This window comes from Oncorhynchus mykiss, chromosome 4 (genome assembly GCF_013265735.2).
Source record: "Oncorhynchus mykiss isolate Arlee chromosome 4, USDA_OmykA_1.1, whole genome shotgun sequence".
Classification (NCBI taxonomy): Eukaryota; Metazoa; Chordata; class Actinopteri; order Salmoniformes; family Salmonidae; genus Oncorhynchus; species Oncorhynchus mykiss.
This window is the reverse complement of record NC_048568.1, coordinates 7,933,058-8,067,635: the sequence shown is the minus strand read 5'-3', so window position 1 is coordinate 8,067,635 and position 134,578 is coordinate 7,933,058. Positions and strand designations below refer to the sequence as shown.

At 42.9% G+C, this 134,578-nt stretch overlaps 3 protein-coding genes and 1 long non-coding RNA gene across 8 annotated transcripts; 2 read left to right on the top strand and 2 right to left on the bottom strand.

The window, feature by feature from the left end:
* Positions 1 to 10,636: 10,636 nt before the first annotated feature.
* On the bottom strand, positions 10,637 to 11,657 carry LOC110520965. The gene is made up of 2 exons (XR_002473066.2): positions 11,012 to 11,657; positions 10,637 to 10,924 (listed from the first exon to the last, which is right to left on the bottom strand). It is a non-coding gene; the product is annotated as an uncharacterized LOC110520965 (long non-coding RNA).
* A 28,935-nt stretch (positions 11,658 to 40,592) lies between these two features.
* On the bottom strand, positions 40,593 to 60,292 carry LOC110522019 (tau-tubulin kinase 2). Of its 3 annotated transcripts, none has more exons than XM_036975549.1 (15): positions 60,197 to 60,292; positions 58,459 to 58,596; positions 58,006 to 58,153; positions 57,692 to 57,765; positions 57,417 to 57,557; positions 56,819 to 56,923; positions 56,432 to 56,497; positions 56,252 to 56,344; positions 56,049 to 56,174; positions 52,766 to 52,923; positions 47,581 to 47,797; positions 45,964 to 46,163; positions 44,933 to 45,353; positions 43,650 to 44,365; positions 40,593 to 43,269 (listed from the first exon to the last, which is right to left on the bottom strand). In XM_036975549.1, exons 2-15 carry the CDS (start codon positions 58,528 to 58,530, stop codon positions 42,903 to 42,905), a joined length of 2,904 nt encoding a protein of 967 aa, XP_036831444.1. In that variant the 5' UTR covers positions 58,531 to 58,596; positions 60,197 to 60,292; the 3' UTR covers positions 40,593 to 42,902. The 3 variants fall into 3 exon arrangements, with proteins under 3 accessions (XP_036831444.1, XP_021455752.1, XP_021455754.1); XM_021600077.2 differs by lacking the exon at positions 60,197 to 60,292 and adding an exon at positions 59,563 to 60,105; XM_021600079.2 differs by lacking the exon at positions 60,197 to 60,292 and adding an exon at positions 59,563 to 60,105 and having other exon boundaries at positions 40,593 to 43,266.
* An 89-nt stretch (positions 60,293 to 60,381) lies between these two features.
* Positions 60,382 to 85,858, top strand: LOC110522018 (mitotic deacetylase-associated SANT domain protein). 2 transcript variants are annotated; one of them, XM_021600076.2, is made up of 13 exons: positions 60,382 to 60,853; positions 61,555 to 63,366; positions 72,405 to 72,626; positions 72,929 to 73,277; positions 74,320 to 74,389; positions 74,782 to 74,927; positions 77,422 to 77,525; positions 77,751 to 77,826; positions 78,006 to 78,094; positions 78,326 to 78,469; positions 78,584 to 78,676; positions 78,886 to 79,064; positions 83,581 to 85,858. In XM_021600076.2, the coding sequence occupies exons 2-13, from the start codon at positions 61,855 to 61,857 to the stop codon at positions 83,840 to 83,842; spliced, it is 3,246 nt and encodes a 1,081-aa protein (XP_021455751.2). In that variant the 5' UTR covers positions 60,382 to 60,853; positions 61,555 to 61,854; the 3' UTR covers positions 83,843 to 85,858. The 2 variants fall into 2 exon arrangements, with proteins under 2 accessions (XP_021455751.2, XP_021455750.2); XM_021600075.2 differs by having other exon boundaries at positions 72,402 to 72,626.
* A 30,430-nt stretch (positions 85,859 to 116,288) lies between these two features.
* LOC110521038 lies at positions 116,289 to 128,508 on the top strand. 2 transcript variants are annotated; one of them, XM_036975543.1, is made up of 21 exons: positions 116,289 to 116,404; positions 116,488 to 116,564; positions 120,508 to 120,603; positions 120,679 to 120,803; positions 121,023 to 121,166; positions 121,315 to 121,401; positions 121,484 to 121,645; positions 121,766 to 121,862; positions 122,085 to 122,302; positions 122,465 to 122,621; positions 122,870 to 123,078; positions 123,966 to 124,083; positions 124,218 to 124,420; positions 124,733 to 124,847; positions 125,008 to 125,177; positions 125,382 to 125,479; positions 125,556 to 125,686; positions 126,162 to 126,351; positions 127,913 to 128,051; positions 128,180 to 128,275; positions 128,355 to 128,508. In XM_036975543.1, exons 1-21 carry the CDS (start codon positions 116,382 to 116,384, stop codon positions 128,439 to 128,441), a joined length of 2,742 nt encoding a protein of 913 aa, XP_036831438.1. In that variant the 5' UTR covers positions 116,289 to 116,381; the 3' UTR covers positions 128,442 to 128,508. The 2 variants fall into 2 exon arrangements, with proteins under 2 accessions (XP_036831438.1, XP_036831437.1); XM_036975542.1 differs by having other exon boundaries at positions 128,158 to 128,275.
* The last annotated feature ends 6,070 nt before the right edge of the window (positions 128,509 to 134,578 follow it).

Sequence of the window (134,578 nt, the reverse complement as noted above, 5' to 3'; positions counted from 1 at the left end):
GATGTAATGTCCTTAAAATAAGTCAAAATGAGGCTCAGTAGTGTGTGGCCTCCACGTGCCTGTATGACCCCCCTACAATGCCTGGGCATGCTCCTGATGAGGTGGCGGATGGTCTCCTGAGAGATCTCCTCCCAGACCTGGACTAAAGCATCCGCCAACTCCTCGACAGTCTGTGGTGCAACGTGGCGTTGGTGGATGGAGCGAGACATAATGTCCCAGATGTGCTCAATTGGATTCAGGTCTGGGGAACGGGCGGGCCAGTCCATAGCATCAATGCCTTCCTCTTGCAGGAACTGCTGACACACTCCAGCCACATGAGGTCTAGCATTGTCTTGCATTAGGAGGAACCCAGGGCCAACCGCACCAGCATATGGTCTCACAAGGGGTCTGAGGATCTCATCTCGGTACCTAATGGCAGTCAGGCTACCTCTGGAGAGCACATGGAGGCCCCCCAAAGAAATGCCACCCCACCCCACACCATGACTGACCCACCGCCAAACTGGTCATGCTGGAGGATGTTGCAGTGACTCTGTCACGTCTGTCACATGTGCTCAGTGTGAACTTGCTTTCATCTGTGAAGAACACAGGGTGCCAGTGGCGAATTTGCCAATCTTGGTGTTCTCTTGAAAATGCCAAACGTCCTGCAAGGTGTTGGGCTGTAAGCATTTTGCAGGGCTCTGGCAGTGCTCCTCCTGCTCCTGCTTGCACAAAGGCAGAGGTAGCGGTCCTGCTGCTGGGTTGTTGCCTTCTTACGGCCTCCTCCACGTCTCCTGATGTACTGGCCTGTCTCCTGGTAGCGCCTCCATGCTCTGGACACTACGCTGTCAGACACAGCAAACCTTCTTGCCACAGCTCGCATTGATGTCCCATCCTGGATGAGCTTCACTACCTGAGCCACTTGTGTGGGTTGTAGACTCCGTCTCATGCTACCACTAGAGTGAAAGCACCGCCAGCATTCAAAAGTGATCAAAACATCAGCCAGGAAGCATAGGAACTGAGAAGTGGTCTGTGGTCACCACCTGCAGAACCACTCCTTTATTGGGGGTGTCTTGTTAATTGCCTATAATTTCCACCTGTTGTCTATTCCATTTGCACAACAGCATGTGAAATTCATTGTCAATCAGTGTTGCTTCCTAAGTGGACAGTTTGATTTCACAGAAGTGTGATTGACTTGGAGTTACATTGTGTTGTTTAAGTGTTCCCTTTATTTTTTTGAGCAGTGTATATTGTCATAATGCAAATTTCACCAACAAACCAATGATTGACAAGGAAAGACGTAAGAAACAAACCCTGACACGTGCCCAGAAACCTGCTCCTTTTACTCTCTGTTCCGAACGCACTAGACGACCAGTTCTTATAGCCTTTTGCCGTACCCTTATCCTACTCCTCCTCTGTTCCTCTGGTGATGTAGAGATTAATCCAGGCCCTGCAGTGCCTAGCTCCACTCCCATTCCCCAGGCGCTCTCATTTGTTGACTTCTGTAACCGTAAAAGCCTTGGTTTCATTATGTTAACATTAGAAGCCTCCTCCCTAAGTTTCTTTTATTCACTGCTTTAGCACACTCTGCCAGCCCAAATGTCCTAGCCGTGTCTGAATCCTGGCTTAGGAAGGCCACACAAAACCCTGAAATGTCCATCCCTAGCTAACATTTTCCAACAAGATAGAACTGCCAAAGGGGGCGGAGTTAACCTGCAGAGTTCGGTCATACTATCCAGGTCTGTGCCCAAACAATTTGAGTGTCTATTTTTAAAAATCTTTCCAGAAACAAGTCTCTCACTGTTGCCCCTTGTTATAGACCACTGTTGTGACGTATTAGTTAATGTGACTACGGCTGCTCATCGAATGATTAAAGGTTTATAATTGCATGATTAAATCAATCATTATTAACTCATTAACCTGGGGCACCATGAGAAAATTAGTTTTACTGAGTTACTATTTCACCAATTTAACTCAAAGAATATCAGAATATCGATTTTACAACAGTCGCTAGTTAATGAATTTCCTCTACAGTCTCATTCTGAACGTCGCATAATTCGGGAATCTGCACAAACCCGAGTCCCACCAATGAGTTCGTACCGCACCAATTTTAGTTGATTATTTATTTACTAGAAATGTAAAATGATAATAAAAGATACACATACACAAAAACAGTCTAGGCTATTGATTAGAACGTAGTATAACCGGCCAACACACTATGACACGTGTTACCCAAAATGGGGATTTAAAAGCGAGAGAAAAAGAGAAAGTACACGAGAGAAATATACATTTGGGTGCATTTATCAGCTATGCTTATTTTAACCCTAGCCTTGCCCCGAACTGCCGCTCTTATGGGTCAGAATATAATTATGTAATTACGTGTTGAAGGTATCCGCTGTGGGTCTCTGCGTGGACCGTTTCGTCTTCTCGGATGGCGCACTTCTCTGGTGCAACTCTCTGGTTGTCCTCACAATGTCTGTGTCCTTGGCTTAATAGTCTGATTTCTCACTCTCGTTCTGAAAGGGGTCTTCTGAGGACAGCCAGCATAGGGATGAAACAGTGTAGATGCGATTCGATGGGGAGCGGAGGCCGGGTGGCCCGGCTTGAATTCACCCGCTTAGACGCAGCTACTCCTCCGTAGCATGGATAGAATAAGGTTTGTTTGTCTTCAACCTCGTGTTGTGTCTTGGGTTCGTTGACTACTCAGACCTTTGCTGCAGCTCGGGTCACTTAGTCTGATATGTTAATTCTTAACTCACATGTCTTACACCCTCGGGTCAGAAGTGGGCGTGACCGCCTTTAGGGCAATTCTCTGGGTGTACCAAGTAAAGAAGCAAGGTCTAGATTTTACTCAAATCCAATTTTAGACAAATAATTTCATCTTTACCAAAACATTCTCTTTGATTTGGACATTTTCCAGACAACTTACAATGTATAAACATCAAGCATATACTAGGAAAACTCTTAAAGTTACAATGTTTTCATAATAAAGTATTTTATTTATTTATACTTTTAATAACAAAACAAAAATTACATACATTTTCATATTCCATCTATCATCATTACCACCATTGTGGTTGACGGAAACCATTGTTCCAAAGTCCATTTATTGCATGTATAATGATCTGAGGCCGGTTCTCCATAGTGAGAGGACAAAGAAATTTTGTCTGTTGCCTAAGATAAGGTGAAATAAAAAATAAATAAGATTTACAATGGGTGTGAGGGGTCAAAAAACCCTCACATCTTCATACCCCTAGATCTCTCCTCTGTTGGGGGTGAGAGATAATCTGTAGGGTTGGGGTCTCCTGACCTGATCAGGACAGTCATGACACCAACTTCTGCCCCCAGCTGTGCCCTGGACACCATATGTGAATTTATTGCCCGCCATCTATCGTCAGAGCTCGTACTGTTAGTGACCTAAACTGGGACATGCTTAACACTCCGGCTATCCTACAATCTAAGCTAGATGCCCTCAATATCACACAAATGAACCTATCAGGGGCAACCCCAAATCCGTTAACACGGGCACCCTCATATCATCCTAACAAACCTGCCCTCCTACTACACCTCTGCTGTCTTCAACCAGGATCTCAGCGATCACTGCTTCATTGCCTGCGTCCGCAATGGTTCTGCGGTCAAACAAACCCCCCCCCCCCCCCCCATCACTGTCAAACGCTCCCTAAAACACTTCAGCAAGCAGGCCTTTCTAATCGACCTGGCCCGGGTATCCTGGAAGGATATTGACCTCATTCCGTCAGTAGAGGATGCCTGGTTATTCTTTAAAAGTGCTTTCCTCACCATCTTAAATAGGCATGCCCCATTCAAAAAAAAATAAAACCAGGAACTGATATAGCCCTTGTTCACTCCAGACCTGACTGCCCTTGACCAGCACAAAAACATCCTGTGGCGTACTGCATTAGCAGACTTTTCAGGAAAGTTAGGATCCAATATACACAGGCAGTTAGGAAAGCAAAGGCTAGCTTTTTCAAACAAAAATTTGCATCCTGTAGCACAAACTCCCAAAAGCTCTGGGACACTGTAAAGTCCATGGAGAATAAGTGTACCCCCTCCCAGTTTCCCACTGCACTGAGGCTAGGAAACACTGTCACCACCGATAAATCCACGGTAATTGAGAATTTCAACAAGCATTTTTCTACGGCTGGCCATGCTTTCCACCTGGCTACCCCTACCCCGTTCAACAGCCCTGCAACCCCCACAGCAACTCGCCCAAGCCTCCCCATTTCTCCTTCACCCAAATCCAGATAGCCGATGTTCTGAAACAGCTGCAAAATCTGGACCCCTACAAATCAGCCGGGCTAGACAATCTGGACCCTCTCTTTCTAAAATTATCCACTACGATTGTTGCAACCCCTATTACTAGCCTGTTCAACCTCTCTTTCGTGTCGTCTGAGATCCCCAAAGATGGGAAAGCTGCCGCGGTCATCCCCATATTCAAAGGGGAAGACACCCTAGAACCAAACTGTTACAGATCTATATCTATCCTACCCTGCCTTTCTAAGCTCTTCGAAAGCTAATTTAACAAACAGATCACCGAGCATTTCGAATCCCACTGTACCTTCTCCGCTATGAAATCTGGTTTTCGAGCTGGTCATGGGTGCACTTCAGCCATGCTCAAGATTCTAAACGATATCATAACCGCCATCGATAAGAGACAATAATACTGTGCAACTGTATTCATCGACCTGGCCAAGGCTTTCGACTCTGTCAATCACCACATTCTTATTGGCGGACTTAACAACCTTGCTTTCTCAAATGACTGCCTCGCCTGGTTCACCAACTACTTCTCAGACAGAGTTCAGTGTGTCAGATCGGAGGGCCTGTTGTCCGGACCTCTGGCAGTCTATGGGGGTGCCACGGGGTTCAATTCTCGGGCTGACTCTCTTCTCTGTATACATCAATTATGTCGCTCTTGCTGCTGGTGAATCTCTGATCAACCTCTACACAGACGACACCATTCTGTATACTTCTGGCCCTTCTTTGGACACTGTGTTAACTAACCTCCAGACGAGCTTCAATTCTATACAACTCTCATTCCGTGGCCTCCAACTGCTCTTAAATGCAAGTAAAAATAAATGCATGCTCTTCAACAGATCGCTGCCCACCTGTCCAGCATCACTACTCTGGACGGTTCTGACTTAGAATATGTCGACAACTACAAATACCTAGGTGTCTGGTTAGATTGTAAACTGCCCTTCCAGACTCATATTAAGCATCTCCAATCCAAAATTAAATCTAGATTCGGCTTTCTATTTCACAACAAAGCATCCTTCACTCATGCTGCCAAACATACCCTCGTAAAACTGACTATCCTACCGATCCTTGACTTCGGCGATGTCATTTACAAAATAGCCTCCAACATTCTACTCAACAAAGCAGTCTATCACAGTGCCATCCGTTTTGTCCCCAAAGCCCCATATACTACCCACCACTGCGACCTGTATGCTCTTGTTGGCTGGCCCTTTCAAGCATGGTAGTGGCTGCATCATGGTATGGGTATGCTTGACATCGGCAAAGTTTTTCAGGATAAAAAGAAACGGGATGGTGTTAAGCACAAGCAAAATCCTAGAGGAAAACCTTCTTCAGTCTGCTTTACACCAGACATTTGGGAGAGTAATTCACCTTTCAGCAGGACAATAACTTTAAGACCACTCTCAACCATGGGGCAGAAGTCTGTGTTGTGATTCTGGATGGCCAGATAGCTAGCAACAATGTCATGAAGATGCCATGAGGGGAATCGTAGGTGGCTCATTTCAGCTCATTTTATCTGATTCTTGATACCATGTCTTGTTTTGACTGATGTCTAAAAAATTGCTAGCTAGCTAACCAACAAGTGTAATTATATATTTGAGACACAAGTGCTCATTGTGAAAATGTATTTATGTATTTAGCCTTCTCACAGTGCATCATTAACATACAAAAGACACCTGTATTTAGATGTATTTACTTTTAAGTAAAGTATCCTACGCCTGTGAATGAGCCTGTGTTTAGTTTCTGTGCTCAGGTTGTGTGGTACAGGTCCAACCAGATCAGCTGTGCCGTTGCACACTGCCTTAACTCCAACTACAAGTACTTCTACGTCTGTCACAACTGTTCTCCTTAAGTCCTTCTCTACAGGATCATACAGAATAAGATGTTAATGATCCACCGAATCACGTCAAGTCTTCCTCAGTCTCTAGTTACCTATCCCTACTATGCTGTGGAATGTTATGGCTCAGATAATGTGTTAACTGTTTAATGTATTATGCTCTGACCTATTACAGTGGAAACTATAGCTACACCTATGCAACTATGCAATGAAGAAATTGAATGAAACGGATGTGCTTTAAGGCACAACACTCACTCTCTCCCTTTCAGGCCTTTGGCTGCTTCTCTCCCAGTCTTTTCCAAACTGTTTTCAGGTCAGGTAGGGTAAAGAGCCCATAGTAAATTCCCCTCTGGCACGCAATGATCTTGGCAGAACAGTACCCAAAGGGACAACATGTACCTGATGACTACATCTGAGGTGTTAGGTCAGGGTGGAGGGAGGAACCAACTGATATATGTCTGGTTTTGGCAGGGTCCAAGATGGAAAAGTAAGCATCTGCAGACAATGGACTCCCCCCCCCCCCCCCCCCCCCCCCCAAATGGCAGGACCGAGCACCATCCGGTGGTCACTGCCAGGCAGGTCCACATCTGTCCCTTAGAGTGGAGGACAACCTCCTCTGGCACTGCAACACAGCCTTATCTCAGAAATGATGATCGCTCACCATCCACACCCTTTGGCGCATCTCATCAGTCGGTGCTCAACACAGCATGATTGGAAGCAGCTGCTTGGCTTGGGCACTTTGCATTCACTAAATAAAACAAATAAGTCTGTGCTGCGCTCAGCAGGACACGATGTTGTGGATCATTCAGATATAAATATATTATGTAGAACAAACATGTACTGTATATCTGCTACACACAATAATTGCCTACTGAACTTGGCCCTGGCTCAGAGTCAGATGAGATCTAACAAAGTGTTTGTTTTTTATTTATTTTTATTTAACCTTTAACTAGGCAAATCAGTTAAAGAACAAATTCTTATTTACAATGACGGCCTACATCAGCCAAACTCGGACGACGCTGGGCCAATTGTGCGCCGCCTTATGGGACTCCCAATCACAGCCAGTTGTGATAGAGTCTGGATTCGAACCAGGTTGTCTGTAGTGACGCCTCTAGCACTGAGATGCAGTGTCTTAGATCACTGTTAACATTTCTGCAAAGTAGGTATAAATGTGTCACTGGCACTTTTAATCGTCGACATCATCAGGTTTTGAATGTTTACTTTTTACACACCTTTTTAAACTTCAACACCTTCTTAGTGAAAACAAGGCAAAGCAGACTAAGTGACAGTAACTGAGAGAGAAGTGCCTCAGTAACAAAGGAAGCTGGGGAGAGGACGCCCTGTCCGCTGGCATTTAGCGTGATCAATATTATCATTCCGCTATGTGTATTTCTTACTTTTGTTTTTCTTTTGAGTGGCAGCCCACGGGTACAACAGGATATATACTGAATGTACAAAACATTAGGAACAGTTGCTCTTTCCATGACATACAGTAGACTTATCAGGTGAATCCAGGTGAAAGCTATAATCCCTTATTGAGGTCACTTGTTAATTCTACTTCAATCAGTGTAAATGAAGGAAGCCTTTATACAATTGAGACATGTGAGACGTGAGCCATTCAGAGAGTGAACAGGACAAGACAAAATATTTAAGAAAAACAACTTTAGATTTTTGGTGAATGGACAAGACAAGAGATTTAAGTGCCTTTGAACGGGGTATGTTAGTAGATGAGTGTGTCAAGGACTGCAACGCTGCAGGGTTTTTCACGCTCAATAGTTTCCTGTCTGTATCAAGAATGGTCCACCACCCAAAGGACACCCAGCAAGCTTGACACAACTGTGGGAAGCATTGGAGTCAACATGGGCCAGTATCCCTGTGGAACTCCTTCAACACCTTGTAGTCCATGCCCCAATGAATTGAGGCTGTTCTAAGGGCCAAAGGGGGGCTTGCAACAAAATTAGGATGGTGTTTGATACGTTTTGTACACTCAGTGTACGTATATTCACCTACTCAAAAAGAGCCAAAGGTTAGTTGAATGTTCAATGTGTTATCATTATGCTTTCAACCATCTAAAAGTACAAACAAACAACCAAGATTTTTGGTTTAGTTGTCACCCAAATGTCTATCACTGCGCTTTCAACCGTTTAAGCACAGCTAAGTTAATTTATTACAACAGATTAATGTGTTATCACTGTGCTTCAACTAATAGCAGAATCAAATGACCTGGATTGGAGTTGAGATTACATTAAAAGTACATGGTGCAAGTGATCAATGCCGTTCGAGATTCTTCACAGATTTTAACAGCAATTGTGAAGATCTCCACAGACCTGCAACGACCTATGCATGCTATCTTTATATGATTACATGAGAAGACATTCATAGTTACAGAAACCTCAAAATGTGGCCATGGATGTGTTACTCATTTTAAGGTTGAATTAGTTTGCAAGATAGCCTTAACTTTAGGCTATTTGGTTGACAAGGAAACCAAATATCAACATTTAAAGGAGATGTGTCTACTGCTTGGATAGCTCCATCCGAGTCACTGGCCTAAATTTTGATTTTGGGTTGAGTTGGGGAGGTGAAACCAACAAATAATTTAACTTGTCGACAAGTTAATAGGCAATTTATTGTATTTATCTTCTGCTTCCATCTGTGCCACTGACTTACGTGCTGTCTCGCTCTGGGCACGCGTATGTTGATTTTGTCCAGCCACACCAGATGTGATCAGGACACGCAATTTTGAAGTATCAAAACAAACTCCAAACCAACTATATTAATTTGGGGACAGGTCGAAACATCCATGAACATTCAGCTTGCTAGCTTTCTGTTGCTAGCTAATTAGTCCTGGGATATAAACATTGGGTTGTTATTTTACCTGAAATGCACAAGGTCCTTTTTTTCTGGATCTTTGTAATATTTTGACACATTTTGAGTCACATAAACTTGTGTGTTCTCTACTCCAACAATGAATCAACAGATAAAATGGGAAACCTAGTTCATTTCTAATCTCTCCTCCTTTAGTCTTCTACTGTGGACTTTATATGGCGTTTGACAACCAACTTTACCTGGAATGTGAACCTCAGTTCATCTTTCAATCACCCCCATGGGTATATGCTCCTAAAAACCAATGAGGAGATGGGAGAGGTGGTGCTTGCAGTACGTCAAGCGTCAAAAATAGAACCAAGTGCTATTTAAGCACCTGGCTACGCAGATGCTCGTTGACACGTGCGTATGTATACATTTATTTTGCAGTGCTCACACACTCGGGCGGTGTGGTCAGCATGTTAGTCTGACTTTAATTCCACTTTGTTTACAAATGTAAGTAAATAAATTATTGATATGTTGGATTCACATCTCCATCTCATCCAGAAATCTAAGTTAAAGATTAGACAAAATCAAATCAAATGCACTTTAAATAAAGTTTGTTTTGATTTAGTCCTATTCTTTGACTTACTGTACATTTTTGGTTGAGATGGAGATGTGAATCCAACGTATCAATTATTAAGTCAGTGGCGCAGATGGAACTATCCAAGCAGAAGATACATCTCCTTCAAATGTTGATATTTGGTTGAATTGACAACAAAACCCAATTACATTTTTTTAAATCAACCAGAGCTTGAAACCCGAGGCTAATTGTATTGTCTATTTTTAGTTGATTTCTGGATTGAATTGAAACAATAGCTGATGACTTTGTAAATGCTATATAGTCCGCAATGGCATTGATGACATAAGTGATAAAGTATGGTCACATTTCCTTTTCTCTGTTAAACCTACCCCATGGAATGACTTCGATAGCAACAGTGAATCAATATCGTTTTTAAGTGAGATCTCAATCACTCTCACGAAAGCACATTTGTAAGTCAGAGAAAAATATCATAGCTAAGAAGAACTAGGCTTGATGAAAACCCTGTATGGGAGACCAAAGGGTAGCTGTAGAGAGAAATTATCCAGTAGGAAGTGCTGCCGAGCCTGTAGTTTTTTTTCTGATAGTAGATATAAAGTTGAAGATCTGACATTGTTTTAAAGGTTCAAATTCAACATATATTACCCAAGGTTTGCTTGTTGACAATCTTGTGGTTGAAATTTAACACTCAAAACAAGTTTACATTGATTACATTTTACAAATCTAATGTATTTTCTACATAGATTCCACATTAAAATACATTGACAAATTACATTGAAACAATGTTGATTTAATCAGTTTGTGCCCAGTGGGTAGTGTCCAGGTTCAAAATCAGGCTTTGTTTGAGTAAGGCCCATTTAAAACCATGTTAGAAAGATACAGCTGGCTCTATGGTTTTGCTTGATTTGTGTTTGTCTAGTCTGGATCCGTTTTTATTAATGTTTTCTTTTACAGAGCTCACTAGTATTCTGTTTGCACCCTCTTAGAAGTGTTTTCATTAAGTTCCATACTTCATTTGCCCAGTTGTCATACTAATTCAAAGTGGGAATGGACCTGAAGTAAGCTATCTGGCTCCTCTGTCATTATCTTCATCATTTATACATGGTGTGCATGTGTCAAAAGCAGAAATCCAACTGCAAACAACCACAAACAATCAAAGGTTTTTTATTATAAATTCAGTTTTGACAATACACTATCACTACGGCCCTATTGGAAAAATAAAAGGGCTAGGATTTAGGCTAAAGGCTAACTATGAGCACCGGGGCAAACTAACACAGCAGTTGATTCACTCATGGAGGTGGCTTTTTCCTTTGGCTCTACCCGAGCAGGGTTCAGCTGTCGATGGCTGCTTGCTGGGCTGTCTCTCGCGCTATGCCGGGCCTGCTGGGTTGTAGCATTAGGTGTAGCATCATGCAGCTGCGTCGGCGTGTCCACCGTGTCTGTAGTCGCGGGGATTACAAAACAAACAATTGTATGTTTTGGCCAACAATTGGAGTCATACTCACACACTGGAAATAAGCAATTACCTTTAGCAATTCTGTTGATAGCGTTGTGATTTGTGTCTTTTTCCCACAGTAGGTGAACAGCGGAGAGGAGCAGCAGCAACAAGGTGGATGTCCTTTGGTCGAGAGGTCCCCTGTCCGAAGGCCGTGCTAAGGACAACTTCCAGTTCCTTCTAACTCTAGTTCTGGGGCGAGTTTAGCAATTAATTTGGGGAGGGAAGAGGTGATAGGGAATTGGCAACAGCTGTTTCAATGTCACTTTAGTCCATGCAAATCTGTGGGGGAAAAGCACATCATACGGGCAAGCAAAATGGTCCTTGCGATTCAATTCGATTTCACGCGTGAGAATGTAAGGAACTAAGTGAAAAGCAATCGTTGTAAACAACACACAGCACACATGATTAAATAATAAGTCATGCTGATGTGTAATAGAAAGACATTTGGCTGACTATGCTGACTGAAACTAATCATAAATAAACCAAAATCAGCTGAATTTTCTAAACAAATGTTAACACATGAACAAACTGAAACTTTTTGGGACTCTCTCAATCAAATTGTTTCCCAGAACACCTGAGATGGGCCAGACAGTGTTTTCAGAACCCTTTTCCCATGAAGTAAAATAAGGAGACTGAGAAGGAGAGAAATGGAGCCCATCTGAATCTTCTGAGCAGGGGAGCTACAGAGAGGGCAATAGTCAAGTGTTATTTCTTCAGCTGGGGGAAGATAAGGGGGATGAGTCTTTCCTGTGCCAGTGGGCCCAGCGATAGGAGAAGGGGAACCGGGCTTGGCCACACATGATAAGCCCAGCCATGCCATTCTGTGGGCCTTATCATGCATACCAGCATGCCTCGATAGTTAGTCCTATGCCAAAGGAGTTTTTAATATGACATCAGCGTCAGCATGTCTGCCTGCATTTTAAACTGTGTTGGTGTGTGTCAATTACGGGGGATATGTATTTAAAACATTCTATTAATTTGCTTGAATTCCAGAAGACCCCTTAATGTCAACTAAACCTAGTTGATTTGAGGTAATAATTTGAACACCATTTGGTCATGTGTTCTGAGGGGTAAGTGTGGCTGCAATAGTATAGGAACAGCAACATAGTGTGCATTGAACTCACATGGGCTTCCCTGGCACTGACATGGAATCTGGGATGAGGAAAGTGGACAACCTGATGGGATCTGCTTTCCTAGTTTCTAGGGGTTTCTCTTAAGATTCTCGGCAAGCGGGTAGAGTGGGCAAGATGAGGATATGCAGAGATGATGCCTCTCCCTTGAGCTTGCTTGTTAGACATTTTTAGAAGGAGAGAGAGAGAGAGAGAAAGGAGGGGCATGTGATGTGTGTGAGATATACAGTTGAAGTCGGAAGATTACATACACTTAGGTTGGAGTCATTAAAACTCATTTTTCAAAAACTCCACAAATTTCATGTTAACAAACTATTGTTTTGGCATGTCGGTTAGGACATCTACTTTGCATAACACAAGTAATTTTTCTAATAAATGTTTACAGACAGATTGTTTAATTTATAATTCAGTGTATCACAATTCCAGTGGGTCAGAACTTTACATACACTAAGTTGACTGTGCCTTTAAAACCTTTGGAAAATTCCAGAAAATTCTGTCATGGCTTGAGAAGCTTCTGATATGCTAATTGACATAATTTGAGTCAATTGGAGGTGTACCTGTGGATGTATTTCAAGGCCTACCTTCAAACTCAGTGCCTCTTTGCATGACGTCATTGGAAAATCAAAAGAAATCTGGTTCTGGTTCATCCTCAGGAGCAATTTTCAAATGCCTGAAGGTACCACGTTCATCTGTACAAACAATAGTACGCAAGTTTAAACACCATGGGACCACGCAGCCATCGTACTGCTCAGGAAGGAGACGCGTTCTGTCTCCTAGAGATACACGTACTTTGGTGCGAAAAATGCAAATCAATTCCAGAACAACAGCAAAGGACCTTGTGAAGATGCTGGATGAAGCAGGTACAAAAGTATCTATATCCAATCTTATATTGACATAACCTAAAAGGCCGCTCAGCAAGGAAGAAGCCACTGCTCCAAAACCGCCATAAAAAAAGCCAGACTACGGTTTGCAACTGCACATGGGGACAAAGATCGTACTTTTTGGAGAAAAGTCCTCTGGTCTGATGAAACAAAAATAGAACTGCACGGGGCTAGCAGCATCATGTTGTGGGGGTGCTTTGCTGCAGGAGGGACAGGTGCACTTCAGAAAATAGATGGCATCATGAGGAAAGAAAAGTATGTGGATATATTGAAGCAACATCTCAAGACATCAGTCAGGAAGTTAAAGCTTGATTGCAAATGGGTCTTCCAAATGGACAATGACCCCAAGCATACTTCCAAAGTTGTGGCAAAATGGCTTAAGGACAACAAAGTCAAGGTATTGGAGTGGCCATCACAAAGCCCTGACCTCAATCCTATAGGAAATTTGTGGGCAGAACTGAAAAAGCATGTGCGAGCAAGAAGGCCTACAAACCTGACTCAGTTACACCAGCTCTGCCAGGAGGAATGGGCCAAAATTCACCCAACTTATTGTGGGAAGGTTGTGGAAGGCTACCCGAAACATTTGACCGTAGTTAAACAATTGAAAGGCAATGCTTCCAAATACTAATTGAGTGTATGTAAACTTCTGACCCACTGCGAATGTGATGAAAGAAGTAAAAGCTGAAATAAATCATTCGCTCTACTATTATTCTGACATTTCACATTCTTAAAATAAAGTGGTGATCCTAACTGACCTAAAACAGGGAATTTTTACTAGGATTAAATGTCAGGAATTGTGAAAAACTGAGTTTAAAAGTGTTTGGCTAAGGTGTATGTAAACTTCCAACTTCAACTGTAGATACATCTTAGACAGTGGTGGGAAATATCTGACTATCTGTCTGACCAGACTGTGGACAGGCCTTTCATTTAGTCTACGTTGTTATCACAACACATCATAGTCTTACTACGACAGCAAGACAGGAAGCTAAACTAAACACAGGAGACTGTAGGGGGAAAAAGACTGTCGGCATAATCTGTTTGAAACTGTATTTCGTGTATTTTTGTGTGAAAATTGGACTAATCCGCTGGCACTAAAGTTTGAAATGTGTCACAAATCATGAAAATGTTCTCAGTAAGATTGATTAGGTTGCTCAGATTTGCTCAGGTCATTCAGGTTCATGTCACATCTGACTCATTAGTGGTGGTCACATAACAGGAAGATCCTAGAAAACAGTTAGCATGCAGGATGCCAAAGGCGGGTTTGACTTTGATCCAATTGATCGGGCCTAACTTCAAATAAAGTGCAAAAATAAAGTTATAATTCGGTAGTTGTTTACTCTTGCACTTGATCCAAATCACAATCAGAGTAGATCCCTTTACAAACACTCATTCCATAGGTTTTCATTCCATAATGGAGCCCCAGTCAGTTTGCAACAGAAGCATAAAGTGGGGCCAGTGCCGCTTGCTTCCTTTCATTCATTGGTCTGAGATAGCATAACAAAAACTGCTAACAGATACCCTTTCTGGGCTCTCAAGCTCTCATCGCACGTCGAGGTATCCATCAGGCCTCACGCAAACTAGGCCCCTCAAATAACAGTCACTTGCCAATGTCCTACACCTTATGGCAGGGAGTGGTATATCACTCTGAACGATAGAGGAAGGAGAGGTGGAAACACAGGGAACACTTTCTCCAATCTGGAGGGGGGGGGGGGGGGGGGGGGGTCACAGACAGTGGTGTCCTATGTCACCACTACGTTTCCCTGCATTGTCATGTCTGGGGTACCTTAAACCCTTTGGCCTGTACAGTATATCTGGGCCCCCTGTTTCGTTGTGTTTGACCTGCGCTTGCCAAGAGTGGAAGTGGGAGCCATTCTTTGGCCATTGTTCTCTGAGAGAGATTGATGGATATGAGCTCAACCTTCAGCCCCAAGATGGAAGAAAGAGGAGGAGGAGGAATGTTCAGCAACGAGAGTTCTGGATTTCACCTACGATTTCAGTTAGTATTGAAGTTAAAAGGGTCTAAAAGTCACCAGGGGCTCACGTAAAAACAATGTTTCCATTTCCCTACGAGAGAGACCTTTTAAAAAGACTGCCCATACCCAATCATGCCCCTTGACAATGTGCACATTAGACAAACACACATTTGGATAGTGTTCCAAATCCTACAGCAGAGGAAATTGTATAAGAGGGAGTGAATCTAAACATGATGCTTTGCCAGGTGTTCCCCCCTTTCCCTGAGTGTAATCAAGCAAAGCAACAATTAGCATCTCTCGCAGAGTGAACAATCTTGGCTTCACCAGGATTTCAAGAATGCATTGGCAGTGTTGGGACGAGACAACCTGTTTAAAATGTTAACTGGTATGTATGTATGTCACTCTGATGAACAAGTCACGTGTCAACACATTGTCAAGTTCTTTATCTTTATGATCAGAATCATTTCATTGGCTTCATTACTCAACCATACATTAAAAGCCTAGACCTTCTCGTGTTGTTGTCGGAGACCTGTTTCTCTACTTACATGTGAGGAATAGGCCTATTGATGGCTCAAGTGTAAAGGCACATTTCTCGACAACATTAGTTTCTCATGCAAACACAGCATTCAGATTCTGCGAGTGAGTGCAAATTGTTATGTCCACAAAAACATCTGGAAAGTGCATGAAGGGGTAAATTCGCAAACATGTCAGGCCCGATATGTGGACATATGAGAGATGCCTAATGTCATTCCAGATATCGCATGAGAGCATGTAATTTTCTCTCGCTGCAGCGCTATGACCCCCCCCCCCTCCCCCCGCAATAATGAATAATCCCCACTGAGTCTTTACATCGTCTTATCTGAGGCTCTCTGGGTAATCTGACACAGTCGCTCACCAGGCCTGACAGTCATATGGAAAGAATTAGGGGGGGGGGGGGGGGGGGGGGGGGGGGGGGGGGGGCAGCATTCCTTTTTTCATACCTATAAATCTGTTTGCCATTACACTGTTTCTTTCTGGCCCAGGAACTAAATCCATACACTTCACTCAGGAATGGCTTGGTCAAGCACAGGTCAATCACTCATGCTGTCGTATCTCGGTGGCATGGCAAGCATTGCATTCTGGGAACCGTGGTCTTTGATGTGGGAGAGCGTATGCAGGGTGGGCCCCTCTATGGAAGAGCATACAATCAGCTCAAGGATTATCACACTCTGGACATTAGAGCAGAAATTGATAGCATGGTCCCAGATATGGTTGTGCTGTCTTGCCAAGTCCTGACAATGACCATTGGAGTTGGCAAGACAACACAGACAGATCTCTATAAATTGATTCACACTGTGGTAGACAATAAACATGTATTTAAACGTTTACTCTATCATTTCCAGAATAGATTTGAAACTACATAACCTTTGAGTTTTGCATTGTGGGAAAATGATTCCACTCCTCCCTGCATCATAGTCTACTAAACTTTGTAAACATGTTTTTTTGGAGGGGATAACATTACATTGTCATAATTGATGGTTCTGTCACCAGATATACATTATGGTATGTGGAAGGTCTTCCCATTGTTTTTCACTAAAGCTACCTGACATTTTTTCATAGCAAACCTAGGCTAACTTCCATTTAATTTTCATAGCAACCTTCGCATGCAGTAAGAATAACCACTTAATTTACTGAAATATTTTGTCTGAATTTGAGGTTTGTATTGAATGGCAACAGTAATGTATTACCCCTGACTCCTCCTTGTCCTCCAGACAGTTTTTAACAAATCCTATTCAACTGCTGATGAAAACCAATACAATGCATACAAAATACAATATTCATATAATTTCTACTGTAATTACGTTTCATTAGATGAGGGTATATGTGTTGGTATAATAATGAGACAACAACACTTCCCAACTTTCTCTTGACTTTGAGTTGGAAATTTCCATTAATTTCCATTGTTCAGACTGATGCAAAGATTTTTCTCAGCAGCTTAGTATGCAAGGCTAGAGACATTTTGACAGTCGTGAGATTTCGGTGAGAAGATTTGAAGCAAAGCAGAGAGCATTATGGGCCTCCATCCTTATCCAGGAGATCACAGAGGGCCCATATGTATACTGTACATCCGAGTGCTGCCTCATTTAGCAATTAGCATACCGCCTAATCACTTACATGTGGAAAAACATTTAAACAAATGATTTATGTCTGACAATCTATAGAAAATTGTATGTTTTCCGCAATTTCTGCATTCAGCAGGGAATTAACCTACTTTATTCACAGGCCCAACCCAAACTCCAAAGTGTAAGACAACATTGTTGTACTGTACATACTTTCGGTGGAGGTTTAACACGGCCCATTAATTATGACATTGACACAAACATTTTCTCCCTTAAATATGGTGATTACCATACTGCTCCACTACCGACATGCTACTCTAACAAATCTCTCTACATCCTGTGCATTAAAAGCCCACTCCCCATGTCGTTCAAGTCAGGATGTTTTTTTCCCTTGTTGTTTTTTTCTCTCCCTGGCTTTCCGATTTATATGGGAATTCCTGGGTTGCGGCCCAATCGTTTATAGTTTTTATTAAGATGTGCCGATAAGGCAGCAAGGCCACAGATTGATTGCTGCATGGAGCCGCATGAGGAAAGGGTGGAGTGAAGAACCCTCAATTAGGCCTCATTTAAAGAAGCCTGCATTAGTTAAAGCAACTAGAACATCGCTGCAGGGAGGCTTCTGTTTAAGAGGCGTCTCGGCATCAGGATCCACAACAGAGGAAGCTGTTGTGAAAGCCACTATGGTCTTTGATCCAAGAATAATTTCCCACTGGGCACAGAAGTTAATTCAACGTCTATTCCACATTGGTTCAACGTCATTTCAACAACTTTGATTCAACCAGTGTGTGCCCAGTGGGATTACATTTGTTTCTGTTTGATGGAGTGAATGTTGTATCTCACAGTCAAGTATTAGAATGAAGAGCAAGCAACGTTTAACGAGGTGGATGTATAAGAGATCATTCTTAGCTGAAATAAAAAGTGATAAAGCAAGGATGAACATCAACTCAAACACACACTACCCACTGGGCACACACACTGGTTGAATCGACATTGTTTCCAAGTCATTTCAACCAAGTAAAGTATATGTGATGACATTAAATCAAGGTGGAAAACTGATTTGGATTTGTAAAAAGTCATCAACATAGGGGAATTTAGTCTTTTTTTCTCACCCAACTTTTAACCTAAATCCAATGACATGGTAACACGAACATGGTCATCTTGGATTTCAAATTGGATTTACGTTAGTTGACACCTCAGCCAAATGTAAATCAAAACTATACGTTAAACTGACGTCTGTGCCGGGCAGGTAGTCTTAGAATGTGCTACGCAAAGAGCTGAAAACAAACACTGTAGTTTACTACTGTTCAAGTGCACACTTCAAAGTAACAAGAAGAATGGGAGCCTATCGCTCACATGTCATTTCCGCAACAGACTAAGATTTAGATTGTGCTTTTGTTATCTTTGTAATTGAGGAAACTAGAAAGTAAGGCAAAAGATGCTTTAATCTCACAGTGTGGGAAAATAAAAGAGATCCCTCAACGCTACGTAGTATATCTGAACTAAATCCCCTCCTCCACCTCAGGGAGAGAGACTGGCATCCATTGCTAGTGTACCCATTAGTTTAACAGTCAAATTGCAAGGCTGCAAAACTCTTCTATCGATCATATGTCTATAGCCACATCGCAACAAGCTGTAGCCTATATTTGACACGCATGCTCCCCAAACCACAGCCTTCCCAACTGTAGGCATACTGGTAACTACCAAAATAAAGGAAACACTTGAGTTAACAAGGAATACAAATTGTATTATGGTGTGGGGTGCATTTTCCTACCATGGTTTAGGTCCACTTGTAGAATCTATGCCAGGCCAACTATAATGTATGGTGGAGGGAGCATCATGGTTTGGGGTTGCTTTGTTGCCTCAGGGCCTTGACAGATTGTTTTCATCGCCGGAAAATGATTTCCCAAGTTTATGAAGACATTTTGCAGGAGAATGTAAGGCCATCTGTCCGCCAATTGAAGCTCAATAGAAGTTAGGTGATGCAACAGGGAAGCAACCCAAAAGACAGAAGTAAATCAACAACAGAATGGCTTGAACAGAAGAAAATACGCCTTCTGGAGTGGCCCAGTCAGTCCTGACCTCATCCCGGTTTGAGATGATGTGGCATGACTTCAAGAGAGCGGTTCACACCAGACATCCCAAGAATATTGCTTAACTGAAACAGTAGTTTAAGAGGAATGGTTCAAAATTCCTCCTGACCGTTGTGCAGGTCTGATCCGCAACTACAGAAAACATTTGTTTGAGGTTATTGCTGCCAAAGGAGGGTCATCCTGTTATTAAATCCAAGGGTTCACATACTTTTTCCAGCCTGCACTTTGAATGTTTACACAGTGTGTTCAATAAAGACATGAAAAATTATAATTGTTTGTGTGTTATTAATTTAAGCAGACTGTGTTTGTCTATAGTTGTTATCAAGATAAAGATCAGATAAAATGTTTATGACCAATTTATGCAGAAATCCAGGTAATTCTAAAGGGTTCACACACTATTTATTCCCACTGTGTATATATAGATCTAGACTACATGTATAATATATACAGTATATATTTCCTTAATAATTATATTTGTATTTTTTACTGCCTCTTGGTCCCACCATGTGCCTGGGCCCAGGGGCTTCAGTTCTGGTAAGCCCCTGCATTCATCTGGCCCTGGATATACTGGTACTGTATTACCATGTAAGAACTGCCATTGCTGGAATATTGTCTTGGGATAATGGTTTAATATTGTACGTGACTTGGTTCAGATGTGCTCGTATTCCCTCCAGCTGCCTGGGGTATTCTTGCCCACGAAGTGCTGTGGAGTCACATTCTATTGTGCACTATAGGATGTTATATAGTAGCAAATTGCATGTATACCTCACTTAAATAGCGTGTATGTCCGCTGCTATATAAACAAGATGCTGGCTTTCGATTGTTCTTCATTACCAACATCAAACATGTTGATTGCCCCTTCTGCATAGGCCTTCCTCCTAGACCCTTATCAGGTTCTCTACTGCTCCGCTCAAGCCTGGGCCACAGGAAACTAGGGCTGGGGTCACCTTTAACAGGGGTGGGGTCTTGTGTGTGCGTGGACAGTGAGTGGACGGCATGGGGAATCTTTACGCTCCGAGGCACGCCAGTATGTCCTCCGCATCACTTCCGCAGTGCACGCCACTCTCTTGTTCCATCACAGGCATTCTGAGGAAAGCGTGCTGGGTCCGGGCTATTACTATCCTCCATAGGTTATGCGGGACTCCTTGTAGTCTTTCTAGGAAAAAACATGGTCCCTCAAACAATGCAAGGGATTTTCTGGGGTTTAGGTGTTCACTGAAGAGACCAGATGATCATGTTCAAATGATATAACCTATTTTCCCCTCAAAATACCACACATTTATACCTGTATGCTTTACAATCACTCTTTTGAACAAAATGTACGTACTCCAGGCGTCTGGAGTACAGCCTTCACCACTATCAAACTATGGACAGCATCCCAAAATCATACATTATACAGCACGTCATTGCAAAGTGGTCTAATTTCTACAGAAGGAAACCAAGTGAAACAGAAAGGCATCGACATACCTTCAAGCCCACATATAAGCCTACCATACGCGTTCATTTTCGGGCGTAGTCGTATAGTTGTAGTCCTTGGTCATATCTCAGCTGAAAGGGTTTAGCACTGGGCCTGTTGATGGTAAGGCAACTCTGTGAAGCATCAGCATGCTGAGCGTGCAAGAGAAGGCCTGGTTTGTGATGGATAGACTTGGGGTTGCTCTCAGGGACTGGGTCGAAGCCGTTCCCCTTATAGACCTGCTTCAGATACAGTGCAGAGCAGAGCTCAAAGTGATATATTTGTCATATGCCGAGGAGATGTCATATGCCTATGGCCTCTCAATAGACTCACACTGCATAAATGTATGTATGGCCATAAGAGACATTGCAAGAGGTAACTGGTAGCAAAATAATCTTGAACCTACATGTCTCTCTCCCTCCGTCTCTAATAGGTACAAAGGGATAAGGGTGAAAAATTAACCCAGGTCATTGCAAATGTTAACTTAACATGGTTAAGTACATCGTTGATAATGTGGAACGTCAAGCATATATTCCGTTTTAAATGTCCATCCTCTGAAGTTTCTAAATCATAAAACCCTTTCTATCTGTCCATTGTCTTCTCAGCCCTATGGCAGCAGCAATGGGCCATCTTCATGACATGCTCCTTCTTCTTTCACACTTCTTTCACACTGGCAGCCCCAGCCACTAGGCCTTAACTCCAACATGAAGCTACATAAGACTATTATTTAAAAATGTGCAGTATGCTTGTTAAGGGGGCTGCACAGTTCTCCACTCCACTCTTCAGTCAAATGCTAATAACAGTTATATCCACAGTATGGTACATGTATATAGTGGTAATAGTATTGGGAGTAATTGTAAGAGTCTTTAGGTCATGTAGTAATTCTATGGTGGTAGAATCAACAATTATATGAGAAGCAGCAGAAGTAGTAGACATGTTCTTAATTCAACGACAAGATAAAAGTAGCACCAGTAATATTTCGTAATATTTTGCTGATGCACAACATAGACCCCTGCAGCTCCACTCCAATGCTAATCTAGATTAGCCTTTTTTGCAATTTCTCTACAGGACTCCAGACTAACGTTTTCCCCTGGTGGCATGGTGCCACTAACTTTTTCAGTTGGTGGTACCAGCCCATGATTTGGTGGCACCCAAAAATGTTATATGTGCAGCACCACACAATATAATACAGTTGAGTCATCATCTTATGAAGACATTATAAAGTAATTCACAATGCTTTCTTACGAAGTGTATTATAATACTGAGGTGGTATTCAATACATATGTTGTTACAGCTAACATGTCTAAGCAGGAATGCATGATTCAACATATTTTTATATGCAAGCTAATCCAGTGATTGTCATGATTTTGGGTTGACAATGAGGCTATTTTTGAATTTTACTGTCAAAATAGGGCTCCAGATGTGTTTTTTTATACACATTAATTTGCTTTCATCTTTAATTGCAGTAATATTATATACAGTGTACAGTGCCTTGCGAAAGTATTTATCCCCTTCGGCGTTTTTCCTATTTTGTTGCATTACAACCTGTAATTTAAATAGATTTTTATTTGGACATACACAAAATAGTCCAAATTGGTGAAGTGAAATGAAAAAAAAATAAAATAAATCTAAAACATACAAAACGGAAAAGTGGTGTGTATTCACCCCCTTTGCTATGAAGCCCCTAAATAAGATCTGGTGCAACCAATTACCCTCAGAAGTCTTTTCTTTGTTTGTTTCACAATAAATATTTTGCATCTTCAAAGTGGTAAGCATGTTGTGCAAATCAAATGATACAAACCCCCCCAAAAACCCCCCCAAAAACTATTTTAATTCCAGGTTGTAAGGCAACAAAATAGGAAAAATGCCAAGGGGGGTGAATACTTTCGCAAGCCACTGTATGCCTAGTTCAATTGGTGCTAATTCATCACCTGAGGAAGTGGAAACTCAAAACACATTAGCTAGATTGCTAACTCTAAATATAACACTTACTGCTAGTAGCCATGTATTAATCTAATGGCAAATGTAATGTCCTAAAAAAACGTTGGTCCCGCCCTGTTCGCGTCCCTCGCCAATGCTTACATCACCCAATGGTCCCCTGCCCACTTTGCTCATCTTCCATTTGAATGGCTTTCCATAGTTTTATCGCCCATCTTCAGTTAAGATGCACTCTGAGAGGCTAGCTCATTACAGAAGTCGGCCCCAGCAAAACAGGCAGGCACAGTGGCAGGGCAGACACTTTTATTACAGGAATCATGAGGATAATGCACTTTACTGTTGAACAAATTCACGGTTTTATCGGCCCAACAAATAGGACGTTTTGTTTGAGGTGACCAGGTATAATTGTGCAGCTTGCACCAGTGCGACCAATTAAATGTTTAACTCGCTGTCTGGAGCCCTGCCTTATGTCATTAGTCTCCCAACACACCACTAGAGTCTATAGAATCTCCACTAGCTAAATCACAATGCTCTGCGGAGTAGGGTGGGATGTGCAACTTGTGAATCACTCCTCCTGTCCATTCTCACTCCACCAAACATGGGGTTCATGAATCACACAGGATTACTCAAAAACAGACATAGGGGTTATGCTCTCCGGGGGGAGCTAAGAGAAACAATGTCAGGCAGAGGTTTCTGTGGGAAGGAGTGTGGAATGTAGACTGTTATAGGCAAGAGCGCCATAACCTCCCGCCCTCCTAAAGAAGGCATCGGTGGGATGCGTCACACTGTCTTGAGTAAAGAGGGGCAAGATGGCCTGGTCTTTTTCCATCACTGCAACGGGATCTCTTGTTTGTACTAAGGGCCTCAGGCACCACCACACAACGCTCAGCACACGAATCCCCCAGAAAACAAACACATGGACTCACTTTGTGTGCAATAATTGTGTTTTATGTTCGCCAGTTTCTGTGTTGTAGTTGGTATAATTGAGCAGCTGATTGGTCGACTCCACGATTAATTGGAGAGCTGACCCCGCCCCCTCGTCAGGACGCAGCTGTCTCCAATTTCCAATGTCTTCTGAAGCTATAAAAGCCAATGTTCTGTTGATCAGGGGAGAGATTGATTGTGATATAGATCATTGCTGAGAGAGGAGGTTGATGGCTGAGGGGTATAGCATGTTAGTTGTTGTTGGTAGCAGCTTTGGTATGTTGTGTTTGTTGCTCTGTCAGAGCTTCTTTAATGGCCTGAGTTAGTTTTTTCTCCGTTTTTTTTGTGAAGTGGATTGTTTCATATTCTGTTTAATTTGTTCCCAGGGGGGAAGGGGAAGGCACCTAGGGAGTGCTTAGGCAAGAGGCCCGCAGGCATACATATACCCGTAGTATATTCACTTTCTAGGCACACTAGGGAAGACCTGGGTGAACCACCCCCTGTATTTTGGTTAGTGCACCAGGTGGTGCTAAATTAGGTAAGTAGTGGTTAGGCAGGTAAAATAGGAGAGGGGGCTTTGGTTCCGACCAGCCCCTTTTCCCCATATTATCGTGTGAAGGAATAAATTCCTAGTAAGCGGTGAATCTCAGCCTTTTGTCATCCTTACTCACACCTAAGGTCCATACCTCTTTCAGTTCACGTTGAGTTGTAGCAGGGTGTTGCGTTCCCTCTTCATAGAGGTGTGTTTAACATGATTTTTTTGCATGACTACATCTCTGTACCCCACACATACCTGTAATGTCCCTCAGTCTGCAATGCTAACCTAAATGACAGGGTGAAAAGGAAGCCTGTACAGAATAAAATGGTCAATAACGTAAAACACTAAAGTAAAACTGCTAAAAAAATACAGCCAAAAAATGTACCATATGTTCTGAATACAAAGCCATATGGAGCAATTCCAACACATCGCTATGTACCACTCTTCATATTTTTAAGCATTGTGGTGGCTGCATCATGTTATGGGTATGTTTGTCATTGGCAAGGACTAGGGATTTTTCTTTTAGGATAAAAATAAATGGAATAAAGCTACGCACTGGTAAAATACTAGAGGAAAACCTGGTTCAGTCTGCTTTCCAACAGACACTGGGAGACGAATTCACCTTTCAGCAGGACAATTACCGAAAACACATGGCCAAATATACATTGGAGTTGCTTCCAGTTAATGTACCTGACTGGCCTAGTTCTCTTAAATCAGTGGCAAGACTTAAATGGCTGTCTAGCAATAATTAACAACCAACTTGACAGAGTTTGAAGAATTTGTGCAAATGTTGTCAAATCCAGGTGTGCGAAGCCCTTAGACTTACCCAGAAAGACTCAGCTGTAATCACTGCCAAAGGTGAGTCTAACATGTTGACTCAGGGGTGTGAATACTTATGTAAATTAGATATTTCAGAATGTTTTCCATGCATTTGCAAAAATGTCTAAAAATATGTTTTCACTTTGTCATTATACGGTATTGTGTGTAGATGGGTGAGAAAATAAATACATTTCATCAATTCTTGAATTCAGGCTGTAACCTAACAAAATATGGAATAAGTCAAGGGGTATAAATACTTTCTGAAGGCACTGTAGGTAAGGTGGTAGTAAATAGTTGGTAGTAAACAAACACATTGAAATCTGTAGATTTCTGTTTAAAGCCATAGATTTTGGAACTGTAAAACTTACAAAGATCCCAGGTTAACCTCTTTCACTGAAAGCCCATCACAGCTGTAAAGGTATGTCTGTCATGACCCTGAAGACGATAGTCCATTAGGCTAATCCTCCATCATCCTCCCTCCTTTCTTTGATCAATTCGCCCGATCATCTCCCCTCAAACCACTTCACATTTTCACTTTCACTCTCCTAGGCCAAGCGATCTCTCCTAGAGAGATATACCGTACTGAGTAAACTAGGTATATCAACTAAACGTCAGGCTTCAATGTGAAAATCGCCTGTGCATTGTAACTTGCGTAATGTCACGGCATGTGGGGCTCTAATGAAGCGCCTTTCGGGCTAATGACTTGTTTATTTTCCACACATCTGCGTTTTTATGGTGGCTTGTCAGTGAAGACATAAATGACTTAATGGCTTTCCTGGAATGTGTTCATAGAGTTCACAGAGAGGCTAGATTCAGATAAAAATGTTTGCTTGTTTTTTGTGGCTTTTTTCTTCCAACCAAAGCAATAGACATCGGCTAAGCTATTTCCATAATAGATAGTACATACTACAGAGGTTTTAAAAAACTACTCTTATAGAAATTAAATATTGCATCATACAAAAACATACACATTTACATTGATACATTAGATGTTTACAATACTACATTAGATTCTAAAAATGAGTGTGGTTTTACTGTCCTTCTGGGATCCTCAAGGATAGTAAAACAAGGCACATTTGAACAAGTGGGGACATTTCACAAGGAAAAAGGCTATTTTAGGCTTAGGGGTTAAGTTTAGGGTTATGTTTAGAATAAGGGTTAGGTTTAGGGAAAATAGGATTTTGAATGGGAATCAATTGTTTGGTCGCCACAAGGATAGTAGAACATGCGTGTGTGTTTTTGTGCTCGTCTCTTCACAGTCCGCGTTGTGCCGCGAGGGGTTGTTTCAATCAGATTTTATTGCTAGCTTGATTGTTATCTGAGGTGGGGGAGAGTTCCATGTAGTCATGGCTCTATACAGTACTGTTAGTTTCTTAGCCTCTGATCTGGACTTGGGGACTGTGAAGAGACCCCTGGTAGCATGTCTTGTGGGGTATGTGTAACACCTGACGACTAGGGTTACCTAAAATTGCTCAACTACCAGACTACCCCAGTTCCTGTTACATGAGGGGGGATCTCTCAATAAGACACACGGGTTTGTGACAGGCCACCTTTGAGTTGGGTCATGAGCAATACAAATGGACCAGACAACACTTTATCAAAAAAACAAACAAAAAAATGATTACAAAGATATTTTCCAGTTAGAGGTTAAAACCAACTGGCAATCTTCTTTCTTCAAGCCAGTATCACGCTACTCAGAAAAATAATTACCTAGGGCAGTGATGGGCAACTCCAGACTCCGGGGACCTGATTGGTAACACACTTTTCCCCTGGCCGCAGCTAACACAGGGCGAACTATGTCAAGGACAGATGCCACTACGAGCTAGCTCCAACCAGAGCTCCACAGCTCAGACCTTTGTAGTTTGGACCGACAACTTGCATCTTGTACACCAGCGCCAAGGACGTGCTCCTCGCATTGCCCTAACAGAGGTGCTCGATCCTGAACACAGGTGCACCACAGGTTATAAGGTAGGCAGAGGGCACAAACTGCAATGAGAGAGAGAGTAGTTCAGGGGATGCTCCAATAACAGAGTAGGGTGGTTAAAAAGTTCAGACAATTAAGAATGATGGAGGCCACTGTGTTCTTTGGGACCTTCAATGCTGCAGAAATGTTTTAGTACCATTTCCAAGATTTGTGCCTCGACACAATCCTGTCTGAGCTCTATGAACAATTGCCTTCGACCTCATGGCTTGGTCTTTGCTCTGACATGCACTGTCAACTGTGGGACCTCATATATAGACTGGTGTGTTCGCCTTTCCAAATCATGTCAAATCAATTGAATTTACAACAGGTAGACTCCAATCAATTTGTAGAAACATCAAGGATGATCAATGGAAACCGGATGCACCTGAGCTCAATTTCAAGTGTCATAGCCAAGGGTCTGAATACTAAGTATAAAGTGGTGGGTGGGTGAAGTATCTAAAAACCATTTTCGCTTTGTCATTATGGGGTATTGTGTGTAGATTGATCATTTTTTTATGTTTTTAAAATAAGGCTGTAACGTAACAAAATCTGTAAAAAGGGAAGGGCTCGGAATACTTTCCCGAAAGCACTGTAATACAATGTCTGATTTGTTATTGTTACCCATCTACCAATCACTGGTCTTCTTTATTAGGCTTTTGGAATTCTCCCATGTCTTTGTGGTTGAATCTGTTCTTGAAATCTAACACTAGACTGAGGGACCACACTGTACAGATGAGGAAGGGGTATTATTTCCCCCAGAGTGAATCCATGTAAATGATGTGGTTTGTTAAGCCAAATTGACATTGAGTATTTTGTGTATTTTGTGTATACCAATGACAAAAAACACTATTCAATCTATTTAATTTCTATTTCAAATTAATTTAAAAAATCAAAGGGGGGTGAACACATGATAACTGTAGACCTACACTCACTATCTGTCAGGCACAGTGTATGGTCAGAAAGAAGGAACTAAATTATTTAGGCTATAATTTCAAATATTTCAAGGCTATACCCTACAAAGAAATGCATTGTGTGAGCCCAACACACTATCAATCAAATGTATTTATAAAGCTCTTCTTACATCAGCTGATGTCACAAAGTGCTGTACAGAAACCCAGCCTAAAACCCCAAACAGCAAGCAATGCAGGTGTAGAAGTATTGTGGCTAGGAAAAACTCCCTAGAAAGGCCAGAACCTAGGAAGAAACCTAGCGAGGAACCAGGCTATGAGTGGTGGCCAGTCCTCTTCTGGCTGTGCCGGGTGGAGATTATAACAGAACATGGCCAAGATGTTCAAATATTCATAGATGACCAGCAGGGTCAAATAATAATAATCACAGTGGTTGTCGAGGGTGCAACAGGTCAGCACCTCAGGAGTAAATGTCAGTTGGCTTCAGAGTATCTCTACCGCTCCTGCTGTCTCTAGAGGGTTGAGAACAGCAAGTCTGGGACAGGTAACACGTCTAGTGAACAGGTCAGGGTTCCATAGCCGCAGCAGAACAGTTGAAACTGGAGCAGCAGCACGGCCAGTTGGACTGGGAACAGCAAGGAGTCATCTGGCCAGGTAGTCCAAGAACAATGAATTGAACTTAAGAGAACAGATTGTTTATAAATACTTTGATACAATGACACACTTACTGTAGCTAGCTACCCACCTCCTTCCTTTCTGTTAGCATGTGCACATAGTAGACGTCATGCTTTCAGGATACATGTCTTTTCAGATTCCACAATGATTATTTGTGGACACTACATCACCACACTCCCTCTCTTGCGCTAGGTCCACCTCATTTTGTAAGGTGTCTTGATTTTTCACCTGAGTGTTTTATCAGTTTCTTTATGAAAATATTTTGCGAACGCCATGACAGTAGATACAACAAGGGGCTATAGCAGCACACAAGTAGCCTTCAAATGCATGCTGGGCCGGGCATGCCCTGAGCTCCTGAAGTGAAGTGAGGCTACTGGAACAAAATTGAAGCAGGCGAGAAGGCCTATGCTCCAGCCTTTGAGAAACTCGCTCCATACTCCAGTCAAATTGGGCACGCTCCGCTCCTCACTCCACTCCAGCTCTGCTCACATACTCTGGTCGAGATAGACAAGAGAGAATGTCAATACATTTCAAACAAAAATCTGTAATAGACCTGGGTGTACAAAACATTAGGAAGACCTTCCTAATATTGAGCTGCATCCCCTTATGCCCTTAGAACAGCCTCAATTTGTTCGGGCATAGATTCTACAAGGTGTCGAAAGTGTTCCACAGGGATGCTGGTCTATGTTGACTCCCACAGTTGTGCTAAATTGGCTGGATGTCCTTTGGGTGGTGGACCATTCTCCAAACATGGAAACTGTTGAGTGGGAAAAAGCCAGCAGCCTTGACACACTCAAACCAGTGCGCCTGGCACCTACTAATATGCCCCGTTCAAAAGCACTTAAAGCTGCAATATGCAGAAATCGCTCTGCCATTTCCTGGTTTCTAAAATGTTAATCCTTCACCTAATTTCAGTTTATGGGACAAAACAAACATGTATAGTGTACCATCTAAACTGCTGTGAAATATATTTTCCATAATCACAAATGGCATTTTCAGCAGTTTGAAGCTGGTGTACAAAACGGAAAGTAAAAGATCCAAAAACTAAAACTTAAGAACGGGAGCATAGAAAAAAATGCCCATAGAACAGGTCTTGTTTCTTAAACTTGCTTTCAATGAGAATGACAGATCTATAACTCACATTATGTGAATTTGGTTGGTTGTCCAAAAAGTGACATATTGCAGCTATACATATTTTGTCTGAACCCATACACAATCCATGTCCCAAGGCAAAAAAATAAAATAATAATACTTCCTTAACCGGTCTCCTCCCCTTCATCTACACACTGACTGAACTAAATAACAGATGTCATAGGTTTCAGCTGGTCAGTCTGTCATGGAAAGAGCAGGTGTTCCTAATGTTTTATACAACGGGTGGGTCTAATCCTGAATGCTGATTGGTTAAAACCACATTCCAGCTGGGGTCTATTTAAGCAATATAGCCAGAGGGGGTGTGGTATATAGCCAATATATCACTGCTAAGGGCTGCTTTTAGGTACAACGCCTTTCACACAGACTAAGAATCACTGGCCACTTTAATAATGCAACCCTGGTCACTTTAAGAATGTTGACATATTTTGCATTACTCATCTCACATGTACAGTGGGGCAAAAAAGTATTAGTATTTAGTCAGCCACCAATTGTGGAAGTTCTCCCACTTAAAAAGATGAGAGAGGCCTGTAATTTTCATCATAGGTACACTTCAACTATGACAGGCAAAATTAGAAAAAAAATCCAGAAAATCACATTGTGGGATTTTTTATGAATTTATTTGCAAATTATGGTGGAAAATAAGTATTGGAATGGAACTGAAGTTTTTATGCACTTCTCTCTATTCTGACCTTGAACTGAATGGCACGCAATTCACCCGCTATTCTTTTGGGGTGGATATCTAATAAATGAAGGTGTGTCTACAGATATGCCATATACTCCTTAATTCCCCCATCTTTACTTGCGAAGAAACCATGAATAAGGTCTAGCGACCCTATGGTTCCAAGTGGAAAAAGCATGTACTTTATTTTTTCCCGATAGAAATGACACCATACTCCATGCACTGTAATTTACAACTTGATAAGAGCTAGGTAAAGGAGTAATCCGTGTGGATAAGGGAATTGTAAATATAAATCAGACTTTTAGATCTGTTTTACCTTATAAATCGCTGGAGATGAACGTGAAACCAGTCATATGGCAGCAAACTGAAGCATATCCACATTCCCCACGGTAGAGTTTATGAAATGCTGCGCTATTATGCAGAATTTATCTTGTATGTCTTAATTATAGGTAACCCTGGATTTCTGTCTCCTACTTTGTTAAATATTAGCCACTATCAGTATCGACTGTCAGAAAGCCTAATAACCACAGATATTCAACTGACAATGTAATATTAGTTCCCTTCAGTTGGTATAGGCTACATTATCATTCCATGTAATCCCATTGTTTTGTATACCTTCATTTGCTTCTTCTGTAGATGCCATCACAGATGTGTGGTTGTTGCTGAGGATCATTAGTAACGATTGATAATATAGAAAGACTCATTTTCACAATGCATCAAACCACCATTTTTCCTTTCGTGCGCAAAGTCTCTTCCAAACCTGTTTATGATTCAAAAATACTTTCCTAAACCAAAATAAATCTGCAAGATCAGACCAATTGGTGCTGAAACAGCAACAAATATGCATATATTTAGATAGGGATCAATGAAAGAAAGCTACTATTCTGAACCCATTTTCCTCAATATATTCTAGTCTGTAGACAAAAATTCAAACAAAAAAGTACACCGTATTTAATTAAAGGGATGGATTAAGATACATGTACTGAAAACCCTATTGAATGAAAACTACGCAAGAAAATCTGTTGGCCAGCAAATTGGAGGGTTTTCAGCGGTGAATAAAATGTATTCAGAGCGACCAAGGTAGCTACACCTACAGAGCACGTTATGTGATAATAAGGTAAGCCTGAATACCAAATACTGAGAAGTGCATAGGAAAGGTGCGTAGGAAAGCAATACATTCCTAAGTAGGATATGGCCCCCAAGATAATCACTCAACCAAGTCACCCAACAGCTATACTTTAAGCTTATGTTCATACCATCTATGCCATTTATGAGCATAGTGATTGGCTGACAATACTAAATGTACAATGTATAGAGGAAGAACCACACCATTTCAAACACATTAATGACTCGATTTGGTTTTCCTTGAATTCATTGAAACTTCTTAAAAATAATTCAAACAAGTTCACCTTGTACAATATTGACCTCTCTGGGCCAAGGAACAACATTGCACCTCTGTGCCTTTTTAACATAATCTGGGATATTTACTGCTGTCCAACGGTATTTTCAATGAATACCTATGTTTTCTTTGAGTACGTAACTTTTAAAATGTGTCCTGAACTTAGTGTCACATCATACCCCAAAGGTTGTATCATGATATCATTTGAGTCTTGGTAAACAAACATTGTACTGCCTCCAAATATGTTAAAATATCAGGTTGATCTTATGGACTGTCAGTTGCGAAGGGTTACATTCCTCCATCCCCCTCTCCCTCAGCTTTATACCAAAGCAAGTCGTTTTATCATAGCTGTGTCCTTGTAAAGTGGCTGCATGTGGCGTTGCATAATCTTGCAAACTAATAATGCCCTTGATACATGTTTTTTCCTTCTCATGAATGAAGCTGTAAAAAAAAAAAAGTGTACTTTTAGTTTGACATGTATGTATTTGCCAAGTCAGTTTATGCACAGTACTGTTCACCAAGATAATCCCTCAAACCAATCACACAAGAATCAAACTAAAATGTTTCTAGTCTAATTTGAGAACAGAACATGATGTTTGCTTATGGTAAGTGTTATGTAGAGAGGATAAACAAGGCTTGTATACAGCCTTGCTTACAGCTAATTTTTTTTTACATTTTTAAATTTCACCTTTATTTAACCAGGTGAGCTAGTTGAGAAAAAGTTCTCATTTGCAACTGCGACCAGGCCAAGATCAAGCATAGCAGTTCGACACACACAACAACAGAGTTACATATGGAATGAACAAAACATACAGTCAATAATACAGTAGAAAAACAAGAAAACAAAGTCTATATACAGTGAGTGCAAATTAGGTCAAATAAGGGAGTTAAGGCAATAAATAGGCCATGGTGGCGAAGTAATTACACTATGACAATTAAACACTGGAATGGTAGATGTGCAAAAGATGGATGTGCAAGTAGAGATACTGTAGTACAAAAGGAACAAAATAAATAAATACAGTATGGGGATGAGGTAGATAGATGGGCTGTATACAGATGGGCTATGAACAGGTGCAATGATCTGTGAGCTGTTCTGACAGCTGGTTCTTACAGCTAGTGAGGAAGATGGGAATCTCCAGCTTCAGTGATTTTTGCAGTTCGTTCCAGTCAGTGGCAGCAGAGAACTGGAAGGAAAGGCAACCAAAGGAGGAATTGGCTTTGGGCGTGACCAGTGAGATATACTTGCTGGAGCGTGTGCTACGAGTGTGTGCTATGGTGACCAGCGAGCTGAGATAGGGCCGGGCTTTACCTTGCAGAGACTTGTAGATAACCTGTAGCCAGTGGGTTTGGCGACGAGTATGAAGCGAGGGCCAGCCAACAAGAGCGTACAGGTCGCAGTGGTGGTTGTATATGGGGCTTTGGTGACAAAACGGATGGCTACATCCAGTTTGCTGAGTAGAGTGTTGGAGGCTATTTTATAGATGACATCGCCAAAGTCAAGGATCGGTAGGATGGTCAGTTTTACGAGGGTATGTTTAGCAGCATGAGTGAAGGAAGCTTTGTTGTGAAATAGGAAGCCGATTCTAGATTTAATTTTTGAATGGAGATGCTTAATGTGAGTCTGGAAGGAGAGTTTACAGTCTAGCCAGACCCCCAGGTATTTGTAGTTATCCACGTATTCTAAGTCAGAGCCGTCCAGAGTAGTGATGCTGGATGGGCGGGCAGGTGCTGGCAATGATCGGCTGAATAGCATGCATTTAGTTTTATTTGCGTTTAAGAGCAGTTGGAGGCCACGGAAGGAGAGTTGTATGGCATTGAAGCTCGTCTGGAGGTTAGTTAACACAGTGTCCAAAGAAGGGCCAGAAGTATACAGAATGGTGTCGTCTGCGTAGAGGTGAATCAGAGACTCACCAGCAGCAAGAGCGACATCATTGATGTATACAGAGAAGAGAGTCAGCCCGGGAATTTAACTCTGTGGCACCCCCATAGAGACTGCCAGAGGTCCGGACAACAGGCCCTCCGATTTGACACACTGAGCTCTATCAGAGAAGTAGTAGGTGAACCATGCGAGGCAATCATTTGAGAAAACGTTTGACCTCTGTCATTGCTAACAAAGGGTATATAACAAAGTATTGAGATAAACTTTTGTTATTGACCAAATATTTATTTTCCACCATAATTTGCAAATAAATTCATAAAAAATCCTACAATGTGATTTTCTGCAATTTTTTTCCCCTCATTTTGTCTGTCATAGTTGAAGTGTACCTATGATGAAAATTACAGGTCTCTCATCTTTTTAAATGGGAGAACTTGCACAATTGGTGGCTGACTAAATACTTTTTTGCCCCACTGTATGTCCGTTACAGATATGGGGGGTAAATTAAGGAACACGTCCTCTTCTGCAAACCACTGGAAACCAGGACAACAGGACAGCTTTGTGACATCAAATGGACTTTGGTGATCAAGATATTTTGGTATCTGTACTGATGGCGCAAAAGCCATGACAGGGAGACATAGTGGAATGGTAATGAGTGTGCAAGCAGTTGCTCCCGACGCCACTTGGGTACACTGCAGCATCCACTGTGGGATTCTGTGTTTTACATTATAGCCATTACCATATATATGATTACATATTATCTGATGTTGGCTGTGTGAGGTATCTGCATTTGTGCACTTGAGCATCATGAGATTAAACAACTGCTTGCTACATCTACTTGCCTGTTTGTGTGTGTGACAAGAACTGAGTAACATGGTGTGACCTGCATGTTGCAAAACTGTAGATAACAGCCCAGCAGATGCTTTGTCCTTGTGTTTGTATGTGACAATATTGAACACATGGTGTGACTTGCTGTATCTTACAAAGTTGTGGTTAATCAGGTATAGGGAGAGGTGGTCATCACGAGGTTTAACTGAGATGGAAAAATACTGAACAACACAATAGCAGGAACTGAGCAACTGTTATAACTAGGGGGTGATACCAGAACAGTAAGAATCTATACATCGACAGAGGGTGGACTCCAAGAAGCGCCAAGAGGCGGGGACCAGCCTGAGCGCCTGCGATAGGCTGAGCAAGTCTAAGCCACGCTCAGCCTCTACTGTGATAGACATAGTTCCAACCCGTCTGTTAGCCTATGACAGTATATGAACAGCTGTTTTCTTAGATCCTGTCACTTCCCTGCGTGGTATTACAGTGAGCACGTATATACGAAAGTTGCATTTGCTATTTATTGCTTAGCTAATAAAAGTACAGAGAGTACAATCAGTGACTCAGTGTTATAACTTATTCTGATACCAGAATCGAATTGACGCAAACCTAACAATTGGTGACCCCCGGCGTGATCTGGTAGAAGGTCTTGAAGGTCAAATGAACATGGCCCTGAAAAAGGTGTGTCTGTGCTGGTGTCCATTTTTCATCTTACTAATGGTCTTTCTTTACTACCTAGAAGATGTGTGTAAAAACCGTGACCATGTCATTGCCAGGCATGAGTATACCTTCTCTGTGGTGGACAATTATAAGGTGAAGACCTTGTCTTTTGTTGGTAAATCCTCACTAGATAACAGTACAATAATATCCTCTTTACACCACTGAGCAAAGCTGAGCCAAGCCAAGCTGAGCTGTAGATCTACTGCGCTGACCTGGTTACTCACCCACCATAGTTGCTAGTACTAACGGTGCTGGAAAGAACAGTGTAAGAATAGAGAACATATCCTTGCCAGCACAGTAAGGTTCGGGTCGGGACAATGGTGTGAAAAGTGTATAAGACTTCCATACCATTCGTTCCACAATATTTGAACTAGAAATTGTGCACCAATATTGAATTTTAAAAGCCTGTTATATATTAAATGAAGTACCCTTTTATATAGACCACATGGAGAATTCAATAAATCTGATTTTTAATATGAATAAAGGCTTGCTAAAGTGCCAACATTCAGCATTTTGACATGTCCTTCCCTGACACTTCCCTGACACTTCTAGGATTTTAGCCCACTTAATCCAAACATTTCTCCAAGTTTCACCATCATTGTAAAGCCCTCGTTATTTTGTTACTTTGGCAGAGTCATTGCTGAAGATGATTTTTTATTTAATGTGATTAGAGATTAATTCACTTGTGTCCCTCATTTTAAGGTCAACCCTGTTGTGTGAACTGAACTCTTGTAATATGGTGAAACTATTTATTTTTGTATAAAAATAAATAATAAAAAAAGCCAAAGAAACATTGAACATGGTGTAAAAGCAGGTGAGCTGGTTCTACTCTTTTCGGGACATTTTCTGTTGTTTTGTGGTGGAAAACAGAGCAGGTTGAGCGTTCAACATCAACCCTCTTACCCATAGAACACCCTCTGTGGGGGTCAGCAATGGAAAGAGAGCCTGTGACGCAACTCCCGCTTTTGGACTTTAACAAGGCGACACTCCATCTTAACTCCTCCTCCACATTTACTGGATTGGTTCAACAGTGCAGAAGAGAACCCAAAAGTAAAAATGTTCTCGCCAGGACCGGAAAGAAACACCGCTCAGGCTTTTCTTTTATGCCTGCTAAGTTAGGTTACCGATAGGCAGGCTAGAAATGTTTTTTTTTTTTTTTTTTTTGTGAATCTTGTATTCAATTGCCACTCCAAGGTTGAACAAAACAAGCTTCCATTCCCCCTGTCACGAGGGGATTTATGGTTGATTTAAAACTAAATCGTCAACCCTGTTACGATCAAACCTGTTACTTCTACTTTATTTGGCACTCAGGGGAATATAGGGTAAATCCATGTGAATTCTATCACTTTTTGACAGCATCCCTTTTGATTTAAACAACACTTTCCATACATGTTTTCACATGGAAAAGGTGGTCAGAAAATTATGATTTGTACCTGTATGCCAAAACATTCAGGAAATAAAGCTGCTCAGAGGTGATCCATTTTGCAAACCCCACCATACCATGAGACATCCATGCCTTTATCACCGGAAAGGATCAGCTGTTGAGTTCGATATCATTTAAAAAGCTTACAAAACAGGGTTGTCAAACTATGATATCATTTCTTGAAAAAAATGATTTAATACAATTGACAAACGCTTAGACCTTACTTTACATCATCTGAGGTTTTTGTGTTGTGCCTACCATTCGTTTGAGTCACAACATGCTCTTGAATGCAGAAATATCTCATTTATACAATGGCCCTATCCCTTCAGACCACTTCAATTTATCCGATACACCATTGACATTTTTACTTCTAGTTACTACTGTAAAAATGTCTGCTGTCAAATGTCAACTTAAATGTCTATCTATTCTATTATGTTTATTTATATGATTTCAATAGGTTTCCTATGGAGGATTGACAGTATAATTTAAAACAGATATTCACATTCAAAACATTTTCTGATGTGTAGACCATGGAGATAGAGGACTCATCTTTGTATCTGTGCCATCATAGGATCTGTGACCACATTGGCAGCGCCATCGCCATTTAAGTAGTACATTTTCTTCTTCATGTTTGGCTGAGCCCTCCTGATGACCTGGTTGGACATGACTCCAACAGTGTCACCAGGAGGGATCAGCCAATGAAGTTGTAAATCCCACCCAGTTGACTACATTAAAATGGTAGTAGCCCTCTATGGAGCTGTCCATGCTAATACAGCCTTTTGGCCACTAGAGGCCTTTGTCATTCTATATGGCGTGGACCTCCAACAGTCTTTGCAGTAACATTTAAAAGTTGACATTTCTATTTTATTTGAATTTGACTACATCTTTCAGCCAAAACATGACACCCACTCTGTATTCAAGAGCATGTTGTGTCTCAACTGATGGCAGGCACAACACAAAACCTCAGATGACGTAAAATAGGGTCTAAGCTACAACATATGCAAATATGAAAAAATGTTTTTAGAATGATGTTTAAGGTTAAAAAAAAAAAAGAAAGAAGAAAGTCAATTTAATTAAAAATCAAAAAAATCTGGTGGGATATGCAAAACGGGTCAACTTGAATGTGTTGGAGATCAGGTCCAAAAAGCCACTTTCTGAGCACTTCTACAAAGGGCAAATATGTATCGAAGGTTTAGTTCAAATGAAAAGGAGTGCTTTCAAAAAGTGATTGAATTCAAGTGGAAGTAAGTTTTGTAGTAAGTTTTTAAAATATAACATCGAGATGGGAAAACGTGTTTTTTATGCAATTGAACATGTGGTTCTTTATGAAAGAATGTTAAAATGAAGTGAATGTCCCTTTTTTTTGTTAACCAAGTTAAACTTCTCAAAGGCACCAAATTGGTGGAATGACCCAACTATAAATAATGACATTGGTGGGGGTTACTATGGTAAATACCTCATAGCTGCATTGGCTATTCCCTGTGACTTCTCTCCTGAAGGTAACGTCATGGTCCTCTGTCCACTCCAGGAGTACACGATGGCTGTGTGGGAAGGCGGAGGACTCCATCAGTGTGCTGCCAGGTGATCCCAGGAAAACGGCCCCTCTTCTAGAACTCAGACGACAATGATAGACAGACGACCAGGCGTAAACAATCAAGAACTGCGCGCTCAACTTGAACCATAAGTCCCATGGCAGAGAGATGCACTATTATTTTAGAACACACACTGTATCAAACCCAAAACCAAGCATTGCTATTTATTGACTCTGCCCAGACGTAACATTTCACTTATAGAGCACAGAGCTCATTCTTTACCATAGACTTATCATCAGCAGTATGTGTAAGCAAAGTCTACATAACATAGAACATGTTACTCCTTATTGACCACAGACATAATAGTCTACTAGAATTGGACTGTACAGCTCAGTTCACTTTGTAACAACCCCAAGCCCCTATCCCCCATAAGAGATTCATCTAGGCCAATCAGAAGGCAAGGAGGAGCTTCTACCATATTGCATTTACCTACGGATAAACATCAACTTTGAGGTTTTGGGGGCTAGGGGTTGTTTGGGGACAGGGCCTAGGTTTCCAGACAAATACACGTTTTAGGGCTTAGAACCCTTATTGGTTCAGAACAGACTGCTGCTCAGGAGAAACAACTGTTACAGATCACATTTGTTTAATTAAATAGCTTTGACAGCATAGTTTTTATATGAATATTAATAAAGACAAAAGGGTAGGTAGCCTACTACATTGAACATTCATTTCATATAGTTCACTAGTTCACCAAATGTATACTTTATTTGATTTTCTGCAATCATTATATCAGTTTTTCAGGAGGGCAGATACAAATAGACTCCAATTTTGCTGGTCTGCATGATAAATGTATTTAAAATCGGGACCCGTTTATTAAAAAAATACAGATTTGTTTTAGCGGACCCTACAGATGTTATATATATATTTTTTAAACACACATATATTTGCAATGATATCCATGCACTTGTTACATTAATTCAGTATGAGTGCTTTTTTTAATTACATTTTTTTACATTCCAACATGGTGACACCTCCACATCACCTAAAATAAGAGATTTTCTCACAATAAAATCACAGAATTACATTGTGAATACGCCAGAGTGAGTGAGATCTTTTAAATAGCTTGAAATAAATACATGTTTCATCTAGTAGTTTTAGGGAAAGGAGAAATGGAGTTTAGATGGGACTACATGCACTGGTTATAACAAATGAATGCTGATAAGTTGGTGCAATAAGATTAACATTTAGTTTGAATGAACAGCACTGAAGTGCTCTATACAATTCTTATATTTTTTAAACGGTACATACAGTTGAAGTCGGAAGTTTACATACACCTTAGCCAAACACATTTAAACAGTTTTTCACAATGACTGACATTTAATCCTAGTAAAAAATCCCTGTCTTAGGTCAGTTAGGATCACCACTTTATTTTAAGAATGTGAAATGTCAGAATAATAGTAGAGAGAATGATTTAGTTCAGCTTTTATTTCTTTCATCACATTCCCAGTGGGTCAGAAGTTTACATACACTCAATTAGTATCTGGTAGCATTGCCATTAAATTGTTTTAACTTGAGTCAAACATTTCGGGTAGCCTTCCACAAGCTTCCCACAATAAGTTGGGTGAATTTTGGCCCATTCCTCCTGACAGAGCTGGTGTAACTGAGTCAGGTTTGTAGGCCTCCTTGCTCGCACACGGTTTTTCAGCTCTGCCCACAAATGTTCTATAGGAGTGAGATCAGAGCTTTGTGATGGCCACTCCAATACCTTGACTTTGTTGTCCTTAAGCCATTTTGCCACAACTTTGGAAGTATGCTTGGGGTCATTGTCCATTTGAAAGACCCAGGTCAGGAAAGTATGATCTTTGTCCCCATGTGCAGTTGCAAACCATAGTCTGGCTATTATGGCGGTTTTGGAGCAGTGGCTTCTTATTTGCTGAGCGGCCTTTCAGGTTATGTTATAGGACTCGTTTTACTGTGGAGATAGATACTTTTGGACCTGTTTCCTCCAGCATCTTCACAAGGTCCTTTGCTGTTGTTCTGGGATTGATTTGCACTTTTCACACAAAAGTATGTTCATCTCTAGGAGACACAACGATTCTACATCCTGAGCGGAATGATGGCTGTGTGGTCCCATGGTGTTTATACTTGCACACTGTTGTTTGTACAGATGAACGTGGTACCTTCAGGCATTTGGAAATTGCTCCCAAGGATGAACCAGACTTGTGGAGGTCTACCATTTTTTTTTTCCTGAGGTTGATGGCTGTTGGCTTATTTCTTCTGATTTTCCCATGATGTCAAGCAAAGAGGCACTGAGTTTGAAGGTAGGCCTTGAAATACATCCACAGGTACACCTCCAATTGACTCAAATGATGTCAATCAGAAGCTTCTAAAGCCATGACATAATTTTCTGGTATTTTCCAAGCTGTTTAAAGGCAGTCAACTAAGTGTATGTAAACTTCTGACCCACTAGAATTGTGATACAGTGAATTATAAGTGAAATAATATGTCTGTAAACAATTGTTGGAAAAATGACTTGTGTCATTCACAAAGTAGATGTCCTAACTGACTTGCCAAAACTGTAGTTTGTTAGCAAGACATTTGTGGAGTGGTTGAAAAACAAGTTTTAATGACTCCAACCTAAGTGTATGTAAACTTCCGGCTTCAACTGTATATACAAGGCGACCTCCTTCAGATCCCTCATATGATACAGTACAGATCTTTTTGGTCTCATGGCATACATACATACATAGTGTTAAGAACCCAGGACTGGGGTCAGGGAGAAAGAGTAGACCATCTCAATGTTTTTCGGAAATCTGATGTTCCGATGCTGGAATCAAGCTACATTTTTCAAGTACATTTTTCGAGACACATCAAATAAATAGATACATTCTATCATACATTTTACATTACATTCCCTGGAGTACAGTAGTAGATCATATATATGTACACATGCTGTCAAAGTTGAAGATTGGATCCGATGCAGTACGTTCTCTGTACATACATTATTACAGTCTGAGTAACCATAGCCGCCTGGGTCGTGTGCAGTGGGGACGAAACATAGATGTACCTGCTGAAAGCAGGGCTGGTCCTGACTGTTCTGTCACCCTAGGCGAGGCAAATGAAAGACGGTCTGAACCAAATATAGATGTCTATGATTTGGTCTGGACCGGACTAAAAACCAACATCCGTGGACGTGGAAATCAAGGCCAATCCAGACAGGACCCCCCCCCCCAAAAAAAGGCATCCAAAAGGCGACGGCATCGATCTGTGCTTACTGAGGTGTAGCCTACAGTGTCGCCTAATTAGAATTTTATGAATGCCCTATCTATGTAGTAGGCCTACCGTTTGTAAAATACCAATAAAAGACGGCAGGTCCGGACAGGACCAAAAAAAGACATCCAGGAGACGTCGGCCCATGCTTACTAGGGTGAAGCCTACTGTGTTGGTCTGCAAAGGAATTTTATGAATGCCCAACCATGTGGAAGACCCACCGTTTGTAAAACAGGCGTTGCATTGGCTTGATTAGTCCTGATTCCTGTGACTAGTCAATTTGGCTATTTCAGCTCTGAATATCAGCTACACAACTTCATCAGGAGTTATCCTGAGCCTATTTGCAATGTGTTTACACAGCGGGAAATACAGAAGTACCTTCTTTTTTCGCTATGATCAGCTTGTAAAAAAAAAAATGTAACCACTGATCATGAACATTTTGCCCACAGGGTGAAACATCTGGACAGCAGTTGTGAATAGCCTGATTATCCATTTCATATTGTCCATTTTACTTTGACCTGTCCTGTTTTTAGGACATGTCAACGCAATTTAGATTAGGCTATTTGATCGGAGAAACCTGTATGATGTAAAAAAGTGTCCGTCTCATTACACTGTCATACTTTTTATCTCCAGCCTGTAGGCTACAGAAAAGGCCACATACTCTTTCTACCATATGCTATATTCAGGGGTGAAAGTATAGTTAAATTCCTCCCGGTATGGGACCAACCGCGTGCACCAGCATTTTTCAAAGGGCCTAATCATAGAATGATATATAGAGTCCCTATTAATTCAATAGGATCTCAGTGGGCCTAGTCGTAAAGACCTGTTATTTCACTTTTAAAATGCATTATCTTATACTGTGGCATAAAAACAACCCGTCAAAAATGTTTTCATCTAATTGTTAAACAATCACTTCAAAGGCCTCCGTCATAGGCTAGCAGTGCACGTTCATCCACTCGCACCATATTAACAGACTCCAAACCGTGGTGAATGGAAAGAGACATCTGTTAAACACCAAAAAGTGAAATGACAAATTTGGCTATTGTCATGTCGCCACGTCTCTGCCATGGCAAAATGTCAATGTTCTCGTCGAACCACATCACATTTGACTGTAGGCTATGTCACCCGTTTTCAAGTCCATTCGCTAATTTGTCATGCGGTAATTATAAACTGGTGTAATAAGCATACAGTTTTCTTGACATTTTGCTGTAATTATTGTGAATGGCTCATGTTTTTACGCTGGCTATATCTGCTACATGATTTATGTTAGATCATTTTCTTAACAGAACGTTGGGAATGGACAAGCAACATGTTTGTGCCCCTGCCTTTGACAAAGTGGGAACTGCTTATCACAGGGTGGCATCAGCGCTCACCTAAAAAGCCCATATGCCACTGGTTAAGAGAAATTGTCATTGTTTTGGGGCAGATGTATTTGAGGTTGTGTTGTTGGGTGTGCATCTTGTTCAGTTTAGCCCAGAAAATGCCACCCGTGTCAATCTGCCGCCATAGGTGGCCGCCTAATGAGCTGACAAGGCCCTGGCTGAATGTGTCCAATTAGAAACGCTCGATTCGGGTTTATTGGTGCAAAATGTCTTACAGCAGTGTGCCCTTCTGAACAACACACTGATACCCATTCTGTCCACTTATCGGCTCACTTTGCCGCTGCCTTTGCCCTCGTGGCTAGGGCCCCTCCCTCTGGCACCGGGCCCTGCGCCCCACGGGATCCCCTGCCGCCCACTAAGCCTGTCCTGGGGGTACCATGGAGGGGGAGGGGACCCCGAGAAGCTGGACGGAGAGCGGCTACGCCCCAGGAAGACCCCTCCCCCCTCGCGGAGCTCGTGACGTGAGGGGGAGGAGCTGAGTGAGCGCTGTAGAGAGGAGGAAGAGCTGCGGGGGTGTGGCGCCGGACTGAAAAGTGCACCGCCGCGGTCCTTCATCAGTTGGGTCAGATTGGCAAGGAAGTCGGCGTCGCTGGTGCTGCTGGCACGCACCCGGAAACGCCGGCGCCTACTGGGGCAGAGAACAGAAGGGGTTGGATTTTAAAACAAACAATTCTGCAACTACAATGTATTATTCAGACACTCATGCCTATACATTCTGATTTGCACCGATAAGTTCCTAAACCAATCCACACAGAAAAAATTGTCTATCATCAGTGATGTGGGATGCAACCCGTACTATCACAGCCTACTAGTCTTGCGTTTGGCAGGGCACAACGTTGTGGAATGTTCAGATACATATATAATGTAGAGTAAACATGCTTCAGATTGAATAGCTGTCGAATAAGAAAGTACATCAGTTTCATTCATTACATTTCTATCTGCGACACTCCATAAAGTTTTCTATTAAACGTGGCCCAGTGCTGTGCCATAATACCATGTTCTTCATACCTGTTGTCTACAGCTGGGCGGGTAGGCGGTTTCCCGGGAGGCGGACGAGGCAGGAACCTGCCGGAGGAGGAGAGCTGCTGCTGCTCGAGCCCTGGAAGAGGGGGAATGATGGGCCGAGGGATTTTACTCCTGCTGCCCGAGGAGGAGAGCGAGAGGGAGTCACGGTCTTCCCCCAGCCAGTCGGAGCGTGAGCCGCGGTCTGAGCAGGAAAGGAACCTCTCCCGGACGCCACAGGGCAGCAGGTTGTCGCAGGAGAGCGATGGAGAGGGCGAGTGGGAGGGCGAGCCAGGCACGGGGCTGCTCCAGCGGTGGCGGCGGTCCATGGTGGGGGAATCCGGGACGGTGGTTGGATCTCGTATGGGGATGCGGCTCAATCTGGGCGAGGAGGGGGATTCTCTTCGCAGCAGGACCAAGGTGGGTGGGGGAGGGGAGGAGGAGAAGGTGCCGGTGCTCTCCGCGGCACTTCCGGCTTTCTCCATCTGAGGGTGTTGGTTGGGTTCGGAGGAACGGTCGGGGAGGCCTGAGTCGCTCTCTGGGTCTTTGTCGTTTGCGAGGTGGGCTGGGATGAGGCTTGGCACAGGGCTGGGGGCTGATTCGACAATCTCCAGCTCGTCGACCTTGACCTCTTGGGGGTCATTGGGTTTGGTTGACAGAGCCTCTAGTGGTATGGCTTCACTCTTCTCCATCACAGGGGACTGTGGTACAGGGTTGGCAGACTGTGGAGAGGCAGACCAGAGATGAATGGTAGATGGACATTAGAGGTGGTGAGGAGGCACAAGTAGAGCTCGGACAGCATAGTCCCTGCCCATCTTCTGAAAACGCCTGAAACCCTACCTCTTCAAAACAGTATATTAAATAAGACATCTCAGTCTTATTCTATCCTCCCAATAAAAAACAAAAATTGCACTTGTCTTTTCCTACTAGCAGTGACGTTGCTGATAACTTCTGTATCGAGGAAAGATGGACCTACTACGACCGTGATATGTGGTTGTCTCACCTAGCGATCTTAAGATGAGCGCACTTAAAGTAAGTCGCTTTGGATAAAAGCGAGAGGTACAGATCTCTGTTCATGTCAGTGAATATCTGGCGTGTGTACAGTTCTTCAAAAGTTAACCTGTACTGCAGTAGACTAAGAAACATTTCCTTCATAATGGATATAACTGCACCGTCAGGGCCATACTTCAGCAGGACATTTTGAAAAAGTGACATTTTAATGCCCAGAATAGAACTGTATGTATATGTGTGAGCAATTCTCATTCTGCCAAAGCCTTGCTCGCACTCACCTGCTCCATCTGGGCTCGGCCCATGTGGCCTAGCATCCCAGGCAGCCTCCTGCCGCCCAGTAACCAGGTACAGGGCAGGGCCATGTGGGACAGGACGGGGCTGCTTGGGGCCGAGGGAGGCTGGTGGTCCTGGACCTCAGCCTCTGAATGCACCTCTAGTTTATTCCCATCCAGAGCATAGTCTCCTGGAGGCTTGGCTGCCCCCGAGGCCCTGCTGCCTCCCCCCTGATCCAGCATCAACCAATCCTGGGAGTTTCCCTCCTGGGGAACAGAACTAAGGTTGAGGGCACCAGCCCCCTCCTCCTGGTCGGGAGTCTCTGTCGCCTGGTCCTCGTCACAGGGGGTGCCAACCTGCTCACCCCGCCCCCCGCCGCTTTCGGGGATTGTGATCTCTCGCTCCTGTGGATGCTGACTCCCCAGACTGGAAATATAAAAGAAAATGGGGATTTGACATGAGTAATTGCTTAATAAATATTTAAAATTTGACTAATGGATTATTTTTTTATTTTTTTTTATGTATTTGTAAAATCTGCATAACTAGCTAATGAACATTCCAACAAGTGAGATGAATTAAGCAAGTTGCCTTGCATGAGCCTTGGCTTGTGCAAGCTAGAAGCAGGAGCTTATCCTCAGTTCCTTTAGCATGAGGCAGCTTGACGTACAAGTACAGCCCCTGGACTAGCCAAAGAACAGTCCAACAAATTCAAGGTTGGTTGAAACAAAACCCTGCATACAGTAGTTTAAGGACTAAATTAATACAAGGGTCTCTGCCTTGTGCCTAGTGCAGTGGTTCTCAAACATCTCCTCCGGGACCCCCAGCAGTATTTGTTCTATTCCAGAGCTAGCACAATGATTCAACTAATCATCAAGCCCTTGAGTACTGAATCAGGTCTTGTAGTTCAAGACTAAAACAAAATTGTGAAATGTCTGCCCCCCCCCCCGGAGGGGTTTGAGAACCACTGTCCTATTGTACACTGTAGAACAATATAAACTATTAAAACTACTGTAAATTAATGGTAAAAGGTACTGACTAGGCATCAAGGAAGCGTTCGATGGTGGGCTTGGGTTCGGGAGCCAGTCTCTTCTCGAAGGCCAGGCTCTGGCTGTGTCTCATTCTCCGGAGCAGGGGGGCCGCCCGGTCCAGGAACATGGTCTCTGAGCGCACCCTTCTGGGGGAGCTCTGGCTCTGGTTGCCACCATGGTTCTGGCTGTGCTCGTCCTCATTCACCACCTGGAGAAGGGGTAGGGAAAGTAGTTGTCACAAAAAAAAGTGTTGGAAGTACAGCGCAAATGTTACCAAAGCCAGGTGACTTCCGACACACAAAGAGAGGACAAGGTAAGAGGCTAATCTCCTTCAGCCTCTTATCTTTGATTGCTTTTGCGGCCTATGGTCAGGTCATATCGCTGGGTCTTAAAAGAGTGACTGAACACACCGATTCCGCATTTCTATCTCTGTTGTTCATTACGAGAAAAAAAAATGCAGTCTCGTGTGTGGTTCAATGTGGCAGTTACTGATGTTTTTCCCCCATGAGACACCATAGGACAGGGGTTCTCAAAGTGGTGTCCATGGATGTGGTACCAGATCCATCTCTCTCTCTTGTTCTCCTTGAAATATGTTTAGAGGGTGTAATTCAATACAGTGTAATATTAATCATCTACAATGTCTTAACCTTGGGCAACATGGGCCTGGGAGGCTTACAGGGATACTGGTATCCACAGCACTCCAATTATCCATTATTCAACTGAATTACATTCCTGTATTTTTTTTTACGTTTAGAAAATAAACACTGTAATTTAAGCTTTAAAAACAGCTAGATATTTGAACTCAGCATCTTTTGGAAGGGCTCGTAAGCAAGCATTTCACCGTAAAGTCTACACCTGTTCTACTTGGCGCATTCGGCAAATAAAATGTCTATATTGATATTAGGTATTAAATATTACTTCCTGATGAATTTGCAATCCCAAAAGGGGTCCCCGGGCCCCAAAAAGTTTGAGAACCCCTGTCATGGGAACAAAGCCAGTATCACTTCCTCAAAATAGTCAGAATGAATCTAAGATAGGGGAAACTGGGGTAAGTACCTTACCTTATAGAAAATCAGTATAGAATTCTTGCCTTTGTGCTGTTGTCTGTGCCCAATAATGTTTGTACCATGTTTTGTGCTGCTACCATGCTGTGTTGCTACCATGTTGTTTTCATGTTGCTACCATGCTGTGTTGTCATGTGTTGCTGCCTTGCTATGTTGTTGTCTTAAGTCTCTCTTGCCGTGATGTGTGTTTTGTCCTATATATATATATATATATATATATATATTTTTTTTTATCCCAGCCCCCATCCCCGCAGGAGGCCTTTTGGTAGGCAGTCATTGTAAATAAGAATTTGTTCTTAACTGACTTGCCTAGTTAAATAAAGGTAAATTCATTTTTTTTTTTATTAAATAGTATAGTACTGAACATACAGTCTTCAATATAGAAAATGTACCTGTTGAAGTAGACAAGGTTGGCTGAACTGCAGCAGTAAAGGGAAACTAATGGGGGTGTTTATTTGATAAAATGCAATAATTGTGTGTTCCTGTCTAAAACCCAGTATTTATTTATATGGTCAATAACATTTGATTATTTCACAAATATGCATGTGTTCCAATCCTGACCTTCCTGATGAGCGGTTGTTGTTGTTGCTGGGCTGCGGCGTGGTTGCAGTTGCGGTTGCGGTCCATCTCCTCCCACACGTCAACGCCCTGGGCAGCACGTTGGTGCTGGGCCGGGATGGGGGGGCAGTTGTCGGCGTCGCTGAGGCGCTCGCCCTGCAGTACGTCCTCAGTGTTCTCCCTCTGCAGCTCGGCGGGGAGCACCGAGGCATTGGCCATGCTGGCGGGATATAGAGAAGGAGGAAGGGAGGGTGTTTGAGAGGGAGAAGGAGAAAGAGAAAAGAGCGAGTGAGAGAGAGGGAGTCGGGAAAGGAACAGAAAAAGGGACAGAGAGGAGAGAGAAAATCATTCAGCTGCTACTTTCCAGAGGACAAATTAGGCCAGTGGTTTCCAAGGGATCGTTGACCGAATAAACAGATTTCCTTTCCACCCAAAAAAGCTTGGCAGATTTTACAGAATCAACCCATGGATTGAATTGCGTTAGTGGGACAAAAGTTATACCATGTCGATTTGAAGGAAGGTATTACAGTCAAATCAGCAAATGCTGACCAATTAGGCATCAATTACACCCATTCACACAAATATTCTGCATCACACCAACCAACACGAAACCAAACAAAGTTATGGATTAACATAACATTTCTCCATCTGACCTGTCAGATCAGCTCTGAAAAAGATCTGATGTGAAAAGATCTGGGGCATCTTTTATTCATCATGCATAGGCAAAAATCTGAATGTTTGCTTGAGAGTGTGCATAAATTCACACACAGCCATGACCATGCGTGTGCACAGTGGTGGAATAAGGGGACAGCTTATCAAGCGCTGAGTGTGGAAAACATTGTATTCTAGATATGTAGCGATGTAATAATGTACTGTTTTATCTTTTGTTTGAAATGTAATTTAAGTGTCTTAATGTGTTTGGACCCCAGGAAGAGCAGCTGCTGCTAATGGGGATCCCTAATAAATACAAATACAAAATATATATCCATTAGCCTGTCAAGATATTATATATTTCACAAAAGCACATTTGTTACAATAATCCATATCAAGTACTGTTATTTGTTAAATGGAAATTTCGAAAATGTTCTACTTCATATTCATCTCCTAATGGAGATGGGAGATCCTTCCAGATGGACAACCATCTCTGCAGCACCACCAATCAGGCCTTTACGGTAGAGTGGCGAGATGGAAGACACTTCAGAAAGTATTTAGACCCCTTGACTTTTTCCACATTATGTTGCGTTACAGTGTTATTCTCGATTGATTAAATAAATACTACACATTCTCAGCAATCTATACACAATACCCCATAATGACAAAGCGAAAACAGTTTTTTGACATTCTTGCAAATGTATTAAAAATGTAAAACAGAAATACCTTATTGACATAAGTATTCAGACCCTTTGCTATGAGACTCGAAATCGAGCTCAGGTGCATCCTGTTTCCATGATCATCCTTGAGATGTTTCTAAACCTTGATTGGAGTCCACTATTGGTAAATTCAATTGATTGGACATGATTTGGAAAGGCACACCTGTCTATATATGAGGTCCCACAGTTGACAGTGCAAAAACCAAGCCTTGAGGTTGAAGGACACGATTAAGTTGAGGCACAGATCTGTGGAAGGGTACCAACACATTTCTGCAGCATTGAAGGTCCCCAAGAACACAGTGGCCTCCATCATTCTTAAATGGAAGATGTTTGGAACCACCAAGACTCTTCCTAGAGCTGGCTGTCTGGCCAAACTGAGCAATCGGGAAGTGCCTTGGTCAAGGAGGTGACTAAGAACCCAATGGTCACTCTGACAGAGCTCCAGATTTCCTCTGTGGAAATGGGAGAACCTTCCAGAAGGACAACCATCTCTGCAGCACTCCACCAATGAGGCCTTTATGGTAGAGTGGTCAGACAGAAGCCACTCCTCAGTAAAAGGCACATTACAGCCTGCTTGGAGTTTGCCAAAATGCACCTAAACACTCTCTATTTGGCCTAAATGCCAATCATCACGTCTGAAGGAAACCTGGCACCATAACTACAGTAAAGCATGGTGGTGGCAGCATCATGCTGTGGGGATGTTTTCAGCGGCAGGGACTGGGAGACTAGTCAGGATCAAGATAAAGGTGAACGGAGCAAAGTATAGAGAGATCCTTGATGAAAACCTCCTCCAGAGCACTCAGGGCATCAGACTGGTGTGATGGTTCACCTTTCAACAGGACAACAACCCTAAGCACATAGCCAAGACAACACAGGAGTGGCTTTGGGACGAGTCTCTGAATGTCCTTGAGTGGCCCAGCCAGAGCCAGGACTTAAACATGATCGAACAGTTCTGGAGAGATCTGAAAATAGCTGTGAAGCAACGCTCCCCAACCAACCTGGCAGAGCTTGGGAGGATCAGAAAGGCAGAACCTCCCCAAATACAGGTGTGCCAAGCTTGTAGCCTCATACCCAAGACAACTTGAGGCTGTAATGGCTGCCAAAGGTGCTTCAACAAAGTACTGAGTAAAGGGTCTGAATAATTATGTAAATGTAATATTTCAGATTTAAATTTGTTATATATTAGCAAAAATGTCTAGACCTGTTTTTGCTTCGTCATTATGGCTTATTGTGTGTAGATTGATGAGGGGAAAAAACGACTGAATCAATTAGAATAGAATTAAGGCTGTAACATAACAAAATCTGGGAAAAGTCATGGGGTCTGAAGCTTTCCGAAGGCACTGTATGTGAAAATTGGGCATTTCTAGGTTTTGTAGTAAAAAAGAAACACTCATCTTCCTGTCTTTTTTACTACAAAACCTAGAAACGCGCAATTTTCACATATGTTGTGGTGGATTAATGAAGTTGAACATTTTGTTTTTTACATTTCTCTTTCAATTAGAGACACATCATCAGCAAAAGGAACAGAAACACGTACAATTTTCATACACCATGGCACAACAGGTTGAAGTCAAGAGGGGTGTCTTTGCCATGATGCCAACGGGTTTTCCAAATACGAACGTAGCAATAGACGGCACCAACATGGCCATAAAAGCATCCTCCCAAAACAAGTTCAACTGTGTGAACAGAAAAGGCTTCCACTCTTAAATGTGCAGGTGATGGGTTATACGATGCGCAAAATACACTGCTGAATGTGGTGGAAAGGTGGCAAGCATGACTCGTTCATTCTGCAAAACAGCAATGTTGGCCTATATGCCTACAGGTGGAAGCTATTGAGGATGGATGGCTTCTTGGCAAGTATTGCCTACTCATTTCAAGTATATTTGCCATTGCTAAAGCAACATGAATTGTCCCAACGGTCCTCTCTTTGTAGCTATGTTTTTATTTTTACTGTTCAAGCCACAACGGAGCAAACCAAATAAAAAACCTTTTGTTTTAACTCAATCTCTAACACTAGCACCTATATTCAGTCTCTGAAAATAGTTACTGTTATAATTTTTTGGGGTTGCGCCATTGTATTTCACGGTAAGGCGTTGTATATTCCCCACAGACTTTAAAAGGGATGATTGACCATACAGTATATGAGGTGACACACAGGCCAAGTTCCCATAGTCATCCATCACTATGGGAAAGACCTGAGAATACAGTAATGACATGAGACAAAAGGTTGTCGAGCTGCACAAATCAGGAAATGGCTATAAGAAAAAAGATCAACGGTTGACAATTGCCATTTCCACTATCAGGGCAATAATTAAGAAGTTTAAAGCAACTGGAGATGTTAACAATCGGCCTGGAAGAGGACGTGTGTCTATAAGACCCCATTCACAGTGAGGAGGATGGTTTGAGTGGGTAAACAATCTCCAAGGATAATACCCGGAGAATTGCAGACGTTTCTTGGGTCTTGGGGTCAGAAAGTCTCCAGACGCCACCTACATAACCATAACCAAGTTGTTTGGGAGGGTTGTCATAAAAAAAAAAAAAAACTTTGCTGTCATCAAACCAGAAACTCAAGCACCTACAGTTTGCCAAACGTTACTGGAACTTTCAAATGGGACCAGGTTCTATAGTCAGATGAGACCAAAATATATATTTTTGGAAACAAACACCAGAGGTGGGTTTGGCGTAGACAGAAAGATAGCCATGCAGAAAAGTACCTCATCCCCACTGTGAAGTATGGTGGTTGATCTTTGATGTTGCGGGGCAGTTTGTCTTCCAAAGGCCCTGGGCAACTTGTCAGGATACATGGTATCATGGAATATCAAGTGCCAGCAGATATTAAATCAAAACCTCTGCTAGGAAGCTTAAACTGGGCCGTGGTTTGATCTTCCACTAGGACAATGATCCAAAGCACACCTCAAAATCAACACAAGAATGGTTCACTGACCACAAAATCAAGTTTTTGCCATGGCCTTCCTAGTCCCCTGCCCTAAACCCCATAGAAAACTTGTGGGATAAACTGAAGAGGAGAATCCACAAGTGTGGACCTCCTGAATCTGAAGGATCTGGACAGATTCTGTATGGAGGAATGGTCTCAGATCCCTTGCCATGTGTTCTCCAACATCATCACGCATTATAGGAAGAATTTTCAGAGCTCTTATCTTTGCAAAGGGAGGTCGCAAGTATTGAATGAAGGGGTGCCAACAATTGTGGCACACATATTTGAGACAAATATTGGTTTTATGATAAGAATGTATTTTTTCTTTCAATTATTTTACTTTAATTAAAGGTTAGATTTTTGTGAATATTTTGAATGAAAGACCAAGAGGATAAACATTTACCAAGTGTGCCATTATTAGTGGAGGGCACTGTATATGCACTAAGGCTGAGAACAATTGGTATTTATCAATGTTCATCTCTTACCGGTGTACATATGACACTCGTAGGATTGTTTGATAAAACACACTTTTTCTATGGAAACAAACATTCTAAATTCTGTTCGTAAGTAGTATTTTAGAATAGTTTCGAAGCAATATTGATAAATATTAGTGGAACAAATATCAGAATTGGGCTGCCTGTCTAAACATAGTCTTTGAGTGGAACAGTTAACATTTTGGATTACAGTTGCAACATTTTGGGTACATTCCCAAAATTCCCAGGTTTTTCAGATATCCAGTTTGGAAGATTCCTGGAATAAGTAGGAAATTCAGGAATTCTCCTGCCTGGATTCCTGAAAAAAACTTCAACCCTACTTCTGATACCACACAGTTCTACCTCTCCGCTACTATTTTAAAACAATATGCCATCATTGCAGTTCTTACCCAATGTAAGCTGGTGTGAGGCGGGTCAGTTGCTGAGCGGTGGTGGCTGAACCGGTGATGGTCAGCATATCCTCTGAGTCGCACCTCTCCCAGTCATACGGGTCGTTTTCCAACACGTTGTGGCTCTTCATGGCATTTTCAAACACTGAAATTAGTAGCTGGAACAGAACAATGGGAAGAGCTATTGTTGGCTTGTTGTTGGCAGACAAATACACACATAGGAGTGGGTGTCAATTCCATTCAAATTCAGTCAAACCAGGGAGTTAAGGGCTGTCCTCGACTAATTTTCTTTTGGGGTTAGCCAAGAGGTCTGATCTTTTGACCAATCGATTGGTTGAAATTGTTAAACATGTATCTTTGATTATATTTACACATCCTATGTGTTTAAATCAAATCAACTATATTCACTGAGCTTGTCTGATGTTTTAAGCACACGGTTTGATTAAATAATTAAGACACACAAATGACTAGAGGGTGCCCGACCAGCAATTGATTTGATTGTGCCGAGCCAGCTCAGACTTGCTGCACTGTGTTAAAAAAAAAAAGACAGCGAATGACTGTAACTGGCACCCGTTGTCTCTCCTCCCTGCTGCAGCGACCACCACAGAACATCAAAGTGTTTGTTGATGAAGGTGCAACATAATTATTGCCATTTCTGTCACCAAAATCCTTAATTTCTTTAGGAAAAACATTCCCCATTCCCTCGACCCTTGCTCTCTTTACATGACATGTATGCATCGCATGCACATGACCAAATACCTACAGTTGGGCAAAAAAGTATTTAGTCAGCCACCAATTGTGCAAGTTCTCCCTTTTAAAAAGATGAGAGAGGCCTGTAATTTTCATCATAGGTACACTTCAACTATGACAGACAAAATGAGAAAAAAAATCCAGAAAATCACATTGTAGGATTTTTTATGAATTTAGTTGCAATATGTATTTTCACAACGTTGAAATCAGGTTCATTTTCGGGTTCTTACTGAAAGTTGAAAATACTTATTTTCCTGATGTTGAAAAAACATATTTTACAGATGTTGAAAAAACATATTTTACAGATGTTGCAAATCTTTTGGGCAGATGTTGAAATCAGGCAATTTTTTGGTCCTGAATGAAAGTTGAAAATGAGTCATCTATAGACGACCAAATCAAGACTGGTCCAAACTGGACAAAATCTGAACCAAATCGTCCATGATTGGTTCATATTTGGTACGGACCAGGCAAAAAAACAATGTACATGGACATCAAGGCCCTACGTGGAAATCAAGGCCGGTCCGGAACTGCACCAAAAAAAGACATCCAAATGACGTCGGTCCGTGCTTATTGAGGTGTCGCCTACAGTGTTGCCTGAAATGTAATTTTATGAATGCCCATCTACAGTATGTGGTAAGCCTACCGTTTTTAACACACAAAAAAAACATCCGGACAGGACCAAAAAAAGACATTGGCTCGTGCTTACTAGGGTGAAGCCTACTATGTCGCCCGCAATGGAATTTTATGAATGCCAATCCATGTGGTAGCCCCACCATTTGTAAAACAGGCCGCTGCATTGGTTTTATTGAAAATAAGAATATGTTTTTAACTGACTTGCCTAGTTAAATAAAGGTATAACAAATTTAATTAAAATCGGATTTCCGATTGTTATGAAAACTTGAAATCGGCCCTAATTAATCGGCCATTCCGATTAATCGGTCGACCTCTAATTACAAAATAATTTTCTGACTGTTCGGAACAATGTAAACAACACAAAATAAAGTGTAAGCATACCAGAGAGTCTGTTGTAACAAAAACATTTTTTTGTTAAGCCTTTATTACTGCAAAGACTAAAAAGAGTTCCACTCATTAATGAATGCAATTTCCAAAATGGAACGGTTATTTATTGTTTAAAGTAATTATTCAAGGCTCGCTTTATTTTATTTTAAAACTAAAATGCTTGATTGCATTTCAAATCATGAATGACTCATACGCTGTGTGATGACATTAATGAATGAATGATTGATTGGTACAGTAGCCTTTATAAGTATTGAAACATAGGCCAAATAAGTTACGCTATTAAGACTAAAAAGGATGCACTTTTACGCCTGCAACACAATGGTGGTTATACCAGACTGCTATACTAAGCCTAATGAGAAGGATAAGAATAAGAAAAACAAAAACAATAACAATAAGAAGGAGATCAAGAAAAAGGAGCGTTTTTGCTATTATAAATATAATTAATTCAGACAATTTGGAAGAGTGTAAACAATAAACACATTTTAAATCATTCCAGAGAGGCTGTTCTAACGAGAGAGAAAAAAAAGTCTAAATCTTTACCACAGCAAAGCAAAGATTAAAAACAAAAAGCCGAATTTGTGAAATTGTTTACTTAACATGTCATTGCATGAGGCTTGGTGCTCAATGAATCAGTAGGCTATTAAACAAACACTCAGAGGCAACAGAAGCAGGATCTGTCTTATTTTAAATTCATGGGCTCCCGAGTGGCGCAGCGGTCTAAGACACTGCATCTCAGTGCTAGAGGCGTCACTACAGACACTGGTTCGATTCCAGGCTGTATCACAACCGGCTGTGATTGGGAGTCCCATAGGCTGGCGCACAATTGGCCCAGCGTCGTTCGGGTTAGGGTTTGGCCGGGGTAGGCCGTCATTGTAAATAAGAATTTGTTCTTAACAGACTAGTTAAATAAATGTAAACAATTTTTAAGTATAAAGCTGTTAGGCTATTGATTACAGAACTAATTGAGTTTGCGTTTCCTCTTTCCTCATTCTGCTGCTGCCTACGCAGCATTGTTCTCAACACAAAAATGCTGGTTAACTTTGCTATTATGCACATAGCAACATGGTCTACGAAAAGGCGCCAATTCAACAGCACACTGATATGTTTCAGAACAGTGGACTGAAGAGGGAGAAAGTGCATTTGTTATAAAATAATATGATTTCTATTAGTGTTGCACCATTGTTCTTATGTAATATAACCATGCACAATTTAAGTAGAACATGTATTAGACTGATGGACAGTGCCATCCCCGCAGCCTCCACAATGGATCAGTCCACTCAGACAGGCGCCAATCAGACATGTGTCTTGCACACCATGATATTATTTTCTCGCTACTGCTCGAAAAAAGAAATCTGTGTCGATCAACAACCTATCGACCAAACAATCGACCAGTCAACTAAACAGTCGACTAAATGGGGACAGCCCTACAGGAAGTAAACTAAAATTCCAACTCCAACATTTTCTGGATATTTGAGGTAATGCACACATATGAAAACATATAGACCAATCTTACCTGATAGTCAGGCTTAGTGAAGTAGTCCAGGGTCAGGATATGATCCAGGAAGGCGCTGAACTCTGAGGGGAGGTGTTTGAGCATGAGGCGATTGTCGTAGGTCTCTTTTAGGTTCCCCACCTGTTCCTGTGAGCAGAGGGAAAAGAGCATGAACACACATGCTCATACATGTACAGTACACACACACACACACATGCACTTACTTTGTCTTTGACCTTCCTCCAGGGTAGCTGGCCCACCGTGAACTCCACCAGCATGTAGAAGAGAGACCAGAGGTCATCATGGCGACCCATCTCCTGAATACCACAGACACACACACACACAACATGGGTGAGCAAGGTGAGAACATGTACTCATATAGCCTAGTATAAGGTTGACCTCACCTTATTCTTGTGTGCGTTGACTGAGGCATAGCGCACCGTTCCTCTGAACCCTGCAACGGGACGAGGCTGACAGAGAGAGAGAGAGAGAGATGGATAAGAAATGAAATTGAATCTTCAATATTCACACTAGCACACTACTTAGAATACATGCCCAATGCATTGCTTCATTTTAAGTGGCGATTGAAATGTAGCCATCACATTGACATTTTAGTCATTTAGCAGACACTCTTATCCAGAGTGATTTACAGTAGTGAGTGCATACATGTTCATACTTTTTTCATACTGGTCCCCTATGGGAATCGAACCCACAACCCTGGCATTGCAAGCATCATGCTTTAGCAACTGAGCCACATGCGCATACACACATGCACGGGCAGGAATACTTACAGGACGCACTTCCTGACAAGAGTTGGTGAACTGTCGGGCCAGACCAAAGTCGAGCATGTAGCAGCATCGACACGTGCTGGCCAGGCGCCCCATGGCAAAGTTTGACTGAGGTGGTACAAACACAGTAAATCAGTCACTGATACTTAGTCTTGTCCTTGCCATTGATCTGATGAAGCAGGCAATAATCTAAGTAAATCCTGTTACTCTTTCCAGCAATGCCTGGTACAATGCTTTGAAACTTAAAGCGGTCTTATAATAAGGCATTTCTCACCATGCATAATTTTTTTTACTGATAATAACAAAATGGCTGGGAAGTAGTCAGGATCACTATGAGACATTATAATATTGTCATACATGCTTATGACAAGTTGTGCAATGCATTATAACCACTTAAAGCGCTATACCTGCATTCATACACTGGACGCAGACATAAAAAGTGTATACATTAGTTCATCTGACGCTTAATTGCCAAAATGTCAGACTATCCCTTTAAGACTTGAGTGTTACCAGTACATTATTTATGCTCTTATCTTGTTCCCTTACCCCTGATTCATGACCCCTTATTATTCCCTCATCTTCTGACCCCATGACCCCTTACCGGTTTGATGTCGCGGTGCAGGAAGCCCACAGAGTGGATGCTCTCGATGGCCTCCAGCATCTGTCGGCCCAGCCTCAGAGTGGTGGAGACGGTGAAGGTGCCGCGAGACATAGTTCTGCGCAGGTCTGCCAGATTCCTCCCCTATAGGACACAGACAGTAAAGCAACACACACACACACTTTATTTGAATCCACAAATCACATTACAATTAAAGGGATTCAAATATTTCAAAGGTGGCACACAAGTGTGCACGCACACGCAGCCAAAAACCTGACCTGAAGTTCCATCACCACATAGTTGAAGCGGTCATTGCGGCCACAGCCCACAAAGCGACACACATGATCTTTACCTGAAACAGAGAAACATAAATGTTGCTTAGAAGGTCTCTCTTCTAAAACACATTAGATATTTACAGTATCTGGACAAATTATTAGAAACACGTAAATATCCAATCAATATTTTCCACAAAGGTTTGATACGGTTGTGTGAATTTCAAAGTTCTGGACATTTCAGTGTATTTCCGAACGACCTCCATTCTAGACTTATATCTGAGGTCGTACTGTATTCCAACAGGGCCCCTGTCTCTCACCCTGGAGCTTCTTCAGCACGGCCACCTCCATCTTCAGCACCTGTTTGGGCTGCTGGGAAGACTCCACCTTCAGGGCCACGTTGACCTGGCTCAGTTGATCCAGCACCTCGTAGATCTCCCCGAAGCCACCCCCGCCAATTTTCTTCACCTGAAAATAGAATGGAGAAGGTGGAATGCAGGTAGTAAAGAAAGAAGAGAGAGCGGGTGGGTGGGGGATGGAGGTGGAGAGAGAGAGAGAACGAGAGGGAAGTTGTGAGTGTTCTGTATGAAAAGTGCCATACCGTACCTACAGAAGATACACACACACCACATCTCATACCGGTTAGACACATTACATAACACATTACAGAATGCTGCTTTGACCTCGCTAGGAGAATGGGAGCAGCAACAAGACAGATTTGACCGAAGCTGGCTGTGCCCTTTCTGTAGCTGATAGTATTTATAGTAACTCACCACTCTCCATCTCTCCCGGACCAAGTCTGTGACTGACAGGATGTCTGCCGCCTGCTCTACTGCACCACTCATCCCAAGTGCTGCTCGGGGTGCTCCCAACGACGGCCTGCACCTGGCATCAGTGTCGCTGGCTTTTTACTGCAGAAAGAAATGGAGAAAGGAGAGAAACATTTCAATTTGGACAACTGACAAATTGTGCCAAAGTCGAGTCCTTGATGACCTCCATCTTCATGTGTCCCCAGAGAGATGTCAAAATGTGTGTGTTGTCACTGTCATTTTACTTTCTTCACCTATATACTAATGTAAAGGACGTATTGGAACATTTACATCCATTTGTTTTTACTCACAGCAAATAATGTTTCTTTGGATAATCGCATCACTGGACATTTTAAAAATCGCATCACTGGACATCAGCAGAATCTTCACCCTCTATTGCAGGCTATTTTTAAAGCCCATTTAGCCAAGTCATTTTTCTTATTGTTGTAATAGCTAATATAGCTAAGAATATTGCATGAACACGGTGATTGACATAAGAGCTGCTTGTTCTGAACTTACCCTGTGCGTTGCTTACGGAGCCAACAGACATAGCAATGTACCAACCCAACATAGCCATCCTTTTCCAACATCATCAGCTGTCATTCTGAAAACTGTTAATCGAGGCATTTCATTTGATAAAATATCTGGCAAGTTGGTAGGCTAGCTGGCTAACGTTAGTTATGGTCTAGTAACGTTAAGGTCTTACAAAAGAGAGGGAGAAAGGATCGCTTTGTTAAAATTAGATAGCGTAACGTTACCTTGCTTGACAACAAAGCATCCTTTGCATCCATCACGCACCAGTTAGCTAACAACAAACCAATGCTAGCAGCTAGCTATCTTTTTAGACAGCTATCTATCTAACGTTATCTATCGATATGGTATTTAGTAGCTGGGATAACACTAAATCTGGGTAACGCTAGCTAGCTAATTGGTACAAGCAAACGATTTCTTGTCTCTGTAACATGTCGATTATTTAGCAAGCAAAATAGCTATCATGCGATGTAGCAAGCCAAGCTAGCTGATGTTGGCTAGTAAGGCAGATTTACATGCGGCTTTCATCTAACCTACCTTATTTGATTGCACCATTTCCAAGAATATACTATTTTCAATCCAGGCAGTTAGGTGACATTTCTCCATATCCAGTGCTGTGCTTTCAACTCTTAAAACGTTTCATTGTGTACATAATGGAATGGGGAGAAGGCTTCTCCTCCGCTCATTCACACAACAGAGGCGGTTACGTCACGGGCAAGCGCTCCTTCTATCGATTGATTGATCAATCTGCATCCCTCTGCATCTTTGCAGAGTTCTCTCTTCGATAAGAGGATGCCGCTGCCGGGCTAGGGATACGAAATATAGATGTCCCTGTCATTGCATTATTAGAATCAACAGCGTTTCCTGGCACATACTAAAACTGTGATGAGATTGTGAGATTACAGTATTATGCGCAAAAGAGTGGCACCTCAGAACAGCAATGCAGACAGTGCATTGACACCAGAGACTGATCGACAGTGACAGATCAGAATGAATCCACTGACATTTTAAAGCTAAATCGTGCTATCAAATGCTACATAGAATACTTTAGAAATGCAAATTGTGCTAATGATATTATCCACATATTGTTACATTGCCACGCCACTGTGCTGTCCAAAATCAATCACTTTGGTTTTAGCCATGCAGGCACCCTTCAACATGCGATCCTTACGGGAGGCTGGGCGCCCCCTTGCAGACGGAATTTCCCGGCAGAAACACTGCGATTTCCTGGATTACGCCAAACGCAAGCAGTGGGACAACCATTGGGACAACCGTATAAAGTGAATAAGAGGCGTGGTCAGACAGTGGAATTGGATAACAGGACGTCAGTTGAAGGGTGAAGTGGGGCATTCACGAGCGTCAGAATTTCAACGATTTTGCGCAGGTTCACAGATTTATAAACACTGTTCAGGCTGATTGTCTCTAGGAATAAAATAGGAACCAATGTATATGACAGACAGATTTGTGAAAAAAACGCAACAAAATACAGTGGACTTCACATTCTTGAGCATACCCAACATTATCAGTTTATGTACGTTTACACACTCGATGCGGGAGTAAGTTTTTGGACATGTTTTCATGTTAATTCACTGTTACTGTGCGTAACATCCTAGACACTATAGCCTGATTTCGGATTAAACGATAAACATTGCGATACCAAGTCCAGTGTTTGCATGGTTTCGATGCAAGTTGTTTACTCGTTGGTCTGAAGAGAAGTAGTCGTAGTATGTCATCTGCTGCGCACGATCCCGCCATGCAGTCGACTTTGGACCAGAGCAAATTGGCTCCAGAGAACTTGCTGTCAAATACATAAAACGATATTGAAACGGTAAGTGTCTATTGAATTCGTGGCATATCACGTTTCTGTTGTGGATCAATATGAGCGCAAAACATGGAGAACTTTAAATTGTAAACAGAATCCCATGGCAGTATGCAATGTGTGTTTTGTAGGTTTCGTTTTTTTTTTTTAACTCAAGGAGCCACGATGTGATTTAGAGAGCCTGTCAACATGTATTGTACACACACACACCCCGCACAGATTGTTACGGTATCTAATCTGCGACGGTAACAGTGTTGCAACATAATACTTCAATGTAAGACAAAAGGTTGCCTGAAATTTCGATGCAATTGACTGGGGACTCCACGAGGAGGATAGAAAGCGGCTCTGCTTGTTTCCTGAATTTCGCGCTGTGTTAAATGGCAATTATGTGTACAGTCCACGCCTCGCTCTGTTGCTGCTATCTGCTTTTATCACTGTCGAAATGAACGTATAAATTATGGAAACAATGGGCCGACACGCATACCTTTGTCCGACATGTCATTACATGTGATTTGGATGTACTGAAGTGATAATGATTTGCTTGCACGATACTTGTAGTGCATTCTATCAGAAACTTAATTTTGCTTTCATTATGAATAGCCTGTAACCTAGTTCCTTCCTCTGAGCTAAGCAAACAGGCCTGGCCTGCACAAAAGCATGTTGAAAACATACTTTATTAACAGTCATTTTTTTCATTCTCTGTCTTTCAGGGTCCTGCAAATGAATGAGGGCCACAAGGGCCACCGTGACCGCAAACGGCAGCAGACTTCTTCAGATCTGATTTGGGGGAGGAGGGTTGTGTGGTCTCCACCCTCTACCCTTTCCTGTAGGACTTATGTTTCCTCCCGAATCCTTCTGTTCTCTCTATTAAACAAAGCAGGCCACAATAGTCCCAGACGGAGGCAGTGTAGACAGGCACACTTGGTCTTGTCCCTGTTTTACACTTAATTGACTGGGGATATACAAAGAACCCAGACCTTTTTTCCCCTGTTGTATACTAGATTATTAGTATGAGTCTTCCTCCCCAGCAGAAAGTGACCCCTGATAAGAGTGGGGGCAAACATCGGGCTGGAGCTGCCATGAAGGAGCCCTCAGTGCAGCACGTCGTGGCTTCTGATGTCTTCTATGGGGGTATGGGCCCCCCGGCTCTGGAGTCTGCTCATGGGGTCGTTGAGCCTGGAGGCCACGGCTCTGGGGTTTTCAACCCAGAGAAGGGGCCCCAAAGTCGGGCTCACTACCAGCAGACTGCCCCTGTCAAATGGATGCACCAGGACCCCATCCAGGCCCCTGGCTGGTCTCAGGAAGCTCCCGGGCCCATGCCAACCAATCAATGGGGGCAGAACTTTGGCCAGTATATGGGCGGCTTGAACAACGTTAGGGGCCAGGTGGCTTTCCCCAAGGGGAACCACGATGGAGGAGCTGCTTTGCAGATGGGGCCAGCAGAGAAGCAGGCTCCAGGATCCATAGCCCAGGATAGGGGCTTAGAGTGGGAGCAGCATGGTGCGGCGGCTGCCATACGCCAAGCCCAGCTCCAGGCCCTCCAGCAGGGCCATAAGGGTGTAGCCCTCCAGGCTCAGAACCCCCATGCTCCCCCCTCTCACCCCTCCATGCCACAAGGGTCCTTGTTGCAGCCCTTCCAGCTGGCGTTTGGACCCACCAAGCAACACCTTCCATCTGGGTACTACCAGGTGTTCCAAGGGGGAACCAAAGCCATGCCCAACCTGAACTACAACGAGCAGTCTAAAGCCCAGCAACAACACCAACTGATGCAGCTTCAGATGCAACAGCAGCACCAAATGCATCAACAACAGCACCAGTTGCAGCAGCACCAGTTGCAGCAACAGCACCAGCACCAAATGCAACAGCATCAGCTCCAACTGCAGCAGCAAATGCAACAGCAGTTTCACAAGCAGCAACTACAACAGGAGCAACAGCAACAAATTCACCAGTTGCAGAAACCACACAGTTTACCGCCGCAAGAAATACTGCAGCCACAGTCTCAGCAAAAGCAGCAGCCAAACCAACACTTCCTTAGCTACCACCAGCCCCCTGACAACTGTCCGTCTAGCGCTAGCCCCCCATCCTCTCAGAAGTACAAGCCTCCGTCTGTGGAAACTCATGGACAGGGACAGACACCGGAAGTAGAGACCCCATCCACTGATCTGTCAAGCCCACCCTGCAACCCCTGCCCTCCAATGGTCTCACCTAACCCCATGTCACCCTCCTCCGACACACCTTTGGCTGCCCCCCGCCGTTCGCGCCGCCTCTCCAGAGACGGGCTGTCCCCCCTGGGTGGCCCTCCCTCACTAACCTCCTGGAACCAGACCCCAAGGGAGGTACCCCAGAACGGCGTGGTGACCGGAGGAGAAGAAGGGAGGATGGGGGAAGGCCAGGGTCCCACCGGGGGGGTCATACAGAGTACCCGTCGGAGGGCGTCGAAAGAGATCAATCTGGAGACTCTGGCCCAGAAGGCTTCAGAGATGGAGTCGATGCCCGCTGCCAAGGTTTCCAAGATATCCAAGGTTTGTTTGCACTGTTGTATTTAGTTCAACCAGGCCTAAAACCTGTTCCAAGTTAAATTCATTCACATAGTGAGATGGGGTTGTCCAGCGGTCTAAGCCACTGCTTATGGATCACATGTACTGTGTAGCGCTGCGAGCATGGATTTGAATCTGACCCAATGTTGTAGCACACTCCTATCTACTTCTCTCGCTCTCCTATCCAATAAACCCAAAAATACAATGACATTGTCAAAAATTCTTGCTGTGTACATGAAGGCCTACACAATGGGTCAGGGATATTGATTTTAGTTACTATTTTCCTGATGTGTTTCCTGAAGGGAAAAAGCAAAAGCAAATAAGGGGACGTGACGATTTGAAGTTAGATTAATTCCCGGGTGACGGGAGAACTGATTGTGTTATTCCTGTACTTGGCTGCCACTGTGACCACGACAATGCACTGTTCCTCTTTCAATAGGAAGAGTATGGTTTCTATGTAGGAGGTCTGTCATCTTGACTTTGATAGTTGGCAAGCTGTTTGGTTTGTTTAGAACTGGCAATCCAGCTATACGGCCTAGCGCGCACACACACACACACACACACACACACACACACACACACACACACACACACTCTCTCTCTCCATCTACTGTACATCCTCCTCATACACAGGATACTTGTCCAGACTGAAAAGTGTATTTTCCTGAGAATTTCTGGTGAATCCTCTGCTTTCGTAGGAAATCCTACATCCCACACAGGAGTCTTCTGAGGGGAGGACGGCTCATAATAATGGCAGGAACGGAGCAAATGGAACGATATTTGATATGATTCTGCTCCAGCCGTTACCACGAGCCCATCCTCCTCAATTAAGGCCCCACCAACCTCCTGTGACATCCCTGTACTATCCACATTATACTCAGTGGGGAACCGAGGGCCTTGAAAGGCCTAAGGATTTGGTTTCTATTTAATCATTTCAATAATTTTAACGGTCTTCTGATTTAATCTCTTCAGTTTGTGTTGGAAAGAAAAAGGTTAAAACTGAAGAGAAAAAAATATCCAATCAAGAGTTTCTTTGGTGGTCTCTCGGTAGAAACATTCTAGCTCAGCCAGCCAATTGGCTAAGCCTTCAGAAGCTGAAGGCCTCTGCCATTCCATAGACTGTAAAAAATATGGACAAAGCCGTCGAAGACATAGACCCCTTGTTTCCTCTGAGAATGCTCAGTGGCATATTTGAAAATTCAGAAGTGTCATATGAGCATGTCACCATCTTGCTACATTGAGGAGTTTTTGGAAACGTCGCATGGGCAGTTTGAGTTACTCTCGGACAGTGGTTCCCAAACTGTGGGGCCCCTATTTATTACTATTATGATTATTATAAAACATTTTTTAAGGAACTCAGTCCGGCTTTCAACTTATTCTTAAAGTTGTAATAGTAGAATGCACAAGGTGCAAATTTGAAATTGGTTAGTTGCATCATCAGTTTTTCTCTTGTCATGCCAGTCATTGCATACCTTAAAGAGCTGTTTTTGAAAAACTAGCCCATGTCAGCAAATGTTTTTATTTTTCTTGTTTTCTTTCTTCTTTAAACCTGCAAAATTTTCTCTCCACCAACAAGAGAGATGTGAACAGTTTGTGTCAATAACAGTGCTTGTGCCCATAGAAATAGGGGGGGGGCGCAGTATGTTCCCGAATACTGGAGGGGGGGGGGGGGCGCAGTATGTTCCCGAATACTGGATGGCGGGGCCGGAGTGAAAAGGTTTGGGAATCCCTGCTCTAGGAAGTGGCATTGTAGGCTAGAGCAGAGTGCTGCTCCCTCATTGGGTGTCTCAATCGGATGGCCGACCGAGATACTGCCATTAGCAACTAAATTCTCATTTTAACTACGTCTGTGTGATTTTTAAAGCAGTGTATGGTCTGGGGGCAGGAACATAATTACAAACAATTTGTAGACTGCAAATTGACCGCAAGAAGCCCGAGCTGATATGCTTGACTAAATAATTTCAAACCTTGCTTATGTAACTGATGTGAAATGGCTAGCTAGTTAGCGGTGGTGCACGCTAATAATGTTTCGATCGGCGACGTCACTCGCTCTGAGACCTTGAAGTAGTGGTTCCCCTTGCTCTGCGAGGGCCTTCGTGGGTGCCAGTTGTCTGTGTGTCCAGAGGGTCCCTGGTTCAAGCCCGGGTATGGGCGAGGGGACGGACTAAAGTTATACTGTTACACTTACATTTGTATATGTAACAGTATAACTTTAGTCCGTCCCCTTGCCCATACCCGGGCTCGAACCAGGGACCCTCTGCACACATCCACAACTGACACCCACGAAGCATCGTTACCCATCGCTCCACAAAAGCCGCGGCCCTTGCAGAGCAAGGGGAACCACTACTTCAAGGTCTCAGAGCAAGTGACGTCGCCGATCGAAACATTATTAGCGTGCACCACCGCTAACTAGCTAGCCATTTCACATCCGTTACATATACAATCACATTGGGTCTTTCTTATGTGTGGGATTTCTTTCTAAATTAAAATAACTTGGAGCTGATTTACTGGTGGTTTTTTTTGTCTTTAAAAAATGATGATAATTGTATTACCTTTATTTAGCTAGGCAAGTCAGTTAAGAACTAATTATTATTTACAATGACGGCCTAGGAACAGTGGGTTTAACTGCCTTGTTCAGGGGCAGAACGACAGGTTTTTACATTGTCAGCTCGGGGATTTGCAATTATAAGCAATTAGCAAGACACCCCCAATAAAGGAGTGGTTCTGCAGGTGGGGACCACAGACCACTTCTCAGTTCCTATGCTTCCTGGCTGATGTTTTGGTCACTTTTGATTGCTGGCGGTGCTTTCACTCTAGTGGTAGCATGAGACGGAGTCTACAACCCACACAAGTGGCTCAGGTAGTGCAGCTCATCCAGGATGATACATCAATGCGAGCTGTGGCAAGAAGGTTTGCTGTGTCTGTCAGCGTAGTTTCCAGAGCATGGAGGCGCTACCAGGAGAGGCCAGTACATCAGGAGACGTGGAGGAGGCCGTAGGAGGGCAACAACCCAGCAGCAGGACCACTACCTCTGCCTTTGTGCAAGGAGGAGCACTGCCAGAGCCCTGCAAAATGACCTCCAGCAGGCCACAAATGTGCATGTGTCTCCTCAAACGGTCAGAAACAGACTCCATGAGGGTGGTATGAGGGCCCGACGTCCACAGGGGGGGGTTTGTGCTTACAGCCCAACACCGTGCAGGACGTTTGGCATTTGCCAGAGAACACCAAGATTGGCAAATTCGCCTTTGGCGCCCTGTGCTCTTCACAGATTAAAGCAGGTTCACACTGAGCACATGACAGACGTGACAAAGTCTGGAGACGCCATGGAGAACATTCTGCTGCCTGCAACATCCTCCATTATGACCGGTTTGGCGGTGGGTCAGTCATGGTGTGGGGTGGCATTTCTTTGGGGGGCCGCACAGCCCTCCATGTGCTCGCCAGAGGTAGCCTGACTGCCATTAGGTACCGAGATGAGATCCTCAGACCCCTTGTGAGACCATATGCTGGTGCGGTTGGCCCTGGGTTCCTCCTAATGCAAGACAATGCTAGACCTCATGTGGCTGGAGTGTGTCAGCAGTTCCTGACACAGCAGTTCCTGATGCTATGGACAGACCCGCCCGTTCCCCAGACCTGAATCCAATTGAGCACATCTGGGACATCATGTCTCGCTCCATCCACCAACGCCACGTTGCACCACAGACTGTCCAGGAGTTGGCGGATGCTTTAGTCCAGGTCTGGGAGGAGATCCCTCAGGAGACCATCCGCCACCTCATCAGGAACATGCCCAGGCATTGTAGGGAGAGGGAGGTCATACAGGCACTTGGAGGCCACACACACTACTGAGCATCATGTTGACTTGTTTTAAGGACATTACTTCAAAGTTGGATCAGCCTGTAGTGTGGTTTTCCACTTTAATTTTGAGTGTGACTCCAAATCCAGACCTCCATGGGTTGATAAATTTGATTTCCATTGATAATTTTTGTGTGATTTTGTTGTCAGCACATTCAACTATGTAAAGAAAAAAGTATTTAATAAGAATATTTAATTCATTCAGATCTAGAATGTGTTATTTTAGTGTTCCCTTTATTTTTTTTGAGCAGTGTATTTACTATTTTTTACATTGTAGAATAATAGTGAAGACATCTACACTATGAAATAACACATACGGAATCATGAAGTAACCAGAAAAGTGTAAAACAAATCAAAATATAATTGAGATTCAAATAGCCACCCTTTGCCTTGACAGCTTTGCACACTCTTGGCATTCGCTCAACCAGCTTCATGAGGTAGTCACCTGGAATGAATTCCAATTAACAGGTGTGCCTTGTTAATTTGGAGGATTTCTTTCCTTCTTAATGGGTTTGGGCCAATCAGTTAGGGGTGGTATACAGAAGATAGCCCTATTTGGTAAAATACCAAGTCCATATGGCAAGAACAGCTCAAATAAGCAAAGAAAAATTACAGTCCATTATTACTTTAAGACATGAAGGTCAGTTAATCTGCATAATTTCAAGAACTTTTAAAGTTTCTTCAAGTGCAGTCGCAAAAACCATCAAGCGCTATGATGAAACTGTGTCTCATGAGGACCGCCACAGGAAAGGAAGACCCAGACTTACCTCTGCTGCAGAGGATAAGTTCATTAGAGTTATCTGCACCTTAGATTGCAGCCCAAATAAATGCTTCACAGAGTTCAAGTAACAGACGCATCTCAACCTCAACTGTTCAGAGGAGACTGCGTGAATCAGGCCTTCATGTTCGAATTGCTGCAAGAAACGACTACGAAAGAACACCAATAAGAAGAAGAGACTTCCTTGGGCCAAGAAACATGAGCAATGGACATTAGACTGGTAGAAATCTGTCCTTTGGTCTGATGAGTCCAAATTTGAGATGTTAGGTTCCAACTGCCGTGTCTTTGTGAGACGCAAGAGTAGGTGAACGGATGATCTCCGCATGTGGTTCCCACCATGAAGCATGGAGGAGGAGGTGTGATGGCGTGGGGGTGCTTTGCTGGTGACACTGTCGGTGACTTATTTAGACTTCAAGTCACACTTAACCAGCATTGCTACCACAGCATTTTGCATCCTTATGCCATCCCATCTGGTTTGCGCTTAGTGGGACTATCATTTGTTTTTCAACAGGACAATGGCCCAAAACACACCTCCAGGCTGCATAAGGGTTTTTTGACCGAGGAGAGTGATGGATTGCTGCATCAGATGACCTGGCCTCCACAATCACCGGACCTCAACCCAATTGAGATGGTTTGGGATGAGTTGGAAGAAAAAGCAGCCAACAAGTGCTCCGCATATGTGGGAACTCCTTCAAGACTGTTGGAAAAGCATTCCTCATGAAGCTGGTTGAGAGAATGGCAAGAGTGTGCAAAGCTGTCATCAAGGCAAAGGGTGGCTTCTTTGAAGAATATAACATATAGTTTGATTTGTTTAACTTTTTTTGGTTACTACATGATTTCATATGTGTTATTTCATAGTTTTGATGTCTTCACTATTTTTCTACAATATAGTAAAAATACAGAAACTCTTGAATGAGTAGGTGTGTCCAAATGTTTGACTGGAACAGTATATTTAAGTGATAATGCCACAGAAGCCGTGTTTGTAGGATATAATGGAACGGGTGCTGTTAGGCCCGAGACAAACCATACCAATATCCTCCAAACACCGGCTTCTAGGGCAATATCAATTTTACACAACGGGTTACCGGCAAATTCAAATATGATTTAACATATTTTCGTTAACTTTATTTTGATGAATTTATTCATACTATTTCATCTTTCCACAAGATATCGTTCCAACACAAATCTAGGGTTGCTAACCAAGCCGGCCGGTTGTTCGTTCTACCGGTTCGGTTGCCAGAAATGCGACACAATCGTTCAGACTTTTTGTTCTGTAACTATGGACGCGACACAGTCGTTCGTTCTAAATGTTCCATTTCCGTACTGGCTGGCAACGTTCTTATCCCTTGCTTGCTAGCTATGAAACTATGTCTAACTTAGTCACGTCAAACAGTGCAGCCAGAATAACAGTAAAGTAGCTGCACATTTGTTTAAGTTGTTTTCTAGTGACAGTTATTTGGATACACCTCGCCTGGCATAGAAAATGTGCTCTCTCGTCAGGACACTGTTGTTCAGAGGAGCTAGCCAACAACACCGCTAACACAATCACTTTAAACTGAAGCTGGAAAGATGGCAAATTAGCTGCACTTCGTTTCGTTTTACCTGTTTACGATTGATCATTTTTATGGATATATACAAAGAACTATGTTGATTCATGATTTCGGCTGAGAAAAGCTGCCTGCCTGTCTCTCATCCCGACACGTTCATTACTATGGGACAGCTGGCGATCGAATGTTTTCAATTTTCAAAATGTTGCAAATGTTAGAGACACAGACAGCAAGGTTTATACAAATCTCCTCTGTTGAAAACTAAATGTTATTCTAAAAGAAATAATGTTTATAAATTGCCTGGCTGGGCGGATGAGACTGTATATTGCACATTCAGATGTAACAGAGTAAATAGGCATTTTAACGTCATAGATTTAGCTAGTGGAATAGTCACTGTCTGCAATGTGGTTTTAACCAATCAGGATTAGACCCACCTGTTACATAAATGTCTAGATTTTTATTTATTTATTTGCTCAGAAAACTTGGGGGGCCACATAAAACCACCTGTGGGCCACCAGTTGGGGAAACCTGTTTTAAAGTAATTGGTCCAAGGATGTTCATCTGGTGAAATAGAAGCAGTTATTGGTACCATGATTGTGTTCTTTGTTTTGTTTTTTATACTGAACAAAAATTAACACAACATGTAAAGTGTTGGTCCCATGTTTCATGAGCTGAAATAAAAGATCCCAGAAATGTTCCATACGCACAAACAGCTTATTTCTCTCAAATTTGGTGCATACATTTGTTTACATCCCATGTTAGTGAGCATTTCCCCTTTGCCAAGATCATCCATCCCATCTGACAGGTGTGGCATATCAAGAAGCTGATTAAACAGCATGATCATTACACAGGTGCTAGGGACAATTACACCTTGTGCTAGGGACAATACATTTTTTAAATTTTATTTAACTAGGCAAGTGCGTTAAGAACAATTTCTTATTTACAATGACAGCCTACCCCGGCCAAACCCTAACCCAGACGACACTGGGCAAATTGTGCGCCGCCTTCTGGGACTCCCAATCCCGGCCGGTTGGGATACAGCCTGGAATTGACCAGGGTCTGTAGTGACGACTCTAGCATTGAGATGCAGTGCCTCGCTGTGCCACTCAGGAGCACTCGGGAAATGTGCAGTTTTGTCACACAACACTATGCCACACATTGGGTGTGTAATTGGCATGTTGACTGCAGGAATGGATGGTCCTGGCTCCAAAGTGTGTGGGTTTATGCCCTCTTTTTTTGTTGCAGCTCGCTTGCTGTTAACTATCTCTTTGAAAATAATGACTGTGAAACATTGTTGCATTTAAACTATCACCGGTTATTGTGATGAGCGTGATAAAATATATTTACAATGGGAAGTAATAGCTGGTTTGTTAATTCAATTTTGAAAATTAAACTGTTATTTTATATTCTTGTGATTTCATGGGGCCTACTGGAGTGAATGGTCTGCTTATTCTTTAATGTTATTTGATGCTGTGTGTGCCCAAAACGGTCTCTCCTTCAGTGCCATGGAGAGCACAAGTCTTACGGCGCTGTCCTTTCAGCACCATGAGTCTGTCACCTTTGATGTGACACTGTTGTTGTCACTATTGGTGATAGTGGTGTTAGGCTGCCATAGGTTGTGTAAACGTGTCCATGCCGGTTCTGACTCTGTGTGTGTGTGTGTGTGTGTGTGTGTGTGTGTGTGTGTGTGTGTGTGTGTGTGTGTGTGTGTGTGAATGCAGCAGCCCGAAGCCCATCAGGCCTGTTTCATTCATTCATAATGTCATCAAAAAGCATTGCTCTTCCTTCACTAGAACTAGAATGGTTTGACTACAGAAGATATGTCGGGCGCATTAAGTGATGCTATGTTTTCTGTCATATTGGAAGATTTTTGGTCCCTCAAAAGGCCTAGTCACAATTCGACACTGATTATACTGCTGTGAGAAAAGAGAGCGATCCCTAGCCTTGCTGTCTGGAATTTGATGTTTATGTTTCCCTAGGGCACACCCACTGAAGCAGCTGCATTTTTTTTCAACTCTTGTTTTTTAAAGGCAAAACATGCTTATACATCCACTCACCAAGTTATAAAACACATTGCTCTGGTTGTTGTCATTCTGTTTTAAACCTACCTGCACTTCAGCCCACAGGGAGGGGTGTGTGTGTGTGTGTACAGCCTGCAGAAATGACGAAAGAGAGGCTGGGTGCAGACTGCTGAAGCAGCTGCATGTCTACACACCTCCACATTCCTCAGGGCTCTTCCTCCCCAGCCATTCAGCTGAGCCAGGGAGGGGCCGCGGATGCAGCCTGGCGCCACAGCCAGACCTACAAACTCGCACTCCTCCACACTCTGCCCAACCAGTTGCCTTAATAAAACAGTCCTACTACTAATATTCACAATCCTTTTTTCTATTTCTAAATCACAAGCCCAGCCAGAAGACTGCTGAGTTGGCCATATGGGCTGGAGTGGAGTTGAATGGAGAAAAGTGCAGAATTGAGGTTGACACATTTACTGGAGTTTGAATTTGATTTCACATTTTGTTTTCTGTCCTGGCCTGAATGGGTTTTCTAATGAATTTTCAGTAAGTTTTGTAAGCTGACAGTAACCATGTGCTACCTATAAGTAACTGTTTGTTCATACTACATGTGCAGTGTATTCTCAAGTCTGTTGTACTGGATCTTGCAACACTGAAGACTGCCTCTAAGCAATGTTCATAAATGTTGTGTGTGTGTGTGAGACATGCATACCTACGGTCTGACATAAACAATTGCTCCATGTAGAATGTTAAGTTTACTAATGCACTCCCATTTTTTTCTCTCTCACCTCATATGTTATTCCCTTCTGTTTCTCCCCCTCTCTCTTTCCCCAGCAGCTGCAGGAGGGTCCTACAGGCAGACAGGCTGGCATTGTGCCCTTGGTTATGCCTGTGTCAGTGCCAGTGCGTCAGGGTCAGCCAGCCCCTCCGGGCAACTTGCTTTACGGGCGCCCCCCGAGCCAGCACCCCCTGCTCCTGCCCCAGCCCAAACACAAGCCATCTGTCATCGTGGCCCGGCGCCGTTCCCTGAGGAACTCCTTGTCGGAAAGCTTCAGCCAGGTAGGTCCTGTTGCAGACCTGGGTTGTGTTCATTAGGGCACATCGTAGTAAAAACTTTTGCACCGTTTGAGTGTTTCTTGTAGGACAAGTTCTCATTGTTTTAGTCCACATTCTTCCGTTTGGTGCCTAATGAACATAGTATTTGTTTGATTTTACCTGCCTGAAGTACAAGATGGCTGGGGTTTGCACTTTTGGGGCTATTCCCTTGTCTACCTTGCACCAGCCAGACAAGCTCAATGAATTGTAGCTAAATTATTTGGAAGAAAACAAATGCCATCCTCACAATCGTCTCACCAAAACAGGACGAGGAGAGCAACACAGGGCAGGACAATGATGGGAAATTGGCCAAGCACAAACGGCGTCCTCGGCCCGAGCCGCTCTTCATCCCTCCGCCCAAACCGACCACGTTCATCGTTCCCTCGGTCTACTCCGCCATCACTCCCTACCAGAGCCACCTACGCTCACCCATCCGCTTGCCTGACCACCCCTTCACAATGCCTCCCTACACCCCGCCTCCCATCCTGTCACCGGTGCGCGGGGGCTCAGGGCTCTACTTCTCCACCTTCCTGTCCTCCATCACCACCAGCAACCAAACCCTGCAACCACCGCCCATTACACCCAAGTCAAACTCGCGCAGCCTGCTGCATTCCAGTAAGTGTTATCATGGAGCCTTCAGGAGTGTTTCTGTATCCCTGTCTCTCTCTCTCTCTGCTTTTCACTCAATCACTTGTCTGCCTAGTATTGCAGTCCTGTCTCTCTCTGTGATGTAAAGTACTTAAGTAGAAATACTTTAAAGTTCTACTTAAGTCGTTTTTTGTGGTATTTGTACTTTGACTTCATTACATTTCTAAAGAAAATATTGTACTTTTTACTCCATACATTTTCCCTGACACCCAAAAGTACTCGTTCCATTTTGAATGCTTAGCAGGACAGAAAAATGATCCAATTCATGCACTTATCAAGAGAGCATCCCTGGTTATCCCTACTGCCTCTGATCTGGCAGACTCACTAGTGTGCCCCTGGCTATCATGCAGGCTGGTTTACTTAATATAAGGAATTTGACAAATGTTTTACTTTTGACACTTAAGTATTTATTAAAACCAAATAATTTTAGCCTTTTACTCAAGTAGTATTTTACTGAGTGACTTTTACTTTAGTCATTTTCTTTTACTCAAGTATGGCAGTTTGGTACTTTTTCCATCACTGCTCTCTCTTCCTTTTTACTCTCCCCATAATTTTTTTGTACGTCTGTCTAGACTTTGCAGCCAGCCCTGTCATTTTTGTTAGTGGTTCTTCTCTAGATGACTCCTACTTTTGTCGTTCTTGCATTTTTGTATTTGTCGCTTTCTTTTCCTGTGCACTGCATGCGTCCTTGACACAATGTATTTTTCTGTCAATAGTCCACTACTCTTAGGGCTGGTTTCCTGGACACAGAGTAGTTAACCCAAGTCCTAGACTAACAAAGCACTTTCAATAGAGAAATCTCCCTTAATAAAGTTTAGGCTGTCACAAATAATACCCTATTCCCAGTATAGTGCACTACTTTTGACCAGTCCTATGGACCCTGGCCAAAAGTGACATTTGGGATGCAGACCCACAGTCTTCCAGGGGTGAAATAGACCCATGTCTGCCTCTCTGTTTTGGTCCAGATAGTAGTGCCCTAAAGGCCCTGCCTTCCTTGTGTGTTCTACAGCCAGCTCTACAGACATCACACCCCCGGTCCTCCCTTTAATCACCGACGCCACACCTGTCAGCTTTGACCCGTGAGTACAAACCTTTAATCAAAGCCTGCAGGTATTATGCATTTTGATGCACTTATAATGCATTGAAAGACTTGTCCTAAGCATGTATAATATATAATGTTTTATGGCCCATCCATGGCTCGAGACTATAACATTTTTACTTTTTCAGTTGGTGGCACCAGCCCTTGATTTGTGCCGTCAGGGGACACTTTTATCTGCAAATCTACCTGTGTATCTACAATATCTATTCACACAGCATGGTCCCCATGGAGAGAGCCTATAGCAGAATTTCAGACTGGTATGGCCACAATGGCTGCTGATTTCCTAACATTTCTCTCTCGCTCCCCTCTCCACTCTCTCCCTCCTCTCTCTCTCGCTCTCTCTCTCGCTCTCTCTCTCTCTCCTCCCTCCAGGCGTATTAACATTGGTCTGCAGTACCAGGCAGAGGTGCCAGAGCTGCAGCGGGACTGCTCGCTGACCCATTGGGACCAGCACAAGGCTGACCTGGTCTGGCTCCCCATGAAGGAATCCCAGCTATGCCACGTAGTGCAGGAGACTGGTAACTATACTAGGCTAGGGCGGTATCCTGATTGACATACCTTCATACCGACCTTGTGCCATCACAGGACATTTGGTAATACCAGCACTGAACACAAGGGGCGCTTTTTTCCAACCCTAATGAGTCTCTGTAATCCGAAGGTTAGCAATGCTAACAAGTACATGTAAATACCCATAGTGAATGCTAAATGCTAACGAGTGCATTGCAAACATTTTATACAGTCTATGACAAACTATTTGTCGGGCAGACATCCCAGGTCATAAAGTTATACAAGTAACTTAAAAATGCTACTCACAGTTTGCTGCGCACACAAAATACATATCAGACAGCAAGGCTCTTGATCCAGGAAGGGATTCTCTGCTGTTACCAAAATAAGCTTGATTTTGCAAGAAGCTAACCACTTAGCTAGATAACTAGCTACTAAATTAGCATACCACAAACTGCAGAGTATTTAACACATTTTAGACAGTTAACTTAATAGTTATAAGATATCTGGCAAACATTTAATTGTGAATTCCACACTGTAACTCGATCACCTGGCACGTGCTGCACAACAGTGAGCGACTTACAAGGCACTGGTCTCTCAATGTTTTGTGGTTGTAAACAAACACCATGTGACTGGGGACTACCAGTAAGCTTCATAATGAAAAATAATGTGACAGGTGAAATGTGACAGGTGAAATGAAGAACGTGATCTACTTTATCTCCTAATGTAGTTGACTTCAGCGATTAAAGCCTTGAGTCTTGGGTATGACGCTACAAGCTTGGTACACCTGTATTTGGGGAGTGTTCCCCATTCTTCTCTGCAGATCCTATCAAGCTCTGTCAAGTTGGATGGGGAGCGTTGCTGCACAGCTATTTTCAGGTCTCTCCAGAGATGTTCGATTGGGTTCAAGTCTGGGCTCTGGCTGGACCACTCAAAGACATTCATAGACTTGTGCCCGAAGCCACTCCTGCTTTGTCTTGGCTGTATGCTTAGGGTCTTTGTCCTGTTGGCAGTTGAACCTTCACCCCAGTCTGAGGTACTGAGCACTCTGGAGCAGGCTTTCATCAAACATGTCTCTGTACATTGCTCCGTTAACCTTTGCTTCGATCCTGGCTCCCAGTCCCTGCCACTGAAGAACATCACAGCATGATGATGCTGCTACCGGCATGCTTCTCTGTAGGGATGGTGCCAGTTTTCCTCCAGATGTGACGCTTGGCATTCAGGCCAAAGTTTTCAATATTGGTTTCATCGGATCACAGAATCTTTTTTCTCATGGTCTGAGTCCTTCAGGTGCCTTTGGCTAACTCCAAGCGGGCTGTCATGTGCCTTTTACTGAGGAGTGGTTTCCATCTAGCCACTCTACCATAATGGCCTGATTGGTAGAGTGCTGCAGAGATGGATGTCCTTCTGGAAGGTTTTCCCATTTCCACAGAGGAACTCTTGAGCTCTGTCAGAGTGACCATCGGGTTCTTGGTCACCTCCCTGACCAAGGCCCTCTCCCCCGATTGCTCAGTTTGGCCAGGCGGCCAACTGTAGGAAGATTCTTGGTGGTTAAAAACTTCTTTCATTTAAGAATGAAGGAGGCCACTGTGTTCTTGGGTCAATGCTGCAGACATTTTTTGCAGATCTGTGCGCGTTGACACAATCCTGTTTCGGAGCTCTACGGACTATTCCTTTGACCTCATGGCTTGGTTTGCACTCTGACACGTTCTGTCAACTGTGGGATCTTATATAGACAGGTGTGTGCCTTTCCAAATCATGTCCAATCAATTTAAATTTACCACAGGAGGACTTCAAGTTGTAGAAACATTTCAAGGATGATCAATAGAAACAGGATGCACCTGAGCTCAATTTCGAGTCTCATAGCAAGTGTCTGAATACTTATGTAAATAAGGTATATCAGTTTTTTTAAACTGTTCTTCGCTTTGCTTTATGGGGTATTGTGTGTAGATCGATGAGGATTTTTTTGTTTCATACATTGTAGAATAAGGCTGTAACGTAACAATGTGGAAAAATTCAAGGGGTCTAAATACTTTCCGAATAAATAGTTTCAACGGAATTGAAAAACCATGCCGACGCTATTTCCAAATACTCTGGAATACGGTATACTGCCCAAGCCTAAACTTTGCTGTCCTTTCCTCAAAGGTTATAGCCATCTAAATGTGTTTTCACACTATAGGGGCAACCCGAACCGTACTGTGCTAGCACTACAGCTGTTTAATTTCCATTTTTTTCAGCATGGTTCTAGAAACTATGTTGACTGCATAATCAGGCCAGCTCAGCACTGCTTAGTATGCTGCTTAGTATGGTATGGCTCTGTAGTGTGAGTGGTAATAGAGCTTGCTTTTTGTATGAAACTTAAAGTATGCACATTTGAACAACAACTTTTTGCTTTCTGTCAATTTTTTTGGGCTCTGTCTATCTTCTCCACCCCTCCTCACTTTCTCTCTCCCTGCACCTCTTCCTCCCTGCCTTCCTCTCTCAAAACTGCCTCACTCTCCCCCCTAGTGGATGACCTGATGAGCCTGGCCTGCTCATGCGCTCTGTATGGCGGAGGCACCAATCAAGAGTTGGCCCTTCACTGTCTGCATGAGTGCGGGGGCAATGTCCTTGTGAGTACAGTGACTCATCCATTGATATAACCGAGTAGTTTACAACGACGCTGCTTCCCCTACGCTTTCAGAATGATCCATTGTGGCAAGTTTATCCCAGGCTGTGTCCCAAATGGCACCCTATTCACTTGATAGTACATTTCTGTGGCCCCTGGTCAAATGTATATAGGGAATAGGGTGCCATTTGGGAAACACCCTGGTGATGAATTGTATTGTGCTCCCCAGGAGGCCCTGGCATTCCTGCTGCTCAAGGAGCCCATTTTCTCTAAAGGCCATCACCTGGCAGACTATCACTACTCAGGTGGGGAAGTTGTCTTGTTTCCTCATGTGCTTCTTTCCAAAGCGTGTGCTTGTTAAAGGGGAGAAGGGGCAGGGGAGTGATGGAATTCATTCACCCCCCCATACACACACACACACACACACATACACACATACACTGTGTGACCTCATTGACAGTATGGTGAATAATTTCCCTCCCAGGATCAGACAGTTGGACTCCCTCAGAGAAGCGCTACTTCAACAAAGGCATCTCTGCCTACAGGAAGGACTTCTTCATGGTGCAGAAATTGGTACGCCCAATTCGAATCAGGCCATGTCGGCCATGACACTTTCACCACATGGCATGTTATCACTACCTGGGCAAACAGTGGGAGTACCATTAGAAGTGAATAACTTTTTAATAACTGTGTCTGTGTCTGTATTTCTATGTGTGTACGGGAATGAGGGGAGAGGAAGAGTATAATGAATACCTTTGACTGTGTGTGTGTCTGCGTGCGTGTTTGTTGTTGCTCCGTATACAGGTGCGGACTAAGACAGTGGCACAGTGTGTGGAGTTCTACTACACGTATAAGAAACGGGTGAAGATCGGTCGCAGTGGAACCCTTACCTACGGACCTCCAGAGTCACCAGCGGCGAAACACACAGAGGCAGTATTGGATGTCAAAGTAGGGCTTAGTTAATGAAAACAAATATAATAAAACAAGTAGTTAATGATTACGTTTTTTTTTTTACATTACTTTCATTAAGATGAACATTTATTGTGTTATATGCCACCTCAGGGAGAAGACAACAGGAAGTGGGAAGGGTCTTGGGAATGGGGTAAAGATGGCAGCCAGTTGAGGGTTAACCAGACACTACAGGCTCACGACAATGTAAGTGCTCATTTTCACTTGAAATTTCATTTAAAAGTGTATGTTAAACTATTCAACCACTTTGTATCATGTTTATATCCATCCCATACCGGTATATCCTATGTCTATACTTCATATTCATATGTTCTTTGACCAATGATCCACCAACAGTGCAATACAACACTGGTATGACAGACTAACACAATGAAATGTAATGTTTGGCCCACAAGACAGGAGCAGTGCTAGGACACAAGGACCAGGATACAGTACAAAAGGTGGGACTTCACCATCCAACCCCTTCCTCTGCACTCCGAAATCCTCGTCCCGAGTCTGCAGGGAAGAAGAGCAGAGCGCCCCCAAAGACCCCGGGTGACCCAGAGGGCGTGTTCCCCTGCAAGAAGTGTAGCAGGTCAGTGTGTTTGTGTGTGTCTGTCTATGTAAGAGTATTTCTATGTGTATTGTATCTGCAAACCGGTAGACACATACTCCACCATGCAATCCTACCGCCATTAACAGTTTCCACCTAACAGTTTTTACAGTGAAAGAAAACAGGGTGAAGGAAAGGGATTGACCAAGAGTATTATAAACCAGGCATCTCTCTTAGAGACCAGTGTTCACTGGAAACATCCCAGACTGGTGGGGTGACAATGGAGACAAAATCCATTGGTGGTCTTTGTTGCAGTTGCGCTGCGCGGATAATGCGATTCTACAACAAGGGGATGTGCACGGTTATTGGAATATTTGACTATCCAAAGAGACGTTAGTATTTGATTACTTGGGAGAGGATACATTTTTGATACCAGAAAATATAGGCGTATTTTAACAATGAAAAGGCTTTGTCTAAAATGAAATAGATCATTCTATGTGACATTGCTACATAGCCTACAAGGACAGACCATCACATTCAACATTGTAATAAAACAATTGTTTTATGACAGTTTTTATGAGTGCACCCCATAAAAGACACTCTGGGAGCCAACCGGTAGGCTGTTGTTTCATATGAATGGAGTTGTTGTAGACAAGTAAGGGGAGTGGCAGATCTTTTTTTTAATAGCATTTCAAACAGCTATGTCGGTCCACTAATACAGGGGTACAGGGCACTGTCTCTAATACAAACTCTGTATTAGCGGACCAATATAGCCGTTTGAAGCGCTATCAAAAAAATATCTGCCACTCCCCTTACTTGTCTACAACAACTCCATTCATATGAAACAACAGTCTACCTGTTGGTGCACATTAATTTTTTTTTTGCCTTAGAACTACACAGCTGATTCAAATAACCAACTCATCATCAAGGTTTGATTATTTGAATCAGCTGTGTCGTGCTAGGGCAAAAACCAAAACGTCCACCCAGGGGAGGGACCCAGGACCGAGTTTAGGAACCACTGCGCTAATACAGGACTAATATTTTTTTTTCAATTATTTATGTTTTATATTCCGAATTATTAATATTATTATTTATTTTTATTTTTAAGGGGGTGCTGCAGCACTCTCGGCACCGCTCACTGTCTTTCTATCGAGTCGTGTTAGCAAGTCTCCATTGAAGTAAAACATTTGATATGTATTTCGACTTTCTGGATATCCAAAATGTCATGATATTATTCGAATAGTGAAATAATTTCAAATGCCCATCCCTATTACAACACCTGGAGAATAATTTTACGTCTCAGGAACCATATTGATATGGTATAGCAGTCTTCTGAGATGCACAGCACGATGACCTGGTACACCACCTGTGTGACTGTAGGTTCTATCCGAGCCATATAATTATCTTTATGTACACTACAATACCAAAGGTATGTGGACACCTGCTCGTCGAACATCTCATTCCAAAATCATGGGTTGGTCCCCCCCTTTGCTGCTGTAACAGCATCCACTCATCTGGGAAGGCTTTCCACTAGATGTTGGAACATTGCTGCGGGGACGTGTTTCCATTCAGCCACGAGCATTAGTGAGGTCGTGCACTGATGTTTGGCAATTAGGCTTGGCTCGCAGTCGGCGTTCCAATTAAACCCAAAGATGTTCAATGGGGTTGAGGTCAGGGCTCTGTTCAGGCCTTTCAATGCACTATGCATTGGGGCTAGGAGCAGTCTCCTGGCATCTGCCAAACCCAGATTTGTCCATTGGACTGCCAGATGGTGAAGTGTGATTCATCACTCCAGAAAACACATTTCCACTGCTCCAGAGTCCAATGGCGGCAGGCTTTACAGCACTCCAGCCGACGCTTGGCATTGCGCATGGTGATCTTAGGCTTGTGTGCGTCTGCTCGGCCATGGAAAGCCATTTAATGAAGCTCCCAACGAACAGTTCAATCAATCAATCAAATTTATTTTATATAGCCCTTCGTACATCAGCTGATATCTCAAAGTGCTGTACAGAAACCCAGCCTAAAACCCCAAACAGCAAGCAATGCAGGTGAAGAAGCACGGTGGCTAGGAAAAACTCCCTAGAAAGGCCAAAACCTAGGAAGAAACCTAGAGAGGAACCAGGCTATGTGGGGTGGCCAGTCCTCTTCTGGCTGTGCCGGGTGGAGATTATAACAAAACATGGTCAAGATGTTCAAATGTTCATAAAAGACCAGCATGGTCGAATAATAATAAGGCAGAATAGTTGAAACTGGAGCAGCAGCACAGTCAGGTGGACTGGGGACAGCAAGGAGTCATCATGTCAGGTATTCCTGGGGCATGGTCCTAGGGCTCAGGTCCTCCGAGAGAGAGAAAGAAAGAGAGAATTAGAGAGAGCATATGTGGGATGGCCAGTCCTCTTCTGGCTGTGCCGGGTGGAGATTATAACAGAACATGGCCAAGATGTTCAAATGTTCATAAATGATCAGCATGGTCGAATAATAATAAGGCAGAACAGTTGAAACTGGAGCAGCAGCACAGCCAGGTGGACTGGGGACAGCAAGGAGTCATCATGTCAGGTAGTCCTGGGGCATGGTCCTAGGGCTCAGGTCCTCCGAGAGAGAGAAAGAGAGGAGAGAATTAGAGAACGCACACTTAGATTCACACAGGACACCGAATAGGACAGGAGAAGTACTCCAGATATAACAAACTGACCCTAGCCCCCCGACACATAAACTACTGCAGCATAAATACTGGAGGCTGAGACAGGAGGGGTCAGGAGACACTGTGGCCCACTCCGAGGACACCCCCGGACAGGGCCAAACAGGAAGGATATAACCCCACCCACTTTGCCAAAGCACAGCCCCCACACCACTAGAGGGATATCTTCAACCACCAACTTACCATCCTGAGACAAGGCTGAGTATAGCCCACAAAGACCTCCGCCACGGCACAACTTAAGGGGGGGGGCGCCAACCCAGACAGGATGACCACATCAGTGACTCAACCCACTCAGGTGACGCACCCCCTCCAGGGACGGCATGAGAGAGCCCCAGTAAAGCCAGTGACTCAGCCCCTGTAATAGGGTTAGAGGCAGAGAATCCCAGTGGAAAGAGGGGAACCGGCCAGGCAGAGACAGCAAGGGTGGTTCGTTGCTCCAGAGCCTTTCCGTTCACCCTCCCACTCCTGGGCCAGACTACACTCAATCATATGACCCACTGAAGAGATGAGTCTTCAGTAGAGACTTAAAGGTTGAGACCGAGTTTGCGTCTCTGACATGGGTAGGCAGACCGTTCCATAAAAATGGAGCTCTATAGGAGAAAGCCCTGCCTCCAGCTGTTTGCTTAAAAATTCTAGGGACAATTAGGAGGCCTGCGTCTTGTGACCGTAGCGTACGTGTAGGTATGTACGGCAGGACCAAATCAGAGAGATAGATAGGAGCAAGCCCATGTAATGCGTTGTAGGTTAGCAGTAAAACCTTGAAATCAGCCCTTGCTTTGACAGGAAGCCAGTGTAGAGAGGCTAGCACTGGAGTAATATGATCAATTTTTTTGGTTCTAGTCAGGATTCTAGCAGCCGTATTTAGCACTAACTGAAGTTTATTTAGTGCTTTATCCGGGTAGCCGGAAAGTAGAGCATTGCAGTAGTCTAACCTGGAAGTGACAAAAGCATGGATTAATTTTTCTGCATCATTTTTGGACAGAAAGTTCCTGATTTTTGCAATGTTACGTAGATGGAAAAAAGCTGTCCTTGAAATGGTCTTGATATGTTCTTCAAAAGAGAGATCAGGGTCCAGAGTAACGCCGAGGTCCTTCACAGTTTTATTTGAGACGACTGTACAACCATTAAGATTAATTGTCAGATTCAACAGAAGATCTCTTTGTTTCTTGGGACCTAGAACAAGCATCTCTGTTTTGTCCGAGTTTAAAAGTAGAAAGTTTGCAGCCATCCACTTCCTTATGTCTGAAACACATTATTCTAGCAAGGGCAATTTTGGGGCTTCACCATGTTTAATTGAAATGTACAGCTGTGTGTCATCCGCATAGCAGTGAAAGTTAACATTATGTTTTCGAATAACATCCCCAAGAGGTAAAATATATAGTGAAAACAATAGTGGTCCTAAAACGGAACCTTGAGGAACACCGAAATTTACAGTTGATTTGTCAGAGGACAGACCATTCACAGAGACAAACTGAAGTTATTGTGCTAACCTTGCTTCCAGAGGCAGTTTGGAACTCGATAGACTTTGCGGCTAAGCCTTTGTTGCTCCTAGACATTTCCACTTCACATTTACAGCATTTACAGTTGACCGGGGAAGCTTTAGCAGTGCAGAAATTTGACAACCAGACTTGTTGGAACGGTGTCACGTTGAAAGTCACTGAGCTCTTCAGTAAGGCCATTCTACTGACAATGTTTGTCTATGGCTGTGTGCTCGATTTTATACACCTGTCAGCAACGAGTGTGGCTGAAATAGCCGAATCCACTCATTTGAAGGCTGTCCACATACTTCTGTGTATATAGTGTATATAGCGATCTGGGTTATATGTTGTATTGTTCATGTATCTGACCTTTGACCTCCAGGGTGTTCTACAAGGTTAAGAGCCGCAGCGCCCACATGAAGAGCCACGCTGAGCGGGAGAAGAAGGACGCCGCACTCAAACTCAAAGAGGAGGTGGAGCGGGCGACCCTGGCGGCGGCAGCAGCCGAGGCACGGGCCAAGGAGGCAGCAGAGGCTATGCAGAATGGGAATGGTTGTGGGAATGAAGCGGGAGAACAGGATGAGGTCAGTGATGAGGATGTGCCTTCAGAGGCAGAAGATGAAGAGGACGAGGATTGGCACTGAAAGAGGGAGCGAAGGGGAGAAAAGAGTGGGGGGGGGGGGGGGGGGGGGACTTGGGCGTGAGGCAGAGAAAGAGGGAAAGAAAGAGAGATCCCACTCCTATAAAAACACAGTTTAAAGAATCTTTACCTAAGACCATCAGATTGAGTATGGTGGCGTTCCAGGTCGTTCATGTATCTGTAGATGATCAGATATTGTAACACCCGGGGAACTGTTACACATCTAGGAAGCACATAATCAGATGATATAACAATATTCTGACATGCTCAACGTGACTGCAAAAAAAAGAATACCTGGAACATCCACTTTGTCTCACATCCCAGTGCCACAACTTCAGTCTTCCTTTTAATCGCTTTTCGCACTCCACATCTTAACTTTTCACAAGGGAATATATTTTTGTAAATGCACTTATACATTGTATTCTATTGCTTTTGCCAATGTTTCTTCTTTTATATCCCTTATTTAATTGAATATCTGTATTGGAATATCAATATGGCTATTTCATTGTGTGTACTATTTAGACTTTTGGTTGTTCTTAGTAGTTTGTACTGCAGTGGATGTTTATAGCAAACTAGCTATACTCAGTGGATACCTGTTTTGCCTTACTAGATCATGATCAAAGAGACTTTTCACTTTTATAATATCGGTCTGTTTTCTAAAATTGGGGATAATGTAGATATGACCTTTTATGAATTCTGCTTTGCCTTTAAGGTAAATATTGTGGAGAAATGTTTAAAGATTGTCATCAAACTCTAAGGTTGAATTGCACATTTATACTACAAAGTAAGGGACCTTTCAAATGTAATGTACGGAAGTCCAGAGGGCATATTAATGAAAAGATCACTCCCGCATTATGTCCATCACAATGTATTTATCTATCTCATGATCACAACGTAACAAGTTGATTTGTTTGAGAACACAAGATCATTTTCCCATGATCATGACATAACAAAAGTTGTTTGGTTGAGATAAACTCCATAAAGAGGAGTGGCTTGACAGTATGGCTGAGGCTGCAGAGCCTGCACTGGATTCAGTACGTTTGTATTAATTGCTATGGTAAGGGATGGCACATTTCATGCTAACATCATGCTTTCATTTGTGTTTGGAGCTTATTATCAGTTTTATAAGTTAGAACATTATCAAGTTTAAATATCCCTTACCTTGAGCTAAGAGCTCTCGGGGCATCTAAGCCCTCATGTGGCATTTAAGCCCAGAACAATGCCTGACAGGCAGTTCTGTCTCCCAGGCTGTGTGCCACCCCCAAGACCACAACCAACCAATGCATGCAAGCAACAACGCAGTAAACTTGGCTAGTCGTGTGAGTGTGCTAGCTAGCTAGGTAGTCGTGTTAGATAACAAGCTAGCTAGCAAGCTATGTTAGCTTTCATAACTGATATTAGTATAATTGTAAGGGACACTTAATGTTTTTTGGATGATATTTAAATTTACAGAGTGGGTAAGCTCCATTCCAGACAGGCTGATCAGATTCAATTTCAGCCCCAGACAACCGAGCTAACTAGCTCACAAGACTAGCCAAGTTAGCTGCGTTGTTCCTTGCATGTGATTGGTTGTGGTCTTGGGGGCGGCACGTAGCCTGGGAGACATACTGCCTGTCAGGCATCGTTCAGGGCTTAATTGCCCAGTATTGCGATCAACGCAGCCAAAGGGCTCCTTGATGAAGTGGTTATCATGCATCTGAACAAATCAATGGATGACCCATGGTACATTTGAATATCTCTTGATCGCGACAACACAACTTTTGTTATGTGATCATGTGATAAATAAGTTGTGATCTCGACATAATGAGGGAAAAAGAACAATTAATTCATAATGCCCTCTCTGGACTATCGTAGTAATGTGTCTTGTGTAAAAACATTTTTTTTATAAAAAGTTATATATTGAAAATACTGCATTGCAAATAATGTTGCCAACTTTTAACTAATCAATCATGTCAACTGCCGTTGAATTGAAAAAGTTGATTAAAAATTTATTCAGAAACTATGTTTCTGTCATTCCCTGAAGAGGTCTTATCTAAGCTTTATATCATTTTCTCACATACAACATGGTTTATTAATTAGTACACTCTGTAGCAAAAATTTTTGCAACAGAAAATGTTTGCAATGAACTAGTTTCTTATTGGAAAATTCAGGTAGGTAACTCCCTGTTTCAGCCTGTGTACTTCCATTTGGTTCCTGGTTAATACACTCCTGTATGCTGTTAATGCCAGAACCAGTAGAGGGAAGCAGTGATTCAATATCAATAATGGGCAATAATCCCTACAATTTACAATTCAAGAGCTTTCCCTTGGGTTTCAATACATATGTTATATTATGAATACCACAATATACTAAACACAATTATACAAATAATAAGACAAATCAATAAATAGCATAATCATAGTAAATGTCAAGTGACTTGACCTGACACATAACAGAAATGTTTATACAACAAAGTTCCATATCTTTTTTTATTTACAGAAATGTGCTTTAGCCTGTTATTTCAACCGTACCCAGCAACTATTTCTTTATTGGTGTACATAAGTCCAATACACACATCTGTCAATGACTGTAGAAGAGAGAAACACATTGATTAACCTTCTATTACAGACACATTTTAGAAATGTTATTTGCATAGCACATTAACAAAATGGTAAAACATGATTTTTAACCTGAATTTCAAAACCTTTAAATTGAATTCAGAGAAATATATTATATTGTTCTCTGTAGAATGTTGATTGTATGAATCTGAAACTTGTTGATTGATTGAATCACTTATGCATCTCAATAATTATGTTGTTAGATGTAAAAAAATATATATATATAACTTTACCGGTCTTTATTTCGGCAAAATAACATGTGTTTCGGTGTCAGTGTCAATCATAGAGAGAAATGAGAACTCTAGATGGATATACAGTTGAAGTTGAAAGTTTACATACACCTTAGCCAAATACATTTAAACTCAGTTTTCCACAATTCCTGACATTTAGTCAGAGTAAGAATTCCCTGTCTTAGGTCATTTAGGATCACCACTTTATTTTAAGAATGTGAAATGTCAGAATAATAGTAGAGAGAATGATTTATTTCAGCTTTCATTTCTTTCATTACATTCCCAGTGGGTCAGAAGTTTACATGCACTCAATTAGTATTTGGTAGCATTGCCTTTTAAATTGTTTAACTTGGGTCAAACATTTTGGGTAGCCTTCCACAAGCTTCCCACAATAAGTTGGGTGAATTTTGGCCCATTTCTCCTGACAGAGCAGGTGTAACAGAGTCAGGTTTGTAGGCCTCCTTGCTTGCACATGCTTTTTCAGTTCTGCCTACACATTTTCTATAGGCTTGAGGTCGGGGCTTTGTGATGGCCATTCCAATACCTTGACTTTGTTGTCCTTTAGCCATTTTGCCACAACTTTGGAATTATGCTTGGGGTCATTGTCCATTTGGAAGACCCATTAGCGACCAAGTTTTAACTTCCTGGCTGATGTCTTGAGATGTTGCTTCAATATATCCACAATTTTCCGTCCTCATGATGCCATCTAATTTGTGAAGTGCACCAGGCCCTCCTGCAGCAAAGCACCCTCACAACATAATGCTGCCACCCCGGGGCTTCACGGTTGGGATGGTGTTCTTCGGCTTACAAGCCCCCCCTTTTTCCTCCAAACATAGATGATCATTATGCCCAAATAGTTATATTTTTGTTTCATCAGACCAGAGGACATTTCTCCAAAAAGTACTGTCTTTGTCCCCATGTGCAGTTGCAAACCATAGTCTGGCTTTTTATGGCGGTTTTGGAGCAGTAACTTCTTCCTTGCTGAGCAGCCTTTCAGGATATGTCGATATAGGACTCGTTTTACTGTGGATATAGATACTTTTGTACCTGTTTCCTCCAGCATCTTCACAAGGTTCTTTGCTGTTGTTCTGGGATTGATTTGCACTTTTCGCACCAAAGTATATACATCTCTAAGAGACAGAACGCGTCTCCTTCCTGAGCAGTATGACGGATGTGTGGTCATATGGTGTTTATACTTGCGTACTATTGTTTGTACAGATTAACGTGGTACCTTCAGGTGTTTGGACATTTCTCCCAAGGATGAACCAGACTTGTGGAGGTCTACAATTATTTTTTCTGTAGTCTTGGCTGATTTTATTTTGATATTCCCATGATCTCAAGCAAAGAGGCACTCCGTTTTAAGGTAGGCCTTGAAATACACATCCAGCTACACCTTCAATTGACTCAAATGATGTCAATTAGCGTATTAGAAGCTTCTAAAGCCATGACATCGTTTTCTGGAATTTTCCAAGCTGTTTAAAGGCACTGTCAACTTAGTGTATGTAAACTTCTGACCCACTGGATTTGTGATAAAATTAATTATAAGTGAAATAATCTGTCTGTAAACAATTGTTGGAAAATTGACTTGTGTCATGCACAAAGTAGATGTCCTAACTGACTTGCCAAAACTAGTTTGTGACGCATCTTCCTCAAGAAATTTGTGGAGTGGTTGAAAAACAGGTTTTAATTACTCTAAGTGTATGTAAACTTCCAACTTGAACTGTAACTTGTTTTAGTATAGACATTGCCATTGAGGGCTTCCATCATTTGAAAGTACTCAACTAGATGGGGATTCCTATGCGCTGGGAGTGATCAGCAAATGATCAGAGAGCATTGTATTCTTCAAATTGGGTTGACTATGATTTGTAATCCAAAGACTAAGGTAATATCCAGAAGCCAAGACCAATATTTATATCAGGACATTGGTCCCAAGATCCAGACAAGTTAAAGGGGATCTGCCTCCTAGAACCAACTTCTCTGATTATAAACGGCCAATGTGGCATCGATATGAGTCAGAATTGTCAAAATGTACTACAAAGTTTAAATATGATAATTTGGGTCATAAAGTTAGTCTTGTCCAAAATTAGATTTGGAAGTGGGTGGGTCAAGACTGGTATGGTTGGGTTGGGTATGGATTACTTACATGCCTAGTTTTGCCAATGATGTCCAATTTCCCAGAGACAAAAAGGTGTGATCAGCTATGTTGTGGTCATGTTAAGTCTCTAACGCACGCACACTTGCTTGCAAAGGAGAGAAAATGGGCTTCCAAATGGGCTCCCATAAAGTTTGTGTAAACTTCTAATGCATTCAACAATATTGAGCAACATGGCAAGGAAGGAGTCTGGTTCATTCTTGGGAGCAATTTCCAAATGCCTGAAGGTACCACGTTCACCTGTACAAACAATAATGCGCAAGTATAAACACCATGGGACCACGCAGACATCAGAGATGGCTGCCATATACACTTTCAATGTAGATGAGGACTTCCCTTCAGCCATAAGCTCCTGAAGGAAAGTCAAAATGACAGAAATTTGGCAGGAAGATGCTAGTTCTGCATGGTCGACACACCACTTCCTAAACACATTCCACTTGTGGGAATACAGCGTTCACATAGAGGATGCCCTGCCTGCCTGAACTGTATCAATTACCAAGGAGGGCAACCCTGCAGCTACAAGGCGGTCACATTCAGGGGCTACAGCCACAACTTCATATGCTAGGTTTGTGGTGCCAAAACATGCCATTCGCTTGTGACATGAGGTACGCTTGAAGAGGGAATTCCCATGGTTGGGAGGTTGTCAGCTGTATACGTTCTGAAAATCAAGGATGCTGTGGCCAATGTGGAGCAACAAGTAGAACTGCTGTGCTTTCGAGACGCATCTTCCTCAAGACATGAGGGAGCAAGGGAATTGGTGGAAATGCATACAGCAGCCCCCTTGGCCATCTGTGAGATAGGGCGTCAACCCCGAGTGGGCCTGCTGGACCCTTGGACAATGGGTTGATTCCTGCATTGCAAACAGATCATCTCCACTACTGTGGGATGTATCCTCCAGTCTGAGGGAAGAGGGCCTCCTCTGGAGAGAAGGTCTGCTGCCTGATTCTCCATCCTTTCTGAGCGCAATACACCTGGTGCAGTGCCATTGACCTCAACCCTCCCTGGTGGTTGATGTGTGCAACCACAGTTGTGTTGTCTGTCCGTGTCAGTACATGTTGTCCTCTCAGTACTCAGAGAAAAAGTCAGAGTGCAAGGTGAACCGCCTTGAGGTCCAGTACATTGATGTGAGCTGTTGTCCATGGTGCAGACCATACACCATGGACCCCTGGACTGGTTCAAGACTGCTTCCCATCCCTGTAGGGATGTGTCTATGGTCAAACTCACCTGGTTGTGAATTGTGCCAAGGAAAACTCCACTGGGAGTTTGAAGTACTAGGCGCCACCATTGTATTGCTCTCCAGAAATGCATTGCAATAGTTTGTTTGTCCCTTCTGGGCCATAGATTGTGTCTGTTGTACCAGCGCTGTTTTGGCTGCATCAAACCCAATGGTATAACATGGACGGCAGCAGCTAGGAGGCCTAGAAGCCTCTGACTATCGAGTGCTGTCACCTGTTTTCTCAGTTTGAATATTGAAAGACAGTTTGTCAACGATACCACTCTTTCTAAAGAGACTGTTGCTCACATGATTTGAGTGTCTAGTGTCAAGCCTAGGAAGTGCACACACTGAGTGGGAACCAGAGAACTGCTTTTCAAGTTCATTGTTAGTCCCAATGGATGTGTGTGTCCGTAACTCTGCACATATTAGCCAATCATCTAAGTAGTTCAATGGAGTGGAACCTTTTCTTTGTCAGGGAGCTTGGACTGTGCTAACCATAGGTGGTGTCATGCAGCACACAGTGTTGCAATGATTTCCCAACCATCTGAGCATTAATCTGAAGGCATTGGATGAGGATGTCAGCAACTGTAGACAGTTCTTTCATGGTCCCATAATCATAGTTTGCGGAGAGGTGTGCCGTCATGTAAGGGGTGCGTAACTGGTGGCAGGGGAAGTCAAGCGCAGGAGAGCAGAACTTGGTGAATAGCCGGAGCAGTTTAACATATAAAACTAAAGGCATACAAAACAACAAACACATGGGTACAAAACCCGTTGCGCACCTGTAACACATAGGAAAAGAACTTACAATAAACAATTCCCGACAAGGACATGGGGGAAACAGAGGGAAAATATACAACATATAATTAGGGAATTGAAACCAGGTGAGTGTGAAAACAAGACAAAACAAATGGAACATGAAAAATGGATCGGTGATGACTAGAAGACCGGTGACATCGACCGCCAAACACCGCCCGAACAAGGAGAGGAACCGACTTCGGTAGAAGTGACACTTCAGCTCCTTCTGATAGAAGTCCAGTATTGCTGCTGAATTGCTAAGACTAGTGGCTGAAGAGGTGCTGTCATGTGTCCTGTGTAGGAAGTGATCAGATTCCTTGCATTGTTTGTTTGGTTTTGTCCATTTGTCCAAGAGCTACCTTTCTCATCTGCACCATGAACTGTAGCTAAGGGAGTGCATATGCTTGGCATGGCAGGGCTTCTGTCATTTGGCATCCTCCAAGTGCATTGGAGCTCACGCACAAAGTATTTGAACAATCTGATGGATGTCTCAGTCTTTGAAGCACTGAATTAATTAAACTTGGATGTGGACGCCATGGCAGTAGGTGCATGCTCCACATTGAGGTTCCTGCTTGCCCTCCCAACGATTTCAGTCAAGGATATTTTCTGGTCGACCATCACTGCCAGTCTGGCAGGCTGGGACTGAATAAGGCTAGAGCTGTGGTACATAGCATTATCATCAGAGTGCTAATAGTCTGTCATAAGAGTGGGAGGCTCTTGTGTGCGGTACGTCAGTGTCGATTCAACAACCACGCTCCGTTCAGATGTAGGGTTGTGTTTGGTACCAGCCGGCCAGGATGTGCTCAAGGGCAGACTCAATGGTTGCAATACGTCCAGTGACTTAATCTCCTTGTGCATCTCAGTGCGTTGAGATTAGTGCCCAGGCAAGGATGAGCGATGGCGTTTATTGGGCGGTGGATCATGGGCGAGTGAGACCCGTCATTAGACCTGGAGTGTTTGGAATTATCATTGATCTGTGTGACAGACTCAACAGAGATAGTCTAGTGGAAATGTTTGTGGTGTGCAGCTGACATCATAATTAAGGGTTTTTTAATTCCCGAGACAGATTCCACAGTGAAAAAGAAAACACAGAACAGTTTAATTACCTCTGGTTATGGACACTTTTTGCCAGCAATAAAGCTTCCACCGCCTGGTCCTCACACAGTGAAAATCTGGATATGACCGTTCAATCTAAAGCAGCACATGTCATTTTATAGGATGTCAATACAGCCCAGTGCTGCTTACCTGAGATGCCATCTTCGTAGGTGTCTGCTTTGACTTCCTTTTGTGTCGGGGAAAAAATTGCTTTCAGACCAATTATTTTTGATTTCAACAAAAATACGCATATAACAATTTGCCTGTGAATAATCACACATTCATACAAACGTGCTACTGTATGCAGAAGTCTTGACGCGAAACTGAAGACGCTGCCCTATATGTTTCTCCTTGCTCCCTCAGAACAACAGATCTATACGTGCTTTATTTCAAAGGGATATTGTATCCATTCCTTATGTCACAAGTTACTGGAATACATTGGTCACTAATATCTGTTGGAAAAAATTCTGGGTATTACCACACAAATACTTGCTTGTTAACAAGGTGAAAGGTCTCCTTCAGAATGATTCGTAAGTATTACCCTGCGAATCATTACCTGAAGAAACTTTTAAAAAAGACTAACATTGATTGTACTTTTTGTGTTGAGCATCCAGAAACAGTTTCACATTAATTTTGGCATTGTCTACATGTAAAATGTAGACAATTTCATCCCACCGTTCCGATTCCGATCCTTCCTGACAAGAGTAATAATCTATCTCAATTTCTGAGTCACAAACAGATGAATCTAACCATGTCTCAGTAAAACATAAGACACCCACCTCTGATTTGCAAACCAACAGGCGTATCTCATCGATCTTTGGTAGTAGGCTTCGGACGTTTAAGTGCACAAAATGTAAACCCTTCTTCCCAAAGGCCTCATTGAATTCCTGATCCACTTGTAACTCGCCTCCCACTGCGCTGCCATCTTCCACTGCAATGCCTCCGGTGGCTTCTCTGTCGCCATGGAACACCCCTCCCCAGGTGCTACTCCATTGTCCTCACCACTGTGTCCCCCGTCACTCGCCTCTGGTCGCCTCCGCTCCACTGTGGACCCCCCCTCCGGTGCACTCTCCACCCTCGGTAAGTCCTCTGGTCTCACTCCACCTCATACACCACGCCGGTACAGCACACAGACAGCAACGGTAAGCTTCATTGACCCCATGTCCAAAGCTAGGATCGCTGCATTTTAGATGAATCCACGGCGCGCATTCCAAACATACCAAAACTTTGTTGTTACTGTTTATCAAACGTTCGCAAGAGGAGCATGGGCCGTTTGATGGGGTTCGTGATAAAGTGAGGTACAGGGCATTGATGGATATCACCCGATAAGAGAAGGCATAATGTCAACTTATAACTGGGTTTTTATCCAGAGAGGCCAGAAAAGTTATCTAGATCTTCAATGAGATAATGCAGTAATCTACCTTGCGGACTTAATTTAAAACCTGAGTCATCGGCACACCTTCGTTTTTTTGCCTTGGATTTCTAATCCCTTAATCTATTCTTATTTTATCAGATTTTAATAGCTAGCATTTCAATGGTCATAACGAATAGATATGGTGACAGCGAACACCCTTGTTTAACTCCTCTTGACAGTTCAAAACTCTCTGAGAAGTAGCTGTTATTTTACCCCTGGGGTTGCTATACATTACTTTTACCCATGACTGGTTTGTTGGTAAGTAGCTACATTTAGTTTATAGATAGCTAGCTACATGTGGTTATTTGAAAGGCTAGGCTATGATACTGTGATGTAGGCAACTAGCTAAATATATAGCCTCTCCCTAACGTGTAATATGAGAGGAAGATATGCATAGATAACGTTGCACCCGAAGACAGGTTTGATCCCTGCTAGTCAACGATAGTTAACTCATAATCAAGCAAACCTGATGACATGTTTAATGCATGTTGCCAGCTTGCATTCAATAATGTTTTAACTCAGACTGGCTAGCTACTGTATGATACCTAAATAATCTTTTAACTTTTATCAAGACACCTGTTAATTGAAATGCATTCCAGGTGACTACCTCATGAAGCTGGTAGAGAGAATGCCAATAGTGTGCAAAGCTGTCATCAAGGCATAATCTGAAATATAAAATAGATTTATTTGTTTAACTACATGATTCAATATGTGTTATTTCATAGTTTTGATGTCTTCACTATTATTTGACAATGTAGAAAATAGTAAAAATAAAGAAAACCCCTTGAATGAGTAGGTGTGTCCAAATGTTTGACTGGGCCTTTGGAAAGTATTCAGACCCCTTTTTCCACATTTTGTTACGTTACATCCTTAAAATGGATGAAAACATTTTTTTTAAATGATCAGCAATCTACACACAATACCCCAGAATGACAAAGCAAAAACAGGTTTTTAGAAATGTGTTTGAAAGAAAAAACGAAATACCTTATTTACATAAGTATTCAGACCCTTTGCTATGATACTTGAAATTGAGCTCAGGTGTATCCCGATTCCATTGATCATCCTTGAGATGTTTCTACATCTTGATTGGAGTCCACCTGCTGTAAATTAAATTGATTGGACATGATTTGGAAAGGCACACCTGTCTATGTAAGGTCCCCCAGTTGACAGTGCATGTCAGAGCAAAAACTAAGCCACAACGTCAAATAAATTGTCTGTAGAGCTTCGAAACATGATTGTGTCGAGGCACAGTGCTGGGGATGGGTACCAAAAAATGTATGCAGCATTGAAGGTCCCCAAGAACAGTGGGCTCCATCATTCTTAAATGGAAGGTGTTTGGAACCACCAAGACTCTTCTTAGAGCTGGCCGTCTGGCCAAACTGAGCAAGCGGGGGAAAAGGGCCTTGGTCAGGGAGGTGACCAAGAACCCGATGGTCACTCTGACAGAGCTCTAGAGTTTCTCTGTGGAGATGGGAGAACCTTCCAGAAGGACAACCATCTCTGCAGCACTCCACCAATCAGGCCTTTATGGTAGAGTGGCCAGACGGAAGCCACTCCTCAGTAAAAGGCACATGACAGCCCGGTTGGCGTTTTCCAAAAAGGCGCCTAAAGGATTCTCAGATGAGAAACAAGATTCTCTGGTCTGATGAAACCAAGATTAAACTCTTTGGCCTGAATGCCAAGTGTCATGTCTGGAGGAAACCTGGCAGCATCCCTACGGTGAAGCATGTTGGTGGCAGCATCATGCTGGGGATGTTTTTCAGGGGCAGGGACTGGGAGACTAGTCAGGATTGAGGCAAAGATGAACTGAACAAAGTACAGAGAGGTCGTTGTTGAAAACCTGCTTGAGCACACAGCACCAGTCTGAGGTCATAAAGTTCACCTTCCAACAGAACAACGACTGCGGCTCCCGAGTGGTGCAGCATTCTAAGACACTGCATCTCAGTGCTAGAGGCATCATTACAGACCCTGGTTTGATCCCGGGCTGTATCACAACCAGCCGTGATTGGGAGTCTCACAGGGCGGCGCACAATTGGCCCATCGTCGTCCGGGTTAGGGGAGTGTTTGGCTGGGGTAGGCCGTCATTGTAAAATAAGAAATTGTTCTTGACTAACTTCCCTAGTTTAAATAAAGGTTTCGATAAAATAAAAATAAATGACTCTAAGCACACAGCAAAGACAACGCAGGAGTGGCTTCGGTACAAGGCTCTGATTTTCCTTGAGTGGCCCGGACTTGAACCCGATAAATCATCTCTGGAAAGACCTGAAAAAAACTGTGCAGCAACGCTCCCCGTTCAACCTGATAGAGCTTGAGAGGATCTGCAGAGAAGAATGGGAGAAATTCCCAAAATACAGGTGTGCCAAGCTTGTAGCGTCATACCTAAAAAGACAAGAGGCTGTAATCGCTACCAAAGGTGCTTCAACAAAGTACTGAGTAAAGGGTCTGAATACTTATGTAGTATTTATGTTTTTTTTCTTTGATAAATTAGCAAAAATGTCTGAACCGGTTTTTACTTCATCGTTATGGGGTATTGTAGTATGTAAATTGATGGATAAAAAATATTTAATACATTTTAGAATAAGGCCTAACAAAATGTGGAAAAAGTCAAGGGGTCTGAATACTTTCCGAAGGCACTGTACATCAGAATCTCCTTTTTTCACCAAATATTTTCATGTACAAGAATTTGATTCAGTGAAATAGTGCTGCTACAAAAACAGAATTTACAGAACGGCAAACCGGATAAAAGGTGATAACACCAAGATAACAGCACCCTTTCAATACTTGTCACTCATCAACTCTACCCCGTTTTTCTACAGATGGAGGGAGACTTGGTCATGGAGTCCTCTGACTGATGTCTGGATTTGGAAAGACCTTGCATTCAGCATTAAAAGTATACAAGACACATCTATAACTTTTTATTGCCTTTTGTTATTTAATCGAATGGTTCTATCCATGAAGGGTGGGGGTGGATATGGCACACAAAACAGGAATGTATGATGACTGACATGTTTGGCAAGGGAGCCCCAGCACCACCAGGCAAAATATTGATGGGTACAGTATCTGTTTTGGCTGTGAATGACAATAAAGGATGATAGACAGGTGTAATATTTGCCCATTGTTATATTAGCAGAACACTGCTTTTACAGTATTATGTGAAGAATGGTTTATTCTAGATGATACTGTTAACCTTGGAAGTTACCAAAACACTTTGGTTATAATATCTACATAAGTTCACTAATTGCATTCTTCTCATATTACTTTGTAGGCCATCAGCATGAGAAGAGTGCCATCCTTCTGCATCTCACATCTGCCTGGTGTTATTGCCTGTTGGACCCAAGAGGTAAATGCTGTCATATCGAGCATGGAGTGTCATGCACTCCACCCCTCCTACCACTTGACTGCATGTGTCCATAATCTATAATAAATTACATAGATGGATGGGACTTCATCCCTCACGGGAGACTTGAAGACAGAACCTCACCCAGAGTGCTGTGCATGTCAGTGTGTTAGAAAGCCAAATCCTTAGATTTCGGCAAATATACCATAGGAATAGAAATGGTGTTCTAAATCAAATCAAATACATGTTTATTTCACACTTACTTCGTAAACAACAGGTGTAGACTAACAGTGAAATGCTTACCTACGGGTCCTTTTCCTATTAGAAATAGTGACAGGAGGAATAAATACACAGTGAAAAACAAATAAAAATAATGAGTAAAAATAGCATGGCAATATACAGGTAATTGAGAGAATACAGTAGATGGCACACGTCAAACGTGGGACTTATGACCCTAAGTCATGGGTCTTGTGTGTATGCCCATATACATCTATTCCTTTGAAGTTGTCATGATTGATGTGTAGGGACCTCTTTGAACTGGGGGGATGTGTTTGAACATTTCAAAGAGTTTGGCTCCACCCCCTGTTTTATTGACCTTAGGGCTGTTGTCTATGAACCAGGAATGTCCGGGGGTATTGGGGGGGGGGGGGGGGGGGGGGGGGGAGCAGACTCATTATAAATAACAGAACAGCACAAGCGCCCAGAACACTAAACAAGGAATTAAAACTAAACACAGAACATTAAACCATAAAAGTATGTCTCCTAGGCCAATTCTGGGTGTACTAGTTGCCTCGTGTCAAGAACCCAATGGCAAAAGCATCGAGGAAATGTTGTGTGAGGCCCCTGAATGCTTTAAAGGAGTTTTGGATATGAGTGATGGACATATGGCTTACATTTTCCAACCTGAGGATTCAACTGTAAAGATTTTCACAGACAATTGCGTCAGCCCTCTTTTCTCCTGCGCTGCATATGAGAGAATGGCTTTAAGATACGGTTAGCGCTGTGTCAGATTGAACAAGCCCTGAGGGGTACATCACTGCCCGGCTATGCGTTGGAAGAGAAGGTGTGCGGGCGTGATGATTTGAAAGCCATAAGAATCTCTTCAATGGCATATTGCCCCGACTCCAAAGGTACAATTTTAGCCTGTGAACAATATGATAGTTCAAATGCTACAAAATCAGTTCATATGTATTTTCCAAAGCCTGTAAGGATGTGAACTATTTTATTCCTGTCTTTAGCTTTAAATGGCAGATTATCATGTATTCCTGGCCATCATGAAAAAGCTGGACAATCTTTTACAAAATCGTGAACAATTACGTCGCTGGGCACTTCTATCCTTAAGACATACCCAGGGTCTACGTGCAAGACGTTTGATCTATCCAAGGAATGAAAACTTGCTGGACGTGGAATGGGTGGGATATTTAACGAGCAAGAGAGCCTGTCTTGGCGACGGCGAATTGGAAACGGATGGATGTCATGGCTAACCCTATAGCCGGCCGCTTTGTCTCTAAGAAAGTAATAGTAAAAGGCTTTCAGGAAAGACAGGTGCATGCGCGTGCGGGTGCGGGCTTGTATGTGTGTGTGTTTAAAAAACAATAGGTTTTTCGAGGTTGTGTGTCAGCATGGGGTGTTTGGAACCAGGTAGGCACTTTCGTGTCATTAACACACAAGCCTTTCAAACACAAATGTATTTCCCCCCAGAGGATGTGAGGGGCTCAAAAGTCAATCAGCCTAGCCAGAATATAATATGTCTAGACCGCCCCCCTGGGGTTTAAAAACAATGTTATTTCTAATCAATACCGGTACTAACGGTTGCTTATGCATACAGGGTGTCACTCAAAACACCTCCCCAAGCTGTTTCCCCTGAAGATGTAGGAAGCAAAATGCAATCCAGCCAGACAGAATATGTCTAGACTGCCCCCATGGTGTTTCAAAGCACTGTCTTCTTCTCTAAACAACCGCTTTACTAACAGTTCATTTTTGCATAGAGGATGTCGCCCGAAAAACACTAAACTTCACCCACGCTCTGTAAATTCATTCCATACTATGTCTCGGTCATAACAGAGGTCCTGCTGAAAACTCTTTTCCTGTGTTTCTGCACGCCTATACAGATGGAGACTTTTGAAAGTGAGCATATTAATATAATCGATTTTGGGGTGCGTTAGGTATTTTCTGGGAATTGTTTGGATATTACAAAATTAATGCATTGTTGGGAACTATCTCTCGCTCTCTAATATTAAACCAGTGTTATATATGTTTTTACAGATATTCTAAAACGGGTGGACATCGATTTTTCAGGTATGCATTTATGATAATTGCATGAAAATATTTGTACAAGTTCAAATGTATATATTTCGTATTAACATATGTTAATATTATCTAACGTCTATAGGTTATCCGTCATTTACCCAGTTGCTACCGGGAATAATTTATTTGGATCAGCCATCACAGAAGATGAGGTCTTATCTACACTATCTGCTATAGATTCTAAGAAATCATTAGGCGCTGCCAATCTGGATCCATATTTACTCAAGTGTGCGGCACTTATTATAGCTGGTATAGTGACGCATATTTTTAATCAAACATTTGTCCTAGGGAAGATTCCTAAATCTTGGAAAACAGCCTTTGTTTTACCACTCCTCAAGGGAGGTGATGGTAGTGAATTGGATAATTATCGGCCCATCTCTAAGCTCTCCTGTTTGGCTAAACTTCTAGAGTCACTGGTGAATAGGCAACTACAATCTTCTTTAACTGTTAACAATACTCTTTCTAGTAATCAATCTGTCTTTAAACCTAAACACACTACTATTACGGCCACTGTACGTGTTGCAAAGGGTATTACTAATGCCCTAGATAATAGAAAGTACTGTGCCGCCTTGTTCATAGATTTCTCTAAAGCTTTTGACACTGTAGACCATGCGATACTTTTGGGTAAGCTGTCGTCAATAGGGCTGGGACTGGATGCCTGTCATTGGTTTCATGACTATCTAAAGGATAGAAGTCAGGCAGTTAGAGTCGACGGCACCCAGTCAGAGCCATTGGAGTTGGTGAAAGGGGTCCCACAAGGTTCTATACTTGGTCCATTACTGTTCACTCTACATAAACAATATCGGTGATGAGATAAGAAAGCGTCAAATTCATTTATATGCTGATGACACCGTCATGTACTCTATCGCTTCAATGGCTGACCAGGCATTATCAATATTGGAGACAGATTTTAAGATATTACAAGGGTATTTTATACAGCTGAAACTTGTTTTAAATGCAAAGAAAACACATTTTATGATTTTTAATAGGTTCAAAAAGTTGGTTGAAAATACACTTGCACTTACGAGCTTAGATGGTTCTCGAATTAACCAGGTCTCTGCATATAAATACTTAGGGATATGGTTGGATGATAAACTGTCTTTTAAAATGCATATTGACTAACTTTTTAAACGACTAAAAATCAAGCTAGGCTTCCTCTATAGAAACAGGACATGCTTGTCCTCTACAAATAGAAGACAAATTGTGGAAAGCTACTTTTATGTCTGTTATAGATTATGGGGATATTATTTACATGCATGCTACGGCATCAACACTTAAATCGCTGGATGCTACCTATCATTGCGCACTTAGGTTTATTACGGGTGCTAGCTACAGAACTCACCACTGTGTTTTTATATCATAATGTGGGTTGGACTTCGCTGTCTGTGAGACGAGAACAACATGCTCTCATGTTTGTCTATAAAGCACTTCTGAATAAGCTACCTTCTTATTTATCATCACTCATCAATATTAGAATTAGAATTCCTAACACCAGGTCTCAAGCACGGATTACACTTGAGGCCCATGTGATTTCCACAGAGTAGGGTATGGCTGGCCTTTCCTGTTACGCTCCTTGCCTATGGAATAGCCTGCAGACTAAATTTAAACTTGAGACTCTTGTCCCCCTTGCTCATTTTAATTATTTATTGGAGCATTTCTTTTTGTATTGCTTGCAACTGTTTCGGGTAATGCAAGTTATTGTGCTGTTAGTAGAACAACCTATGTGTAAATTAAATCTGTTGCATTATTTAAAAAAAAAATTGTATTATCTGTGATCGTTTTGTTTGTCTCGTGTAGTTTCTTAATCATTGTACCTCAACTCTATGTGTAAACATGTATTGTCAGGGCCCAGCTGTAAAAGAGACCTTGGTCTCAGTCTGTGTTCCTTGTTGAAATAAAGGTATAATAATTAGATGGGGGTTCTCAGAAGCAAACAGCATCCGGTTCTTTACCTAACCTGACACCATCACACTATTTTTGACGTGAATCCCAAAATAAAATCCAGAATATTTATACACAAAACAAAAAGTGTGTACCCTATTTAGCTAATTTTGTGTTTACAGCGGACAGCCCCCCAGCAAGGATATGTGATGCGTTATGGACTCGGAGGAGCCATTGAAACAGACTGTATTCTGACATTTTGTACGAACGGTTTTCCAAACACTCCAAGAACCAAGACTATAACCAGCAGATCCATACCCCTGGGAACCTCAAGCCAATCGCTCCATAATCTGGCATTTACGATGCTTCATAGTCCTTTATGACTCCTCACAACTGTGGCCCAGGTGCATTGCGCAGAATCCCCCCGGCCCGAGAAAGGCTACAGGGCTGAAAACGTACAGATTCAAAAAACGGCGCTCTATGGATACGGTATACAATTGTTTTTAGTTATACATTTTTTTATTAGTTAGACGTTTTTTGATAGAATATGTCAAAGCAATGTCAAATAATGTGTGTTTTTTCAGACTCCAACGATACACGCCTGGCAGAACCTGCAAAATCCAGGTGAAAAAAGTCTCGAGCCCTCTGTATCCACGATTCGTCAGAACAGCCCGCGTCAGAAAGCAGAGGCAATTTAACTATATATAAATGTAGTTATTTATTTACATCTGAAATGGATTTGAAATATTTATGTAATATATTTCATTTTTAATACCCTATTTTCTATGTATATTTTTCTTTCAGACTCTTCCCCGGCGTATACCGGCACAGGAGGCCTAACACACATTGAGAGCCCAGGACATCCACAGATAAACACTGAAACCAGATGATTTCAACGCTTTAAAAGACAATTCTGAGCTCGACGATTTGCTGTTGTACGAAGCGGCCAGCCATCTTGATAGAGCCAATTCTGAGGTAGAAACACCAGATAGGTTCCTCACAGCCTTTTACAGGGCTCTAAAATCCAAAAAGGTCTCGCTACACAAACGGATGGTGGCTTTACTCAAGATAGATGGATAGAAAACACTCTGAAGTTTCTAAAACTGTTTGAATGATGTCTGTGAGTATAACAGAACTCATATGGCAGGCAAAAACCTGAGAAGAAATCCAAACAGGAAGTGGGAAATCTGAGGTTGGTCGATTTTCAACCCAGCCCCTATTGAATACAAAATGGGATATTGGTTATATTGCACCTCCTAAGGCTTCCACTAGGTGTCAACAGTCTTTAGAAACTTGTTTGAGGATTCTGCTGTGAAGTGGGGCCGAATGAAAGCGGAATGAGTCAGGTCTGCCTGAGCTGAACATGCTCTGACCATGAGCGTTCACATGAGAGGGAGCACTGTTCCATCGCACTTCTGAAGATAATGAACTCTCCGGTTGGAACATCCTAAAGATTGATTCCATACATCGTTTGATATGTTTCTACGGACAGGAATGGAACTTTTTGACATTTCGTCTGCAACTAAGGAACGCGCTTCATGACTTTGGATTTGTTTACCAAACGTGCTAACAAAAGTAGCTCTTTGGACATAAATGATGGACATTATCGAACTAAATCAAACATTTAATGTGGAACTGGGATTCCTGGGAGTACGTTCTGATGAAGATCATCAAAGGTAAGGGAATATTTACAATGTTATTTCTAATTTCTGTTGACTCCAACAGCGGATAATGTAATTGATTTTCTGAGCGCCGTCTCAGATTATTGCATGGTTTGCTTTCTCCGTAAAGTTTTTTTGAAATCTGACACTGCGGTTGCATTACGGAGAGGTACAGTGGGGAGAACAAGTATTTGATACACTGCCGATTTTGCAGTTTTTCCTACTTACAAAGCATGTAGAGGTCTGTAATATTTATCATAGGTACACTTCAACTGTGAGAGACGGAATCTAAAACAAAAATCCAGAAAATCACATTGTATGATTTTTAAGGAATTAATTAGCATTTTATTGCATGACATAAGTATTTGATCACCTACCTACCAGTTAGAATTCCGGCTCTCACAGACCTGTTAGTTTTTCTTTAAGAAGCCCTCCTGTTCTCCACTCCTTACCTGTATTAACTGCACCTGTTTGAACTCGTTACCTGTATAAAAGACACCTGTCCACACACTCAATCAAACAGACTCCAACCTCTCCACAATGGCACAAGATCAGAGAGCTGTGTAAGGACATCAGGGATAAAATTGTAGGCCTGCACAAGGCTGTGATGGGCTACAGGACAACAGGCAAGCAGCTTGGTGAGAAGGCAACAAGTGTTGGCGCAATTATTAGAAAATGGAAGAAGTTCAAGATGACCGTCAATCACCCTTGGTCTAGGGCTCCATGCAAGATCTCACCTCGAGGGGCATCAATGATCATGAGGAAGGTGAGGGATCAGCCCAGAACTACACGGCAGGACCTGGTCAATGACCTGAAGAGAGCTGGGACCACAGACTCAAAGAAAACCATTAGTAACACAGTACGCCATCATGGATTAAAATCCTGCAGCGCACGCAAGGTCCCCCTGCTCAAGCCAGCGCATGTCCAGGCCCGTCTGAAGTTTGCCAATGACCATCTGGATGATCCAGAGGAGGAATGGGAGAAGGTCATGTGGTCTGATGAGACAAAAATAGAGCTTTTTAAACTCCACTTGCCGTGTTTGGAGGAAGAAGAAGGATGAGTACAACCCCAAGAACACCATCCCGACCGTGAAGCATGGAGGTGGAAATATCATTCTTTGGGGATGCTTTTCTGCAAAGGGGACAGGACGACTGCACTGTATTGAGGGGAGGATGGATGGGGCCATGTATCGTGAGATCTTGGCCAACAACCTCCTTCCCTCAGTAAGAGCATTGAAGATGGGTTGTGGCTGGGTCTTCCAGCATGACAACAACCCGAAACACACAGCCAGGGCAACTAAGGAGTGGCTCCGTAAAAGCATCTCAAGGTCCTGGAGTGGCCTAGCCAGTCTCCAGACCTGAACCCAATAGACCATCTTTGGAGGGAGCTGAAAGTCCGTATTGCCCAGCGACAGCCCCGAAACCTGAAGGATCTGGAGAAGGTTTGTATGGAGGGGTGGGCCAAAATCCCTGCTGCAGTGTGTGCAAACCTGGTAAAGAACTACAGGAAACGTATGATTTCTGTACCAAATATTAAGTTCTGCTTTTCTGATGTATCAAAGTACACATATGATAAAAAATTACAGACCTCTACATGCTTTGCAAGTAGGAAAAACTGCAAAATCGGCAGTGTATCAAATATTTGTTCTCTCCATTGTTTATCTATATTTCCATGTCTAACAATTGTATTTTCATTGACATTTAGAATGAGTATTTCTGTAAAATGATGTGGCTTTCTCTAATATCACCGGATGTTTTTGGAACTAGTGAACGTAACGTGCCAATGTAAACTCAGATTTTTTAAAATATAAATATTAACTTTATCAAACAAAACATACATGTATTGTGTAACATGAAGTCCTATGAGTGTCATCTGATGAAGATCATCAAAGGTTAGTGATTAATTTTATCTCTATTTGTGCTTTTTGTGACTCCTATCTTTGGCTGGGAAAATGGCTGTCTTTTTCTGTGGCTTGGTCATGACCTAACAAAATCGTTTGTGGTCCTCTCGCCATAAAGCCTATTTGAAATCGGACACTGTGGTGGGATTAACAAGAAGATTACCTTTAAAACGTTAAAAAATACATGTATGTTTGAGGAATTTTAATTATGAGATTTCTGTTGTTTTGAAGTTGGCGCCCTGCACTTTCACTGGCTGTTGTCATATCGATCCCGTTGACGGGATTGCATCCCATAATTCAGACACTTGAAAACCTGTTATCGCAGATTCCAGAAGAACTCCTATCCTTAATTAACCAAATGAATGAGACCAGAGGGTCATCTCCCATAATTCCGACAGATGAAAACCTGTGATCGCAGATCCCAGCCGTACTCATATCCTTACTTAATCAAATGATTGAGGCAGGGCCGACAGATGAAAACCTGTTATCACAGATCCCTGTCGAACTCCTATCCTTAATTAACCATATGAATGAGAGCACAAGATCTTTGACACCAGAACACCCCCACACCCCTTCTTTAACTCCCATGTCCGAGGAATCTGAAACACAATATGATGTTTTTGAGGAATTGGAATATCGTATAATAAATCAGGGTGGCGATGGTCTTGATAGAAGTGTTCGGGTTGTGTACCAAAATAAATTCAGCAGTACAGAGATTTGACAGTTTTTTAATTTCACATGGCTGAATCAGAACCTTGATTATGCAGTTTTTATGTGATGATATTGGATACTCTGAACGAACTGTTAGATTTTGCCGAACCTGATGTCTTACAGCTTGAAATTTGTGGAGATAACATGCAAAACACTGTATCTCTTGTTTTACCCAATGGCGCAGCAGATATGGAATAATTTATAGCCCTGCTGGAACGACTTGTTCAATCAAATGTTTCCATCATAGCTGATAGGACCCTCGAGCTCGTAGTACAAATAATACGTCAACCCCTAGGTGGAGGGGGTCAGAGAAGGAAACTTGATAGTCTCATGCAATCATAAGCAATAAAAGGGCATATCTCATAAACGTTCACAATCCTGGTAATCAGCTATGCTTTGCAATAGGCCTAGCACATTTAGTCAACCCTGGATGTACTGATCTAGAGGCTTTACAAATGTCTCAGGAGCTTCAAAATACTGTGGGTCTAGGTATACAGGATGCTGTGGCTTTCTCTGACATAGTCAAATTTGAAACATTTCTGAACATCAAGATTGTGGTTTGTACCACAGTAGAGCTAATGCAGCTCTCTTGAAATTCCAGAACAACCCACAACCTCATCCTCAGATTCTGTACTTTTATGTGCAAAACGACCATTATTATGCTATTACCAACATCACAGCGTTTTTAGGAGCGCCATATGTGTGTCTAGCATGTCATACAGGCTACACCCGAAAGGGGGCACTCTTGTCGTTATAACTGTTCAGTATGTCTGGATGAAACATGTCCGATGCAACCCTTAAACCTAACAGACTGTATTAAACTTAACAGACAATCCTGTGCGGATTGTCAATGCACATGTCGTTCGGCCTACTGCTACGAAAAACACAAAATTGAGACATGGCACCCCAAGGCATGTAAATCTGTAAGCAGTTGTGACATTAACAAGAATTGTAAAAAACGCCATTGCAATTACAACCTTAAAATAGACAACCCTAAACCTCATGTGTGTGGAATCATACATTCCCCAATCTGTAAAGGGCCTTTGAAAAGCAGAGACGTTGAAGTGGTTCAAGAAGTGCCACATGAGTGTTATATTCAGCCCTTGGCTGAAGATGAACATTCAGAGAAATATGTGCTTTATGATTTTGAGACTAATCAGCAATCAGGGGTTCATTTGCATTTTTTTGTATCTATCATGACTTTCATGAGGTGAAAAGTGGTCGGCAGAGGGGCTCAATTGTGCACTCCTCTTTCTAAAACACTTCAGAAAACCCCAGTACAGAAACTTCACATTTATAGCTCACAATTCTAGAGATTATGAATCCTATCTTCTTTTGAACAACACAAGGTGTTGTGTCATAGCTCAAGGTAGTAAAATCTTGTGTTTTGTAGACCCGCCTTCAACCAGAGATACATTGACAGTTTAAGTTTCTTACCAATGAGATTGGCTCAAATGCCTGAGGCCTTGGGTTTTGAAAACTCTGTAAAAGGGTGGTTTCCTCATTTCTTCACATCTGAGTAGAGTCTACATTATATTGGATGTTATCCCAGCCCCGAAATGTACAGGTGTGATCAAATGTCTCCCGAAGAGCGAGAGAGATTCATGTCCTGGTATAAGACCGTATGTCATACATAGCACCTTTGATTTCCATAAAGAGATGGAGTCATACTGTGACAACGGTGTGGTTATACTTTGTGAAGGATGCCTCAGATTCAGAGAAGAGGTAATCAATGATGCAGGAATTGACCCCTGGAGTTGTACAACTATTGCATCGGCATGCATGAAAACTTAGCGTACACACTTTTTACCTCCAGCATCCATAGCTATTCCATTGCCTGACAACTACCGACGTCAATTCAAGTCATACTCTAGTTGGTCCATTCAATGGTTGGAGTACTTGGCCCAGGATGAAGAAAAAAATATTCAACATGCTTTGAATAGGGGTGAGAAGGCGTTTGGGCCTTATCACATAGATGGATACACACAGATTGACGGTGTTGAGACCGTGTCGGAGTACAACGGTTGTTTCTTCCACGGTTGTAAATCTTGCTTTGTGCCCCAGACCATGTGTGTCCTAACCCAAAATTATTTTGGGGAAATGCACCAAGAGTTCCAAGACAAATAGGAATCTTTACAGGCTACTTACGGGTTGAAAGTGAATGTGATGTGGACCGCACTCAAAAAAGTCATGTTCGAGCTTTCCTTTCCAGTGCATTGCAATGCATTGACATTGCGGTATTTTTATTAATATTTGTATTTATTTTACTAGGCAAGTCAGTTAAGTTGAGGAAAAGATTATGATTATTAGAAAGCAAATTACGGACTCCTCCTTAAATCTGCGTATTCCTTCAAAGCTCAGTTGTCCTGAGTCTGCACAACTCTGCCAGGACCTAGGATCAAGAGAGACGCTCAAGTGTTTTAGTACTATATCTCTTGACACAATGATGAAAATAATCATGGCCTCTAAACCTTCAAGCTGCATACTGGACCCTATTCCAACTAAACTACTGAAAGAGCTGCTTCCTGTGCTTGGCCCTCCTATGTTGAACATAATAAACGGCTCTCTATCCACCGGATGTGTACCAAACTCACTAAAAGTGGCAGTAATAAAGCCTCTCTTGAAAAAGCCAAACCTTGACCCAGAAAATATAAAAAACTATCGGCCTATATCGAATCATTCATTCCTCTCAAAATTTTTAGAAAAGGCTGTTGCGCAACAACTCACTGCCTTCCTGAAGACAAACAATGTATACGAAATGCTTCAGTCTGGTTTTAGACCCCATCATAGCACTGAGACGGCACTTGTGAAGGTGGTAAATGACATTTTAATGGCATCGGACCGAGGCTCTGCATCTGTCCTCGTGCTCCTAGACCTTAGTGCTGCTTTTGATACCATCGATCACCACATTCTTTTGGAGAGATTGGAAACCCAAATTGGTCTACACGGACAAGTTCTGGCCTGGTTTAGATCTTATCTGTCGGAAAGATATCAGTTTGTCTCTGTGAATGGTTTGTCCTCTGACAAATCAACTGTAAATTTCGGTGTTCCTCAAGGTTCCGTTTTAGGACCACTATTGTTTTCACTATATATTTTACCTCTTGGGGATGTTATTCGAAAACATAATGTTAACTTTCACTGCTATGCGGATGACACACAGCTGTACATTTCAATGAAACATGGTGAAGCCCCAAAATTGCCCTTGCTAGAAGCATGTGTTTCAGACATAAGGAAGTGGATGGCTGCAAACTTTCTACTTTTAAACTCGGACAAAACAGAGATGCTTGTTCTAGGTCCCAAGAAACAAAGAGATCTTCTGTTGAATCTGACAATTAATCTTAATGGTTGTACAGTCGTCGCAAATAAAACTGTGAAGGACCTTGGCGTTACTCTGGACCCTGATCTCTCTTTTGAAGAACATATCAAGACTGTTTCAAGGACAGCTTTTTTCCATCTACGTAACATTGCAAAAATCAGAAACTTTCTGTTCAAAAATGATGCAGGAAAATTAATCTATGCTTTTGTCACTTCTAGATTAGACTACTGCAATGCTCTACTTTCCGGCTACCCGGATAAAGCACTAAATAAACTTCAGTTAGTGCTAAATATGGCTGCTAGAATCCTGACTAGAACCAAAAAAATTGATCATATTACTCCAGTGCTAGCCTCCCTACACGGACTTCGTGTCATGGCAAGGGCTGATTTCAAGGTTTTACTGCTAACCTACAAAGCATTACATGGGCTTGCTCCTACCTATCTCTCCGATTTGGTCCTGCCGTACATACCTACACGTACGCTATGGTCACAAGACGCAGGCCTCCTAATTGTCCCTAGAATTTCTAAGCAAACAGCTGGAGGCAGGGCTTTCTCCTATAGAGCTCCATTTTTATGGAATGGTCTGCCTACCCATGTGAGAGACGGAAAACTCGGTCTCAACCTTTAAGTCTTTACTGAAGACTCATCTCTTCAGTGGGTCATATGATTGAGTGTAGTCTGGCCCAGGAGTGTGAAGGTGAACGGAAAGGCTCTGGAGCAACGAACCGCCCTTGCTGTCTCTGCCTGGCCGGTTCCCCTCTTTCCACTGGGATTCTCTGCATCTAACCCTATTACAGGGGCTGAGTCACTGGCTTACTAGTGCTCTTTCATACCATCCCTAGGAGGGGTGCGTCACCTGAGTGGGTTGAGTCACTGATGTGATCTTCCTGTCTGGGTTGGCGCCCCCCCTTGGGTTGTGCCGTGGCGGAGAACTTTGTGTGCTATACTCGGCCTTGTCTCAGGATGGTAAGTTGGTGGTTGAAGATATCCCTCTAGTGGTGTGGGGGCTGTGCTTTGGCAAAGTGGGTGGGGTTATATCCTTCCTGCTTGGCCCTGTCCGGGGGTGTCCTCGGATGGAGCCACAGTGTCTCCTGACCCCTCCTGTCTCAGCCTCCAGTATTTATACTGCAGTAGTATATGTGTCGGGGGGCTAGGGTCAGTTTGTTATATCTGTTGTACTTCTCCTGTCCTATCCGGTGTCCTGTGTGAATTTAAGTATGCTCTCTCTAATTCTCTCTTTCTCTCTTTCTTTCTTTCTCTCTCTCGGAGGACCTGAGCCCTAGGACCATGCCTCAGGACTACCTGACATGATGACTCCTTGCTGTCCCTAGTCCACCTGGCCGTGCTGCTGCTCCAGTTTCAACTGTTCTGCCTGTGATTATTATTATTTGACCATGCTGGTCATTTATGAACATTTGAATATCTTGGCCATGTTCTGTTATAATCTCCACCCGGCACAGGCAGAAGAGGACTGGCCACCCCACATAGCCTGGTTCCTCTCTAGGTTTCTTCCTAGGTTTTGGCCTTTCTAGGGAGTTTTTCCTAGCCAACGTGCTTCAACACCTGCATTGCTTGCTGTTTGGGATTTTAGGCTGGGTTTCTGTACAGCACTTTGAGATATCAGCTGATGTACGAAGGGATATATAAATACATTTGATTTGATTTGATATATGTCCAAATTCCTCCTTTTGTTAGGGCGTTTAGTTAACAACTCGAAACTCATGAGGCGTGGGCAAGTCCAGCGGAAATGTCGGACGAAAATTCCAACAAGTTATATTACTGGTCGTAGAAACAGATCAAACGATGTATAGAATCAATCTTTAGGATGTTTTTATCATAAATGTTCAATAATGTCCCAACCGGAGAATTCATTTGTCTGTAGAAAAGCAAGGTAACTTTCTCATGACCGCGCGTCACGAGGCTGCTGGCAGACCTCTGACTCATTCTGCCTCCTTCACAATAGAAGCCTGAAACAATGTTTTAAATACTGTTGACATCTAGTGGAAGCCTTAGGAAGTGCAAGATGACCCATATCCCACTGTATATTCAATAGGGAATGTGTTGAAAACCTACAAATCTCAGATTCCCACTTCCTTGTTGGATTTTTTTCTCAGGTTTCTGCCTGTCATATGAGTTCTGTTATATCACAGACATCATTCAAACACTTTTAGAAACTTCAGAGTGTTTTCTATCCAATACTACTAATAATATGCATAGAGGAGCATCTGGGACTGAGTAGGAGGCAGTTTACTCTGGGCACGCTTTTCATCCAAATGTGAAAATGCTTCCCCCTATCCATAAGAAGTTTTAACAGCATGGGAACTGGACTATGGCGCAAATGAGGGGTATTGTGAAGTATGCGTCATGGGCAGTGTTAATAGTAGCCGGGGTTACTTTGGTAGCATTGTTGGGATATCATCTTCTGAGGGCATTGATGTTGAAATGTATACAGTGCTGAGTTACCTCAAGAGGAGGTAAAGTTGAATAAGGCCAACGCAATTGTATATCAGGTGGCTATGGAGGAAGGAGATGAGGAGCAAAGTGAAAATTACATGGCTTGGGAACACCACTTGGAGCCTGTGGTCTGAAAAGGGAAGACATGGTGAATGCATTAGTTTTTTTAGGGACTTAATTTTTGTGGAAACCAGCAGAAAAGTATCCTGAAGGCATAGTCAGGTGAAGAGAGAGTGGGAATTGTCATGTTATCAAACTTTGGTTTTGTCTTTGTATATATAATAACACATTATTAATACTGTTATGTTTTGTTTTGTTTTTTACTTTTGAAGTATTGTGCTATCACTCTCTTAGGAACCAGAAGATGAAATGGATGAAGTCAAAAGCTTCAGCTGAAATGTATTTTTTTCTCGACGAGAAATGGAAATAAGAGAGTGTGCATAGTGTGATTATAGAATAGAGGCCATAAGTCTTGGAGTTGTAAACATAGTAATATACTGTAAATGTTAACCACATTAGCCTACGTTAGCTTAACAGTCCCGTGGGGGGACACTGATCCTGTAGAGGTTTTTAAGAAGGAGGTGACCGGGGGAAAGTGGTTGAGGTGAGGCAAATGAGCAGTAAGAAAAGTGAGGGTGGAGTAGAAAGTACTACACTGAGTTTGAAGGGAATCTTCCTAAATGAGTACATCTAGGATTCATCAGCTTTTATGTTAGGGAGTTTGTGCCAGCGTCGCTTTGGTGCTTTAAGTCAGCACATGGGACATGCAGCTAGCGTCTGTAAGGGGCAGCGACGTTGTGCGAGGTGTGGGGGACCACATGAATATGGCAAGTGTGTGGTGGAGGCCAAGGTAAGGTGCTGGAATCACACAAATACTGTTATTTAACACTTTCTCCGATGCTGAGTATCCTCCTTACACATCTGAACAGCCAGTACACTGTTGCGTGACAGAAGTATCTGTTCTTCCTCACTTCATCTGACCTGAACTCGGCCCAAAATCCTCACTCCTCTCCAACTCACGGCTGTCCTGTTGTCTTTTACCAGAATGTGGCCCTTCTCCTTCCAATAGGATCCCTGATGTCCAACAATAACATATTCTGACAGAATGTAAACATTCTATGTTCTCTCCCTCAGTGACATGAGTAAGGAAATTTCATATGTTCAAGTTTAGAAGTCAGAACCCATCAATCAGTCCCCACTTTTGAACATTATATAGACTTGGAAATTACTTATAAATGAACAAAAAATAAAACACGATTAACATGGGGTTGGAAGTGACATGAACATTTCCCAGGACATAGACATATCTGATATGGGCAGAAAACTTACATTCTTGTTAATGTAACTGCACTGTCCAATTTACAGTAGATATTACAGTGAAATAATACCATGCTATTGTTTGAGGAGAGTTCACAATTATTACTACGCCCTGGCCGTAGTATTTTGTGTTTTCTTTATTATTTTGGTCAGGCCAGGGTGTGACATGGGTGATTTATGTGGTTTGTTTTGTCTAGGGGTTTTGTAGTTTATGGGATTGTGTTTAGTGTAGTATTCTAGGTAAGTCTATGGTTGCCTAGAGTGGTTCTCAATCAGAGGCAGGTGTTTATCATTGTCTCTGATTGGGAACCATATTTAGGCAGCCATATTCTTTGAGTATTTCGTAGGTGATTGTTCCTGTCTCTGTGTTTGTTGCACTAGATAGGGCTGTTTCGGTTTTGTACGTTTCTTGTTTTTGTATATTGTTAGTATTTTTCATCTTTCATTAAAGATGTATAAAGATAACCACGCTGCATTTTGGTCCTCCTCTCTTTCACCAGAAGAAAACCGTAACAATTATGAACGTGAAAATGTATTAATAAACCAATTAGGCACATTTGGACAGTCTTGATACAACATTTGAACATATATGCAATGGTCCATTGGATCGGTCTAAAACTTTGCACATGCACTGCTGCCATCTAGTGGCCAAAACTGCGCCTGGGCTGTATAAATACAGTATGGCCTTTCTCTTGCACTTCAAAGATGATGGTACCCTATTCTCCTTCATTCATTTCTCATTTCCAGAAACTTCAAAGTGTTTCCTTTCAAATGGTGTCAAGAAAATGGATATCCTTGCTTCAGGGTCCTGAGCTACAGGCAGTTAGATTTAGGTATGTCATGTTAGGTGAAAATTGAAAAAAGAAACTGGAGCAGCAGCACGATGAGGTGGACTGCGGACAGCAAGGAGTCATCAGGCCAGGTAGTCCTGAGGCATGGTCCTAGGGCTCAGGTCCTCAGAGAGAAAGAAAGACAAAAAGAGAGAATTTGAGAGAGCATACTTAAATTCACACAGGACACCGGATAAGACAGGAAAAATACTCCAGATATAACAGACTGACCCTAGCCCCCCGTGTGGTGATAGAATGTGGTGATAGAAATATGTAGGAATAGAGGTAACATTCTAATAGTTCATTTCTATAACCCCATCAAACCTCTCAAATTAGCACAGTTAGAAGGCAGTGGTTAGAGCATTGGAGTAGTAACCGAAAGGTTGATAGATCGAATCCCTGAGCTGACAAGGTAAGAATCTGTCGTTCTGCCCCTGAACAAGGCAGTTAACCCACTGTTCCTAAGCCGTCATTGTAAATAAGAATTTGTTCTTAACTGACTTGCCTAGTTAAGAATAACAAATAGACAAACATTGGCAGAAGAATGTCCTCACTGAAGAGCGGTCATAGGATGCCACCATTTCAACCGGTCAGTTCGTCAAATTTCTGCCCTTCTAGAGCTGCCCCGGTCAACTGTAAGTGCTGTTATTGTGAAGTGGAAACGTCTAGGAGCAACAATGGCTCAGCCACAAAGTGGTAGGCCACACAAGCTGACAGCATGGGACCACTGAGGGGTGTAGAGTGTAAAAATTGCAACACTCTCTACAGTGTTGCACATTTTCTACGGAAGTTTACGTCAGCACAAGAATTGTTCGTTGGGATCTTCATGAAATGGGTTTCCATCGCCGAGCATCTGCACACATGCGCAATGCCAAGCGTCTGCTGGAGAGGTGTAAAGTGCGCCACCATTGGACTCTGGAGCAGGGGAAACGCGTTCTCTGGAGTGATGAATCACACTTCACCACATGGCAGTCTGATGGACGAATCTGGGTTTGGCGGATGCCAGGATAACGCTACAGGTCCAAATGCATAGTGCCCACTGTAAAGTTTGGTGGAGGAGGAATAGTGGTCTGGGGATGTTTTTCACGGGTCTGGCTAGTCCCCTTAGTTCCAATGAAGGGAAATGTTAATGCTGCAGATTATAGTGACATTCGACTATTCTGTGCTTAATTGAGTATCTTACATGTGTGATTTAATGAAAGTAAACATTTTATATCACTTTTTTTAATTTGCCGCGCTGCATTTTCCCAGTTTTTTGCCCAAGTGGGACGTAAACGTCCCCTATCCTAAAGATTAACTCAGAAAGCGTTGAGACCTCGACACATCTTTTTTTCTGGGCTAAAAGCCCATTTGGTCAAACTTGTGCTCATCATCTTCGAAGTCTTTTCCATTTAGGAGAAATGGGCATGCCGTTTGGTGATGTTTTGTCCATTTGCAATAAGCAGCCAGTCACCATCTGGTGGAATTTTCCAGAACAGCGGAAAAATGTCCAAACATGTATTTTATAAAATGGAAACCAAGTGTACGAGAGACTTTAATTGATGACGACCTCTCTGGGATATGTGGGACGCTAGCATCCCACCTGGCCAAAAGCAAGTGAAAATGCAGAGCGCCAAATTCAAATCAATTACTATAAAAATCAAACTTTCATGAAATCACACATGTAAGATACCAAATTAAAGCTACACTCCAGCCAACATGTCAGATGTTAAAAACGCTTTTCGGGGAATGAAAACGATGCTATTATCTGAGGATAGCGCCTCCGTAAACAAAGAGAGAAAGGCATATTTCAACCCTGCAGGCGCGACACAAAACGCAGAAATAAAAATATAATTCATGCCTTACCTTTGATGAGATTCTTTTGTTGGCACTCCAATATGTCCCATAAACATCACAAATTGTCCTTTTATTCGATTAATTCCGTCGATATATATCCAAAATGTGCATTTATTTGGCGCGTTTGATCCAGAAAAACACCGGTTCCAACTTGTGCAACGTGACTACAAAATATCTCAAAAGTTACCTGTAAACTTTGCCAAAACCTTTCAAACTACTTTTGTAATACAACTTTAGGTGTCTTTTAATGTAAATAATCGATAAAATTGAAGATGGGATGATCTGTGTTCAATACAGGAGGAAAACAAACTGTAGCATGCTTTCAGGTCACGCGTCTCTATCAAACAGTACACTTCAAGTTACCCTCGTTCAAGTTGGCCGTACTTCTTCATTACACAAAGGAAAAACCTCAACCAATTTCTAAAGACTGTTAACATCCAGTGGAAGCGATAGGAACTGCATGAAGGTCCCTTAGAAATCTGGATTCCCAATTGAAAAGAGAGTGACATTGAAAAGACATTGAAAAGAGAGTGACCTCAAAAATAAAATCTGAACTGTTTGTCCTTGGGGTTTCGCCTGCTAATTAAGTTTTGTTATACTCACAGACATGATTCAAACAGTTTTAGAAACGTCAGAGTGTTTTCTATCCAAATCCACTAATAATATGCATATCTTATCTTTTGGGGATGAGTAGCAGGCAGTTGAACATGGGCATGCATTTCATCCGGGCGTGAAAATACTAAACCCTGTCACCAAGAAGTTAACCTCTCTGGTATAAGTTTGAAGCTAGCGTCCCACCTTGACAACAGCCAGTGAAATTGCAGGGCGCCAAATTCAAAACAACAGAAATCCCATCATTAAAATTCCTCAAACATACAAGTATTATCCACCATTTCAAAGATAAACTACTTGTAAATCCAACCACAGTGTCCGAATTCAAAAAGCTGATGTGTTGCGGTGGTGCTTCTGGAGAATAGACAGACAGAATAGATAGGTAGGGAGCAGTGGAGGCTGGTGGGAGGAGCTATAGGAGGACGGGCTCATTGGAATGAATGGAATGGAATTAATGGAACGGAGTCAAACGTGGTTTCCATATGTTTGATGTGTTTGATACAGTTGAATGTGACATAAATTAGAATAATAAAAGGAATAATAAAAAAAAGCTAGATGGAATTAAAAACGTACATTTGCAGAAATATAAAGGGAAGGCTCTCAAACACATTTACTCTACATGACAGAGAAGCATGTCAGTTCTATGTAACACATTTCTTTCTGACCGTTCTGCCCTCTGATTACAGCTAACATGCTGTGAATGTGGGCTGTTAATTGCTAATGACTGTCACTTGCTGCCAGTGTGATTGGCTACCAGATAAAACACCTGGGGAGGGCCACATGCGACATCAATTACTGTGTTCCAGTGGTATAGTTTACAGCTGGGCTGTGCTTGGTTGTTTAACAGTGTTGGGCCACTTACAGGCCAAAGCTCCCTTTTTGCATGATGCATGTTTTTGAATGTTTGTAAGTCTTCTGAGCTTTTCTTATGCAGTGTACTTGTTACATCTGGAAATGTTAATGAGTTATATATTTTTGTATTATCTTAGTGTGACATGGATTTTGCTAGCTGTTGCAGTCGCTGGTCTGTTCCAGAGTCCTAGTTCCAAGCCCAGTTCACATCCAGGTTAGTGCTACCTAATTTATTTTTATTTAACCAGGTAGGCCAGTTGAGGATAAGTTCTCATTTAGAACTGCGACAAAAACAACAGTTGTACATAAATGTACAGTCAATAACACAATAGAAAAATATGTGTATATTTATTTTGCAAATGTAGGGAGGTAGGCAATAAATCGGCCATAGAGGTGAAGTAATTACAATTTAGCATGAATAACACTGGCATGATAGATGTGCAAGTAGAGATACTGGGGTGCAAGAGGGTAAGTAATGAGGGTGAGGTAGTTGGGTGTGCTGTTTACAGATTGGCTGTGTACATTGATTGGTAAGCTGCTCTGACAACTGATACTTAAAGTTGGAGGGAGCTGTAAGACTCCAGCTTCAGAGATTTTTACGATTTGTTCCAGTCAAGGATTGGAAGGATAGTCAGCCAACAAGAGCGTACAGGTTGCAGTGGTGGGTAGTGTGTATGGGGCTTTTGTGACAAAACCGGTGGCACTGTGATAGACTGCATCCAATTTGCTGAGTAGTGTTGGAGGCTATTTTGTAAATGATGTCGCTGAAGTCAAGGACTGGAAGGATATTCAGTTTTATGAGGGTATGTTTGGTGGCATGAGTGAAGGAGGCATTGTTGTGAAATAGGAATCTGATTCTAGATTTTAACTTTGGATTGGAGTTGCTTAATGTGAGTCTGGAAGGAGAGTAGTCTAACCTGACACCTAGGTAGTTGTCCACATATTCTAGGTCAGAACTGTCCAGAGTAGTGATGCTATTCGGGCGGGAAGGTGCGAGCAGAAATCTGAGCATGCAATTAGTTTTACTCTCATTTTAAAAGCAGTTGGATGCCACGGAAGGAGTGTTGTATGGCGTTGAAGCTCGTTTGGAGGTTTGTTAGCACAGTGTCCAAAGAAGGGCCAGAAGTATACAGAATGGTGTCATCGGCGTAGAGGTGGATTAGAGAATCACCAGCAGCAAGGGCGATATCATTGCTATATACAGAAAAAAAGAGTTGTCCTGAACTGAACCCTGTGAAACCCCCAGAGACTGCCAGAGGTCCGGACAACAGGCCCTCAGATTTGACACTTAACTCTATCTGAGAAGTAGTTGGTGAGGCAGTCATTTGAGAGCTATTGAGTCTGCCAATAAGAATGCGGTGATTGACAGAGTCGAAATTCTTGGCCAGGTTGATGAATACGGCCGCACAGTATTGTCTTTATTTGATGGCGGTTATGATATCGTTTAGGACCTTGAGCATGGCTGAGGTGCACCCATGACCAGCTTGGAAACCAGTTTGCATAGTGAAGGGACTGTGGGATTTGAAATTGTTGGTGATCTGTTTGTTAACTTGGCTTTTGATTTTGATTTTTTTTTTGAAAGGCAGGACCGGATAGATATAGGTCTATAACAGTTTTGGTCGAGTGTCTCCACCTTTTAAGAGGGGGATGACCGCGGCAGCGTTCCAAACTTTGGGGATCTCATACGATACCAAGGAGGTTGAATAGGGGCTGCAAAAATGTTGGCAGATAATTTGAGGTCCATATTGTTTTGCCCAGCTGATTTGCAGCTCTTTCATAATTTTGGGTGAAGGAGAAATGGGTGGGGGTTTGGGCAGGGTGCTGAGGTGTTGGCCGGGGTAGGGGTTGCCAGGTGGAAAGAATGGCCAGCTGTAGAAAAATGCATATTGAAATTATCAATAATCGTAGCTTTATCAGTGGTGAGTGTTTCCTATCCTCAGTGCAGTGGGCAGCTGGGAGGAGGTGCTCTTATTCTCCATTGACCTTAGTGTCCCAGATCTTTTTGGAGATAGTGCTACAAGGAGCACATTTTTGTTTGAAAACGCTAGCCTTAGCGTTTCTAACCGACTGAGTATATTGGTTCCTGACTTCCCTGAAAAGTTGCATATCGTGGGGGCTATGCGACGCTAGACCCCCCCCCCCCCCCAGTTAAGTCTGGGGTGAACTAAGGGTTATATCGGGTCTTAGTTCTATATATTTTTAGAATGGGGCATGCTTATTTAAGATGGTGAGGAAAGCACTTTTGAAGAGCGCCCAGGCATCCTCCACTGACGGGATGAGGTCAATATCCTTCCAGGATACCTGGGCCAGGTCAATTAGAAAGGCCTGCTCGCTGAAGTGTTTTAGGGAGTGTTTGACAGTGAGGGGTTTTTGTTTGACTGTGGACCCACTACGGGCAATGAGGCAGTGATCACTGAGATCCTGGTTGAAGACAGCAGAGGTGTATTTAGAGGGCAAGTTGGTAAGGATTATATCTGAGTGTTCCCGTGTTCACGGGTTTGGGTTTGTACTTGGTAGGTTCATTGATCATTTGTGAGATTGAGGGCATCTAGCTTAGATTGTAGGATGGCTGGGATGTTAAGCATGTCCCAGCTAAGGTCACCTAACCGTACAAACTCTGAAGATAGATGGGGTGTCCAGGGACCAGCTTCGGGCTGAAGGGGGTCTAACAAGCAGTGAGAAACTTGTTTCTGGAAAGGTGTTTTTTTAAGTAGAAGCTTGACTTATTTGGGCACAGACCTGGATAGCCTGCATAGTTCTGTCATGCTAGCTCTGTAGTAGATTGCAACTCTGCTCCCTTTGGCAGTTCTATCTTGTCGGAAATGCTATAGTTAGGGATGGTCATTGGTGGCCTTCCTAAGCCAGGATTCAGAAACGGCTAGGACATACGGGTTGGCGGAGTGTGCTAAAGCAGTGAATAAATCAACTTGAGGCTTCTAAAGTTAACATGCATGAAACAATGCTTTTACGGTTACAGAAGTCAACCAATGAGAGCGCCTGGGGAATGGGAGTGATGCTGGGAGCTGCAGGGCCTTCTTGGTTAACCTCTACATCACCGGAGGAGTAGGATAAAATGATGGCTGAAGGCCAAAATAACTGGTCGTCTAGTGCTTTCGGAACAGAGTAAAAGGAGCAGATTTCTAGGTGTGGTAGAATAGATTCAAGGCATAATGTACCGACAAGGGTGTGGTAGGATGCGAGTATAGTGGAGGTAAGCCTAGTCATTGAGTGACGATGAGAGGTTTTGTCTCTAGATGCTCCTTTTAAGCCAGGTGAGGTCACTGCATGTGTGGGGGGTGGAACAAAAGGGCTAGCTAAGGCATATTGAGCAGGGCTGGAGGCTCTCCAGTGAAGTAAGACTAACCAAAACAGCAGTAGACAAGCCATCTTGAAAATAGGGAGAGGTATGTGTAGCCGAGTGATCGTAGGGTCCAGTGAGTAACTAGGTGACCTGGAGGCATGGCAATTTCAGACAGCTAGCAGATGGGCCTCGGATGTCGCAACGGGAGAGTCTGAAGTAACCCCCTCGGCCGGTTACATCGGCAGACCAGTCGTGATGGATTGGCGGCGTTCCGTGTCGGCAGCAAATGGTCCAAGTCAATTGGCAAAATTTATTGAACCCCAGGAATTGTCTGGATCTCTTCGGCTAGCCGGGATATTCGATAGCTCGAGGCTAAGTGTCGCTTGCTTCAGGACAGACGTTAGCCAGGAGTAGCCACTCGGATAGCAGCTAGCTAGCTGTGATGATCCAGAGTAAAAGTTCAGCTTGCAGTAGGAATCCGTAGATGTAGTAGAGAAAAAGCAGTCTGATATGCTCTGGTTTGATATTGAGTGATGTCTGAGTCAATGGTGATGACCGCTAGCAGTGGCTGACTACTAGCCGTTAGCTGGCTAGCTTCTGAACGGGGTTCCATTTCTCAAGTATAAAAAAAATATTAGATCCATACCACATTGGGTGAGATGGGTTGCAGGAGAGCATGTTCAGTCTGTAGATTGAGATTCAAAATATATGCGAAGAAAAAATGAGACATGGGACAAGACAGAACATATCTGACTGCTACCCCAAAAGATCTAAGTTGTATAATTTTTGCCTGTACTGCATCTGTACCTACTTAACACTGATCAATATGACTTACTGGCACCTTCTCTCCAAACAGATGGCGGTTTGAGGTCTGAGTGCCTTTGGAATATCATGAGGCTAACATTGGACGAAGCTCTGGCTGTGGGGAGCCAGCTAGAAATTGCTGCCATCAGTGAGTAGATTCTCCATGTTTATGTGAACGTTACACTCAAATCTGCTCTGCTCTTATCCACCACTGTGCTTTCAGATGGCACTGACATTATACCGTTGTCGCCCACCTTGGCTGCCCAGTGTGGATACAGCATGGACTCTGACCCTTGGGGGAATACAAAAGTCTTTGTGTCCTTGTTGGGCTGTTATGTTGACAACCAGGTAAATCTTAAAGGGACATTGAAGTTCACAAATGACAACTTGAGGGGGTTTCTTGATCTGGTGTCTGTTTTAACTCCTTGAATCACTAATGCGTATTCATTTAGGAAAAATGTCAAAAGCTCTTGCAGCACTACCAGCGTTCTAGGTATTCAACCCCTGTTTCAGCCAGTTATGTTTAGTGCGTAATGAACTTGACCCAGTACTAAATTTGTTCCATAGGCGGATGAGACATTTAACCTTGGCCTGCGATTCCAAATGTATGGCGATGGCCTGTCAAAGAAGGTCCAGCGTGACGTGACCGAGACATGCAGCTACTCCCGCTGGGCGTCCCGGGAAATTCTCTGTGACAGGAACTACATGGAGGTGAGGCAATCCTGATCATCCCTAGATTTTCAGGTGGCCATATCAATACATGGCTTTACAGTACATTTGGATCCTGGGGGGTGCTGGCAGGCAATGGTTGGGTTTAGAATTTACTGAGCACGCTTTGAAGACTTGCTCTGTCCCTCAGGTGTCAACCCTCATGGTCACTCCAGAAGTCCCAGTCACCATGGATGGCCAGAAAGTTCAAGAGACCTGGCAGGATGCCATCCCCGACGTATGTCTCATGAATAGGTTTAGTTTTTATACAGCTGGCAAGAATGACTTGTCTGAACTGAGTTGCTATTTTCCCTTGACAGGCCGTTGCGCCAAACAGCATCTGGAAGATGACATTTCACACCCCTGACTCGAAGGTCATGGTGCTGAAGGATGCTCACCGAGCTGGTTACGGTGCAATGACTACCCCAACAAGACTGGTGTTGCGAAGCCCCTACAACATGCCGGAGACCTACGCTGAAGAAGTGAGCCTCTGCCCAAGCATCTTCTGCATCCTGGTGTATCACTTCCCTGTTAGCATGGCAGACATTTATTGGCTAGAATATGCCTGTCATGTAGGAGGATAATTTTCCTTCTCTCCCCAGGTGGCAGGAGTTCCCATGGAGGTCTTCAGTGTGTCCACTTACTACAAGCAGGTTCGCAGGCTGGCCATCATAGTTGCAGCTGCTGCCTGTCCTACAGGTATGTGTATATGCTGTTTAAATGGGACTCTCACTATGTTTTCATTCCTGCTTGGAGTACTGCTGTAGCATAGGGGTTTTGTCCCAGCTTCATGTATCACACCTGACTAAACTGATTGGTGAACTCCCTGGATTGGCAGGTTCGCCACTGAGCTGGGGCAACTTAGCATTGAGGATCACTAATCGATGTGCCTATGGAACTGCTCATTTTCTTCCTCTGCAGGTGGCTTGGTCTTCACTGATGAGGTGATCACCTGGTACGTGCCTCGCCGCATCCCCCCGCTGATCTCTAGCGCCTTCAAGATCCTGGAGACTCACATGGGCATCGATGGCCAGAGGTTGGACAAAACCATGATGGCCATCAGACGCTACAAGCTGTCAATCACAGAGTCTCATGTTGTCATTGAGCTTCCTGTGGGGTCACCTGATGGCTACTACAAGGTCTGACATGACTTACATTTTCATTACGGCACAACTAATAATTTGCAATGGTTAATTAGCATTTTGGACTAGTCCCTTTTCATCTGTTTGGTGCCCACTGAACACAACCCTCTTAAGATTACATTATTTACCTGATTTGTAATTACCTCATTCTGAGTGCAGAGTCACGCCCCAGATTATTCATACCACATAACCTACACTGTTGAACCCATGCTTGAGTTGCTGTGGAGGGCAGAAGACACACAGGCTGACACGCGATATAAAGTCCTCTTTCCCATCACTACCCCTCTGATGCCCAGACCTCCACATGTTACTGAAAGTAAGTCTGCTTCACTTGTAGTAAAGGCAGGCTGTATAGTGCTAAACTGTTTCCCAATGTCTAGTCTAAACAGGTGCTGGCCCAAGTAGGAAGTCATAGCTTGCTGGTCCCTAATACAAAAATGACACTGATGTAGAATATGGCATGTTGGCTCTAATTCTATTACTCTCTGCAATGTTTTGTGCATTAACACACCCCATTAAACTTAGCTGTTTAACCCATGTTGGCCTCTACCCGTTGTCTTCTAGACAGAGTTCCTGAGCAGAAGGTGTTCAACGTCCTCTTAGGGACCTTCCTCCATGATGTGTCGCTGCTGAACATTACTTTCACTACTGGGGTGCTGACTGTCACGGAGTGCAATGCCAGAGGCTTTGACTTTCAGGAGCACCGCTTCGCCAACAGCTCAAAGACCTTCTCGCTACAAGTGCCCTTCTCGGATGAAGTTGTCCTGAAACATGTAAGTCCCTTTGGTCAAATCGATTGTAGAATGTTGTAAATATATTTATGCCAGTATAAGTCTCGTAAAGTAACATTTTGGGATTTTCAGTTTAGAGTACTTGAAAAGATAAAAATCCAATTTTATTTGTCACATACACATGGTTAGCAGATGTTAATGCGAGTGTAGCAAAATGCTTGTGCTTCTAGTTCTGACAATGCAGTAATAACCAACGAGTAATCTAGCTAACAATTCCAAAACGACTACCTTATACACACAAGTGTAAAGGGATAAAGAATATGTACATAAAGATATATGAATGAGTGATGGTACAGAGCAGCATAGGCAAGATGCAGTAGATGCTATCGAGTACAGTATATACATATGAGATGAGTATGTAAACAAAGTGGCTAGTGATGCATGTATCACATAAAGATGCAGTAGTAGATATAGAGTACAGTATATACATATACATGAGAGAAATAATGTATGTAAACATTATATTAAGTAGCATTGTTTAAAGTGGCTAGTGATATATTTTACATCAATTCCCATTATTAAAGTGGCTGGAGTTGAGTCAGTGTGTTGGCAGCAGCCACTCAATGTTAGTGGTGGCTGTTTAACAGTCTGATGGCCTTGAGATAGAAGCTGTTTTTCAGTCTCTCGGTCCCAGCTTTGATGCACCTGTACTGACCTCGCCTTCTGGATGATAGCGGGGTGAACAGGCAGTGGCTCGGGTGGTTGTTGTCCTTGATGATCTTTATGGCTTTCCTGTGACATCGGGTGGTGTAGGTGTCCTGGAGGGCAGGTAGTTTGCCCCCGGTGATGCGTTGTGCAGACCTGACATGCAGAACACTACCAACATGTAATGCTGTTCTTTTTTTCTTTTTTTCTTCCACAATCTGCAGAACCCTAATCCCTTGACAACTGTCTACTTCCTCCCTCTGGTCTTCGGTCTGCTCATCCTGCCTGAACAAATCCCATTCCCCCACCCTGCAGAGCTGGAGGCCTCCCTGGAAGATGTTGGTAAGGCCACTTGGGTTAAATCTCCTCTAGCTCCCTTCAGTAGAATGACTCAAGGATGTTGGGCATCATATTACATGCACCCAGCCAGGTGCTTCAGATCATGACAGAACTGAATTTAAGCTTTACCCCTTTAGTTCTTCCCACGACCACTGGATTCTGTGACCAGGACAATTTCTACATTTCTGTCAAATATGGGAGCCAAGGGGATAACTTCCAGATCATGATGCTTCATGCTGGTTCATGGAGGGAGCTAGACACTGAGCTGTATAGTCTCACTGACAACAACACTCACGTCAGTATCGTAGTGCCGTACACCGCTCCTGATACAGTTTTTGAGGTATGAGGTGTCTGCTCATGTTTACTTGTAGCTCTAATACCACTACACTACCCTTGCAAGCCAAACTTGTGTAACAATGGTGACGCATGTGGATCAGCTAACTTTTTATTGCACTACCTAACAAGCCAGGGGTTGTCAGACTTTTGTCCCCGTTTCCGGATTTGTACATTTCCACGTTGTCTTAATGTAACATGTTTTGAAGTTTAGCTTACTTGGTGCCAATTAGCAGTGACTGTTCCTGACCATCAGTTTAATCTTGTCCAGCTGCTAAATCGTACTTGCCTACCTCTGAATGATTTTTTTTATTTTAAGGCGGTGCAGTCTGACTCTATCAGAGCCAGAGTAGACTTGTTGCTCTTGGAGACCCCTAACATGTGGCAACTCAACGACCTCTCGCTTGCCTGCAACTTCCCCTTGACCATGACTGGTTTGTTTTCAATTTTAAGTCAAATGCTTTATACTTGACTAAGACTATTGGAAAGCTTAAGAGCTGATTTTTAAATAATACAAGAACAGCATGTTGACTTGAGTAAGGGTGCACTACCTTTTCTACACTTGCTTTGTTGAACACTTTGCTTTTATTTCAGAGTGCTACCCCAATGGCACAGTGACTGCACTGGCAGTGAAGGTGGAATCTGTTCGCAACCTAAACCCCAAATACCTGACCTTGAGTGACCAGTCATGTAAACCGGTCTTCAGCAATGACCGCTTTGCTTTCTTCTCCTTCAACCTCAACTCCTGTGGCACCACCAGAACAGTGAGACTGTTTCTGGGCCCATAGTTGTAAAGTGTCTCAGATTAGGAGTGCTGAGCTGTGACCCAGTTTCTAATTGCAGGGGGTATTTGCACCTATGTTAGCACTCCTGCGCTGACACAGGCCCAGTTGTCTAGACTTTACCTTTCTGTACTGTACATGTACTGATAAGTTTGCAGCTCTAATAGGCCTCCCCTCTCTTTGTAGTTCTTCGACAATGTCATGGTGTACGAGAATGAAATCGCCATGCACCACAGCATGGGCAAACATCAAAGTAGGAAAGGTCTAATCAATCCAGACTATCGGTAAGAATGTGCCACTATGTTGTGACCACCCCTCAGTCATATGCATATCCCTCACTGGTTTGACTGATTCTTTCAGGCACACAGTCTCCTGCTACTACCTGGTCAACGACACTGAGACCATGGCATTCCGTACTAGGCCAAGGAACAGCGACCCCAAGGCTGATCCTGGAGTGGGACAACTAGTGGTCCAAATGAGACTAGCCCAGGGTAAAACTAGACTAGTTTGGGTGCAACCCTGTCCCAATATGGGTGTTCTATTCACTGAATGTTGAGGTTACATTTTTACCTTAAACCTCAACTTAAGTAGGCTCAATTTTTCCAACCATAGATGTCTTAACAAATCTTATGGCTGTGGGGGTAGAAGCTGTTAAGTTTCCCCATTCCCTGAAAGTGATGTTAATGAATTATCAAAAATATTTTTACATCTAATCACATGGCTACCCTGACTTTTTGCACCCCCCACACTTTAATAACTCTACCTACTTGTACATATTACATCGACTAACCGGTGCCCCTGTACATTGACTCTGTACCGGTTTATAGCCTAGCTGCTATTTTACTGCTTTTCTTTAATTATTTGGTACTTTTATTTATTTTGTAGTTATTTTTAAAACTGCATTTTAAGTATTTGCAAGGTCTACACCTCTTGGCTCATGTGATATTTCTATTTATCTGTTTTCAGAGGTGTCTTATGACATATTCTACCAAACCGAGGACTACCCAGTGGTGAAGTACTTGCAACAGCCTCTGTATTTTGAAGTGGAGCTGATGCGGTCTACTGACCCTCGGATTGCACTGGTCTTGGAGAACTGCTGGGCAACTCTACATGAGGACAGGACCACTCTACCTAGCTGGGACCTCATTGTGGACCGGTAGCTAGCATGACTTTTGATATACAAACTGAGACTTGTCTTGGGCAGGATAACCAAGTGACATGACTAGGGTTGCAGTTACTAGGATTTAAACATTAAGGGTCTACTTGTCTTAATTTCTTGTTGCCAGCAGTTTGCTTGTCTGCACACTGGGCAAAAAAAGTTAACGTCCCATTTTCAGGACCCTGTCTTTCAAAGAATTTGTAAAAATCCAAATAACTTCACAGATCATCATTGCAAAGGGTTTAAACACTTTCCCCTGCTTGTTCATTGAACCCTAAACAATTAGTGAACATGCACCAGTGGAAGGGTTAAGACGCTTACAAATGTTAGACAATTAAGGTGACCATTATGAAAATGTTGGCCACTAGAGGCCTTTCTACTGACTCTGGAAAAACACCAAGAAAGATTCCCAGGGTCCCTGCTCATCTGCGTGAACGTGCCTTAGGCGTGCTGCAAGGAGGCATGAGGACTGCAAACATGGCCAGGGCAATAAATTGCGACATCCGTACTGTGAGATGCCTAAGACGGCGCTACAGGACAGACAGCTGAACGTCCTCACAGTGGCAGACCATGTGTAACACCTGCACAGGATTTGTACATCCGACCATCACACCTGCGGGACAGGATGGCAACCACTGCCCGAGTTACACCAAGAAAGCACAATCCCTCCATCAGTGTTCGCAGGAGGCTGAGAGAGGCTGGACTGAGGGCTTGTACGTCTGTAAGGCAGGTCCTCACCAGACATCACCGGCAACAACGTCGCCTATAGGTGCAAACCCACCATCGCTGGATAAGAGGTCTGGCAAAGGGTGCTCTTCACTGCCGAGTTGCGGTTTTGTCTCACCAGGGGTGATGGTCAGATTTGCGTTTGTCACCGGAATGAGCATTACACTGAGGACTGTACTCTGGAGCGGGATAGATTTGACGGTGGAGGGTCCGTCATGGTCTGGGGCGGTGTGTCACAGCATCATCAGACTGAGCTTGTGAGATTGCCTACAATGACGTCAACGCTGTGTATTACAGGGAAGACATCCTCCTCCCTCATGTGGTACCCTGACATGACCATGCCATACTGCTCGTTCTGTGTGTGATTTCCTGCAAGACAGGAATGTCAGTTCTGCCATTGCCAGCAATGAGGATGGATCCCATTGAGAACGTCTGGGACCTGTTGGCTCGGCTTTAAGGACACGCTACTCCATTTCTGTTAATCGCATGTCTGGAACTTGTTCAGTTTGTCTCGGTTGTTGAATCTTATGTTCATACAAATATTTACATGTTAATTTTGCTGAAAATAAATGCAGTTGACAGTGAGGACATTTCTTTTGTTTTATATGAACCTGACAACTCACCCTGAATTCTTGCTGCTATATCAATCTCCATTCATTGTGGGGGATGGCCTATGGCAGGAGTGATGTGGATGGGTAGCCAGGCTAAAAATGATTAGAACCCAGGTTCAGTCACTACACACCAAACAGGGAGAGACTACTTGAACTTAACCAAGAAATTGGTGTTCTGTTGCCTAACATTTAAAGCAAATGTATTCTCTTTCTGCCCTCAGTTGTGAGAATCTTGATGACCGCTACATAGTCTTCTATCCAGTTGTTGCAGACGCCAGGGTTCATATACCCGCTCACGTCAAACGCTTCTCAGTCAAGATGTTCACCTTCACCACGGATGAGACAGTCCTGAAAGAACAAGTAATTTAGACCAGTTGCTCTGAAGGGCCTACGTTCTTTGTGACGCTAGCTTGAGTCATAAAAAAAATATATATATATATATATAAACGCTGACTCCTCTCCATAGATCTTTGTTCATTGTGATGCAGACCTCTGCGACACCACCAAACCTGATGGCATCTGCTCTGGCCAGTGTGCAAGCCCCCTTAGGAACGCAAAGCCTCTCAAACCAACGGGCTCAAGAGGTATGTTCATAAGTTTTCCCCCCCACATTAGTATGAACTTCGTCCTGTCCTCCTGACCCTTTGTATGATCTTGTTCTAGGTCGCAGAGCTGCAGACATCAGCCAGCATCGGATCTCATCTGGACCTATTATTCTGTCTGACTCATCCAACTTTGTTTAGAAAATAAGTGTTCCATTTATTTGTTTATGCTTCATTGTACAATTTTAAATAAATTCCGATTGGTTTAGTCAGCACCTTCAGAACTCATTTCTTTCAAACTCTAACGTGGTGCTGAATAATGAGCTAGCTAGTCCAGGGATGACTTGACAAATGGTGTGCCCCCTCAACAGAAGTTGTTGGAACACTGACACTTGGTCATGGCAGTGAAGCTATTTTTCAATAAAGTAATACAATTGTATTAACATTTTAACATTGGTTCAACCCTTTCCAACATTTCAGGACCAGTGCTAACACTGACACAATACCTAAATATTCTAATAACTAAGACTTGACAGTCTTGGTGACCCAGGTACAGGCCTTCTCCCATGCACTGTAAGGCTTTGTCTCAGTGGTGCACAACAGTATTCCCACTGGAAGTAGGAGGGTTGCCCCTTTCACATTGCCAATGCATCCTGTGACAAACTAACCAGGGGAATGAAGTGTGTACATTTCCCATTGGCTTCTGACATTATGCCAAATATTTGACAACTTTCTCTTGCAATGTAAATCCCTTGCTACTTAAATTTCCAGGTGTTTTTAAAGGGGCACTGCACCTGTTGACTTTGCTTTTTTGGGGGGGGGGGGGCTTGCTCCTGCAGAATTGCTGGCAGAAGCCAAATCTGAGTTGGCTTGGCAAGTACACACCAGTCAAACCTTGCCTACAGCTGCTTCCTCCTACTCAAACCTGCAGGTTGAGTTCAGTTACTACAGCTGTATGAGATTCCGGCGGAAGCTTTGACTAGGTCAGTAGCGTAATGTAAATGCAGTTGCTGAATTTTAAACCCTTTTACCTACCTCTGGACCAGGTCTCTTAGAGAAAAAAAGGTGACAGCAGGTTGGAACAATGAGAAAAATCACAACTTTGAATTGGATGGGAAAGCATCCAACAAGTGCTCAGCATATGTGGAATCTCCTTCAAGACTGTTGGAAAAGCATTTCAGGTGAAGCTGGATGACTGGCAACGCTGTCAAGGCAAAGGGTGGCTACTTTGAAGAATCTCAAATATAAAATATATTTTGATTTGTTTACTTGGTTACTACATGATTCCACGTTATTTCACAGTTTCATATTTTCTACAATGTAGAAAATAGTCAAAGAAACCCTTGAATGAGTAGGTGTGTCATGTTTTGACTGGTACTGTATATATTTTTTTTGATAACGAGAAAAGGAAAAACTTCTAAATTATAAAGATGTTCCTAATTTAACACATGGTGTGTGTATAGTGGAGTTTCACAATGGGAGCCAAAAATAAATTCAGAGTATAATTCACTAACAAAAATGTACATCCCTCATCTGCACAAAATTGAAAGCTCTCTCACAACCCCTGCTTACAGACACATTGGTTCTGGGATATGCAACCATTTCCTTACATAACGCCACACTCTCCCAAACACCAAAAACACACGCCACACCTATCACAATATATCCACACATACCCACATACTGTGTCTACTGTAATTTTATTTCCATGTTGAATTCGTACTTTTGTGTTCCAATTAGTTATATTTGAAGATCGCTTTTCTATTTTATTTTTTTGTATTATTGCAATCCCTACCATGGCAAGTAATTTTGTGTTCCATTCTATCCAAGATGGCTTAGCAGTCAGACGTCTTTGTCCTGTCGTGTCCCTTGTATATATTGTTTTACATATTTTTCGTCGCATACCCTTTAAAATATTTTGCTAAACCTCAACATCTAAATACTCTCCTGCAACCCGCCTCACCCAATGTGGCGTGGATCTTTTTTCCCTAAAGTATTTATATTTACTTCGGATCCGGAATCCCTCAACTGAAGCTAGCCAGCTAACTACCAGTCAGCAAACCATTGCCAGCGGTCATCAGCTAACCTTCAGCTCGGAAAGCTCTCGTCAGGTCGAACAACGTGACTCTAACCAGAGCATAACGGACCTGTTATTTTTATCCCCGGATTCCTACCGCAAACTGAACATTTTCATCTGGATCTTCACAACTAGCTAACCGTAATCAAGGATGACTACTCCTGACTAGCATTTCCATCCCAGAGCAAGCACCAATTAGCTTGAAGCTAGCCCGGCCAGGGCTCCTGTGCTACAATATCCGGACCCCTTCTACAGCCGGTACGGGGCATGGAACCCCGCAGATCCACTACGACCGGAATACCGACATAATCTGCCCGAGGACTCCAACAGGCCCCTCAGGCGCGACGCCCGCTGAAGGCCCATTATGCTAACCAGCTAGGCCTGCTAGCTACCTAGAGCTACCTGGAACCCTACTAATTCCACGACTGGTCTATCGATGTCACCGCTCGAAGAGGCAAAAACAGACTTACCCCCATCGCGACGTCCCCCAAAGGCTAACTATCTAGCCCCTGCTATCTGCTTGCTTGCTAAGCCGGTCTGCTAACTGCTAGCTTGCCGGGCCCGGTCTGCTAACTGATAGCTTGCCTGCCCGGTCTGCTAACTGCTAGCCCTTGCTAACTGCTTGCTTGCTAACCCGGTCTGCTAACTGCTAGCCCCTGCTAACTGCTTGCTAACCCGGCCTGCTAACTGCTAGCTTACCTGCCCGGGCTGTAACTGCTAGCCCATGCTAACTGCTTTTCTTGCTAACCCGGCCTGCTAACTGCTAGCTTGTTTAGCCCCGGCCTACTAACTGTTAGCTTGTTAGCCTGCTAACTGTCTGAATCGCCGTGTCCCCAGCCAGCCCAACCACTCACTGGACCCATATGTTCACTTGGCTACGCATGCCTCTCTCTAATATCAATATGCCTTGTCCATTACTGTCCTGGTTAGTGATTACTGTCTTATTTCACTGTAGAGCCTCTAGCCCAGCTCAATATGCCTTAACCAACCATGTTGTTCCACCTCCTACATATGCGATGACATCCCCTGGTTTAAACATCTCTAGAGACTATGTCTCTCTCTTCATTACTCATTGCCTAGGTTTACCTCCAATGTTCTCACATCCTACCTTACCTTTGTCTGTACACGATGCCTTGAATCTATGCTATCGTGCCCAGAAACCTGCTCCTTTTACTCTCTTTTCTGAACGTGCTAGACGGCCAGTTCGTATAGTCTTTCGCCGTACCCTTATCCTACTTCTCCTCTGTTCCTCTGCTGATGTGGAGGTTAATCCAGGTCCTGCAGTGCCTAGCTCCACTCTCGCCCCCCAGGTGCTCTCATTTGATGACTTCTGTAAACTTAAAAGCCTTGGTTTCATGCATGTTAACATTAGAAGCTTACTCCCTAAGTTTGTTTTACTCACTGCTTTAGCACACTCTGCCAACCCAGATGTCTTAGCCGTGTCTGAATCGTGGTGTAGGAAAACCTCCAAAAACCCTGAAATCTCCATTTCTAACTATAACGTTTTCTGCCAAGATAGATCTGCCAAAGGGGGCGGTGATGCAATCTACTGCAAATATAGTAATACAGAACTCTGCAGGCTATCTAAGTCTGCACCCAAACAATTTGAGCTTCTACTTCTAGAAATTCACCTTTCCGGAAACAGGTCTCTCACTGTTGCTGCTTGCAATAGACCTCCCTCTGCCCCCAGCTGTGCCCTCGATACCATATGTGAATTGATTGCCCCCCATCTATCTTCTGAGCTCGTGCTACTAGGTGACCTAAACTGGGACATGCTTAACACCCCGGCCATCCTACAAACTAAGCTTGATGCCCTCAATCTACCACAAATGATCAATTAACCTACCAGGTACAACCCAAAATCAGTAAACACGGGCACCCTCATAGATGTCATCCTAACTAATTCGCCCTCCAAATACACCTCTGCTGTTTTCAATCAAGATCTCAGCAATCACTGCCTCATTGCCTGCATCCGTAATGGGTCTGCGACCAAACGACCACCCCTCATCACTGTCAAACGCTCCCTGAAACACTTCTGTGAGCAGGCATTTCTAATTGACCTGGCCGGGGTATCCTGGAATGACATTGACCTCATCCCGTCAGTAGATGATGCCTGGCTATTCGTTAAAAGTGCCTTCCTCACCATCTTAAATAAGCATGCCCCTCTCAAAAAAATGTAGAAACTAGGAATAGATATAGTCCTTGGTTCACTCCAGACCTGTCTGCCCTTGACCAGCACAAAAACATCCTGTGGCGTTCTGCATTAGCATCGAATAGCCCCCGTGATATGCAACTTTTCAGGGAAATTAGGAACAAATATACACAGGCAGTTAAAAAAGCTAAGGCAAGCTTTTTCAAACAGAAATTTGCATCCTGTAGTCCTAACTCAAAAAAGTTCGGGGACACTGTGAAGTCCATGGAGAATAAGAGCACCTCCTCCCAGCTACCCACTGCTCTGAGGCTAGGAAACACTGTCACCGATAAATCTACTATAATTGAGAATTTCAATAAGCATTTCTCTACGGCTGGCCATGCTTTTCACATGGCAAACCCCCATGTTCTGAAAGAGCTGCAAAATCTGGACCCCTACAAATCAGCCGGGCTAGACAATCTGGACCCTCTCTTTCTAAAATTATCTGCCGAAATTGTTGCAACCCCTATTACTAGCCTGTTCAACCTCTCTTTCGTATCGTCTGAGATTCCCAAAGATTGGAAAGCTGCCGCGGTCATCCCCCTCTTCAAAGGGGGTGACACTCTAGACCCAAACTGCTACAGACCTATATCTATCCTACCGTGTCTTTCTAAGGTCTTCGAAAGCCAAGTTAACAAACAGATTTCTGACCATTTCGAGTCCCACCATACCTTCTCCGCTATGCAATCTGGTTTCAAAGCTGGTCATGGGTGCACCTCAGCCACACTCAAGGTTCTAAACGAAATCATAACCGCCATCGATAAGAGACATTACTGTGCAGCCGTATTCATCGACCTGGCCAAGGCTTTCGACTCTGTCAATCACAACATTCTTATTGGCAGACTCGACAGCCTTGGTTTCTCAAATGATTGCCTCGCCTGGTTTACCAACTACTTCTCTGATAGAGTTCAGTGTGTCAAATCAGAGGGCCTGTTGTCCGGACCTTTGACAGTCTCTATGGGTGTGCCACAGGGTTCAATTCTCAGGCCGACTCTGCTTCTGTATACATCAATGATGTTGCTCTTGCTGCTGGTGATTCTCTGATCCACCTCTACACAAACGACACCATTCTGTATACTTCTGGCCCCTCCACTAACCTCCAGACGAGCTTCAATGCCATACAACACTCCTTCCGTGGCCTCCAACTGCTCTTAAACGCAAGTAAAACTAAATGCATGCTATTCAATCGATCACTGCCCGCAAATGCTCGCCCGTCCAGCATCACTACTCTGGACGGCTCTGACTTAGAATACGTGGACAACTACAAATGCCTGGGTGTCTGGTTAGACAGTAAACTCTCCTTCCAGACTCCCATTAAGCATCTCCAATCCAAAATTAAATCTAGAATCGGCCTCCTATATTGCAACAAAGCATCCTTCACTCATGCTGCCAAACATACCCTCGTAAAACTGACCATCCTACCGATCCTCGACTTCGGTGATGTAGCCTCCAACACTCTACTCAACAAACTGGATGTAGTCTATCACAGTGCCATCCGTTTTGTCACCAAAGCCCTATACACTACCCACCATTGCGACCTGTACGCTCTCGTTGGTTGACCCTCGCTTCTTACTCGTCGCCAAACCCACTGGCTACAGGTTATCTACAAGTCTCTACTAGGTAAAGCCCCGCCTTAGCTCACTGGTCACTATAGCAGCACCCACTCGTAGCACGCGCTCCAGCAGGTATATCTCACTGGTCACCCCCAAAGCCAATTCCTCCTTTGGTCGTCTTTCCTTCCAGTTGTCTGCTGCCCATGACTGGAACAAATTGCAAAAATCTCTGAAGCTGGAGACTCACAACTCCCTCACTAGCTTTAAGCACCAGGTGTCAGAGCACTGCACCTGTACATAGCCCATCTGTAAACAGCCCATCTATCTACCTACCTCATCCCCATACTGGTATTTATTTATTTTGCTCCTCTGCTCCCCAGCATCTCTACCTGCACATTCATCTTCTGCCGATCTACCATTCCTGTGTTTAATTGATATATTGTAATTACATTTTCCACCATGGCCTATTTATTTCCTTAACTTATCTAATTTGCACTCACTGTATATAGACTTTTTGTTTTCTT

What these genes read in the sequence shown, in the direction of transcription:
- LOC110522019 (XM_036975549.1), bottom strand. Translation starts at nt 58,530, where the DNA reads ATGAGTGGTGCAGTAGAGCAGGCGGCAGACATCCTGTCAGTCACAGAC. An exon ending in GGAGGAAGGTCAAAGACAAA is followed by an intron (nt 56,175 to 56,251) that starts GTAAGTGCATGT and finishes CTCTGCTCACAG; the next exon opens with GAACAGGTGGGGAACCTAAA. An exon ending in GAACGCTTCCTTGATGCCTA is followed by an intron (nt 45,354 to 45,963) that starts GTCAGTACCTTT and finishes TTATATTTCCAG; the next exon opens with TCTGGGGAGTCAGCATCCAC.
- LOC110521038 (XM_036975542.1), top strand. Translation starts at nt 116,382, where the DNA reads ATGATGCATGTTTTTGAATGTTT. An exon ending in CAAGCCCAGTTCACATCCAG is followed by an intron (nt 116,565 to 120,507) that starts GTTAGTGCTACC and finishes CTCTCCAAACAG; the next exon opens with ATGGCGGTTTGAGGTCTGAG. An exon ending in CTAATCAATCCAGACTATCG is followed by an intron (nt 125,480 to 125,555) that starts GTAAGAATGTGC and finishes TGATTCTTTCAG; the next exon opens with GCACACAGTCTCCTGCTACT.
- LOC110522018 (XM_021600075.2), top strand. Translation starts at nt 61,855, where the DNA reads ATGAGTCTTCCTCCCCAGCAGAAAGTGACCCCTGATAAGAGTGGGGGC. An exon ending in AGTGCGGGGGCAATGTCCTT is followed by an intron (nt 77,526 to 77,750) that starts GTGAGTACAGTG and finishes TGTGCTCCCCAG; the next exon opens with GAGGCCCTGGCATTCCTGCT. An exon ending in TCTTCATGGTGCAGAAATTG is followed by an intron (nt 78,095 to 78,325) that starts GTACGCCCAATT and finishes CTCCGTATACAG; the next exon opens with GTGCGGACTAAGACAGTGGC.